Source organism: Ixodes scapularis, unplaced genomic scaffold, assembly GCF_016920785.2.
Source record: "Ixodes scapularis isolate PalLabHiFi unplaced genomic scaffold, ASM1692078v2 PGA_scaffold6__148_contigs__length_123643588, whole genome shotgun sequence".
Lineage (NCBI taxonomy): Eukaryota > Metazoa > Arthropoda > Arachnida > Ixodida > Ixodidae > Ixodes > Ixodes scapularis.
In genome coordinates, this window is record NW_024609881.1 from 65027852 (window position 1) to 65172030 (window position 144179).

General features: G+C 45.4%; 1 protein-coding gene across 1 annotated transcript; it reads left to right on the forward strand.

Moving 5' to 3' along the window:
* The first annotated feature begins 22615 nt into the window (after positions 1 to 22615).
* On the forward strand, positions 22616 to 68360 carry LOC120841418 (venom metalloproteinase antarease-like TtrivMP_A). The gene is made up of 14 exons (XM_040212308.2): positions 22616 to 22724; positions 25192 to 25349; positions 26300 to 26392; positions 26782 to 26899; positions 27929 to 27970; positions 28390 to 28517; positions 28659 to 28730; positions 35763 to 35896; positions 56587 to 56642; positions 57772 to 57883; positions 58117 to 58284; positions 65212 to 65344; positions 66485 to 66592; positions 68297 to 68360. Exons 1-14 carry the CDS (start codon positions 22676 to 22678, stop codon positions 68342 to 68344), a joined length of 1419 nt encoding a protein of 472 aa, XP_040068242.1. The 5' UTR covers positions 22616 to 22675; the 3' UTR covers positions 68345 to 68360.
* The last annotated feature ends 75819 nt before the right edge of the window (positions 68361 to 144179 follow it).

Here is a 144179-nt window from a genome sequence, read left to right on the forward strand (position 1 = left end):
GGTTCGATATGATGGTGCTTTTTTGAACACATATAGACCAAAGAATGAGCGCCGAAATTTCGTTGTAGTATCCCTTCAAGCTGTGATGCACCGGACCAGTTCGTAAACCGCGCTTCGTCGATCGCGAGCTTCCCAGTGAATCAACGTTCACCGCTGACCTGCCTGGTTTGGTGCCACCACCATCATCATCGAGGGTGCTCCTCATCATGGGCGACACTCAGCTGAGCGATTTGCCTGCTGGGGGAGTTTCTCCCGGGAGCCCGTCCGCCCCCCGCCGATTCGAGCCCCCCGGAGTCCGAGCCTTGAGGGAGGGGAGGTGTGGAGACCCTCTCCCCGGCCCCCTGTTCCTCCGTGACCTTCCCGTTTTCCACCGCCGTCCAGTCGTGGACTGTCCGATCACTCCGGGAGGGACGGGTAAAGCGCTCCCTCACTCATCGTTGACGTCAAACGGTCGGCTCGCGGCAAGGTTTCCGATTGGACGGTTGGAGGGACAAAGCCCGGAAAGTGTAAAAGGGGAAGTGAGACAAAGGGTGGCTCTCTCTTGCTGCCGACTTGGGGGTAAACGAGTCACGGAGTGGAGCGGGGACGGCGAGGTACTCAGGCGCGGGGAGTGCGGGCACTACGCCGAGTGGCGCACTCGAAAAATGGACCGGATAGCGACCCTGGACGACGACGTCCCCATGACGCGGTGTGGACGACTACCCCTGGGACTAGGGCAGCTGCTATGGCAGCAGACATCCCGAAAGCCTCAGTGTTGACCATTACCCGACCCCGAAACCCCCGAGGCAATAAGTGAGTTATTAACACTTTTCCCGAGAGCGAAGTATTGCGGTGTCATGTTGATCCGGAGGCAGTGTCTGTGGTAATCGGAGTTAGATGCCCGCAAAACATATCCGAATGCGTCTCTGCCCGTAATATTGCACGCCTCAAGGGTACGTCCTCTGTCGACGTGAACGTGGCCCGGTACTCTGCTGATCCGGACGTGGCCTCTCTGTGCCGACACAGACTTCGTACACCTGCGACTCGTCTCCGGCGTGCTGTTTCTTCGAGAGCTAGCACCTGTGCCCGCAATCTCCGGTCGCAATCCACGAAGGTCTCTGTTGGCATGAGGCTAGGCAAAACTCGAGGACTGCCATCCATGCGCCATAGCGTTGGCGGGGCTGCAGGGAAGACCGTAACAACAACGATGCCACCGTATCGTTTTTTTTTTTCAACCGCAACAGAAGACATGTGTTCCAGAAGGATTCAGCTGTTTCACTGCTCTCGAAAATTCTAAAGGCAACTGCCTGCACGATCTTCAACGAAGTCACCTACAACAAATTTACGTATTGGTCTTTCATACAGTAGCCTGGGTAAAGTTTTACGTTCAAGGCCGCACCTACAGATACAAGAATACCAGCTCCTTCCACCGTGACGTCGTGTGATCACTGTTGACAGGGGTGTCCTTATTGAACAGAAGCATGATGACGTTTTGATAGAATATAGGATGACATGAAATTTATTTAGAGGTCGAAGTCTTTTCGCATCACTCATAAGACAGACAGAATGTCAGGGAAGGGACCGCGGTCAATCCTTGACGGAAAGTTTTTGAGCCCATTGAAGACTCCTTGCCGCTTGGAACCGTACAGCGAGGCGACGTCGCTTGGCATTTTAAGGCGAAGTACCAAGCCAGCGAGAAAGTAATTTCGTGATCAAAAAATTCCGCTTTAAACTTCAAGCTTAATCTCAGTTGGCGTCTCAAACAAATTTGTAAATTGTATTGCATTATCAGTATTTCAATATTTGTATTTCTGCCCTCACTGAAATGTATTCCTGTATTTGTATTTCCAAAAACGTTTTGCTTGTTTCTAATATGTAGTTCCGATACGTATCGCGGTACATTTTTACAGCTAAATTTGAGTATCAGTATTTTCACACCTTTTTTTCATATATCCCATTATTTTTATTTCCAAATCATCTTTGAGTAATACTACCCAACCCTGGTATGGACCTCATTTTTTGTCGACATGATTTATTGTCATTCGCGTTGCGAGCGGCGCTATCTCAAGTAGCACAACTCGCTGGTTTGGGAATGGGGCGGTACCGGTCTGCCAGCAAGATACTACTGGCCCGACGCTGGAAACGCCCCGTGGGGCGACAACGGGCCAGTGAGATTGCCAGTCACTGGCCAGCGACTGGGACTGACTGGGACGCCCGGCACTGGGCGTCCCAGTGAGTTCCCAGGATGATGCCGGCACAAACCCCCAGCGTAGTACCAGTAATACGGTAAGATACCAGCAAGACCCCAGGCTAGCGGCCTCAAGCCATACAGTTCCCGGTCTTTTTTCCCAGCGAGTTCCCGGGCTGCTGCCAGCACACATCCCCGGCATAGTACCAGCAGTACCGCAAGATACCAGCAAGATTCCAGGCTAGCGGGCTAAAACCATACAGTTCACGGTCTTGTTTTCCACGCTAACATTTGGTTTTGTGTGCAATTCACACCTGAATAGAAATGATGTAGTTCATAACAAGGGTTATTTTAACACGTAATGTGTGTAAACAATAAATGAAACATACAAAATTGTTACCGTCATTGTTTATTGTCAGTTGCAGTGAAGCTACAGTCGGCTGGTAATCATGCGCTTGTCGCCAGAGGAGTGCGCTGAATGAAAGAGGCTGCATGTCACGGGCCTAGGAAATTTTCTTCACACTTCTCATGCAGCTTGTGATGCAAGTCCACTATGCACCCGAGAAGGCAAGTCCTTCATTACAGCACCTGTAAAGAGAATCGACACCACAGTAGAATGACAGGGTAAATCAATACCAGCTGGACGTGACGATCCAGATATTCCAAACTGGGGTGAGAGGCATGAGACAAGCAGCCCATGTAAAAGGAAATTTTTTTATAGCAAATGTACAAATTGTCTTTATTTTATTTTAAATGTGGAAACCATATCAAAACAAGAATCCCTAAGGGACACACCTGTAACAACACACTGGATGACCAAGGGGCGAAAATGGTCCAGTTATCTCATAATCAAGGTCAGCTATTTGTATGAAAAAGGCCCACTTCAGAGAAAGGCTTGTGGAAATTATCTATTTTAATTCAAAAGGGCATGTCGAGAGACGGGCGAGCTTGGCAGAGTAGTTGGCATGTTGTTTAGCACTGACGTTTGTTACGATAGGTGTGCAGTCCCCGATATCCACATTCAGCATTTTTAGGTAAACATAGCGATTCATTAGCATTACTGAGACAATGACAAATCATATCCTTGACATATACAGCTCACTGTTGTACACATACTAATGAGATTGGGTAGACACAGGTAAACATGTAATGCAATGATGACACCCCGGTTCCCACATAATGGCAACTTGACGACTAAAAGTCATCTGCAGACTTCATGAAATAAAAAATAGCGACTTACACAAAAACTAGTATATATTATCAGCGTCCACCATCAAACTCACATTGAGTGTTTTCCATCGGCATGCCCTAGCCCTTTAAAATGCCCGCAAGCCTCACTTACTTTAAGCATATGACATCCCATGAGATGAAACATTCCCTGGTTATCATCATTAAGATGTCTACAGGTGCGAACAGTTCAGGAATATCAATTGAAAGATACCAAATCAGTAGTGAGGTAGTGTACATTGGCTGGTAGATGCAGGTTAATATGTATGGGACATCTATTTTCTAAGTCATATTGTTTATCTGGTCAATTGGGCATGCAAGCCACAGCTATGATGGCTAATATTCCGCTTCTGTTTATCGTGCAGCTGCTGGTCCTATCGCATGACGCCAATGCTCCGCTATCTTCAGACATGCTCGGGGATGATTACTACAACACTGGTCAACACCTACCCCCGCCGCTGCTGTTTGAATCGACAGCCCCATGGTCATCGACGTCAAGCTACCTTCCTTCAAAAGCATCGTTCCAGGATCTTTCGACCAGTGGGCACGGCATGCAAGCCACAGCTATGATGGCTAATATTCCGCTTCTGTTTATCGTGCAGCTGCTGGTCCTATCGCATGACGCCAATGCTCCGCTATCTTCAGACATGCTCGGGGATGATTACTACAACACTGGTCAACACCTACCCCCGCCGCTGCTGTTTGAATCGACAGCCCCATGGTCATCGACGGCAAGCTACCTTCCTTCAAAAGCATCGTTCCAGGATCTTTCGACCAGTGGGCACGGCATGCCAGCCACAGCTATGATGGCTAATATTCCGCTTCTGTTTATCGTGCAGGTTAGTACGGAAAACCTTTCCTGCTCTATAAGAAGCAATAACCTTTGTCTTGTAGTTCTGCCGTGCCCACGGTATTGTCTTAAGCGCTTTCTAGACTTGTTATTGCTACTCTGTGGCGATGTTGAACGAAACCCTGGTCCCATGACTAAAGACGAGGCTCAGTCATTGGCGAAAATCGAGTCGATTGTCTCGCAATTATACGACGGCCAGGCGGGAATCGTGAGCCAATTAAGAGAAATCACCGAGGAACAAAAGCGCACGAATGACTCGATTTCCGCACTGACCGCTCGTGTCGTTATCATTGAAAGTGACCTCGCACTATGTAAATCCACTGTTAATACTACAAAAGAAATTGAGGCGAAAGTTGTGTCCGCTATAACCGAAATCGCTCAACTTAAGCGGCAAACTGATGACGCTGAGAGCCGTTCGCGGCGATCTAACTTACTGTTCTTCGGCCTGAAGGACGCTGCGAGGGAAACATGGGCGGAGTCCGAAAGGCTGATTCTTGAAGTCTGTAACGAGAAACTTGGTATAAGGGTTGACCCAGAAACAATTGAGCGGGCCCATCGGATTGGGAGATTTAATCCTTCTAAAAACAGGCCCATTGTTGTGAAGTTTTCTTTTTTTAAGCAGAAGGAGGCTGTTATAAGGTCGTGTTACAAACTAAAAGATACAGGTGTTTCGGTCAGTGAAGACTATGCTAAAAATGTACAATTCGCGAGGAAGAAGCTCTTGGAATTTGCCCGTACTCAAGGTAGCCCTTTTAAACTCCGGTTCGACAAACTGGTTATTAGTGATAAGCAATTTCATTTTAATTATGGCACAAGCCATGTTTACGAAGCTGCCACATAACTAACTAGACGTAGTGGGAACAGACCTGCTGCCTCGGAATTAGGGGAAGTTTTATCTGGTGAAGCACGTTGCTGCACTTCCTTTCCAAATAACTTTTCTGTTCTTTTCACTAACATAAGAAGCGTCATTCACAACCGAGACGATTTGTCATCAATTGTTGATGCGTCATCTAGTGATGATGTTGTTTTAACAGAAACTTGGCTTTCAAGCGGTGTTCGTGACAGCGAGATTTTTCATTGTTCCAAGGGGTATAGGTTTTTTAGGCATAATAGGAGTGATAGGCGGGGTGGCGGGGTTTTAATCGCAGTAAACGATAGTGTGGAATGTTTTCATGTCGATATTGTCACCCCACTTGAACTTGTTTGTGTGCGTTTGCGATGCCTGCACAGATATATTATCATGTGTGTCTGCTACCGCCCCCCTAATGCCCCTGCAAATTTTACTTCTGATCTGTATGACGCGCTGAACGTTATCTCTTCTAGATTTCCTCGTGCCCCTTTGTTATTACTAGGCGATTTTAACCTTCCGCTAATTGATTGGTCCGGAGCGTTCCCGATTGCATCTGGGGGCTCTTCCGACTACACCGAGTTCTTGAACCTTTGTGCCGATTTTTCCTTTTCACAACTTGTCACCGAACCCACCCGAGTTACCAGTACAACGGCCAATATATTAGACCTTATTCTATCTACTGACCCAGACCTTGTCTCATCCATAACTTACTTACCGGGAATTAGCGATCACTCGATTTTCCACTTTTATTTGCAACTTCCAGCTTATTTTGAAAAGAAAACCACAAAACATTTTCTCGATTATGATAAAGCTAACTTCGATACCATTAATAGCGAACTAGCTGCTTTTCTCGATGAGTTCCTTTTTAATTTCTCACACCGCACAGTTGATACCAATTGGAATATGTTTAAAACCAAAGTAAGCTCTTTAATTACCTCTTTTATCCCATGTAGGCCTATCATTTCTAACCACTTATCGCCCTGGTTCAACAGATCTGTTAATTGTCTTTCTAATAAAAAGAAACGTCTTTTCCGGACTGCCAAGCTTACTGGACTTTCTGAACGATGGGAAGCTTATAGCGCAGCAGCTTGTTCCTATAAGACCGCTATCGCGGAGGCCAAGCGAACATTTTTTTCTGTAACCCTCCCCTCTATGCTAACTAACAGTCCTAAACAATTTTGGAATATGTATAGCGGGTCTAAAAATACAGTGCTTTCGCTGACATGTGATGATGGCGTGGTAGTTCCTAGTCAAAGTTGTGCTTCCGTTTTTAATGAATATTTTGTCAAAGAATTCGCTAGTGATGTTGTTCCTGTTTACCCTGGTACTTTCCCGAGATATGTTTTTTTTTCAAATGGATCCACTATGACGGAATTATAAAACTTATTGATGATTTAAAACCATCTTCCTCCTGTGGCGTTGACAATATCACACCGAAATTTCTGAAGAGAACTAAAAATTACATTTCCATTTTTCTTTGCAAAATATTTCAACAATCTGTTAACCTTGGCGTTTTACCAGACGACTGGAAAATTGGGAAGGTGATTCCGCTTCACAAATCAGGCAGTAAACATAACCCTTCCAATTATCGACCCATTTCCCTTATCAGTACTCCCTGCAAAATTTTAGAGCACGTAATTTACTCACATCTTGCTAACTTTCTTGATTCAAATTCTTTTTTTACTGCATCACAACACGGTTTTCGCAAATCACTGTCCTGCGAAACCCAGCTTATCACTTTCACTAATGACCTACTTTCCATCCTCGACCGTGGTTCCCAGGTTGATTGCGTCTTTCTAGATTTCTGTAAGGCATTCGATAAAGTCTCTCACAAACTTTTACTTTTCAAGCTCAGTCACTTGCATGTTGATCCTAATATTTTGTCTTGGATTGAATGTTTTCTTACTAATCGTTCTCAGTTTGTGTATACTAATGATGCTAACTCTTCTCTAAGTCCAGTCACTTCCGGTGTCCCCCAAGGGTCCGTTCTGGGGCCCTTATTGTTTCTTATTTACATTAACGACTTACCTACGTGTGTATCCTCTTCTATTAGCTTATTTGCCGACGACTGTGTGATATATCGTGAAGTTACTAATGAATCCGATTCACTCCTCCTCCAAAATGATTTGTGTGCTGTATCCCAATGGTGTGAATTGTGGCAGATGTCCCTTAACATTAACAAGTGAAAGTCTATGAGAGTTTCTCGTCGTCACACGGTTCTTCCACCTCTCTCAATTTGTAACACTCAACTTCAGTCTGTGACCTGTTACAAATACCTGGGTGTCCATATTACCTATAACATGTCATGGAAAACCCACATTGACCACATTATTGCTAACGCTAACTCTATGCTCGGTTTTCTAAAAAGAAATTTTACACTGGCCCCCGTTTCTTTGAAATTACTGCTTTATAACTCCCTGGTCCGGTCAAAATTAGAATACGCTGCTGCAATCTGGGATCCCGGTCACTCGACACTTATAACTAACCTGGAAGCCATGCAAAATCGCGGAGTTCGTTTCATACTTTTTAACTATCATCGTACAGCAAGCGTTTCCTCCATGAAACTCAGTCTATCCCTACCCTCCCTCTCTTTACGTCGCAAAATATCGCGCTTGTGCCTCTTTTACAATATCTATCATTCTAACACGTCATTGAAAGATAAACTATTCATTGAGCCCCCATTCATTTCTCCGCGTTTTGATCATCCATTCAAAGTTGGTGTCCCTCATTGTAACACATCAGCCTTTTTGAACGCGTTTATTCCAAAAACATCTCTTGAGTGGAACCACCTTCCCGCTTCGTTTGTTAATATACCTTCAATTGATTTATTTAAAAAAAACCTTATCTGCTCACCTTTTGTCGTGATTGTCCTTTTGTTTATTTTTTGACCAGAGTGCTGTGTTTCGAGCTGTTGATGTTTATTCTTGGCTGTGTTTGCTCTCTCTTTGTACCCTTTTTTTTCATTTTTTGGTTGCCCCACCCCCTCTGTAATACCTTTTGGCCCTGAGGGTATTGTAATAAATAAATAAATAAATAAATAAATAAATTTTCTTCACATACCCATCACATACTGGGACAAGGTTCTCAATACAGTGGAAAACAGGAAGGAGGAGGGAGTTCCAGATTTAGTTTTGCACAAGTTATGTGGCAACTGACTTCATCCTCTTAGAATTTATTAGAGTGGATCTGGGTGTAATTATGTCTAGCCCGACAATACTTCCAGGAGCACATGTCCCAAAACCTTCAGAAACGGGTAGAGGAAGTTTTAATCATAATTTCCGTATTGCGATGAGAGCTGCTCACACTGAGAATTGATGTGAGCAGTGTCGGCCATCCCTCTGTCTGAAATATCTATGCGTCAGTCACCCCCTATCAGAAAACGTTTTTGCTGAGCGCTTTTTACGGCCCGCTCAGCTCAGGCACTGAGCGGGAAATTAACCAGGCATGCACGTAACGCTCAGTCGGCAGTGGCCATAGGGGTGCAGGAATTGTCTTCTCCATCGGCATCTGCGCTCCGGTTGGTCGTTGCTGACTGAGCGTTGTGTGCATGCAGGTGCTTTCCTTTTGAGTGGAGCGGGTGTACCAATGCTCAGATAAAACTATCTAATGTCTATGTCACAGCCTCAACAGCCAAACGAGCAGTCTTCTTACTTGCTTGCACAATAGACCAAAATTGCACTGCATACTGCTTTAGAGGCTTGTTGGCATGTTTCACACTCACTGTCTGCAGACAGCTATTACTATCGGTAAGCGAGGGAAAAAAAAGTGTGAACACATATCATGCATGCCAAAAGAAAACATCAATGGGACTACACGAGACTGCATTAAAGTTGCCAATTGGGCGCGTTTTATACTGCACAGCCACTGGCTGAATCACATAAGTGTCACACTTGCCGAGCTTGAAGTACAGTCGTGATCTTTACGAGTGTGAACAAGCGATCGTCGACTGTTCAGTACTGGGAGCATCATGCACCAGCGGACTTGCTCTCCTTTTAAAATGCCTTGCGAACCAAGCATGGTAAGTCATCTGATTAGGAGAGAACGTCACCACGGACAGCACTGAGCAGTTGATTATCACCTGCTTACCTTCATATGGATCAAGTCTCTACTTGGCCAAAGTAGGCAGTATGTGTGCAGCAGAAACGGCTGTACTGAAATCTCAAAAGGATGAAAGATCAGAACAGGCTTGGTGAGGTTTCACGTTGCAAGTATGCCCATACAAATTTCACTTTCTAAAACATAAACACGCATTTCAAATTGTCATCCAGGACAAGCTGCTATTACACAGCTGTATATATAAGGCAGCTTACCATCAACAACCTTCGCAGACTGCCATGGATCTGATCCTCGGCTTGGCTGATGATGCAGGAACGAATTGGCCTAGTCGATGCTAGCTTCCGTTCGGCAAGGGCTGCACTGAGTATAAAGATGAAAAAAGTGTTGTAGATTATGTGAAACAAACCAAAGCAATCCTAGCATCCACAATTCGCTAGAGGCACTGAAAACAAAAATAAGAGGTTGGGTCAATTATTTTAATGCAATATACTTCGGACACATACCATGACTGCAGGTAAGATATTTGCTGCCTTCAATCTAGATCTGCTTGAACATTTACAAGCCAAATAACAAATATTTTATAAGCTGAAATATATTTCGCTGGAACTACAAAATCTGAAGACTATCTCTGCAAATATGGTGTTATGTAGTACATCAGAGATGAGTAGAATTGGATTACAGCGTCCCCCTTACAAAGATTGAAGCAAAAGAAATATAGAATCTGCCGTGCCACTACAGTAAAACCTCGTTAATTCGGATTTCGTGGGACCGGCAAAAATTTCCGAATTATCCGAAAGTGGAAATATTGAAAGGACAAAGAAAGCTGCGCGAAAACGTTGCCCTGTGACCCACCTTTATTTTGAGAAAAAATCAGTTATTACCGCCTGCTTTCTGGACGACACTTGGGCGAAGACGGCAACTTTCCTTAGCGCGGTCGACTGCTCCACCGCACTCATACTGTCGGAGCTACGCATCCCGTGCGCTGACAATGTAGCACAGCAAGGCCTCTTCTAAATTCGGGTGCACCACCTTCCAAGGCCGCTTTCATTTCGCGTTGAACTTCTCGCTCTCAAAAGCCCTTAGGATATCGGCCAAAATTTTTACGTACGTGGCCAAAGTGCTTCTCTTGACGTCGTAACTTTCCATAAGTTGTCGTAAGACGCCGCCCTGAAGGCCCTCAGTATTTCCACTTTCGTCGCTAAATTCTTAGCCTAGTACAGCTGCAACGGAAAACGAGTAGCACAACTGACCAGTAATTGGGGTGGCGAAATCGCGACACCCGGCGCCATTTTTCCCGAGCGCCGATAGCGAGAGTGCCAGTCACGTTGCATTTAACAATGCGGGGGTGGCCGACGAAAAATTGAGGGATAGGATAGTTGTTAAAATGGCGGGCTTTAGGATCCCCGTGTTGAGGCATAAAACGTGACTGTCACTCTTCCTATTGGCACGCTCGGGAACAATAGGCCCGCGTGTCGCGATTTTGCCATTCCGGTCGTCGGTCACTTGTGCTACCCTTTTTCCGTTGCAGCAATGCTTCTGCCGCTTCCTTGCCAGGAGAGTAACACGCTGAAGCACGGCGATCCAGAGGAAAACTGGTGCGAAACACGGAGAACCGAAAAACCATGGGAAAACCGGAAAAATCACGTGCGCACTTCGGATGGATATCGGTTATACCTTTTGGAACAGACGATAGATAGCGCCACCTGCCGAATTCGTCCGAGTTTACGATAGTGCACCGCGTTCGCTCCGAATTAATGAGCGTTTGCTGCCATTGACTAATACATACGTTTGACGGGACCGAATCGGCAGTTGAAATTATCCAAATTTCCAAATTAGCGGGGGTTGAATTAACGAGGTTTTACTGTACAACAGAAACGACTCTACTGTGATGTTGTGGGGATCAGAGTTCGGAACAGGCATGAAGGATTTGGCACAAGAAATATGCCAATGTCATTATTCATTTTTGCAACATTAAAATGACTCTGAAAGTGCGACCAGCTGCAGGGCGTATTAACGCAAATCTTGTGAGTGCTGAATTGTAGGCACAGTGCCCTGGTTGTGTTCATGTGCGATATATGACCAAATACCATAGAGACCAATACTGCAAACCTCATCGAAAACCAATGGGTGCGGTGGCGAACGGCGTGAGTGGCGCTGTTCACCTCTCTTGCCGTTCATTTGTGTTTGTGCGTTGCCACTTCCAACGGGAAGGCTTCAGCCATTATTGGGAACACTAAATAAACAAATAAAAATGCAAACACAACACACACAGCAATACTGGCAGCAAGTCGAGACGCACTTCTGTTGTAAACTCAGCATTCCGCTTACGAATGGGATGCGCAATTTCCCTACAGGATTTCATTCCACGTGAATGGCATCGGAATTGCTAAAGGCCAGTCCATAAACACAGTCTGCGTTAAAAACAATCCTATCAGCAATAAGTTTCTATTATATTGCTCAATATATAAAGGACCTTACCATGAACAGCCTTGGCAGTCTTCCATGAAGCCTGGCCTTGAGCAGAGGAAGCTGTCATTCTGTGTCGTCTCAGGACACTCGCATTAGAATGGCGAAAGTGAATGCCAATTTCTACTCGGTAAGGACTGCAGTAAGTATAAACATGAAAACACAGATTAGAATATACGATAAAAAATATCAAAGACCAACGTGAAAAAAGTGCACAAAAAGACAAGGAGAAAAGGGCAGGAACACATAGGACGCAGACTGGTGCACACTCACAACTTGATCTATTGAACATAAAAGAAAACGGATCAGAGAAATCAGAAAGACTGTGTTCGGAGAATGCGAGCTTCAGAAACCAGGGCGTGAGCAAAAGATGTCAGGTAGACTATTTTACAGACACTTTGGAAATAACAACAGCCTTTCCATGTAATAAGGTGGTGAGTTCATTCTGATTGAACATCCTGAAAAGTAACAAACAAAAAACAAGGAATAAAAGAGAGGAATACATACACTACATACGAGTGTAGACTCCCAACTCACAAATTGGAGAAGAAAAAAAATAAAGAATGCGAAAGGAGCTTTAGCAAAAGTTCGAACAGGTCCAAGTGGAATGTGCTAACTCCCACCCATATGCATAAGACTGTAAACACAATTTTCTTGGCAGCTCAGGTAACAGACGGATGTGCGGACACATTGATCGCCCATACTAAGAATAATAAAGGCCTAAAATAATCCCCTTGTATGGTTTTCACAGTATCTGCTAATTATTCACGTTTTCTCTAAAAGCCTCGTCCCACTAGAGCGACAAACACGGATTTTCATCCGACGACACCACAAAGTTCCATGTCGCCGATGCTGTCCCACTGCAACGGCCAACGCCCGCGACAAATAATAGAGGCGGAGGGCACCGCGCTCTTCCAGACATTCTAGTTTACCAGTGAACAATACGGTGGAGGGAGGCAATCAAACAACCCCCCTTCCCCTTTCCGCCTCCACCCGCCGGCGGGCCGGCCCAACCCCCCGCGCGCCCGCCGCTGCTGCGGTTTCCCCCCCCCCCCTCCCCCCCCCCCCGCCGCGCGCCCGCCGCTGCCCAAGCGCTGCCGCGGTTTCCCCCCCCCCCCCCCCCCTCCATCTCCCCAAAAGTTCCGCCGCTACTGATGCCTGATGATGTTCCGCCGCTACCTCGAGCGAGTATGCAGCCTATTTGTGAGCGAAGAAAAACAGTCTCGCATTACCCCATTCGCGCACAATTAGTAATACTGGTAAAAGCAAGCGATCTAGACAATAACAAGGATTTTGACCGGAGGAAAGAATAATCTAGCCCTAACAGACAAAGAAAGGAACTTACTTTGGAACGACCGTACCATGATCTTGGCTGTTGAGCAGATCTGACGTAGTTCCACGGCTCATAGTCGCTTCCTTCTTGTTTAGACACATTTGAAACTAAGATAAACTCCACGCATCACGACTAATCGGTGAATTGACCTGAAGACAGAGATGTGAAAACTCACACGCCCGGCCAAACGTGCAAAAAAGGGCTGTGGATTGGATTGGATTGCATTCGTTGGCTCTAATGGATATCTAGCGACTTTACGGAAACTATCTTCAACACGCTTGCAATAAAACGACCAGCAATGCAAATTAAAAAAAAAAAAAAACATTAGTATACACAGTAATAATAACTTATTTAGCATGTAAACATTGCCACAATAATATAAATGCGTCCTGAACACGTAGGAAAAAATTAAATACGAAACTAACCGCACAATGTGTCTAACCGACTTCAGCAGACGTATAATCTTTCAAAACATCGGACATTCTGTATAGACCCCCGCGACGCTCGTCGTCGGGGGAGACTTCAACTGTGTGCTGAATGGCCGCGACCGAGTGCGCGGATCAACGGTCCCCAGAATCGATGTAAGCGCCAATACGCTTCGCGACGCTGTGCGCGACTTCGATCTTGTGGACGTGACTCAGGTGCTCGACAGTTTCTCTCCGCGCTTTACCAGATGGCAGGGTGCATCCCAGGCCAGGCTGGACAGAGTATATGTATCAAGTGAGCTATCCGACGGGGTTCAATCCTATGACGCGAAAATCGTGCCCTTCTTGGACCACGGCTTCGTCGCCACAGTTCTACGAGCAGGCGCGCCGGTGGCCGAGAGAGCGCGACGCAACACAACATGGAAGATGAACGCCAGCGTCCTGGAGAGCGAGGAGTTCGTCGGGAAAATGAGGTGTGCTCTGGAGAGGCTGGTCGAGAGCGGCGTAGATGCGGTCACCTGGGAGAGTTTTAAGGCAAATCTCCGGGAGTCGGCCTGCGCGTTTGGCCGTCGCAGGGCTGCTGAGGCACGTGAGACTCGAATCCACCTGGCCAAGACCCTGCGGATGCTTCTAGAGGAGGAGGAGCAAAACCCTGGAACGTTTGCGGACGACATAAAGAACTGCAAAGAACAGCTGCTCGGTATACTCGAAGAGCGCTACAGGGGAGCTCAAGTCAGGAGCAGAGTGCAGGCTCTTGAGGGGGAAATACAGCCTTGCAAGATCTTCCGCACACATGAGAGACAGAGGGTGAGAGAAAACACCTTAAGGGAAGTGCGTGGCGAGAGGGGCGTAGCAACATCGCAGCAAGAAATTGCGGTCGCGTTTGAGGAGGCTTTCGGGAGGTTGTTTCAAGAGGAAAACCTGGACGAGACCGCCTTCGAGTCAATTTTACATGAGTCGCCGACCGTGCCTGAAGAAGCAAGTGACCTTATGAACTGTCCAATTCGACTGTCAGAAGTCAAGCAAGCTATAAAAAGACTGTCACGCAACAAGGCGCCCGGCCCGGATGGCATTGAAGCAGAGTTTTATAAGATCTTCTCGGATGCGCTCTGCCCAATCCTGGTTCAGGTGTTCGAGGACATAAAAAAACGCAAGCTGCTCCCCCCGTCCATGAGGGAAAGTTTTACTGTACTGATATCGAAGAAGTCAAAGACAAGTGCTGTAGCTGAGGTCACTGACTTCCGCCCGATCAGCCTACTTTGCTGTGACTACAAGATTCGAGCCAAGATACTGGCAAGACGACTCGACACTGGGCTTAGATCCGTCATAGGGCCCCATCAGAGCTACGGGATCCGTGGCCGATCGATAGCGCGAAACCTGCACGCCATGCGCTCCGTCTGCGAGGCGACCGCTGTGGGTCACGAGCCTCTCGCTGTGATTCAGCTGGACCTGCGTCAAGCGTTTGACAGGGTGTCTCATAAATTTCTCCATGCAGCACTCAAACACTTCGGTGTGGGGGAGGAGCTGCGGGGGTGGATAGCCCTCTGCTACCGCGACATCAGCACACGCCTACTCATCAACGGAGACAGGGGAGCGCCCATCCGCATAGGGAGGTCGGTCCGTCAGGGATGCCCCCTTTCGCCAATTCTCTTCGCGCTGCAGCTTGAGCCACTATGTCGCGCGATCAACGAAGACCAAACTATCACGGGACTACAGCTAGGAAACGAGAATGTCCGCGTTTTAGCCTTTGCGGATGACGTATCCTTCCTTTGCTCTTCCAAGAGACAGGTGGAGACCATCTTGCGGCATGTGGAGAATTTCACCGTCGCAGCAGGCGCGGAGATAAACAGGGAAAAGTCGGTGGGAGCGTGGCTTGGGGGATGGGCAACAACTCCAAAGCTCTTCGCAGGGATTGGCTGGACCACGTCAGTCGGAAACTATCTCGGTGTTCCTATTGACCCACAGGGACCTTCCTCCACAGTATGGAAAAAGGCTGCCAACTCGGTAGCATCCAGCTCTCACCCTGGCAGTGCAGACATCTCTCCTTTTTCAACCGTGCCTACGTATGCAACGCTGTCATATACCCAGCCGTTCTCTACAAGGCGCAGGCCGTATGCTGCCCTGGAGTGACGGCCAAGAGGATACACAGAAGCTGGGCCGTCTTTGTCTGGAAGTCATCCATGGAACGGACACGGCGGGAGAACCTCTTCCTACACCAGGAGGGCGGAGGTCTTGGCCTGGTAAACATCGTGCTCAAGCTACATGTACAGCGTTTTCTCCTCTTCCGGGACGCAAAGGACCCCGTTCTCCTGAGTGCGCTACACCACCTCGGCTTCCCTCACCTGGGAAGATGGATGGTGACCACCAGTGGCCGCACAGCGAAGGCAGCCGCATTGCGCTTTTACAGCGAAATAGCGGCCTCCATCGAGTTCTTCCTGGCTCGGTTCTCCTGGGACTATTTGGCGACCGTCGGCAAAAGAAAACTCTACTGGGACACAATTTCTGTGACCTTTCCATCGCCTTTGTATAGGCCGCCGCCAGTACCCGACGGCACAGCAGGACGTTTCAAGCTCGTGCGCCGTCTCCCTGTCTCTGCGGCCAGCAAGGACTTTTTTGTGCGCATGCATCTGGAGGTGCTTCCAGTCAAAACATGGCTGCACCGGAGGGGGATTTTTGTGCCCTGGTCGCTCAACTGCGACCTCTGCGGTGCCACCGAGACCATCCAACACGTCCTCGTCGAGTGCTCGAACGCCTACCTGCTCTGGGACGAGATGAGGACGATTTTCAACCTAAGAACGGCTTTCGACGTAGGGTGGGTTAACCTCAAGTATCTGGCTCTAGGCGGCAGGGAGACGGCAGAGGTGACCTATGTGTTGGTGCTACTAGGACTGCACGCCATCTGGCAATCGCGCACTGCGATGGTGCAATGCCACATAGACGCACGCCCAACCTGGGACTACTTCGTGGCCAAGCTGGACTGGGTGATATCACTGATTGACAGGGGGACAAGCACAGCGACCGACGAGTGGCGGTGCGTGGAAAGACAGCTGGAGGCCGGGGGTATCCGCCGTAGGCACCGGCCTCAGCGTGGTGGGGTTTGGCGGCTACCTCGCGAGAGCCAGTGCGGGGAAGCTGAGTGAGGGGCGCGCTGCGCAGGGGCGCCCTGTTGTGTTGTAAATACGTCATGCCCATGCCCATATAACGTATCTTTCCTCTGTTTTGCTCGGGCCAGTGACGGTCAAGTTCGTTCTGCTTTGTAAGTCTATCTGTTCAACTGTTGTGCAAACCACCTGCGAGTGAAAATAATCTGTAAATAATATGTAAATAAATGTGTTTTTAAGGAAAAAAAAAAAAGTCGGTTTGGCTTTGGTTGTTAACGCGTCCTGCTGGTAACGTAGTGGTCGGTGGTTCGAATCCCACTAGAAAGAAAGATTTCTAAATTTTTTTTTATTCCGTTTTTTTCTTGTTTTTATTATTTTAGATATTTGCTGTGTTTTTTGCAGTCGCCGGCCCGCTACTTTAGGGTAAAAGTCACGCAGAATGTGAAAATAGAAAGTGCGAGCCCAAATTTGAGTTGATGCAATGCACAAACCGTGGCCCTCCTGTTTGCCGGGATAAATCGCTCCCTCCGTGCTAATAGGTTGGTTGGTGTAGTACGCAAACAGCGCAAGTGCTTTCAACAAAGTAAAGAAGCTAATAATAATGGGAATATTGAGAGAAAAATGGGAAAATGTGTATGTAAATGGTCAAACTGCCACAGTGATGCAGCCGAAGTTTGTCTGAAGGCGGTCACCTTTAGCCACTATTAAAACAAAAATACCGCTATTTTAAGGCAGTTATTTACCTGTGCTCATAGCGCGCTACGTATTGAGCACATCTCTTAATTTTTTTACTTCCGGAAAGTAGTACTTAATTTTGTTCTGGCACATCAGTGATATCCATCGCCTGCCCCCTGGTTTTACTTATTGAGGTTGTTCTCCGCAATTTTACTTTTTTATTAGGCCTATAATGTTTTTATTCCTGAGATCGAAGAACAGTGCGGATAAATATACCAGCTTTCAGAAACGGTATCGTTCCGTGTGATAACATTTATGTTTTGTAGCGCCAAGGGGTCACATTCACAAACCCGGCAGTGTAAACACCCACAACGCCTTTGTGTTTCCCGTTTTATCGTGTTAAAAAAAAAATGTTTTTATATTTACTTTTTTTTTGGTGCGGTATGTCGTATAACATAAGCTATCGGGGGCAGATCATCTGGCTATGTGAACTTTTGAAATATTTCTGTTAGATGGTCGTAGCTACCACAGAAAATAGTCGATTCTTGCCTGAAATAGCATATTTTCACACTCAATTAAAATCACCAATAACATGATCTCAGGAAAGTTGTGTACATCTCGCAGCGTCATAAGCAAAACACACATCTCTTTCTTGTCCAGATTCTGCAATGTAATGCAAATTATTGTTTTTGTAACTCAAAGCGCGTGCTCAATCATGCCACGTGTTTGTTAATTGTGGTTGTTGTTCTTCACTCGGATTCTCCGCTATACCGTTTTTATTTCATTTTTCTTATCACTGCCAAACACGTGCGTATACCACCGACCTTAAGTATAGTGCATCAAATTAAACTAGCTTCCTGAAAAGGTGTCCTTCGGTGTTGTGTAATTTATTTTTCATAGCATAGGTGGTCAGAGCCTCGAATCCTGAACTGCAAATGTTCCACGCCGCATTATTTTTTTCTCGCGTTTTCGCGATAAAACACGTCAGCCCTGCCATGCTGGGATCAAACACACCAGCGTCGGCAGTTATTTGCGAAGGATTGATCTACGCAAATATTTCCACTCGCTATTCATGAATTGCCACAGTTCGTCAAAATCTGGAGGACCTAACTGCAGAGTAAAAACGGCAAAAAAAAAAAAAAAAGAATAAAACGATGTCGGTCAGTAAACGGAACTTCCATGGCGGGGCTCGCCAGCCTGAACAGCAAAGCGCCGATGCCGGCCAGTCACTGAACTTCCGTGTAAATACTGGCCATCAAAGACAGCAAAATACCAATGCCGGCCAGTTACTGGAACCTCCATAGAAAGACTGGCCAGAAGAGACAGCAAAAACCCGATGCCGGCCAGTCACTGTAACTTCTTCGGCGGAACTGGCCAGTGAGCAAGACGAAACCCCGACGCCAGCCGGGGCCAGTAGCTCACCGGCGCAAATGGCCGGGCGCCGCCATCCTGTTACCGGGACCGGCCGGCGTAGTCCCGATACCGGCCGACGCGGTGTGCTACCTGGGATCATGTTACTGAGAACTATAATAGTTGCGATTTGCTGTTACGTATACCATGTGAGATAAAACGCCGTCACAGGAACAACGGGAACATCAATCAGCTTTACTAACCCAAGACATGACGAAAGCATGGTCCTGCTCGAGGAGGCTCGGCGTGAAAGCGTCGCAGTCTTGGGCTCCCGCAGGGACATGTACCGATGTATCACTACACCACAGGCGTAAAAAAAGGTCTGTTTGGATGAAAAGCTGGATAGATTTGCCGGAACGATCGCAGCGAGCTAGGCGAGGTACGACAGAAGCTTTTTGTAAAATGGACCCTGACGAGTTTTGGAAACTGCAATGCGTCAGCCTGGAACAGTTTCTGCAGCTCTATTCGAGCGTGGAACTAAGAGCCGCCCCACAAACCGAACAGAACACAGTGATTCGCCAATTTTGTTTTTCCTCAGGAAACAAAAAAAAACAAAAAAACACAACAACAAAAAAATTTGTTTACCTGTACCACACTAAATGCTTCTCAAGAGACTGAAGCGGTTTTGTATTTAAGGAAAATTACCAAAATTGTCTTCATGTGGCGGCCAAGATCACGAATATCGAGATTATTTTTCAATTTGGTGCCCGTAGGCTGCAGAAATTATTTTTGAAAGTTAATATCAAAGTGCACGGGGAGTGGCGCGATACTAGGAGTTTTCGGAATTCCTGCTCTGACGCATCTTCAGCACCTGTCAAAGCTATGCGCGTGCATTCTTACTCTCTTCGAAAAGGTCAGAAATAGACGTCACCGACTGACGTCAGTGCGGAAAAATACACCTTGCAAGCTTCCGATTGCACGCGCTGCCCAAACGAGCGACACGCGATTGGCGGCCCAAAGACGACGTCACAACTGGCCGGAGGAGTTTGGGGTTTTCTCACGTTTAGTATAAATCTTCCTGTGAAATGAACGTACTATTCAAATTCACGGGATAAAAATACTCTAGGATTCTCCTCTAACTCGTTTTTATTTTTTTCTCAAGCATAGTTTTAGCTTCCTTTTAAAAGCTCTCAGCTATTCAGTCTATTCACTCCGCGTGCCCGCGGACTGAAATAATATGTTATTCTATTGTAGTAATTTGTTCTTTCAAGAACATAACATTTTCGTTGTTACTAATTAAGAAGAAAATTTGAAATCTTTTTTGACAACTTACGATCTAAAACGAGGACAAGCGGACTCCGTTGATTCCGACGAATTGCCCGACGTGCCTCAATCGATGTCACGGTCCACGTCATTCATAAGCTGGATATTTCCGCAGTCTCGGGCGTCCCTATTATCGGTCCCGGTGTGATTGTTGCTGGTTCTCTTCAATTAATTTGCGCCCCGCGCAAGCGCAACATTGGTCTCGTAAAAATCACCTGCAAGGTACTTGGCGTTCATATCAATCGTTAAACTTAACTTTAAAGTGGTCTTCATTGTCCCTTCAAGTTTTTTTTTTTTTTCTTTTTTAAGAGAATCGCGTTTGAGTAATGACGAAATCCACTCGTCGTTTGGGCGCGATCCGGGATCGACCTTTTTGGAGGGCGCGTTCGCCACTGGTCCTTTGAGATGAACCCGGATGTCTTTCGCACGTCCTTTTGGAGCAGCGCCGACTCTGATTTAGGATTCGGAACGCCCAGATCTCGATCGGCTGATCTTCCCGGAGCCGAGTGGAAGCCGATCTCTGGGAGACGTAACTTCCTGCCTCGCCAAGCATGATGGGAACGGCGATCGACCGACGCCTGATGGCGCTTTCCAGAAATGACGATAGCCCAGCGCGATGGCAATGCCGGGACGATAGGCGGTACCTCGCGGAAGCCTGTCGTCTTCCGATGGTAGAGTCGGAGGCGCGGTGGCGCCGCACGAATCGGATGCTCCGTAGTGGATTTATTCTAATATGCAAAACGACCAGGGGAATGGTCGTTTTGAGACGCCTGCGACCGCTTACAAAGAGTGAACACAGTGGCGTCATCTAACGGGGAGCCCTGGATACCTCCCGTCTCTCTACAGTTTTGGGTGTCATCCTTAGGCATTACTAAAATAAAACGGATAAAAAAGTAGATTGATCTAAAAACTGAAAATAAACGTACAATAAGGTGAACTCGCACCTCTAAGTAAAGTAAAAAACAGCATGCAGCCCGTGACTGTGACAAGCACTGATCTCTATGTCTATTTGCTGGATCGCGTTTGACCAGCTCCTCCTATGGACCGGAATGCGGTCACTGGCGGCCATCTTTAGGTAGAGTTATATCATCTCTAGCCATCATAGTAATATGGCGGACAGCGCAATGGCGGCAGGCTGCCATTAAATAGCCGTAGATCTAGTACACTGTACCGTGGGTGATATTTCGTGCTTGATTGAAGTTGTTCGACGAAGCAGATACTTGAAACCCGGCGTGAACGGTAGCCTCATCTTTGAGGACCCGGCAAAAGTTCTACGAAAGCGCAACACCGGGGGAAAGCAGCGCAGCTCGCATCAAAAGCAGACTCCGTACCGTCGTCTGCTTTCGATGCTTCTTTCGATGCGACTTTTGATACGTGCTGTGCTGCTTTTCTCCCGGTGCTGCGATTTTGTGAAACTTTTACCAAGTCCTCAAAAACCGGACTACTGTTCACGCCGGGTTTTAAAAACATGTTTCGTCAAATAATTTTAATTAAGCACGCAATATTACCCACGATATTTTGACCGCAGCCTGCCAACCCACCTGCCAAAACGCTATCTGCCATGGATGGATGATAGCGGCTGCAGCAGCTTACACTGGCTAGAGGTGATATAACTCTACCTAAAGATGGCTGCCAGTGACCGCATTCGCGGAGCGGGCAAACGCGATCCAGCAATTGTCATAGAGATCAGTGGTGACAAGGGACCGATGACCCAATGTTGCCGGATTTAGCTTCCTTTGTAGGTACTCTGTAGTCTAGAACATTTCGAACATGAACGAGCGATACGTTACAAGATGAGAACGTTATAGCAGAGACGAAAAAGATAAAATGAGAAATTTGGCTGGTGGGTCCCTAGCCGCGTGCCTTCCCGTGGGAGATGCGCGCGATGCCAACTCGGTCGTGAATATGTCAATAGAAATCACTTGAGTAAACGTAGCCCTCGAGAGCTGTTCTGAGCTTCCCTAGCTGCAAGTCAGATGCCGCTCATAAAGTACAGAATTATTTAATCCCAGTTTTACGTGCAATGACTGTTATTCAGTGTACGGAATAGTACTTTTTTTCTATCGAAGCGACGAGAGATTTGAGGAAGCCATTTGCCGAAAACCGGTGTATTTTTCGCGTCTCCGACGAGCCGGTTTCGTGACAGTTGCATGTCTCGTTAACCGCGGCGTCTATGTCTGGCCGGCATGTGACGTCATATTGCATACTTATTTTCACGCAGTGATGCAGAAGCCACGTGCTCAGCAAGCAATGGCCACCAGAATGGCCGCTGATGTGACGTCAATGCAAGCCATGTTTAGTCTCTACCGCGATAACGAAACCGTAGGTGTCTCTTCTTTGTGCTGCTTCAATGGACCCTTTTCAAAAGTCAGTCTACCTACCACTTGCAGAGCCGAACTCGACGCACTAATGGCGGCGCTACGCAGCTTCAGCAACCTTAGAGGAGCGAGCGTCTTTGGAAGCATAACACAGAGAAGCTGAGAATCCATTCTAACATGTTGGTCCTTGTAAGTCGCCTTTGATTCACAAAATCGGGAGTGTTTGAAGGTAGACAATCTTGATATTCTATCACCGTCATTAGTGCGGATAAATTGGAGCTATTGAGACTGCCACGAAATGGCTCTGATGTTGGAAAAAGGTCAATTGCCGGTGTGCAAAAGCTGTCTTTAACAACATAATAAATTCAACTTCCTGTGTGCGTCATTTGACGTATTGTGTTCATTATCTCGCAATTTGTGTATTATGTTAAAGGGCGCTTAACCTTTTCACCTTTTAAAAATGTTCGTGACAAAGGCATTCTTATATTTCCAAGTATAAATTTCTCTCCTTAACCCACGTTTTTATGACGGAAAATGTATTCGGCTACACTCATTATTTTCATCGTTGCTACTGCTCACGCCGGTGATGTATTGATTCTATTTATGTAGACGCTTCCGCATGGGGTTTTTGTAAGTAATGTAAAATCGAATTTTACGTTTCTCCTAGGCTTAAGCCTACGAGCTTTTGGGCAGGATAAACAGTTATCATGGAAATTCCGCACACATTATTGCAGACGAGAAATAATTTGTATTACGGCATGCACCATGCCCCCGAAAGGTGTAGGGTTTAAATAGGCTTGGGTAGACATACTCCAGTGATTGTACTCATAGATTCCTTCATAGTCGCTGACAAATATGACGCGCAGCGTGTGGGTTAATATTATAATCTTAATTCTTACGTCGTGATGGCTTTTTCCGTGTTCTTATCCTCTAATACCGCGATCCTACTGGATGAGAATCAATAATGAGATGCTCGTTAGTCAGCACGCCCTTCACCTAGGTTGTCATTGATTGTAGGAGCGGCTTCATAAAAACAATATGCCGCTATATCTCCTGATAACACGGGTTGATTCGGATACTTTAATAAGTTGCTATCCTATCGGGTGTATCAAGTACCTGCCAGACTCTAAATCGACCGCAAAATTCGGTTTCTTAAACCATCGCGCTACGATTTTGTGCTGCGTTTCCCACAGGCGGCACATATGTTCCTATAAAATTTGCAAAGAGTGAACTTACCTGAGGCAAAAAAGTAAAGAAAGCAATAGTCATAATTCCTGTGGAAACCCAGCGAAGCCACCGTTCTTCATTCAATAGGGTGCCCTGTTGTTTGAAAACTGGTGACTTCGCTACGTTTCCATAGGAATTAAGCCTTTTTTTTACATTTTTCTCAGGTAAGTTCGCTGTTTGCAAGGTTTATAGAAGAAATACACCACCTGTGGGCAAAACCGCAGAATATCGTAGCGCGATAGTTTAAGAAAACGAATTTTGCGGTCGATTTAAAGTGTTTGGCGGCTACTTGATACACCCGGTACTACATCCCAATGTTTTCAAAAACACAAGCAAAATAAAACTGCGACTAGGTTAACGCAAACCTAGTGATTATATGTTTTTATATCTGTGGACATAGAAGTTGCCAACGTAATTCTTGTACTCTTAACCAAATATAGAAATTATTTTTTTATATAGATTTGTCAAAATAACTTAGATTAAGCAGCGTTCTTAAGAACCGCTGGCTCCAAGGAATGAATTGAAGCCAGCAGTACGTAAGCTGCTTTCCTCGTTCTAAAAAGTAGTCCGTCTATTTCCGCACTTCGACGTCATATAAGTTCCATGCCGTCGGCCCATATCCTGGCGGTGTCGCAGCGGTGGTGGTACGAGCCAAAGGTAGGACCTTTCCATCGCAATTTCGGCAGGAAATTCTAACACCAAGCGCAATGATTGCGACGACCGAAAATATGACGCTTTGGCTCCTGTGATGTCGTTTGCGAACACTTCGGGATTACTTTAAAGGTATGGATGCGATAGGATCCTGAAAGCAACAGTCACAGACGAGTTCTGTAGGCATCGTACTCCACAGTTCAGCCAACGAAAAGGCGTCACGAATAGGTAGAAAGAGACACCGAGGTCATCGTACCGGAAGCAGTTGTTCGCGTATTCAACGTCTGACGTACGTCAGGTCTACGTAAAGACCGAGCATTTGGTTCCTCCTATTACACCTACAAAAAACGAGAGGATGAAAATGTGGCTTATTAATCCGGAACGCCAATAGCATTGTGCGTGCACGGAATGCACAATCACGAAATATTTGTGTTCACCCGAGAAGATTACTATTCGCGCTTTTCTTAGCTTCTGTTTGTTCATATTACGTGTACAATCGGAGTTACCAAAAGTATGTGACCGTCCCAAAACGATGTTAGATTCATCATGGTGCCGTACAATTAGAGCGCTGACGAGCGAAAAGTTTGATAGATATCCAAAAGGTTTTCGCAAGAACAAGAACGAAGGCTTGCTACAAACTACTAAGATTATGACCATTATTAATAAAATCTTGGCAACAACGTAATCTAGATTCTTCAGTTTCTTAGTTTTATCAGCTATGGCACTCTAATAGCATTTTGAAGTCTAGCGAAGTAGCATATCTTCTCATGAGCTGCAGACTAGGAAATCGATATGAATGAATAAATAGTGTTAAGAAAACACGATAGAAAGATGCCCCTCCCCCCGCACACCCCCCCCCCCCTCCTTCCGCCTCCCACGATTTTCCCAGTTTGTTCCGTTCGAACTATTCACATGAGTTTAGGCTTGCTTCCCGTGGTTTGCTTTTATTGTATTACGTTTCCAACGCCTTGTCATTGCAGAAAGGCTTTCTTAATTTTGTTCAGTTAATTGTCCTTTGTTTGTGAAAGGGAACTTTACTGGGATATCTAGGTACGATTTTTTTTTATAAGCAAAACACCGTGACTTGTGACCACCCTTTAGTTTCTTGCTCTGTACCGAGAAGTTTGTTGTGAGTATGGAACGGTCGGATAACAGGAGCGGTTACGTTCCAGGTGTCGTGTATCCGGTTTTGATTGAAAACAGAAGCGGCAACTCAAGAGGCGCTGTTCAACTTTCTAAAGACTACGTCATAGACTTGGAAGAACCCAGTGTTTTAGGGGACAGTCTGTATTTTACCGAGGCTAGGTATGGAGAGCTGAATCACGAATTGGTAAGGAAAGATTACCTTTCACAAGAAAGCATGCTTCCGCCTCATTGTTTGAAATTCACTTAATTTAATTAGAAAATAAACATTCCACCTGTTTAATCGCTCAGAAGTTATTTGATGTGTCCGCTAGTGCCTTTGGAGGTTTTCGTACATTTCAAAATGCCGTTCAAGCAGAATTGTCTCCGCTCTTAATAACGCGAATAACGCACATTTGTTTAAATGACGTGCCGACTCCCACGATTTCTTTTTTGCATTCTTTGAGAAAGTTTCACTTCCTCGAAAATTTATGCAACCATTCACCCCGATATTTGTTTTGCGTCTTTTTGAAATTCATTGAAAGTAATCATTTACTGAGTTTTTATAAAATGCCATGGTTTGCAAAAAAAGTATGAGCAATTCCACTTTAAAAAGGTGGATGACCAGCGAAGTTGTTTAGCAGACGACACAGACGTGTCAAAGCATTTTGAACAAAGGTACGACAAGATTTATTGTCTTGATTGGTGGTCATCGTGACGAGCCGGAGGAAAAAAGACACCCGCGGGGGGAGCGCCAATCCGGGAGAGCGGAAGGAAAGGAAACTAGGTTCGCAAGCGCTTGGGGCGACTACAAGGAGAGGGCGGTGCGAGAGTAGAAATAACCGACGGGGGTCGCACAACGCCAAATCTATCAGAAACCTTTATTATCTACGTGAGAGTCAACTTATCTTGAAAACGGAGCCTATTGATAACTAATCTACTGAATATGCATATCGAAGTGATGAGGCATAATCTTTTGCATAAAATGAAGCGATTCTGCACCATATTTGGGAACTGAGTTTTTCTTGACGGACACAAAAAATACACAAAATCCTAGCCAGAAATAGCTTCGCTATAAAAATAACCGTTTAGCATTTGAGCTGCCAATATTATGAGTTTCACTTCGCCGTTATAATAATCAAAATATGTTCTTTTCAGATGAATACTACAGACATACGAAATAGTGTTTATGAAAATGCGGAACACAAAGCTTCGTTTACAATTACTGAAATAGATGCGGGAATTGAAATGGTATGTACAAATACTTTTAAAGCATATATTAGGATAGGAACCATAAATATGATTATAAAAACTGTACAGGAGGTTATGCAATCGTTATTTATAAATCTTGTATTTGTTGACTACATAGATTTTCGCGGACATTTTATAAACCTGTAGTGCTTTTTTAAGTTTCGTTAAAATGAATGTGTATTAAGCATATTGGAAGTTCACATCGCCACAGCGTATAAAGAACATTATTTATGAGAACTTTAAAATAAATATTAAGAATAAGTTCTTCATAAATTGCTTTCTAACCAATTGAATTTCTAATGAGGATGAAATGTTTGGTTAGCTATCCACAAATGGGTCTGCAACAGGCAATGCTTGCAATATTCAGAAATTTTTCCCTTTTGTAACAGGAAGGATACCTAAACTTTACACATCGAATTGAGCCATTGCGAATACTTGACAAATCCGGCCGAATCCCTCACAAAATATTTCAGCTCCCTACCCCTGGGGAGGCAATCCACTTGGAAAGTAAGTGGCAGAATCAATCGCTACACTAGATATTTATTGAAAATTCGACGTTTAAAGGCTAGGCTTCCGGAAGCGAAAATGCTTAGAAATTTTAAACGTACGACCGAATTCCTTCCTTCAGCGTTCGCTTCACGTGCAGTGTCAATTCTTGTATGCTCTCAGGTATTTGCCATTTATTCTCTCGATGAATTAATTCACCTCCCGTTTTTTCTCTCTCAACACATTCTGTCTAAAGCGTTGCGAAATGACCGAATTAATTGATTATCATTGAAAAATGAAAAGGAGAAGTGCTTGCAAAGGCGACGGCCACTCAGTATTTCATTATTTTTTTACTTGCATCATATCAACGGCCCCTGTATAAGTGATCTGAGTATGTAATCCGATGTTCAGAGTAGTCAGAGTATCAGAGCATGTATGATCTCAAATCTTACCAATAATTAGCACTTTCTGAGTGAACGGAAGAGGTCTGTGGTTTGGCAATCATAAAAAAATTTCTTACATACAGATACTGAAAAGATCACACCTTAAGTGCGTACGATGTTGCCTGTTCTGTTTTTCCTAAATAATTTAATTGGTAGAGTCAGGAGTTCCGAGAAAATATTTTTCTTCAAACGATATTTAGGACGCAAAATATAGGGACAATTAGAACGTCCCGTATATCATTTTGCTTAATTATACTTGCTTTTGAGGTAACACATGCAAAAATATCACTTCGTCCTCCTTTTTTTCAAACAAAAAGAGTTATCTACTTTATTTCGGCATGGTTCAGTTTTGAGGTGATGGTATTTTGATAAACACATATGCACTGATATCGGATATTTTAAGAATTTGAGAAAATTACCTTGAAGATATCTTAACGACTAAAAACCGCAAAAACGGGACAGCAAAAAAGAAAAATACAAACAAAAACTAATTGACTGCAAAACACGAACTGTTCCTTTTAAGTTTGCTGAAGAAGAATGCCTTTAAAAAGATATAACCTTTGAATTTGATTACATTTCACATTCAGTATCACTATGATGTTTACAGTTCCCGTTGAAGAACGTTCCGATGAAAGTCTACCGTCGAAAAGTAAGCCTATTTTGTTTGTAAAATATTTAAAATGTCTCAGCAGTCCTCTCAACCAATTATATTAACACTAGGGAGCAGGCTGCGATTCCAGTTACACGCGCGGTATACATACTGGCCATTTTATAACTATGATCCAATTTTCTGTACACAGTAGAAACCCTAACTTTTCTGCTTTTCGTTTTTGGCCTGTAATATTTCGGTAAACGTCAGCACGGGCTGTCCGAGTAACTGCAATTCGAGACCGCACTTTGATGATATAATGAACTTGAAAACTTTCAATTGGAGGGACTGTTTCACTATCTTGCACAGAAATCAGGGTCAACTTATGTGGCATCGTGAATATTTAAAAAAAAATTATTTCACAGTTCATTCTAAACTTGCGAAGCACTGAGGACATGCCATGATTTGAAACCTTCTAGATGACACTGCAGAGCCACCCACCGTGTGGCGACCTGAAATGTACGTCATGATTGACAGTGTAATACACAAGTCCCTCAATGAAAGCAAATATCTACAGGCTCGATACATCATAAGGCTAATGAACATCGTGCGTATAATTTACATTGGTTCTTTGTTCAGAAATAATATAGTAATTCTAGTTTCCATTCACAAAAAAAAAAGGTGCTTATGGAGGCTTTCATGCTCCGATTGCTGACACCCGTTCGAATCCCTTATTTCTTCCACGAAGGTGAATGCAATCTTCAAGACGGTTCGCAAGCCCCGAATAAACCTCCAGCTTGTTGGAATATTCCGGTTTCAGGTGCGTATTCATTGTCCAAACCCCACACTTTGGTATCGTTAAATTTGAAAGTCTTGTTATTGCCGTCAAGAGTGCAACACAATTGTAAATTCAAAAGTTTTTGAAGAAAACACTTTTTTTTTTAAATAAAGTCCACTTTGTTATTTGAAACCGTTTGGATCAGATTGCGCTTTGCCAAGGGGACTCGAGTGAGCGGAATACAATAATTATTTGTTGAACTATAAATTATTGCATGCCTATGATTTAAATCAGATTCATTTGCGTTATACCAGATTAATTAATTTTACTTTAGTATAACTATAGACTAGTGCATTTGATCACTAGATGTGTTTTTGATCATGAGATCCATCCAACCACTGAAAATAATCCGGAAGAAATAATTACTGTATATTTAAAGTACGGTTTAAGTGACTTTTTTTTAGTAAAATTTGACATTGTGGAACAAAAAAAAGAGCTTAATATTGTGTGGCTGCGATTAGCTTAGACGACTGGTTTATGCTTGATTTCAGTGCGTTATGAGATTTTTTTTATTTTGTTAATTGATTCCTTGATGTAAAAAGAAAACAATGAATATACAATGCATTGCATGATAGAAAGTTTGTAAATTATACAATTATATTGGGATTATTTTTGTGGAAATGTTTTTATTCAAATTATTGTAGTGAAACAGGTGTGATTTGAAGCGAAATCATGATAGAAATCACGATTTAAACCGTCCCGACTTTTATTCTCCACCATCCTGTTAACGCTCATGTTTTCTGGGTTGCAAGAATATTGTATTGGTCAGCTTAATACAATGTTCTGTTTTTGACATGATATTGCTGCAGAGCAGGTTTACACAATTGTACCGGATGCAAAAATATGTTCAGTATTGTGATTTATATAATTGGTAAATAATGTAAATAATATTAGTTAATAAAGAAACTACCACACGTTTAGGAATTTGTATCAAATGACAATGGCAGTAAAATAGATAAAAATATCCTCAAGTGATTAACCCTTTTAAGTTACACAACTTTTTTCCTGAATTCGTGTGTAGGTCACGAGTCACAAAAGTCACGGGACGTCGTTTCTTCTTCTAAATTTAGCGGAGAAACTGAATTGCTGTTGAGGTCAAATTTCGTTTAGGTCACGTGACCAAGTCACATGACATCAATTTTTCTGCCATATTTAGCGGAGAAACAATATTTCCTTATAGGTCAGGCGACATAAAGTCATGTGACGTAATTTCTCCGTCAATTCAGAGGGGAAATAGCAGAGGTCGAGCAAAAGTCGAGACTCGGAATTCAGTTCTTCTATTTTCTGAGATGCATCGTGGGCGCTGCAGCAGTTTTGTAGACGTTACCGAAAAAAAAAAAAAAAACGAAATACGTTACTCATTACAGCAGTTTATATCAAGGCCATACCATTCATAGCTGTCGCCTATCTTTTGTGTTCTCTACAGCATATACGTAACACTGCATTAGCAACTAATACTTTTCCCCATGGCATGGAAATTCCAAGAGTTGCTGTCTTGCGCAAAGCCCAGGTTCTTTTGACAACATTAATAGATATAGGACAATATCTGCACTTCCCTTATTTTTAAAAGTATTAGAACATCCGATAAAAAAACCCTAAGGAAATTTTTGAATGATAGAGATGTCTTCGTAATGCAGCAATACGGTTTTCGACAAAAAAAGTCAACAGAAATGGCGCTATTTAGTAAAAAAGAAAAATTAATCAACATTTTGAAAATCAACTATTTACTACTGGAATATTTTTAGACTATAGAAAAGCGTTTGATCTTATTAGATGTGATCTATTGTTTTAAAAACTACCGGTTTTTAGAATTCGAGGTGTTGCTTTAGATTTGGTACGTAGTTACTTATCTTGGCGGTTACAATATTCGTGTTTGAATGGATACCGGTCAAAGCCAGAACAAATTTCGCATAGGGTTCCATATGGGTTTAGTTGAGGTCCTCTGATTTTTTTAATTATTTATATTAATGATATTGGTACCTATCCCAAACAGTCCTGAAATATTTTTGTATGCCGACGATACAAGCTTTTTTCTTTGCTGGACCATTTTTACGTCATCTAGATGTTACTGCTAACACGTGGCTCAACCTGTTATCGGACTGGCTGGACTCTAACAAACTTCAGTTAAATGTTACGAAAACAAAATAAAAAATGTGTAAGCCACGAGTTAAACCTGACGATTGTGAAATTTTCCTAAAATCCCATGACTCTGTGATAGAGCGCGTAAACGTTTATAAATTGTTAGGAGAAATTTAAGCCTGGACACCTTATATAAATAAAATGAATGCAAGCATCTTGATATATATTGGTATTTTATACAAAATTAGATTTCTGGTTCCATGCTGGTTAAAACGTCAGTTGTACTATACTTTAGTTACTTTCATCCCCATTACTGTTTATTCGTTTGGGGTTCAACAACTACAAAAAAATATTGAGAGGTTTCTTTCGCAAAAACAAAAGCTATACTTTTTACAGGAAACCTTGAGCATACTGACCACATGGCACCATTCTTTTAGAGCGCAGATCTTAGGCGTCCGTTTGTGGCTTGAGCGGCGTCGGCGTCGCGGTCGGCGTAACCGTCAGGACACATGACCTGACGGTTATGTCCCGTGACCTCCATGATTTCACGTGACCCCGTTGACATCACGTGACCTCCGTGAGGTCACGTGACACAGGGGACGTCACGTAACCTTCGTTAGGTAATGTGACACCGGTGACGTCACGTGACCTCTGTGAGGTAACGTGACCTCCGTGAAGTAACGTGACCCTCGTGAGCTCAGGTGACCCCATGAAGTCACGTGATCCCCGTGAGGTCACGTGACTCGAGTAAGTTCACGTGGCCCCGGCGACTTCACGTCACCCTTGTGAGGTAACATGACCCCCTTGACGTCACGAGCGTCACGTGACCTCACGGTTACGCCGATGGCGTCCGCGTCGCTTTTGCCATCGGCGTAACGGTGAGAAGTAGCAGGCAGGATGAGGAGGTGAGGAGGATGAAGGTCGATGCGCTTCCCTCAGTACCCTTCTCTCCTCCTCCTCGAGAGCTGCGCTCTAAGTCGGTTTTACAGGGAGTTGTACACCCTAAACAATTCCGTGAGTCTACTTTCCCGCTACAACCACTCGGAGATCCAATCAGCGCAACTTACGGAGGCAGCTCAGCGAATGTTGATAGCGAAACATATGTTTAGACCAAAAAACGCAGTCTCAGTTGAGATTAAGAAATGCAAGCCTGACGTTTTGAATTGATTAATGTCGCAACTCAGACTGCGTTTTTTCGTCTAAAATTATGTTTCGGTATCGTCATTCGCTGAGCTGCCTCGGCAAGTTGCGGTAATTGGCTCTCCGAGTGTTGCGCGGGAAAGTAGACGTACGGGCTTTTCTTAGAGTGTAAGCGGCTTTCATATTTTAAACACAGTTTACTTACCACTCAAAATAATTAGTACCCCTCCCGTTTCTTTCTTGACGCACTTCTTCCTAGGAATACACAATCCAATCTTCGACACCGCTCCTATAGAATAACTTGGTCTTGGACGAACTATGGACATTTACCAATTAACATACTTGATACCTGATTTCCTAAATAAACATCCAGGCGTTAGGAAACAAAAACTCAGATTGTGGAACAAAACACAGCTTTAAAATTAGTCTACAGCGGGACCTTCTCTCATGTCATGTTGAGCTAATACATCTAGATTATACTTTCATTGTGTATGAGTTGTATTAAGTGTCTTATTTATTTCCAAATTATTAAGTGCACTAACGATTGTACAAGCTCCGCACAAAACATGCTGTGTTGATTTTTGCTGATGTGCATTTGTATCTTCTTGTAATCTTTAATGATTATTGTTTTTGTTTTCGCCTGCTGAGCATTGTAAACGGGTGATAGGCTCACGTCAGGCATAGCTAATCGGCCTTTTGTTTTGTTGCCATAGGCCTAGTGTCTACATAAATCCAATTCAATTCAATTACTTGCAAATAAAAGGAACGCGTTGCAGTTACCGATATAAAGTAACGCAGGTTATGTTGGCGTTACTTTTTTAGATATGAAAGGATATGTTTTGATGTTTTCACGTTACAGGTATACTTAATCGCCATATTTCTAGAAACATTATGTCTATGCAGACACTGAACATAATTACATATCTTTTTTATGGCTTCACCCAAATACTCACAAAAGAAGCAAAGAAAAACGCAAAAAAATCACTTAGCTTCGCGCCTTGAAGCACGGAAAAAAAATTCCGTAATTTTCTTTTAAGTTTTAGTAAGTATAAGTAACCAGTAACGTAAATCCGTCACCCGTTACTCGAAGTGCATAACGTAAGTACATAACCCGTTACTCTTTTGAAGAACAGTAACGAGTACGTTACGCGTTACTGATAAAAAGTAACGCGTTACCGGTAACGTCGTTACTTGTAACGCGTTACCCCAACACTGGCGCTGAGTCATAAAACGCTGAACCGTCTTTTTGTCAAAGCAGGGAACTCTATATCCCCCTCGAACTCAAAAAGAAAACGTTGCACTCCGAAATACCCAATCAACCCAATCAACAGTGAGACAACAGTCAGGGCGATGTCCGGGTTTGTATAAAGGAAACGAAGAGAAGAAAAGCGCCTTTACCTTGAAGGTTAGATATGTCACAAACAGCGGCAGAAAGCAAACGGAATGGTTTCGTCTCGTTGACGGTACAATTCATCAGGATGCGCTGCTTCAATTTTGACTGAAGAGGACCACGTGAAAAGCAGATCCCGTAAGTTGCCATAGTCGATTTGTGTTTGACGGTCTCTTTATGCATGATAGAAACCACTGATATTTGTTTCGTTTCTTACTTACTGTTACTAGCGCCACCAGGAACATGCTTAAGGGCCGTTAACATGCCATTGCACATTTACGCTCATTTTACTTAAAGGAGTCCATAACCATGCGACAGACGAGCCGAGGCTTGTGGGGGACCAGCTGCACTTGGCGCTGAAAACATCAGCAGCACCCAACCAAAATACGCCGATGCCAACTTTGTTTAAGGATTAACTTCTCCAAACCTACCCTGCAGTTTCTTTCCAAATTATTCTATCTACCACGCCTACAAAGTGTCATGCAAAGTTTGCTAAACGAAAACACTAAATTTATCTTAGGTGCCAGATGAAGAAGCAGCAGATGTCCCCAGATTGCCAGCCTGAAGGATTCGATGTAAGGAGAAAGGAGCTGAGCGCAGCTACCAGTTCCTTCATCAGCCGACACTCAGCAAGACAACGACGCCCACAAAAAGACAAAAATAGCAGAGCCCTTCATCATCGACGACAGCAGAGACCCTCGTCTTGAACAGTTACCTTCGCAACACGAGATGGCATGCAAGGGCTGTCGTCCGTTAAAATTATTTTTTGGGACGGGACTGTTTTTTTTATCTTACATGTGTGACCAACTCGTAGCTGTGCATGTTTTACCTGACGGAGTGCCCAGCGCAGCCGTTTCCTTTTGTTGTCGGGTCGGTTCACTACAAATTTACGCCCGGGCGTTTGAAGGGCTATATTTACATTCACATCTGCTGGGATTCCTTTCTTAACCCCTGAATGTTTCATGGCTCATATTGAGCAAGCGCTTTTTGGTGGTCTGCGCGTCGTGTTTCACCAAGCTGCTCATCGCGGGTGCCACTTTCATTCCTGCAAAAATAGTTTGGGCTTCCGTTCAAGGGGCTTGGTTCCAAAGCGCATATTCAAGAAACGGCTAGCTAGTTTTTCATTCTTAACCTCGTGGTGCTTTCCTTTGTTTCGCCTTCTGACATCCTTCGCCCTTGTGCGTTTCTGCGTCGGGGCGTATATTGCTTGATATTCCGGAGCTTATTGGATTACTTGATTACTTTGACGCGACTTGGATGAGGGCATTTTTCAACTAGAGCGGTGAAACCGTCACGGAAACAGGAGATCCAGGACCAACAACCATTTAGAGGCATGGCACCAAAAAATTAAAGCCATGTCGCGAAGATCGCACCCGAACCCCTTCGCGTTCATTGATTTAATCGAGAGAGACGAGGCCCAAACAAGAGTCATCTTGCTTCATGTTGGGAACGGGGGAGCTGTACGTGCGCGAGGCCGGAAGTGGGCTAAAAAAGTAAGAAAACTGGCGGAGATTGAAGTACATTGTCACAGTGGCGTCATTTCGCTTTTTTTTTTTCATTTCTGAACAATGCTCAAGCTTCTTTTGAAGTATAGGCATTCCTGAGAGCTTTAGCCGGAGAAGTAAGTGTGTGAAAAAAGTTGCAGTCGATTCGTTGTACCAGTGTGTTATGTGTAAGAAATAAAACAAAGATACGTTTGCTGCAAGCAGATGAAATCTTTCTAATCGAATGCAGAAAAATGGTTTCGAAAAAGCCTGAAAGGAAGGAGGGGAGGGGAAGGGGGGTGCTAGTGCGTGTCTGTGGACATATCTTATATCGGATGGTATGTTGGGGCCCCGAACAAGGTAAGAAAGGACCGTCAGTCTGTGTTGCGAAGAAGGGTTCCTATGGTTCGGTGAGGGTAACAGAGAGACCACTTATCTCAGCGATGACCTTGCACTATTTTAATGTCGCGATTACATAACACCATGTAAATGAATAAGAAAAACGAAGACATATGTCTCAAGGGAAATTGGGTATTTATCTGTCTAAATCAAAGGTATGAAATCGCTTCCGTTTGCGCAGTCAAAGCCGTCGGTTTTATTTCGAAGTTAGCAGCTTTGGTTTTCTATTTCAATTTTTTAAAATATTAATTTTGTCGTGACAGATGACGCTGTCAAAACAAAACTAGCTCCTTTCTAATTCGTTTTCGTAGAGGTGCGTATGTTTCATTTAGCTTATTTTCCTTAGTAGACTCATTGCTAATTATCTTACAATTTTATAAAGAATTAGTTCTAGAAACATCATTGCATCTAGAAAGTACTAATTATCGATGATAACCAAGCACCATTTTTAACAGCGGTCTAATTTGTGATTGGAAAAGTAATAAAATGTAAATATTTTCGTTTAATTCTTTATGTTTACAGACGAAAGAAGATGAGTATTTTGTTGTGGAGGAAGATAATATTGTCTCAGCGTTTGAGTCAGTAAAAGCCTTTGGACAATTCACCGCAAACACCACGTTCGCAAGGCTTGCCGATTTCTACCTGATGCTCTTTGGGTAAGCAAGATCACGTAATTCTTGAGGTCCAGTTGTGCGATTGAGGCAGATATAACATATCCTAGTTCCTTATGGCGACTCAATGCTCACAATAAATAACACACTGCTTAGATAAAATCTTTGACTTCCTTAACCTCCCAAAACACAGATTAGCTTTTATTTCAACTCAAAAGCAGTCCTAGAATTTTTTTTGACAGAAACGAGTACAGTTAGCTTTCAACTTTTTTTGCCTAAACAAGTGGCCACATGATCTCCTTCTACCGATTCTAGGCAGGCAAGTGGCAAATCCTTGGCCGCGGCCGGAGGGGTATTACCACAGGGTGATTCCAGAAGAGGCCAGGCTTTTTGAATCGACCGCAAAGTTCGGTTTCTTAACCTATCGCGCCACAATTTTGTGGAGCGTTGCCCAGAAATGGCGCATTTTTTTTTTTGTAAGATTATAACGAGCGAAATTTCCTGAGTAAAATGTAAAGAAAGAAAATGGTTTAGCTCCATGGAAACGCAGCGAAGCCAGCGCTCTTCAAAGAACACGGCGCCGTTTCGGACCGGAGACAAGAGATGCCGCAAGCGGTCGCGACGCCAACTGCCGCCAACGGACGAGCATACGACACCGTTAGCAGAAAAGGAACTGTAGTTCCTTGTTCTTACCGCGCCTGTTTTTGTTTCTGCGACTGTCGCCGCCTGCAAAACGCGCGCCGCTTTTGAGTCGAAAAGGTCGTCTGCTAAAGACGCCGGCTCTCGGCGCCGTATGCTCGTTTGTTGGCGGCGTTCGTTGCGCCATCTATTGTCTCCCATGCGAAACGGCGCCGCGTTGTTTGAAGACCGGTGGTGTCGCTAAGTTTCCATAGGAGCTAAGCCTTTTTGTTTCTTTACTTTTTCCTCATGTAAATTCGCTCTTTGCATATTTTACAAAAACAAAATGCACCATTTCTGGGTAACGCTGCGAAAAGTCATAGCGCGATAGGTTAAGGAACCGAATTTTGCGGTCTATTTAAAGAGCCTGGCCTCTCCTTGAATCATCCTGTAAAATTGGGCAATTCAGTGCACCGCAGTGATTAGATGCAAACTACTACTGAAATGTTCGTGTAGCTGTTCATTCTCACGAGCCTAACTCGAGTAATTACGCAGAGCTAATGTGGAATACTCGAGCCGTTCTCGACACTTTACCCCATGTGATGTGAACCCCGTAACTACGTTGTTAATTTTTACGAAGCAGAATTATATTTTACCAATACAGGGAACCTCCTGAGCTAATAGTGTTTCCTGCGAGTACAGTGGGATACATCGAAACGGTTCCAAAATGAATATGAAATGAAAACGAAACCATTTAGATTTTGTATTTAAAAAGATAATCCCCTTAAAGATGAACGCACTTGATGCAAGGTTTTCCAGCTTTTCTATTCACTTTTGGAACGGAATTGCTTCGAGACCCTCAAATACGCAATTGAATTCCTCTGTTACCTTTTCATATGATCGAAATATCTTTCTAACCAAGACATATTGAGTTTCGGAAATAAATAAAGTTTGAGGTAATTCAAAGTTCCATCCTGTTATGTTTTTTTTTTTCTAATCGGAGCAAATACTGAAGGCAGATGATTTGCTACGCATTAAGAACCCTTACAAAAATATGTATGGACGTCCTATGTCCATACTTTTGCCGTTCTATTACCTCTTTGTTCATCCTATGGATTCCTGTAGACAGTTCTTAGACCGTCTATGTACCATTGGTTTGCCACAGAATGGACACAAAAACGCTATAGAGATCTTCGCGAAAGAAAAAGTTTTTTATTCCTTCTTATTTCCGTTCTATGGTCCCGGTGAGTCTATGGTCATCCTATTTCCTCTCTATGGTGTGAGCTATATATTGGGGCATTAACAAAGTGATGCCGGGTAGACGTTTTCTTTAGGTGTAGGGAGGTGTCCAAGTTAAAGAGTTGTTAATTAAGTTCCGGGTATCAATATGTTACATTGATGTCTAGAGGCATATTCAACCTCAGGGTATACTGAGATGGAAGTGTTTAGTATGTGACGGAATAATGTTTGTACTTTCTCAGTGGGAGGTAGGTATATGTGGGTCGCTGCGGCCCCCGTAGATATTCGCAACTTTCACAACCCATAGGGGGCGCACTGGTGCCTATCAAAATTGCGGTCATCTGGATGATCGTCATTGCAAAGCGGTATACTAGGCTGGGTCTGCGCGCGACGCGTAAGTAATTGTAGTTTTGCTATATATGCGCAGTATCAGAGACTTACTTTATGTTTTTTTTTCACGTCAGGAAAGTGTAGGCAAGCCATTTTATTATGATGCCAATCATCCGGGAACTAAAGAGTGCGATTCTCACACCGCGGTACCACCATCGCTTAAAGTGGCTTCTCTATGGACCCCGTAGGGACTCCCTGCAGACCCTGTATGGCTTCTCTGCAGACACCATAAGGAGCCCGTGTAGACCCTGTATGACTTCCCTGCGGACCCTGTATGGCTCCCCTGTGAACCCCTTACGTACTCCCTATAGACCTTGTGTGGCTTCTTTGCAGACCCCTAAGGACCCTACTCTCATTAAAATGACTTTTACAGAGCACGTTTTTGCGTAAAAACAACTGGGGAAAAGCTCTTTTTGTAGAACCCTTTATTGGAGATCAGTACAAACTGACAAGAGCGTGATGTTTGCATACACTTTTAGCTTACAGGGTTTTGCGGCAAATGAATATTTTTTTTACAGCCATGCCTCACCGGCGTCTTCAGGTAGCGCGTCCCGACTTGGGTGCGTCCTAACTTCGGTGGCAATTCGCGGCGTGTCCGCCTGGGAGACGGGGTTGGCATCCCTGAAACCCCTCTTCTACCGTATATGTTTCGGCGCCAAAGTGGCCGATTAAAGCCAAAGCAGAACAGTCACATGCTGTCAAATATCGATAGTCCCAAACCAACACACGCAGTCCTGCAGTTATCCGAGTAGCTGCTGCGGGTGGAATGGTGGCGTTGCGATCGCAATTAGTTTGGTTTTCGAGTACAGATCGGTGCCGCTTTTTCAGAGCAAGCTCTTTATCAGTTTCCCAACTGACTTGCTCTAGAAACGTTGGTCGGTGCGGACCCCATAGCAGACCCCCTGCAGACTGAGTGGCTTCTCTGCAGACCCTGTAGCGACTCCCTGTAGAGCTTGTATGGCTTTTCTGCAGACCCTATGAGGACCCTGTGTAGACCCTGTATGGCTTCCCTGTGGACTCCCTAGGGACTCCTTGTAGACTTCGTATGGGTTTTCTACAGGCACCCTATAGACACCGTAAAGACCCTGTGTAGACACCCTATAGAGTCCTTATGGACTCTATATGGCGCCTTGCCATAGAGAGGGTATAGGATGACCACACATCATCCATAGAATAGGACGTCTATAGAACGTCCGTTGGCCAATATTCTATAGGGCAGCCATACGACGACTTCACGGAGGCAACAGAGGTCGTGGTCCACCTATAGATGCCTTTTGTCCTCCCTATAAACGCTGGTCTATAGAACGTCCTAGAAGTGTCCATACATAATTTTGTAAGGGAAAAGGCGACACCCATCTTGCGGAAAGCTCTCTGTTTTTGAATTCGATTCATTACGCAAAATATTATCTACTGGGTTACGAGAGATACCCACGGCTTCCTCTATTCTACGCATTTTATTCAGCGACATGCAAAACATTTCGTGTAGACTGCGTGATGTGCTGACCGTTTCACTGTGTAGCGAATCTGATTCTTCGCTGAATGTATGCCACACTGCTGGAGCTTCGAAACCCCCAAAACTCACAGTTGAAAACGATATATATATATATATATATATATATATATATATATATATATATATATATATATTATGAGCACGGGGCCTTTGATTTTATTTTTGATTAAAATGCACAAGGTTGTATGACTTGAACGCTTGGCAAAACTAGAGTATTACATAAATCGATTTGAAATTTGCATTCAATTCATTCGAAATTGTTGGATTCCAAAAAGTTTCACTTTATCCTTGTACAAGACAACGTAAAAGCAACGCACAGACGAATGGCATAAGAAACCCAGAACGAGTGCTAGTACAACGAACACTTATCAAAAAACAGACAAGAAAAAAGCCGACCCGATCATATACAACATTCCCAGATTCTCAAATTTAGCGTAGGGAATTTTTTAAGCCGGCAGTATTTTGCTAGGTGAAAAACACCCGAGGAGCAGTTTATTTAACCTCCAAACCGTGACCTACAAATCTCTGATTTGTTTTTCTTATGTCATCCGTATCATTCGTACTACTGGCAGATAATTGTTCCACCCACGTTATGCAAACACCATCTAGATTACGGGTTCAAAGCAATAGTACATTTTCCTGTTTTCTTAGAAAAAGACATCTTTATTCTTATTTCGGCATAGTTCAGTTATTCGGAGGTGGTATCTAGTTACACACATATGCGCTTATATGTGTCTAACCGGATATGTGCTCAAGAGAGAACACATATGCGCTGATATCTCTCTCGTCTTTGCCTTTTTCTTTCTCTGCGCTGTATTTACCTTACATAGTGATAAACGAACTCGCCTGCATCGCCACTTTTGCTACCCTCGTGCTTCGGTCCGACTCGTGCCAGCAAGCTTAAGTAAAAAGCATTTCAATCCAAAATTGTAACATGCCCTCTTTTTTATGTGCCCGTCAAATTGACTTTACGGCAAGGCGACAAGAGACGTGTATAAAAAGTTTCGTTGCCCCTCAAAACGAGGGGTAGAGGTGCATGATTTTGGCTAACCCAAGTAGCACAACTCGCCGGTTTGGGACTGGGGCGGTACCGGTCTGCCGGTAAGATCCTACTGGGGCGACGCTGGAAACGCACCGCGGGGCGACAACGGGCCAGTGAGATTGCCAGTCACTGGCCAGTGACTGGGACGCCCGGCACTGGGCGTCCCAGCGAGTTCCCAGGATGCTGCCAGCACAAATCCCCAGCGTAGTACCAGTAACGCGGTAAGATACCAGCAAGACCCCAGGCTAGCGGCCTCAAGCCATACAGTCCCCGGGCTTGTTTTTTCCCAGCGAGTTCCCGGGCTGCTGCCAGCACAAATCCCCAGCGTAGTACCAGTAACGCGGTAAGATACCAGCAAGACCCCAGGCTAGCGGCCTCAAGCCATACAGTTCCCGCGATGCTGCCAGCACAAATCCCCAGCGTAGTACCAGTAACGCGGCAAGATACCAGCAAGACCCCAGGCTAGCGGCCTCAATCCATACAGTTCCCCGGCTTGTTTTGTCCCAGCGAGTTCCCGGGCTGCTGCCAGCACAAATCCCCAGTGCACTACCAGCAGTACCGCAAGATACCAGCAAGACCCCAGGCTAGCGGGCTAAAATCGTACAGTTCCCGGTCTTGTCATACAGCCTAACATGTGGTTTTGTGTGCAATTTACACCTGAATAGAAATGATGTAGTTCATAAGAAGAATAATTTTAACAACAAATGAGTGTAAACAATTATGTTGCACTGTACATGAAAGTAAATTTCTGGCATAGGTATACACCTTATTGGTAAAGCGGCTGCCACAGCCATCTGTCGCTCATACACATGATAGCAAATAAAACATACAAAATTGTTACCGTAATTGTTTATTGTCAGCTCCAGTGAAGCTACAGCTTGGCTGGTCATCATGGGCTTGTCGCTAGAGGAGTGCGCTGGATGAAAGAGGCTGCATGTCACGGGCCTAGGAAATGTTCTTCACACTTTTCATGCAGCTTGTGATGCAAGTCGACCATGCACCCAGGAAAAGGAGTCTTTCATTAGAGCACCTGCAAAGAGAATCAACAGCACAGTAAAATGACAGGGCAAATCAATACCAGCTGCACATGATAATCCAGAAATTCCAAACTGGGCAAGCGCTTAAAAGGTTAAAACAGCGCAAAGGACGACGGACAGGGTAAAGGACAAGGACAGAGCGCTGACTCGAAACCAAATTTTCATTGAACTCAACGGCGCAATATATACACACTATTGAGAACAAAAAAAAAAAGAAAATCAGCCCGAAAAACACCCAAAACAAAAGCACAAAAACTAAGTAAGTATCACCTCTAAAAAGATAAACCAAGCTAATCAAGTGGCCAGAAAACCAGAGGCATGAGACAAGAAGCCCATGTGAAAGAAAAACTTTTTGTAACCAATGCGTTAATTGTCTTCATTTCATTTTCAATCTGGAAACTATATCAAAACAAAAATACTTTGATTGCCCTAAGGGACACCTGTTACAACACACTGGATAACCAAGCGGCAAAAATGGCCCAGTTATCTCATAATCAAGGTTAGCTATTTGCATGAAGAAGGCCCACTTCAAAGAAAGGCTCGTGGAAATCATCTACTTTAATTCAAAAGGGCATGTCGAGAGACGGGCAAACTCGCCGGAGTAGTTGGCATGTAGTTTAACATTGCCGTTCGTCCCGATAGGTGCGAGAGATCCAGCATTTTTAGGTAAATATAGCGATTCATTAGTCTTACTGAGACAATGACTAATCATATCCTTGACATATTCGCGACCCTAGCAAAACGGACAGCACCAAGCGGGAAAACCGGGAACCAGCCAGAACAGGTCGCTCTGCGCCTCTCCACGTCTCTGGCGGCTTTCGCGGACACGTGTTGTCGTCGCGGTGGCAAACAATGTTATTTGATGAAGGTCTGAATATAGACGCTTTCAGGCAGCTGTGCATGGGCACCGCCATAACTGACCTTCAGTTTTTATTCCCTCTTATTTCGTTCGCTTCCCTTCATCATTACCACAGCAGGACAGGTCATTGCCATTTTAGGTGTTACTGTGTCCTCCTCCCCAGCATAGGCCTTTGTGGAGACCCATCAACGCCCGCTTCAGTGGCTCGGCATCTCGGTAAGACAAGAGAAGGTCGGCAATGGCAGCTAAATTTGGCGCGCGCTGAAAGCGTCTATTTCTCAAGTTTGCCTGAGTGTTCATCAGTGTGATGAAGCCTCAGTAAATTGTTTTTTTCTATCACGTGTTTGAAAGCCTGTTTACTCCACAACACACAATCGCGTGCTTTCAATTTCTTGGATGGGGAGGAATCAAGGAAAAACATTTTGATTTCTTCTCTGTCTCGGATGACATTCAAAGTGACGACTACTCGGTAACTGATAAGTGGTATGTAAAACAGACGAGGTGTTTCACTGGAGGGAACCCCAATGCTGCAGTCAAGTGAATGGGAAGGTTCAATAGCTGCTTTTCTTGAATTTGGCTGTGTTTGATTAGCGTCAAGATTGAGCCACCCACGCTGGTCGGTGCCTTGGCTATTCATCTTGGCAGCTTTTCACCGAAAAAGCCTCTGGACCACACCGAAAAAGTTGGGCTGATTTCGCATCTACTTGATTCTCGAAAACCTCCTCGCTGCATACGATTAATGAGGGATATTGTCTGCTTTCAAAAAATGGGGGACGCGTCTCGCAAAGTTAGAAGCTGTCAAGACATTATGATCTATTGCGCCTCCAATATTTATAATATACCCTCGTTGAAGCCAGCAGCAATATTCGTCTACATTCCTCAGGTTGTCCGGCCACAAAAGATACTCTCTTTCTCCATTCAAAATTTGAAGTCAAGTTTAATGCAGAGGGGTTCTGCGCGAATCTCCGATGAAGACTCTCTTCAAATTTGTCCGCAATCATCTCCGTGCTGCCGGCTAGAACCATATGGCTGAGTTTAGGTAGTATCTCTCCGTCTGTCAAATATACTTTGATTCAGCAGTTCACCTAATAGCTTGTCAAGTAAGCTCATATTTCAGCCCAAATAATATACTAATATCCCTTTAGTGGGACATGGTACGTAATATAATGCATAACCCGCACATTCGTCAAAATGACTTCGATTGTCACTAAAACCTGAGTTGAAATACGAGTATCAGCTGCTCAGTGGGGCTCAAGAAGCTCAAGCTTGGCTCAAGAAGCGCTTGCTTAATTTTCGTAATTTTCCTGCAGCCTGTGTTGCTGATCGATCAGTCGACTGGAGCTGTTTCTTAATACGCACAAAAGCTCGATTTCGCCGACAGATAAGTCGTATGGTCGAGTGATGCGAGTTAGTTGAAAATTACTGTCGGTGGAACAATTCTGTAGTCATCGCTGCTTTCCTTACCTGATCAAAACTGATTAGAGTCTATTACCGTCTCTCCGGAGCCCATAGTTTCGGTAATGAACGAAACCTCCGAAACAAAAGTTTGACATGAAGAGAACAAAAAGCACCGGGAAAACAAAACTATGCTCTGCAAGTTTATCTGCACCGGCTACACTTAACCGTTGCAGTTGAAATACCTATAAAATAGGGCATTAAACAAAAGAAAATCTGTTAAATTGAATGCGCTACCCGTTCAGGCGGCCCGGCCGAGCCGACGCGACCTGTTCCCAGCCGCCATGTTTGTTTGGTGGTGGCGCCCCCTATAGATCGTTGGAGTCGCGAATACAGCTCATTTTTGTACACATACTAATGAGATTGGGTAGACACATGTACACATATAATATACTGCAGAGTATGGCCCCTGTGTTCCCACATAATGGCAACCTGACTAAAACTCATCTGCAGACTTCACCAAATAAAAAATAGCGACTTACCCAGAAACTAGTATATATTATTAGCGTCTACCATAAACTCACATTGAGTGTTTACCATCAACATGCCCCATAGCCCTTGAAAACGCCCGCAAGCCTCACTTACTTTAAGCATATAACATCATATGACAAGAAACATTCCCTCGTGATCATCATTAATATCTACAGGTGCGAACAGTTCAGGCAAATCAATAGAAAGATAACAAATCAGTAGTGAGGTGGTGTACAGTGGCTGGTAGGTGCAGGTTAATATGTATGGGACATCTATTTTCTGAGTAATATTGCTTATCTGGTCAATTTTCTTCACAGACCCCTCACATACTGAGACAAGGTTCTCAATACAGTGAAAAACAGGAAGGAGGAGTGAGTTCCAGATTTAGCTTTGCACAAGCTATATGGCAACTGACTTCATCCTCTTAGAATTTATTGGAGTGGATCTGGGTATGATTATGTCTAGCCCAACAATACTGCTAGGAGCACCTTCAAAACCTTCAGAAAGGGGTAGAGGAAGTTTGAATCATAATTTCCGTATTGCGATGAGAGCTGCTCATACTGAGAATTGATGTGAGCCAATGTCGGCCATCCTTCTGCCTGAAATATCTATGAGTCAGCCACCCCCTATCAGAAAAAGTTTTAGCTGAGCGCTTTTTACGGGCCGCTCCGCTCAGCCACTGAGCAGGAAAGTAACCAGGCACGCACGTAACGCTCAGTCGGCAGAGGTCATCGGGGTGCAGGAGTTGTCTGCTCCATCGGCATCTGCGCTCCGACTGGTCGTTGCTGACTGAGCATTGTGAGCATGCAGGTGCTTTCCTTTTGAGTGGAGCGGGTCGTAACAATGCTCAGATAAAACTATCTAATGTCTATGTCGCAGCCTCAACAGCCAAACGAGCAGTCTTCTTCCTCGCTTGCACAATAGACCAAAATTGCACTGCATACTGCTTTAGAGGCTTGTTGGAATGTTTCACACTTACTCTCTGCAGACAGCTAGGACTGTCGGTAAGCGAGGAAAAAAAAAAGTGTGAACACATATCATGCACGCCAAAAGAAAACATCAACGGAACTACACGAGACTGCATTAAAGTTGCCAATTGGGCGCGTTTTACACCGCACAGCCACTGTGTGTGCACAAGTAAACTAGCTCTACATATACCGCTCAGCACACCACAGCTAGGCTGAATCACATAAGTGTCACACTTGCCGAGCTTGAAGTACAGTCGTGATCTCTAAGAATGTGAACAAGCGATCGTCGACTGCTCAGTACTGGGAGCATCATGCACCAGCGGACTTGCTCTCCTTTTAAAATGCCTTGCGAACCAAGCATGGTAAGTCATCTGATAAGGAGAGAACGTCACCACAGACAGCACTGAGCAGTTGATAATCGCCTGCTTACCTTCATATGTATCAAGTCTCTACCTGGACGAAGTAGGCAGTATGTGTGCAGCAGAAACGGCTGTACTGAAATCTCAAAAGGATGAAAGATCAGAACAGGCTTGGTAAGCTTTCACGTTGCAAGTATGCCCATGCGAATTTCACTTTCTAAAACATAAACACGCATTTCAAATTGTCATCCAGGACAAGCTGCTATTACACAGCTGTATATATAAGGCAGCTTACCATCAACAACCTTTGCAGACTGCCATGGACCTGATCCTCGGGTCGGCTGGTGATGCAGGAACGAATTGGCCTAGTCGATGCTAGCTTCCGTTCGGCAAGGGCTGCACTGAGTATAAAAGTGAAAAAAGTGTTGTAGATAATGTGAAACAAACAAAAGCAATCCTAGCATCCACAATTCGCTAGAGGCACTGAAAACAAAAATCAGAGGTTGGGTCAATTATGTTAATGCAATATACTTCGGACACATACCATGACTGCAGGTAAGATATTTGCTGCCTTCAATCTAGATCTGCTTGAAAATTTACAAGCCAAATAACAAATATTTTATAAGCTGAAATATATTTTGATGGAACTACAAAATCTGAAGACTATCTCTGCAAATATGGTGCTATCTAGTACACCAGGGATGAGTAGAATTGGATTACAGCATCCCCCTTACAAAGATTGAAGCAAAACAAGTATAGAGTCTGCCGTGCCACTACAGTAAAACCTCGTTAATTTGGATCTCATGGGACCGGCAAAAATGTCTGAATTATCCGAAGGTCGAAATATCGAAAGAACAAAGAAAGCTGCGCGAAAACGTTTCCTTTATTTAGAGAAGAAATCTGTTATTACCGCCTGCTTTCTGGACGACACTTGGGCGGAGACGGCAACTTTCCTTAGCGCGGTCGAGTGCTCCACCGCACTCGCACTGTCGGAGCTACGCATCCCGTGCGCTGACAATGTAGTACAGCAAGGCCTCTTCTAGTTTCGGGTGCACCACCTTCCAAGGCCGCTTTCTTTTCTTGTTGAACTTCTCGCTCTCGAAAGCCTGTAGGATATCGGCCACAACTTTTACGTATGTAGCCAAAGTGCTTCTCTTGACATCGCAACCTTCCATCACTTGTCGAGAGATGCCGCCCTCCAAGGCCCTCAGTATTTCCACTTTCGTCGCTAAATTCTTAGCCTAGTACAGCTGCAACGGAAAACTAGTAGCAAAACTGACCAGTAATCGGAGCGGCGAAATCGCGACAGCCGGCGCTATTTTCCCCAAACGCCGATAGCGAGAGTGCCAGTCACGTTGCATTTTTCAATGCAGGGGTGGCCGGCGAAAAATTGAGGGATAGGATAGTTGTTAAAATGGCGGGCTTTAGGATCCCCGCGTTGAGGCATAAAACGTGACTGTCACTCTTGCTATTGGCACGCTTGGGAACAATAGCCCCGCGTGTCGCGATTTTGCCATTCCGGTCGTCGGTCACTTGTGCTACCCTTTTTCCGTTGCAGCAATGCTTCTGCTGCTTCCATGCCAGGAGAGTAACGCGCTGAAGCACGGCGATCCAGAGCAAAACTGGTGCGAAACACGGAGAACCGAAAGAGCGAAGAACCATGGGAAAACCGGAAAAACCACGTGCACACTTCGGATGGATAGCGGTCATACCCTTTGGAACAGACGGTAGCTAGCACCACCTGCCGAATTTGTCCGAATTAACCATAGTGCGCCGCGTTCCCTCCGAATTAATGAGCGTTTGCTGCCATTGACTAATACATATGTTTGACGGGACCGGATCGACAGTTCAAATTATCCGAATTAGCGGGGGTTGAATTAACGAGGTTTTACTGTACAACAGAAACGACTCTACTGTGACCTCGTGGAGATCAGAGTTCGGAACAGGCATGAAGGATTTGGCACGAGAAATATGCCAATGTCATTATTCATTTTTGCAACATTAAAATTACTCTGAAAGTGCGACCAGCTGCAGGGTGTATTCACGCAAATCTTGCGAGTGCTGAATTGTAGGCACAGTGCCCTGGTTGTGTTCATGTGCGATATATGACCAAATACCATAGAGACCAATACTGCAAACCTCTCCGAAAACCAATGGGTGCGGTGGCGAACGGCGTGAGTGGCGCTGTTCACCTCTCTTGCCGTCCATTTGTGTTTGCGTGTTGCCACTTCCAATGGGAAGGCTGCAGCCATTATTGGGAACATTAAACAAACAAATAAAAATACAAACACAACACACACAGCAATACTGGCAGCAAGTTGAGACGCACTTCTGTTGTAAACTCAGCATTCCGCTTACGAATGGGATGCGCAATTCCCCTAGAGTGTTTCATTCCACGTGAGTGGCATCGGAATTGCTAAAGGCCAGTCCATAAACACAGTCTGCGTTAAAAACAATCCTATCAGCAATAAGTTGCTATTATATTGCTCAATATATAGAGCACCTTACCATGAACAGCCTTGGCAGTCTTCCATCAAGCCTGGCCTTCCGCAGAGGAAGCTGTCATTCTGTGTCGCCTCAGGACACTCACATCAGGATGGTGAAAGTGAATGCCAACTTCTACTTGGTAAGGACTGCAGCAAGTATAAAGATGAAAACACAGATTAGAATATACGATAAAAAATATCATGGACCAACTTGAAAAAAGTGCACAAAAAGACAAGGACAAAAGGACAGGAACACAGAGGACGCAGACTGGTGCACACTCACAACTTGATCTATAGGTGACATTCACTTGACGTCACTCGCTAGGTTCGCTGGCATCGCCCACCACGGTCGCCATCTTCGAGGTCTCTTGCTATCGCGAATGCCATCTGGCTGGACCTTTTGAGCGTGGTTTAGCAGTATTTTACAACTTTAAATGGTCTTTTTGATCGAAACTAGGGGTTATTCTTATACTTTGGTGCTTTTGAAGCGCCGTGGGAGTATTTTTTGTGTGTTTTAGTTCGTTTTTGTCGCTATCGGACTCGTTTACCGCGGCCGCGTTGCTCCCTCGGCTCCATGACGCGCTCCGTGTCGCCCGTCGTGCCGACGGTGGTAGCTCTTGCAAGAACTTTGGTGCTTTTGTAGCACGGTGTGATTACTCTTTGTTTTGTTTTGCTAGTTTCTTTATTGTTTTTCTCTAGCGGATTTTCTGTACTACGGCCGTGTAACCGTATTGCTCCATCGCCGTTGTGTCGTACATACGTCGTGCCTTCGGTGTTTGTTCCTGTGCAGAAACATACCGTGCGGCTCACAGAGTGCGCAGCTTATAAAAAATGCGGCGCATTTTTCATTAGTCCAAGCGATTTAAAAACCGCATGTAAGCGATTTGGCGAGCGGGAAGACAAGCGACGGCGACCCGCTTCGCTGCCGCTCGGTCACTCGCGCGACCAGGCAAACCTCATGAAAGCGAAGGGAGCACACGGCCAAGGCGATGAGCGCTAAGTTTTCTAGAAATCCCAAAACCGAGCTACGCGACGAGTGACAGAGAAGGGTGAACCGCATGTAAGCGATTTAGCGAGCGATGGCGACAGCGACGGGAGTCGGCGACGAGCGACGAAGATTTCTCGCGGTCGGTCGTCGCGTCGCTCGGTTTTTGGATTTTAGAAAGGGTCGCTTATCGCCTTGGTCGCTTGCTCCCGTCGCTTTCATGCGGTTTGCCACGTCGCGCGAGTGACCGAGCGACAGCGAAGCGGGTCGTCGTCGCTTGTCTCGTTGCTGTCGCTCGTCCCGTCCCGTCGCTCGCCAAATTGCTTACATGCGGTTCAGCCTTTACACATGGTACTCGGCGGCAACAAAGAAAACGGCCCGCTCCCGAAACCAACTTTTCTTCTCTCTTCTGTTCTACGAAGCTTCAACGATATGAAATTAGCACACACTAGCAGCGGACGACCGCGTAGCGTACCCAAGCCAGTCAAACCGAGGCCTCGAAGATGGCGGATCGACGGTGGCGCTCCCTGGCAAAATCGAACCTGCAGGCTCAGTGAATACCACCTATTGAGCATAAAAGAAAAAAGAAAAAGAATCAGAGAAATCAGAAAGGCTGTGTTCGGAGAACGTGAGCTTCAGAAACCGGGGCGTGAGCAAAAGATGTCAGGTAGATTGTTTTACAGACACTTTGGAATTAACAACAGCCTTTCCATGTAATAAGGTGGTGAGTTCATTCTGATTGAACATCCTGAAAAATAACAGACAAAAAACAAGGAATAAAGGAGAGGAATACATACACTACATACGAGTGTAGACTCCCAACTCACAAATTGGAGAAGAAAAAAAATAAAGAATGCGGAAGGAGCTTTAGCAAAAGTTCGAACAGGTCCAAGTGGAACGTGCTGACTCCCACCCATATGCATAAGACTGTAAACACGATTTTCTTGGCAGCTCAGGTAACAGACGGATGTGCGAACACATTGGTGGCCCATACTATGAATAATAAAGGCCTAAAATAATTCCCTTGTATGTTTTTCACAGTATCGGCTAATTATTCACGTTTTCTCTAAAAGCCTCGTCCCACTAGAGTGACAAACACCAATTTTGTCCGACGACACCACAAAGTTCCGTGTCGCCGATGCTGTCCCACTGCAACGGCCAACACCCGCGACAATCGCCGACAAACCATCGACGACGGACGAGTTCTTGTCTGTTGTTGGACTTGAAGCGCAGCAAGCAGTCCCACCGAGGAACATCTGTCGGATACAAACTTATCCTCCTCGCCCGCTTGTGCCCTCTGTTGCCTCTCTTTCCACCCTTCCACCCTTCCTCCCGTGGCTTGCTCCACCGCTCAACCTTCAGAGAAGCCCTTGGCGGCCTCTCCCCGTTCCCGCAGTTCCAGTCCCTCGATTGCTCATAGTGGTCGCGGGCACGGCTTGCTTGCTGGCGCTGGCAGTCATGTTGCGAAAGGCTTGTCTGTGGCTGGTTTTGCTCGCAAAAACTTGGTGCGCGATTTGGTGCTTCAAGATGCCGAGGTCTACGCCCCTAAATCAGGATGGATACACCCATGTTCGAGGACTGACCAAAGACCGCTCACCACGAAGTAGGACACGACGTTCCGCGGCAAGCCATTCCGGCAGACGAGACTTGTCATCACGTTCTGTGATGATCGGGATGCCGTATTGTCCCCCATAAAACGCCTGCCCTCGATCATTCGGATATGAAGTTTTAAACATCCTCAAAATCAGGGTGAAATTCCTTGGTGCTAACTTAGAATTCCTCGAACGACCCCCCCCCCCCCCCCCCAAAAAAAAAAGGAACGATTCGGGTATTCTAGTTCAGAAAAAGTTTGGTGTCAATTGTCACTACTGTTTGTGGAAAGTCGCCAACGGCAAATGAAGAGAAGCGGAAGCTTTAATCAAGAAACAAAGTAATTGTCTCCACTTTCACCGTGTTTGTCGGCGCATTTAATGCCCAAAGAGCAAAATATGGAAACCGCATCGCCAGACTGTTTATCTGTGTATTTTGAAGTGTTTTGTTGACAACTCCAATCCCACTAGGAAAGAAGTTTCCTCGTCCCCGTGTCCTGCGTCGTGTCCGCCAGGTGGGACAGCGTGCGTCGTGTGTCGCTCGTCGTGTGTCGCTGTCGTTTGGTGCTGTCTGTCGCTCTAGTGGGACGAGGCTTTAAGGATGACACACGAGCAGTGTAAATAGTGCATAAGTAGGTGACAATTCATCGTAGACTTTAGAGAGAGATTAAGCTGTCTTTATGTATTGGCCATCAATCTGTTGCCTTAACAGACAAGGAAATTATGGTTTTAAAATCTGCTCTTGCTAATGGGTGAATCGGCGCATTCCACTTGGGCCTGTGCTTGAGCTCCTTCCGCATTCTTTATTTTTTCCTTCTCTGTTCATGCGAGTCGAGAGTCTGCGCTTGCGTATGGTTTACACGCAACTCTGCTTGTCTCCTTGCCTTTTGTGGTGAACTGTTTTTCAAGCTGTTCAATTAGTAAAGCTCACCACATTACTACCATCATGCAACAACTAAAAACAATTACAACCTACACCATTCGCTCAAGGCAGTACCAAACGAAAAAATACAGGGATTGGGTGAGGCATGTCTAACACTATATACTTACACTGAACTAAATATACCTCTCATAAACTGGCGAGACACTACCTTAATCCAGGACATGCTTGTAAATTTCCCCAGAAGCGGCATCAAAAAATTATTTCGTGGGCACAAAGTTTTGCGATCAGGAGCGGTATGCTATGCAAATCACCATGGGATGAATTCATCGCGGCACCAATTTTTGACAATTCTCTTCTGATAACGAGTCACGAAAATAAAGCCGTTTGCAGACGACTGCGCGGCGGAAGCTACGGACTTGCTCGATCCTCCTCTGCCTTTTGCCTGGCTCAGCTCTCCGGACGCAAATACGCACACGGAATCCACCCGTAGTGTCTAACCTAGAGCTTAGACGATGGAGGGGCACCGCGCTGAGTTGAGTGCTTTATTATTTTTTTTTTTTTTGGGGGGGGGGGGGGCACCGCGCTCTTCCAGACATCCTAGTTTACCAGTGAACAATACGGTGGAGGGAGGCAATCAAACTTCCCCCCCTCCCCCTCCCCTTTCCGCCTCCACCCGCCGGCTGGCCGGCCGGCCGGCCGCCCGCACGCCCGCCGCCGCCGCCGCCGCCGGCGCCGCCGTCCCCCCCCCCATCTCCCAAAAAGTTCTGCCGCTATTGATGGACCTGGACCGAGTACACAGCCTATTTGTGAACGAAGCAAAACAGCCTCGCATAGCACCATTCGCGCACAATTAGTAATACTGGTAAAAGCAAGCGATCTAGACAATAATTTCCATCGTAAACCGGAGACACGGAAAAATAAAAAAAACGGACAAAACAACAACAAGTCTCAAACACAGCTTCTAGTTTATTTGAACACCTCCGCTCTTATATATACACAACAACCCTCCTCTCCAAAGGTCGACACACCTCCTCTCCACTCCATCAACGACATCTCAAACTGAACCAATGACACATGCTAACTCCCTTCTTTTCATACCAACCAAAAACTGACCCCTTCCCAATCCAAGAAACAGGCACTCAAACCCTGCAGGGTTTGAGTGCCTGTTTCTTGGATTGGGAAGGGGTCAGTTTTTGGTTGGTATGAAAAGAAGGGAGTTAGCATGTGTCATTGGTTCAGTTTGAGATGTCGTTGATGGAGTGGAGAGGAGGTGTGTCGACCTTTGGAGAGGAGGGTTGTTGTGTATATATAAGAGCGGAGGTGTTCAAATAAACTAGAAGCTGTGTTTGAGACTTGTTGTTGTTTTGTCCGTTTTTTTTTATTTTTCCGTGTCTCCGGTTTACGATGGAAGTTCTTCACCAGCTCGCCTGTGCTTTTACCCTTTCTTCGCTAGACAATAACAAGCATTTTGAACGGAAAAAAGAATAATCTAGCCCTAACGGGCAAAGAAAGGAACTTACTTTGAAACGACCGTGCCATGATCTTGGCTGTTGAGCAGATTCGACGTGGTTCCACGGCTCACAGTCGCTTCCTTCTTTTTCGGACACATTTGAAACTAAGTTAAACTCCACGCATCACGACTAATCGGTAAATTAACCTCAAGACAGAGACGTGAAACACACACGGCCAACACGTCCGGCAAAACAAGGCTGCGGATTGGATTGGATCGCGTTCGTTGGCTATTATGGATGTCTAACGACTTTACGGAATCTATGTGCGCGTATCTTCAACACGCTTGCAATAAAACGATCAGCAAAGCGCATTAAAAAACTATTAAAAGACACAGTAATAATAAATCATTGAGTATGCAAAAATTGCCACAATATTAGAAATACGTCCTGAACACGTAACAAAAAATTACATACAAAACTAATCGTACAATGTATTCAAACGAACTCAACAGACATATAAACTACTAAAAACAACGCGTTTTCGATTTGGTGATTTGGGCTTGGTGGTTAACGCGCGATGCGGGTGATCGTGTGGTCGGTGGTTCGAATCCCGGAAGCGCCAAGTTTTTTACTGTTTTTTGTATTGCGTATTTTATTTCTTTTTAATATTTTTTTTTTATGTTTTTGCAGTTGCCGGGTAAAAATCACGCAAAATGTGTAAATAAGAAGTGCGAGCCCAAATTTAAATTGATGCAATGCACAAGCCGTGGCCCTCTTGTTTTGCCGGGATAATTCGCTCCCTCCGTGCTAATTTCTGGGTCAGTGTAGTAGGCAAACAGCGCAAGTCCTTTCAACGAAGTAAAGAAGGTAATAATAATGGGAATATTGAGAGCAAAATGAGAAAATGAGTTAGTGGTCAAACTGCCACAGTGATGCAGCCGAAGTTTGTCTGAAGCTGGTCAACTTTACCCACTGTTAAAACAGAAATACCGCTATTTTAAGACAGTTATTTAGCCGAGCTCACAGCGCGGTACGTATTAAGCACATCTCTTATTTTTCTGACTTACGGAAAGTAGTACTTAATTTTCTTCAGGTACATCAGTGATTTTTCCCTCGCCTGCCGCCTGATTGTACTTATCGAGGTTGCGCTCCGCAGTTTTACTTTTTTATTAGGCCTAGACATGTTTTTATTCCTGAGATCCAAGAACAGTGCGGATAATTAAACTAGCTTTCAGAGACGGCATCGTTCGGTATTAGAACATTTATGTTTCGCAGCGCCAAGGGGTCACATTCACGACCCGGCAGTGTAAACATCCACAACGCCTTTATCGTGTTAAAACAAAAAAAAAAAAAAGTTTTTATATTTGTTTTTTTTTTGTTTTTGGTGCGGTATGCCGTATATAACATAAGCTACCGGGGGACAGATCGTCTGGCTATGTCAAAATTTGAAATATTTCTGTTAGATGATCGTAACTACCACAGAAAACAGCCGATTCTTGACTGAAATAGCATATTTTCACACTCAATTAAAATCACCAATAACACGATCTCAGGAGAGTTGTGTACCTCTCGTAGCGTCATAAGCAATACACACATCTCTTTCTTGTCCAGATTCTGCAATGCAATGCAAATTATAGTTTTTGTAACTCAAAGCGCGTGCTCAATCATGCCACGTGTTTGTTAATTGTGGTTGTTGCTCTTCATTCGGATTCTCCGCTATACCGTTTTTATTTTAATTTTCTTATCAGAGCCAAATACGTGCGTATACCACCGACCTTAAGTATAGTGCATCAAATTAAACTAGCTTCCTGAAAAGGTATCGTTCGGCGTTGTGTAATTTATTCTTCATGGCGTTGGTGGTCAGATTCTCGAATCCTGAACTGCAAATGTTCCTCGCCGCATTGTTTTTTTCTCGCGTTTTCGCAATAAAACACGTCAGCCTTGCCATGCTGGGATCAAATACACCAGCGTCGGCAGTTATTTGCGAAGGATTGATCTATGCGAATATTTCCACTCGCTATTCATGAATCGCCACAGTTCGTCAGAATCTGAATGACTTGACTGCATAGTAAAAACGGCAAAAAAAAAAAAAAAAAAAAGATAAAACGATGTCGGTTAGTAAACGGAACTTCCATGGCGGGGCTCGCCAGCCTAAACAGCAAAGCGCCGATGCCGGCTAGTCACTGAATTTCCGTGTAAATACTGGCCATCAGAGACAGTAAAGTGCCGATGCCGGCCAGTTACTGAACTTCCATGTAAATACTGGCCATCAAAGACAGCAAAATACCGATGCCGGCCAGTTACTGGAACCTCCATGGAAAGACTGGCCAGCAAAGACAGCAAAAACCCGATGCCGGCCAGACACTGTAACTTGTTCGGCTGAACTGGCCAGTGAGCAAGACGAAACCCCGACGCCGGCCGGGGCCGGTAGCTCACCGGCGCCAATGGCCGGGCGCCGCCATCCTGTTACCGGGACCGGCCGGCGTAGTCCCGATACCGGCCGACGCGGTGTGCTACCTGGGAATACGCGCTGCATGCTACAAGCTATTCATGTATTATTTCCGAGGATAACAAAACCCTTTAATTATGCGAATACGAGGGATCTCAAATGGTCAGTACTATGCTGTCCCAGGCATCGCAGTTTCGGTTTTAAAATTTCCTGTCAGCACACAGTAAGAAACAATTTCCTGGAAACAATATTTCTCTTGCAAATATTAAGTGAAGTCTTCGATTTTTCGATTGTTTATGTAGAGGAGTTTAGCGGATGTTTAATATTTCTTGCGGTATCTTAATATTCTAAATTCGAAAAAAAAAGCTTATGCTTTTCTTGACGCACAATATTTTTCTCTATCTCTACGTTTGGTTCAAAGCGATGGTATAGAAAGAGACGGGGTAAGGGGCGCGTTTAAATATTGCATTCAAAATCGAGTTTTTTTAGAATGGCCGGGCTGGTGACGGGTAAACGCGGACGATTATATTCTCATCTCAGTTTTTGTATCGCCAACCTTGCACCGATTTCACGGGTGGTAATGTCAGCATGCCCATAGCCCTTCCTGAATCTTCCAAAATTTTCTAAAATCCACTAATTTTGTGTTTTTTGATGATGCTCTACTACGTTATAATTAGAATTATGTTTTTTCTTACAAACTGGAACGTTCATTCAGAAGATTTAGTTAATAATCTTACTTATCGTGACAGCTCCTCTGTTACGTCCAAAATCGCCGTGTTACTCATCTGCCGTGACTGCAAAAGTGTGGCGTTCACGGCTTTTCTTAAAAAGGACATGTAAAGCCTAAAAAGCACAAATTCTATGTACGTACGGTGTTCACCTTTATTAATGTTCCTAGCGCAGGAATGCGCATAATTAGTATTTTTATATTTGCATTTCAGGCGCCGCTTAGGGAGACGTAGCAAGGAGACTAACAAATTAATTCCTGATCTTCACGGTAAGCGAGAGGGTCAGAAGATGCTCCGGACCACAGATTTATGCTGAATCTTGAGAAAATCTGAGTTTAACCAGGTATTTCCGAGAGATGTAAAACGAATCGCGATTGATATTCGCCGTGTCTGCTAGTTGGTAATACGAATTACTGAGTGGGATTTGTAAGTTGGTAGCCGTTTTCGCAGAAGATGGTCTTTACTGAATAGAATTAACATTGTTTGCTTTGAAGCAGTTGGAGAAAGTCAAATTCAACATGTTTTTAAAATGACGTTTTGGCCAATTAGTTCACAAATAAAATTTGACGAGAACGGTTGTCGTCAGATGATGATCATAAAAATCACATTCAACGGATATCTCTTAGAAATTTCACTTACATTCGTGGTGAGATTTCTACAACACCAAACCTGAAAATCAACAACAAATTATGACTGTATATTTTTATTCTACGTAAAACTCTAAGGCCGCAAGTGTACGTGTGTCGTCGAAAAATAGTGTTTTTCATGACAAGATATCCTACGCGTTGCCCAACTCTTTGTACACTCCAAACGGAGCTCTAACGATACAACCTGATGCCAAAGTTTAAAACTCACTGTTTGCAGATTCGAAAGTTAGAAGCAATTTATTTTAATTTTACACTGGCAAAATGAGTCCCGTATTCGGTAGCCGACGTCGCTCCTTTTCATCCGTTGCTGGACTTCGTCGACTGCCCTCGTCTTATTGCGAAAGTTCCTAAAACTGTTCATAAGATTTGAGTCAGCAAGTTCTAAAACTTTGGCATCAGGTTCGAGCACCGAGCGCTACATTTGGCCAAAGACTGAGCGTTTAGTTATTCGTAATTTAGCTTTGCGCTGAAACATGTAAATGTAGATGTTTGTTTGCGTGTTCGTTATGTTTGTTCAAGCACACCACCAAACTTCTAGATACGCCTTGTTCCCTTGGCATTTGAGAATTGTGCACAAGCGGTCACGCCACGGCCAATTTTTTTTTTTTTTTAATTTTAAGTGGCTGAACGTTTTGTAACTCTAAATAGCAGCTTTTCCGAAGAGAGGAATTTTCACATCACAGCGTATTCTTACACCTTCAAAGAAACATTATTGAATATATTTGGAGAGCAACAAATGGATTATTTACAGGTATCGCCTATTCTGGAATGGTCTGCGTGAAAGGCTGGAATGTGGGAATTTGCGAGGATGAACCTCCTCTGTACTATGGATTCACCCAAATAGCCCACGAAATCGGGCATATGTAAGTATCTTGTCGCTGCCTTTATAAACACATGTGCTCAGCGTATCACCCGTGAAAAGGTTTTTTAGCAACCGTTAGTAAATCCCATGCCTTTTTACTATCGCTACGGACAATGCGATAAGGGCCGATAAGAAGCATGACCATACTGAGCTTTGTTTTGCGTTTCTTAATCTGTCCCATATTATAGCGTTGAGCATTAGACGGTTTTCTTAGCATCAACATTATTTTCGCAGGCTGGGGAGCACGCACGATGGAAATGGTCCCTTGAAAAGTCTGCGAAATCATCCTGGTGCTGTTGACTGCAAGTTACCAGAGAAATACATTATGAAACCTCAAGGGCCTCTTGGACCGCCTTTCGCGTTTTCGCACTGTAGTGAGCTGCAGATGCAATTTGTTTTGAAGTAAGTATTTGCTTGAACTTCCTTAGGCGCTGGCATCATCGAACCTTTATTCTTTTTTTGCCCCGTGGCATTTCCTATGCTATTATTTCATCCTAATTTTGAATGTATCGTTTGCCAGTTGACGGGGATGTTAGTTCCAATCGTAGTTACTTGAATCGTAGTTTACTGAAAAGGTGGCTGAATCCACCAAAAGATTGACGACGCTAAAAGCGTTACCACGAAACGCGCCACGTTCCTTAAGCTTTCAGCGATAGTTGAAATGAACTTGCAGCTCACCTGTCATTAAAGAGGAAACGAGGCTGCAAGTTCACAACGAAAATGCATAGTATTTAGGTTGTCCTGTTATTCTCGATATAAACAAATTATGGTCATTATATCGACTTTAAGAAACATCAAACCGTTTATCAAAAGCTAGCTGAATCCATTAAACGCGACAAATAATTTTTTTATTTTTAGAGTCCCAGTACATCTGTCGGTTGTTTAGTGTAAACGAACTGAACCGAAAGAAACGCAAGGTTGATTGTTTCGAACCCCTGATGCAACCAGTCGGACAACTCTATTTGGCAAAACGAGAAAGACGCGTTTCCGGTGACCCTCTCACATCGCGCCAACAAGAACAGCAGAGCAACATGTTGCTGTCGCCCGAATTCCGTGTTGGCCGATTTTTTGTCTGACCACGCTATCACATCGCGCTGACGCCGGGCCCAACGCTTGGAACACTCAGCCATCTTGATTGTTTACCTTCGTTCGTGTGTGGCGAAGCGTCGCTGGAATTGGCGACTCTTCAACACTCTAAAAAAATCTGTGGCTCTACTTTCACGCACAACATTCGCAGAACCAATCAGTGCAAATTGCGGAGCAGCTCAGCGAATATCGATGCCGAAACATCTGTTTAGAACCAAAAAACGCAGTCTGAGTTGTGACATTAAGCAATGCAAGCATGCCGTTTTGCATTGCTTAATGTCACAACTGAACTCAGACTGCGTTTTTTGGTCTAAATTTATGTTTCGGCATCGTCATTTGCTGAGGTGCCTCCGTAAGTTGCGCTGATTGGCTCTCCGAGTATTCTGCGTGAGAGTAGACGCAGAGACTTTTCTTTAGAGTAAATGTGGTTCACTCTAAGTGAGTGTGTGGGTGAATGTGGTAGAGCGTTCGAAGGGCCGGAAATTGCTACGGCACGACATCAACTAGTGACTGTGGTTTGAAAGCTTGACACGGGGAGTACTTTCCAACCTTCATTTTATGAAGATATTCTTCATTCGCTGACAACAATATAGCACTATACGAGGAAAATGAAATTGCCGGTAGATGTTAGGAATTTACGACATCGTATGAGGAATTGCTGTTCAGTTTTTTTCTCTCATGCAATTCCGATTTCTACTGTAAAATTCAGTTAGCACCTGCAGTTCCCAAAGCTAATTTTTAGCGAGGTGTTAAGCTGAACTGACAGTGCTTAAAAACTGCGACACCGGCATTATCGGCCTTCATAACAATAGGTAAAATGATTCTTTTTCCACTCTGTATACTTGCTTCCGCCTGCTATGTGATCGCTTCATTCCCCAAGACGTCCTGCGGATTTTACAATCAATTCAGGTGTCTGGTAACGGCTGTTTCCTAGTGCCATGCATGCAGGCTAAAATATTGCATTCTTTGATTGCATTTGCAAAGTAGGACGAAATCCCCCAAATGTGTGTAAATGAAACAAAGAAAACGAAAAATTAGTTCTTTATAGAAGAGGTACGCGACCTTATAAAAACGAACTTGAAATAATTTGGAATGCAGTTAACCGCAAGCACACTTCCAATCCCTTTCACTTTACTGATTCTTCGAGAAAAGAGCTGGATGCTGTTGATGTATGTGAACGATTTGGCATTTTGTTTATAGAATTATTTTCTGATTAGTGAAATGTTTTGTGATGAGACCTTTCCCTTGCTAGTTATTTTACCTGAAGATAGTATACTAACTCTTATGGCTTAAATTACAATGTGTGCGACTGCTATTCAGAAACTAATAGAAAAGTTTCGACCAAGTTCAGCTCCAGTACCTTATATATTTTCAACAAAAGTGGTTAGGCTCTGCAAATAAGAAGCTTCCTCCTTTTCTGTGTTTACTTTTCCAACAATCCTTATGTACTTGTAAAATTCCTACGATTTGGAAAGAAACAAAATTCACCACACTTTTTAAGACCGGTCAAAAAAATTAGTTAACGAATTATAGACCAATCTCTCTGACAAACGTACCTAGTAAGCTGATTGACTAGACATGTACAAATTACTCAAAAAAGGTAGTTAAGTTAAGTTACTGAGTACCGACGCCAAAAGTAATTGGAGTAGAGTAGAAATTACGCATTCGTAATAGTAATTGAGTAAACTACTAACTACTGTAAAAAGTAGCGAGTTACTTTGAAGTTACTTTTGAAGTTACTCTTTTATATTTTTGTGGTAGAAAAATGAACAGCAGTTTTGATCAATGAAAAACCCTGCGCGCCTAAAGTAAATGCAGCCATTTCATGGCTTGCGTTCTCGCCAAAATAGTTTATTCGCTCGCAGAAGCAATTGACTTTCAAAGTTCTTGATAGGAGAGTTTTCCCCTTTTCCTTCTAAAGACGTCCCCAGCCAAGCTAAATAGACGTTCCACCGATGGGCTGGATGGAACGTCACCATTGAATTTGAGAAACAAGCTGTGCAGGGTCGGGTAAGCGAGTGTCGGCATCTTAGGTGTCCATGACGAAATATGTGAGGTTTGTTTGCCTCGGGTAGAAGGTGTTTTATATCAAACTTTCCTCCTTTTTTTTTTCTTCGTCAAGTTGAGATTGTTATGACTGGCCCTCTTTATTCTGACGTCGTTCTGAGGGTACGCTGAGCGAGTGCACCAGACCGTCAAGGGTTCAAGTCTCGCACCACGACGATGAGATCATCCGGACGACTGCGCGTCCCGGTGTGGTGCTAGTGCTACACTACTGAAAAAAAATTGCTTTGGTTTAACAGAAGATGGAATCGAAGTATACTTCGCCGCTGACGCCAGGTCCAACAAAAGGATCTCCCAAGGGTAACTCGCAATCCTCGCCGGCGACTACAATATTCTGACGCGCCTGAATCGTTTTTAACAAAGAGGTCTCTAAGGCATGGATGGTCGGAAGTACGCGAAGGATTACGTGAACAAGCATCGTCGCTGGTAGCGGGAACGTGCTCCCATGAACGGATTATCCGTACCAGGGTTTGTGCGCGGGGCAGTCCGGCTTTGCAAAGGCGTATGCGCTGACGGCAAGGCGCCCAGCTGCGAAGGCATTCCAGTGGCGCCTCCCGTGGAACCTACCGCTTGAGTAAGAACTCACTAAAGACAGACAACACGAAAACAACAACTCTCAGAGTGCCCCCGTCTTTCACGGTTGCAGCTGGCAACGCGGCGCCTGCGTGCATTACCGGATTAGGTCAATACCCGACCAAGGATTGTTCAGCATCTCTTCCTGCGTTCGTGCGTGCCGGTGTTATGTTTTGGCTGCTCGTCGCCACCTTGGCCCAAGGACCCCTTCCCGAACAAGGGGGCCCCTTGTTCGGGAATGTCACTCCATCTGCCGGCGTGATGGGCAAAATTAGCACTATATAATTTCGAAAGTAGTTAGTAATTTGAGAAGTAGTTACGTGAAAATAGTTGTTAAATTAAGCTACTAATTACCCAAATCAAGTTGTAATTGAAAGTTACCAAGTTACTCGAAAGAGTAGTTAAACTACAGTAGTTTGAGTAGAGTAGTTGAACTACGTCCAAGTCTGTAGGGAGCATGCACTTTTCTGGAATATTATGGATGATTTGTCGGACAACAACTTGCTCTGTGTAGCAAAATGATTTGTTGGCCTAGTTGGTTAAACATTACGAAAATTAAAAAGCGCAAAAGACAAGGACAAGAGGGAGACAACACAGGACAAGCGCTTTGTCCTGTGTTGTCTCCCTCTTGTCCTTGTCTTTTGCGCTTTTTAATTTTCGTATTGCTCTGTGTAAACCAGCACAGTTTCCGGCGGTATCATTCTTGAGAAACCCAGCTCTTTGAATTTGTCCCAGACCTTCACCAGAACCTTCACTCTAAAATTTACTCATGCAATTTTATGGACTTGAAAAAGGCATTTGACCAGGTACCACATCAACGGCTTCTTCTTAAATTACGCGCTTTTCAAATAGAACCATCTGTCATACAGTGTAATTGAACTTCCTCGTCGACCGCTCGGAAAGTGTCTGCTATGAACGCGAAACCTCATGTCATCGGGAAGTAAAACCAGCAGTACCACAGGGGACCGTCCTGTGCCCACTACTTTCCTTTTGTACGTAAACGACTTGTCGGCTACTATCCAGTCCACCATCCGTTTTAATGCCGATGATTGTATGATTTATAGAAAACCATTTAGGCATTCATAATTATATTGAACTTTAGAACGACCTAATAAAAATTAAACATGCTCTCTAATGTAACAAATGAAGATAAATATTTCCAAAAACAAAATGTGGAAATTTTAGTACTAGGCTAAATCCAGCAGAGTTTAACACACACTCTCTTCGATGGGGTTCTTGAACACGTGCATACATACATATATCTTGGGGTTCATTTCGCATCAAACTTGCCTTGGAAAGCCCACATCAATCACATAAGTGTAAAGGCAAATCAAAACCTCGGTTTCCTAAGTCGAAATTTTCACATGGCCACCTGGGAATAAAAGCTGGTAGCATATACCACCCTCATTCGATCTGAACTTGATTGCGCTTCTTTAATATGAAAACCACATCAGTTTTATTTGACACAGACTAGAATCATTGCAAAATAGAGCTACACGCTTCATTCTTAAGAACTCCACGCGCACAAGCATCACCTCACTAAAGGAAAAACTCGGAGTACCAACTCTTGCACAAAGAAGGAAAATCTAAAGACTTGCATCATTGCATACTTTGTACCACCACTGCCCCTCGAAGAGAGAACTGTATTGCCGGGCTGTACCACATATTTCCACGCGTACTGACGATTCTCAAAAACTTCATTTGGTCACTCTACGAACAAACCCTTTTTATATTATCCCCATTACAGTTGGCTATATACGAATGCAACTCCCTTCCTCATAATATTGTAATCATGCAAGAATCCTCTGGTTTCAGAGCTTCTCTTACCATTTACTTAAGCCCATAGCAACCGTAACACCTGTTTTCTTGTTTTATTTATTTCCTGTTTGTGTTTTGAATAGGGTTGTACGTGTCCCCTTTATGTGAAGCCCGATGGGCGCCTTAAGGGTATAATAACTGAAATAAAATGAAATCAAGAACCATGATCATAGCGGTCGTTTTAATGCTCTTATTTTCTAACCATCGCTTTCTTCCGTTATTTTATTAGTAGTTTATCAGCAGGCGAGTATGGACACGCCAATTTATTTCACTAGCAGTAATGTGAGCTCGTTCTCTCGGTAGTTTTAATTTCAACAACAGTCTGTTTGTTCGCGACCGCCACTGTGACCTTTTCGACAAGCACTTGCCATAATTTTGCAGTGAATACATTCATGTGATTATTTTAGAGGCACTACTTCCTTAATTATTGTTGGATAATGTTTTCCAAGTGTTTATATCAGTAAGCTCATAAGAAAATGACGTTGACAAAAAACTAGCTCTGCCCTTAAAGCCATCCGCGTTGTCTTGTTGTCGGCCTGAAATTCGCCCAGCCAGTCATCAGAGCAGCACACGTTGTCCAGAACAAGTTGCTTCTGTTTTTGTTGCCGAAAGCTGTCATACCGAAGTAACTTTTTCGTTGTCATCCATGCTGTGCTACTGTTGCCGCGATGTGACCGGGTTGTCGGACAACTTGGGAAGGGAGCAACAAGTTGCACGCTTGTTGGACAATATGTTGTGTTGCTGTTGCCGTCGTGTTGCTTCAGCGTGACAGGGCCCTTAGAATTTTCGTAGGCACGCATTTTGGATAATCACTCTAATTAAAGAGAAATTAGTATATCGGCTGCCTTATGCTAGTGGAAGAATGCTTTTCTCTCTTTCTTCGTGTGTGTTCATTAACATTTAAATGTTGTATTATTAATCTAATCTCACGAATCAGGAAAACATCCGTTATTAAAATATTCCCTGAAAAAAACGCACAAGGCGGACAAAGGAAAACACATCTCCAAACACAATTATTTCTCTTAGCTGTGTTAAGATTTGTGTTTGTCCTTTGTCCCCTTGGTCTTCTTCTGCAGCGATTATTTTCATCATGCTTTTCCAGCTCGCTTGCACCTTTGCATTATTTCCATTATCATAATGACCTTATGCAGGCCGTTTACCCTTCTGTATTAAAAAATCTTATTGTATGAGAAATTTCTCCGTCGAATAAACACATATATAAGATATATAAGAACATAAAAAAACTATATAAGAAATATATAAAAAAAAACTTGTGAAAACTTTTTCAGATGCTCTTATATACCTTATATACTTGTTTTAACGGTTCTTATATGGTTCTCATATGTTGTTATAAACCTTGCATGATTGGTATGTGTTTATTGGACAAAATAAATTTTTCATAGAAGTGGATTTTCACTAGGGCTGTTGATGTTCGACCGGCGGCAGCTGATAAAATTCGTTTGCTCTACTGACGCCTAACTCCAGATTAGTTCAGTTGGTAGAGAGCTCTACTGGAAATAGAGAGGTTCCTGATTCGATACTAGGACCAGGCGAACCTTTTCTGTCGTACACCAGTCACCTAGCTGTGTTTGGAGATTGGTGTTACTCCTTTGTCCCCGTTGTTCCTCTTCTCCAGGAAATATTTTAATCATTCTAGTGCAGCTCGCTTGCACATTTGGATTAATGGCATTATCATAAAAGCCTCCATATTTCTCCCATCGCACACACCCAGATTTCAATATACTTTTATTTTCAGACATATAATGATCGATTCTTTTTTATTTGCAGGCTACGTGGAGAGCAATGCTGGAAAACACAATCCGACTATGACTTTTTTAACGTCACCAAGGAGGTTGCGGGCCGTTTCTTCACCGCGGAGAGGTTTTGTCAAAACATTAACCCGGAGCTATACACTTGGGCCGTGAGCATCACACCCCTTCCCCTTTGTATACCTTTCCTATCCTTGAAATCCGCTGCCCTACCTCTCGAATATGCGCGCCGCATGCTGAAGGTCTGTCCAAACAGGACACGTTTTGTGCAGCCACAGCATTTGCTGTCGCTGCAAAGGAATGGTTTCTTTCGGTTTAGGTCCGCTTGCAAACATTTTTTTTTCTGTTTCTTTTTTTGCGTTGGGGGGATGCTATTCACGACTTGGGTTCTTCGGAGAGGTTTTAGGGGTGCTCATCACCTGGATCCAGAGTCACACGCTTTGCTGGCTGTCGTCAAGACCCCACCATTGTTGGCAACCGCCAATCTTCTGAAAAAAAGGGAGAGGAGGGGCCGACAGTGGGGACGCGAGGAGGAAAGGCGTGCTGTTTGTATGGTTGATGCCCTCACTGAAAACGTAGGTGCGTGCAGCAAACTTCACGCTTTTTGGAAGCGTGCACACTTCTTTTTTTTTTTTTCCGTGCACGGCATTTTTTTTTTCTGTTTAGGCAACCCCTGAGTCGTGCGCTAATCAACACGTTTTTGATAAGAAAAGCCACCTTTCAAATAATGCCGATTTTGTCTGTGCTGTGTCATGAACATATGTCACGGCTCAGGCTCGCATAGAGCTACGTTCTTTATGGTTGGAGAAGTACAATCTAGACTTTTTGGCTCTGTAAAAAAGAACATAGACTTGTTTTAAATTTGTTGATTCCTATTACCTCAAACGCCTCTTCGGCATTGCATATATAAGGACGAGACCGTTGGATATGAAACCTAGACATAACCGGTCGTGAAATAGCTAAACAGTTACCGGAAATAGAACCTACTGCACAATACATTATCTTCCATAAAAAATAATACAAGTGCGACTAAAGTTCAATGTGTTCATCCAGTTAGGGATCTTACAGGCCCATAGTAATAAAATGTGTCAACACCTTTTATTCGGTGACCATCTATATCAATTGTAAATGCCATCGCTTTCCGAGACCCTTAGACATTTGCTGTGTCTGTGGTTATGTGCACATATGTTCCACACAATTTGATATCTAAATAATATTGAAAACGTAATCAAACATTTTTCCCACAGCCAATATTTAAAGTTAACTACCTTTGTTGCTACAAATATTTTCAGAGTATGAAGAACTGCGTCATAACGTGCCGTGATTCGGTATCCGGTATGTACGCAACTGTGGACACCTACTTCGCTCCATTTGGCTACCCATGCGGGAAAAATGGACAGGTAGGATATCACAAAATACATTTGCTTTAAGTTTTCATGCAGCTTAGGGGCATAGGTGTCTCTGATGAGTGCAGAGAAAAGAACCTGTCAGTTAGGGGAGCTAGAGGACCAGCAATTTAAGAAACGCATTAAGTGTCGGGTACTCAACGTCTTACCATTGCTCGGTAGTCAATAAGATTTCGGTATCAGTGGATAAGAACGTCGAAGAGCCGATCACGCTCTCAGAATCAAGACCCTAATGGTCCACACCCTGCGATCTTTCAACTGACAGCGACTCTATGTGTAATATCCGGCTCCAGTGAATCTTCAGTGATAGGCAGCCTGTTCTTTTTGGCTTTCTAAATTTGTTTTCAAAAAGGCCGTGATTGCTACACTAATACAGTCTGCCAACTTTAATGGTGCGAAAATATGACGCCCCCAGCGACCTTCATTGGGACTCGAAGTCAACTACCATGCTTGACAGAATACATTTTTCTTAAATAAATGCTGTGACGGTGCTTCTCAAATTGTCCTACCAGGTACACCTGAGTCACCCAGGGTGGATAGATTGGACAAAAAAAAAGCTGAACTTCTCTTTGTTGCACCATCAGAGGAAGATAAGCTCCTTTACTCTCGATGATTAGAAGTTTCCTTTTCCCCACTCTCCTCTTCTCTGGAGTTTCTTCTGCATTGTGGAAAGAGGGAAGGAGTTCGTGAGAGGAGCTTATTGTGCAATGCTTAGAGTCTACCTTTCTCCGAACCATTTTAAAAATATAATAGGCCTTTTTTTGTAAAGGGTTATGGGTTGGGTTCACCAAAAAGATGCTTTTTTTCAATTTATGAGGAAAATCGGACAGTTAAAATTCGGCATCGAATGTAAAGAGGTAACTAAACCTCAAGCAGATTTGCAATACAAGCGGTACATCGATACTTTTTTTTTTTAGAACTGACATAAAAATATATATTTCACATGTAGCTTGAAAGAAAGATACAGATACTCAAAAGTTTGCCTAAGGTACTATCGGGATACATGTGTACCGTGACACTGCCCAGTTCTGTTCATCTCCGATTTGAGATTTAACGGAGAGGATCGCCAGCAAGAGCAGTCTTTCGAACTCCGTAGAAGATAAAAACGACAACAGATTGACCAAGCGCCGCTTACCCATTTCAAGCATTCTTAGTCTGATGTTAATTACCAACAACTCTTTTAAGAGAAGCAAAAATAAATTGGAACTGTGCTACCGGATGACTCGTTCAAAGCAACGAAACCCCTTTCGGCATGCCATATGTTGGTAAGGAGAGTTTGTCACATAAGGAGAGTTTGTCACAAATTGCAAACAGCTCAGTCACACGTAAAAGTGATATTGACGCAGTAGGCGTTTTTTCTATATTAGTATATACTGCGCATACGTGTACCGGGTGTATTTTTTTTTGTCTTAAGTTGTTTGCACATGGATATACTCCTGTACTACACCTATATGTATTCAGACATATCTTCTTGCTAACCTTGTCCGATTTTTGTTGAATGCTTATTTTTAGCGTGTATCATGATCCAAAAACTGAAACCAGACCAGTACGCGTAATAAAGAGGTCCTACGTTAAATCTTCTTCTTGGTGCTTAGAATCGCGTACCAAGCATAAATTGACGGCTGGCTAACATTCCTCGGTGTCTCGAAACGTACAAATTTGAGAAATCTGAGATGAAAAGTTTTCTCTCTTTTTCAGCGGTGCTGGTTCGGAAACTGCACAAATATTGACCGTGAGGTCTCTTAAACAGTTAAAAGGTGGAAAATTGCTGTCTCGAATATCCATGCCTCTGAAGTATAAATAAAAGCGTTTCTTTTTGCCTTTCGCATTGAGTGTTGTATGAGAAAATAATTACAGTAAATATTTGTATTTACAATATCTTTTTACAATAAAATTCCTATTAAAACGTTTTATGAACTTCATTTAGCTTTAGCTGCAAAAATAACATGAAAAACGAAATACACGAACTTGACCTAACGAGTCATTTTGCTTTAAGTTTACCACAGTTTAAGACATACTTCTGGGCAGCACTTCAGCAACTTGTATCAGATCAATCGAAGCAAATCAATTTTATTTATCAATTGCCACACACTAAACAACAGCATGCACAAAAAAAGCCTTTGTTTCGGTTGCGCAGGATAGCTTTCTGGTTATCGCGTATCTTCTCGCACGTGTCAGTATATTTGGTCGCCGCTGCAACAAAACGGAGTCATGGGTAAACTTAAAGTACATAGTTGGTTCTAGAAAATAAAACCGGTTTTACTTTTTGCACAATAAAACTACGTATCTCAGAAATTCAGAACATCGTGAATAAACCGAATTCAAACGCATTCAAACTGAACTGTCTGTAGGAACTTTATTTCTTGTCGACACCGTTCATTGCCAATCGCGTTGTGAGCGGCGCTATCCCATTACGAAGATCAATAGTCGTTGCGTGTCGCTGTAGCGCACCAAGTGAGACAAAACACTGTGAGAGACTGAACGCAGAGCTCAATCAGCTTTGCTAACCCTAGATCTGACACAAGTGTGGTCCTGCTCGAGGAAGCTCAGCGTGAAAGAAACGCAGTCTTGGGCTCGCGCAGATCCGTGTACCGATGTTTCAGTACATCACAGGCGCAAAAGGGTCTTGGATGAAAAGCTGGATGAATGTGCAGGAAAGATCGCGGCGTGCTAGACGAGGTCTGACAGAAGCCTTTTGACATGAACCCGCAAGAGTACAGGAAACTGCTGGCGCAGCCGAGAACAGTTTCTGCAGCTCCCTTCACGCCTAGAACCAAGAATTGCGGGACAAACCGGACAAAACACAATGATTTCCCAGTTCTGTTTTTCTCAACAGAAAACAAAAACAACAACAACAGGGTCTTATGTTGATACCACACGAAACGCTTTTCAAGTTACACGCCTCCCGGCTCTTCAGTCTTTTCGCTCTGCGCGCCCGTGGACTGAAATAATATTTTATTTCTATAGTAATAATTCGTTCTGTCCAAAAACAAAATTTTCGTTGCTATTAAAAAAAAAAAAAGACACGAATCTGTCAAAAAAAAAAAAAAAAACTTACAGTCGAAAGAGAGGAGGAGCGGACTAGGCTCATTTCGGCCAATCACAGGACGAGCCTCAATCATAGGTCGTCATTTTATGCTGTCCTCAATCAAACTCACGATCACCATTTTTTCCGCAATCAGAACTCACGCCCAATCACAATCCCGATTTATTCAAAATAGGTTCACCACCGGACTCACCTTCACGGTTCCACAGAAAACCAAAACTCGCTCGCCGTCATCATCACGGTTGTCCCGCTCACAGATTCTCACGGTCATCACACTCACAGGTCCTCATGGTCCTCACACTCGCAGGTCATCACGGTCCTTCGGCCCTCACACTCACATGTCATCATGCTCATCACACTCACATGTCCTTACGGTCCTGACACATCACAGTCCTCACCCTCACAGGTCCTCACACTCACAGCTCTTCACGGTCCTCACCAGGGTGTAAGATAGACAGGTGGGGAAACGGTCCATAGAAGCCTACCGCAGCGCCGAGACCGTATTGTGTACTCGTCTACTTGCGGTACCCCCGACTTGCGTCACATGGCGCTGCGGCGAGAAGGAAAAAATTGGACTCGAATTTGCGTGGAACTTTATGGGAGAGTGCGCAAAATCAACCGAGAGCACGACAGTCCTCAATCAAAAATCCACGAGAAACCATCTCCGTCAGTTTAGCCGGTCGCCACCGGTCGCCCACCTGGAATGAGAGTTCGCGGTGCTCCACATAGATGGCGCCACAAAAAACGAGAAAACCGAGAGGGACACAATGCGGTCACTCATTTGGCTCTCGTTTCCCCACCTGTCTATCTTACACCCTGGTCCTCACACTCACACAGGTCCTCACGCTCATCATACTTACAGGTCATCACGCTTACAAGTTACTTTCTTCGTGTGTTTTTTTCTCGCAAGCCGTTGGTTTGTTTTCGCCGTGAGTCGTACGGTGGAGAAACTACCCCAAAAAAGTAAACTTCTGAACCGCCTATTCAATTTGAACGAAATGCACTATGTTTATGTTTATGCTTCGCACATCTCTATCAAATTTTGTTAACCTGGATGAAATACGAAAGAAACTAAATGCAAGCTGACGAAAACGGCGGTAAAACACAAATGCGCCTCCCGACAGGTTACGTAGACAACGTCGCATTGATTAGAGCATCGCCTCGCTGTGCATACCTCGCTTAATTGTACACATATAAACGATTATTACATTTATCTCCTCCGTTTTTTTTCTTTTTTTGTGCCACCCACACGTATTTCTACGGAAGTTTATGGAGCATATATATAAACATATGCATCGACCATTTCTTTTATCTGTTTTTGGAGGGTGTTCATATTAGGTAATCTGGTTTCACTTGACGCACCTTCGGTTTGAAATCTCAACATGATCCTTGTTGGCAGTGGTGTCCGTCAATCGTATGCTATTCAACGAGCAGAGGCCGCGGAGGTCGAGTTTTCTTGTTCACTCGAGTTGCGTCTGCTTTTGTTGATCGACCGTGCTTGTCGGAGTAGGCGGCGATTCAAGGAATCATCGGCCGGCATTGTTTTTCAGTCCTCTCGGCCTTTATAAAATACTGTCAGCGTCTATTTTCTTGATACCTGCAGCCATCCTTGAAATGGTTTTGTTTGGATTGGTTTTGCATGGCTTTGCTTGGTTTGCTTTGGAGTGGTTTGGGGGTTTGGGGTCGTCCCCGTGCGTCTCTCTGTCACGCTCTCGATCACGTAGGGCGGGCCACTTTTCATGTGGCAAGCCGCGTCATTCTTGGTGCGCAGTTTTATAATGGGCAATCAGTTCATCGAGCAAGTTTTTATAGACAGATCGTTTCCTACACATTGCGATGTTTCATCGGCATGCAGATCGTTTCTTCGACATTCGATGCTCGACAGAGCGTTCTACATTTCGTCGACACTATTTTTTTACTCGGACGTCTAGACGACATTTCTTTTTCTCTCCCTTTCGCCTACGTTGCTGGAGTGTTACGTACGGCGTGGCGGCTTTTTGTATACGTTTGGCAGTTTGGGCACGTGCTCGGCCTGTCTAGCGGATATTTGTTTACGTAACGGGAGAGTGCCCTATGAAGCTGAGGCTGGGCGCTCGGCAGCGAGGCGGCCGGACGTAATGGTTGCTTTCTGTGGTGCTCTTGGCTGCGTGCATACTCGAAGCTCGCGAGATGCTCAGTCGTTCCAATCTTTTTCTAAATAGAGTGTTTCTCGACGCAGTGGTGGCCTAGTATACCGCTCCTTTTTTTTATAGAATCACGTGAGGCTTATTTTGTTCTTAGTAATGCACGCGACAAACCAAAACTGATGTTTTGCATTCTCGTCTAGCAAAAGTTCCGAAAAGGGTAGTGGCGTAGAGGTTAACCCGTCGGTTTATGTAGTCTTTAAGAGCCGATGAACGAGGTATTGACATTGTTGTAGCTTGTAGAGTCGGAGCTGGCCGAGATCTATCGTCTACGTCGTATTCTTTGCCATTTGGGCAGCAGACCGATTCTACGGGCTTGAGCTCTCGCTGGAAGCGTAATCCTATTTGTATAGTATTCAGCAGTGCTTATTCGAGTTTACTGTAGTGAACATTTCAGGCTTGACATATCGATAGTTTATTGCTATCAACCAGGAAAACAGAATATCTGTAAACTCCTCCCGACAAAGAAAGAAAACGAGAGCTCGCCGTTTGCTTTGACCGACAGACCGATATCACCAACTGTCTGGAGCGTGCGTGACGCAGGCCATAGTTGTTCTTCACAGGAGGCTGCGGTAGTGCACGAGACGGCTCGTGATCGAAACGCGCAAGCCTACAGCGGCGTTGACCCTCGTGCGGAAAGACTACAGTTCCCGCAATGCATTGCGCCAGAGGAGAGTAGCGAAACTGGCGGTCTATTACCTCAAGCCCGGTTCACACATCTGCGTTCTGAGCAACAGAAACGACAGAAACAACACAAATGGCATGGCATCGGGGCGATTCTGTTCGCATTACAAAGCGTGACAGATAATGTAATGAGCAGCTTTATCAAGCAATCATATGTCTCGGTTGTCGCGGTGTCCTGTCGTTCCTGTCGTTTCTGTCTTTCCTGTAGCTCGGAACGCAGATCTGTGAGGAGGCCTTAACGAGCGAGCATATACGCTGATGTTACGCTTGAACGTCACAGAAAATCGGTCTTCCCGCCTTTTTGATGTGTTGCCACGGGTAGGAATACTAGCGGAGTCTATTCAGGTGATTTGTTCGGCACACAAGCGTCAGTACAGGTTATGACTTTGTCAACACTGTCTGAAGCCTATATTAATCGTAAAATAAAATCTCAAAGGCGCTTCCAAGGCCCCTTTAAGTGTGCGTGCTTGCACGACATGAAGTGTCACAGCTTTGCGACCGCAACACCTTACGCGGGCACAATGTCCACAAATATAGAAATTGAACTGGGCGGTGTTTGTAAATACAATATTTAGCGTTATTTAGCGCATTTAGTTCCCGGAAATTAGCAGCACTTTCGGGAAGCTGAATTTGCGTGGTATTTCAAACATGACAAACGGTTTCTCTACTCATTTAGTCGCACATTCACAAGAAATATTATAATTTATTTTACATAATCATTAAACCCGCGGCGTTTCTGTAACCATCAGTTCTAGACAGATTCTCTGTCGCTCGGTTAACAACTATTCATTCAACGCCGTAGCGCACTTCACAGGCCCCCTGATCAATCTTGCCCTCTGCTACACCATTGTAAAATTTCATTACGGGCTTGAATCATCGCGATATGTATCATAGGCCTTTAAGAAATAAGAAGTGTCTTAGAATTGAATTGTAAAAGGTTGGTTATTAAAAATATTTATTCTTTTTGTTTTACACGCAATCATTACCTCACTCTGAGTACCTGTGCCTTCAACCATAACAACGTGAACACCCCACACGAGTAAACAAGGGCCAAGGGGAGCACAGAGCGTCATGCACGAAGCCCGAGAAGCCCGGACAATGGGCGCCTCGGTGTCGCGTCCAGCCTGCGCGCCGGCATTCCGGCCGCGGCTGTGGCCGTGGGGAAACGCCGCGACGTAGCGGCGCCACGCGCCGCCGCGTCCTCCACTTCTCAGTGTAAGCAGTCACACGCCACACGGCGGATTCTACGAATCCCGATGAACCAGTAAAATCAGTGGAGTGAGACACGTGATAGCGTCTCACAGGCGTCCATTCAAGATGCCACCTGTATATATGCGACGCTCAATTGGCCCACTGAGTCGTAGCTTCTACAATTTGCTAAGTCACACTGAAACGGGCTTATTGGTGCGCATACAGCCAATCAGCAATGAAGTTTGGCACTACACGCTGAGCCATCTAGCGGCTGCAAAATAAAACTAATTGGGTAGGCAAGGCCGGCCCGGGTCGCGGGCCGGCAAGGACGTTTGTTTCGTTCTGCAAAGCTTTCTTGTAGTGACGCACGTTGGGAAATCTATCATGCAGCTGAGGATGCGTATAAACTAGCTATCAAGGACGCTAAACTAACATTTTTTAATGTGACCTTACCCTCCATGTTACTGACCAGTCCTAAACAGTTCTGGCGTATTATGAATAGAAACAAAACGAACGATATATCGCTCACTAATAATGGTGCTGTTATTCCAAATGACCAGTGTGCCTCCATCTTAAATGATATTTTTGTAAAAGAGTTTTGTGTAGATGATGATCGCTCCCCCCCTGTGTACCCTAATTATAACTTTTTGCCCGTGGATCCTCTTGTGATTGACTATGACGGAATTTTAAATTTGGTTGATAACTTAAAAACATCTTCGTCTTTTAGAGTAGACAATGTCACCTCCACACTCCTTAAGAATACTAAAAATTATATCGCAATTTACCTTTTTAAGATTTTTGAGCAATCTCTTGCATCTGGTGTATTGCCTGAAGAGTGGAAAATAGGGAAGGTGATTCCACTCCATAAACAGGGCGATAAACAGAGTCCTCTTAACTATCGCCCCATTTCCTTAATCACCACACCTTGTAAAATTTTAGAGCACATAATTTTCACTCATTTGGTTAACTACTTGGACTCTAATTCCTTCTTTTCTCCATCCCAACATGGTTTTCGTAAATCCCTTTCATGTGAGACCCAACTACTGACCTTCACTAATGATGTACTTTCCATACTTGACCGTGGATCCCAGATTGACTGTTTTTTTTAGATTTCTGCAAAGCTTTCGACAAAGTTCCTCATGAACGTTTACTCTTTAAACTCAGTCAACTCAATCTCGATCCTAACGTGCTGTCTTGGATTACATGTTTTTTAGCTAATCGTTCTCAGTTCGTTCATGCTAACAATGTAAATTCTTCTATCAAACCTGTTACTTCTGGTGTACCGCAAGGGTCTGTTTTGGGGCCCCTGTTGTTTTTAATTTACGTAAATGACTTACCACTGTGTGTATCATCATCGATTAGCCTCTTTGCTGATGATTGTGTAATTTATCGAGAAGTCACTAATACTACTGACATCGAACTTCTTCAAAATGACTTACAAGCTGTGGCTGATTGGTGTGATATGTGGCAAATGTCCCTCAATACTAACAAATGTAAAGCGATGACTATCTCCCGTCGAATCACTATATCTCCTACTAACCCAATCGTTGAAATTCCTCTTGAAACTGTACCATGCTATAAGTACCTTGGGGTGCACATCACTTCTAACATGTCATGGAAAACTCATACTGACCACATTATCGCCAACGCTAACTCCATGCTTGGTTACCTGAAGAAAAACTTTAGGTTAGCCCCAGTGTCCCTAAAAGTACTAATATATAAAACCCTTGTCCGTTCCAAACTAGACTATGCAGCAGCAATTTGGGATCCTGGTCTCTTAACTCTCGTGACTGATCTTGAAGCCCTACAGAATCGCGGTGCCCGTTTTATATTTACTAACTATCATCGCACATCTAGTGTCTCACCTATGAAAACTAATTTATCACTTCCTGCTCTTTCATTACGCCGAAAAATATCTCGTTTGTGTCTTTTTTATAAAATTTATCATTCGAATACTCCGCTAAAAAACAAACTAATGTTAAATCCTGTTTTCATCTCGCCGCGCGTAGATCATCAATTTAAAGTCGGAATTCCTCATTGCATTACCTCAGCCTATTATAACTCCTTTATCCCAAGGACATCTTCAGAGTGGAATCGCCTTCCCGCGCAATTAGTAAACATACCATCCTTTGACTTGTTTAAAAGTGCGTTGACTACTTACCTATGTTAATATCTCTCTTTGTTTGATTGCCTTGTTTTATACATTTCTTAATTTGTTTACATATTTTTTTTACATTTTTCGTGCTTGGCTTTTAGTGTTTGTATATTGTTTGTGTTCCAAATTTGTCTTGTACCACTCCCCTCTGTGATGCCCCAGGGCCTTGAGGGTACTTAAATAAATAAATAAATAAACTGGCGGGAACCACAGTGGTGGGGACTGCGGGCGGGCGCATTTAGAAACCACGTGTGAACGTGGCATTTCGCATCGGCGTGAGCCTTGTTGGAACCGTTTTTCGTAAAAGCTGGTTTCAACTTCACGTCTCTATGACCTCACCGGGTTCCTGTGGCATCTCGCCTACCTCCTAGAGTTTCCCCCAAAAATAAACGTCTCTACTGCTGCGTGAAAGACCACCACAGTCGCGAAGGTGACTCAAGCGTCAAACTTTACCGCTTCCCTTTGAGATCTTGCAAAGCGACGCGACGAAAAGGTGGATTACTGCCAGGGCCGGCCTTTGGGGTGGGCGACCTATGCAGCCGCACAAGGCGCCATTCATGGAGGGGGAGGTCGGCGGGGGGGGGGGGGGGGGGGGGCGCCGAAATGGCAGCCTACTGAAAATCATATGTGTAAAACACTTTGGATCCGTAGCTATTTCTTTAGTGTGTGTGTGTGTGTGAGCGACCAGCTACGACTCCGGACTCGCAATGTCGATCAGTGTTCCCAAGTCAAAATTTAGAAACCTGCCGCAAGAATCCCGAAAACCGCTACAAACCGCTACAAACCTTCGGCCCTAAAAAGCCTTTGCGACATTTTACGACCGAATGCGATGCAGTGGAACTGGTCCTAAGAAGTCGCAAGAGGCTTAAAAACCGGTCTGGTCTCTCTCTGTCTAACTCGGTCGCAAGAGTGTGAACGGGCCTTTACTTGTTTGACTAAAACTGGTGGCGACAGGTGGCATTAAAAAAAAAAAAAGATGTCACCAAGAAAATTGCGGGAATACTGCTAAATTGGCAACACTGGTGCCGATACCTTTCATTGCTGTTTTCTGTTGATGAAAGATTGACTATCTTATTTGTCAAGGTAAGGCATTGCATAATTGCATTCAAATTATTGGCACGAAGATCCTGAAGTGCATTTGTTCCTTTTCCAGTGGGCTCATCACTGCGTAACACCTATCACTGTGCGTGCACACCTGAGTTACTTAAGCTCTTCGTCGTGACACAAACATATTATTACCTAACGACTGCTAGTTTCTAGAGTCTAATTGTTAATACTCAGAGTGCACTTGTTGCTAAATGTAAACTGGAAGAATTTTCATTGGTTCGGTCACTGTTCTTTGCGTTGACTTCGACCTTCGGGCTCTGTATCACGTAATATGGTGCTTTGCCTACGGTACTGCATAGCAGGTGCCATGATCTGCTCAAAACTATTGTAGAATCTAACGGGGTAACATAAGGAGCGTCTTCGGGTTCTTGTAGACGATAATTTTTGTGTTCCTGAGTCTCGTGTTTTTATTACCATGAATCAACACAAGCTAGCTTGTCTTTTTTTTAAATTAATGTTACATTATGCAACGGGTCAGGACGGCTGGTGTTAAATTTATATTAAGTCTGTTGGTTAAAATTTCAGCGATATGCCACTTTTTTCAAAGAAACCATCAGGAGCGCACTACAAAAAAACTAAAATTTGAAAAAGATCGCGAATCCAGGAAGAGTGCAGATGCCATGACAAAGTATGTGAAAGTAAACGAAGGCCCCTTAAGTTCAGGTGAACCATCAGAGGGAGAAACATTGCACGAAAGGTTGAAGGCTGCGAAATACTACTCTCTCATATTGGACTGTACACCTGACACCAGCCATATTAAGAAGATGCCATTTTATCCTCGCTCCTTGGACACGATCGTTGGCAAATTCATAATTCAAGAGCATATCATTGGTTTCAAGACAGTCTGTGAATCCACAGGAGAGGGCCTCACCAAGGCTCTTATTTCGACACTGGAGGAGTGCGACATTATAATTGAGGACTATCGCGCCCAATTCTATGACAACGCCGCCAACATGAAATGTAAAATAAAAGGTGCGCAGAAACGATTTCTTTAGAAAAATCCCCGAGCATTTTTTGTTCATGTGTATGCCACTCTCTATCTCGTAGTAGGGGATGCAGCAGCATCTTCTACAGAATCTGTCACGCTCTTCGGCATACTACGGAGAAGTTATGTTTTATTCTCTGCCTCTGTTAATTGCTGGAAGATCCTTACAGATCACGTCTAGGGGCTTACCTTAAAGCCGCCATGCGACACACGCTGGGAATGCAGAGTTAACAGCGTCAAACCCGTCCGCCACCAGACAGCTCAACGTCATGATGACCTTGTTGGTTTGGCCGAATCACAGCAGCTAGACCCTGGCGTCCGATATGAAGCTCGAACTCAAGCAGGGCAGCTCGTACGGACCTTAAGGTTCTCGTTTCCATTGTAGTGTGGTACGACATTCTTTTCAAGTTAATGTTGTAAGCAAGAACATGCAATGCGTAACAAAGGACATCGTAGCAACCACCCAGCTGCTGAAAGTATGCAGCTATTGCATCTGCTATTATCGCGATATCGGGTACGAAACTGCACTGGAAACTACGAACGGTAATGCCGAGAGCACGGGTGCTGACATTGTGATGAAACCGACCCCTCGGCTGCGTCGGAAAAAGCACCAATTCAGTTATGAATGCCGAGACAAGGGTGATGATGTTGAGACAAAATTCAAGCGACAGTTCTCCTACGAGATGGTTTATTCTGTAAATATCTCGATTGAAGAACAATTCACGCATAGAGCAGCAGGTGAGCCTCTGGGGGGATTCTTTACGACCTGAACCGACTTCCGAACAAAGCAGAACTTCTTAAACTGCGCCAAGGCCTTGACCATGCACTGGGACACATAAAAAGTGCAGACATTGACGGTACAAATCTCTGCAGGGAGCTGATCTACTTATGCAGCCTGCTGCCAACTGGGTGCAGTGCTCCCCAGGACGTCCTCCAGTTACTCGACAATTATCGCGATGTCGGATACGAAACCGCACTGGCAACTGCGATCGGTCTTGCCGAGAGCATGGGTGTTGACAGTGTGACGAAACCGGCCCCTCGTCTGCGTCGGGAAAAGCGCCAATTCAGTTATGAATGCCGAGACGGGGGTGATGATGTCGGGACAAAATTCAAGCGACAGTTCTCCTACAAGACGGTTTATTCTGTAAATATGTCGATTAAAGAACGCTTCACGCAGATAGAGCAGCAGGTGAGCCTCTGGGGGGATTCTTTACGACCTGAACCGACTTCCGATCAAAGCAGAACTTCTTAAACTGTGCCAAAGTATTGACCATGCACTGGGACATATAGAAAGTGCAGGCATTGACGGTACAAATATCTGCAGGGTGCTGATCTACCTATGCAGCCTGCTGCCAGCAGGATGAAGTGCTCTTCAGGACGTCCTCCAGGTACTCGACAATTATCGCGATGTCGGATATGAAACTGCACTGGCAACTGCGATCGGTCTTGCAGAGAGCATGGGTGTCGACAGTGTGATGAAACCGGCCCCTCGGCTGCGTCGGAAAAAGCGCCAATTCAGTTATGAATGCCGAGACGAGGGTGATGACGTCGAGAAAAAATTCAACCGACAGTTCTCCTACGAGATGGTTGACCCCGTAAAGGTGTCGATTGAAGAACGCTTCACGCAGATAGAGCAGTAGGCGAGCCTCTGGGGGATCCTTGTAGACCTGAACCGACTTCCGAACAAAGCAGAACCTCTTAAACTGTGCCAAGGCCTTGACCATGCACCGGGACATCTAGAAAGTGCAGACATTGACGGTACAAATCTCTGCAGGGTGCTAATCTACCTATGCCGCCTGCTGCTAACTCGATACAGTGCTCCAGGACGTCCTCCAGTTCATTCTGGACAACCATCTACGTGGCAACTTTTCTTATGCGTGGATGCATTGAGGATCCTCCTCAATTTGCCAGTGACAGTGGCCACCACCGAGAGGGTTTTCTCAAAATTAAAGCTTGTTAAGTTAAACCTAAGATCCGCCATGGCACATGACAGGCAATCGTCATTGGCAGTTTTGACCACTGAAAACAGGATAGCGTCTATCTTGGATATGTCGCCATCCGCAGCCCAATTTGCGATGTAGAAGGTTCGGTTGGTTGCCTTCTAGGGTATCTGACTCGGTTAACTTGTTCTTTTGTTTTGTCTGTTCATCCGACGTTAGCTTGCTATGCGAGAACCAGAGCCGAAAGTTGGTTAATCTGGGAAATAAATGTATTTTGAGCCATTTAAACTCGGTGCCGACAGATCTCTTAATGCTCGCGAACGTCGTTCGTTTTGAGGATGTGGTTCTCGACTCACAACGACAAAATCGCGACGATTCGCGCTGGGTTACTCTGACATGTTTTCTAACAACGTGATGTTGGGTGCGAAAATAGGGGGGGGGGGGGGGGAGGGGGCGCCACAGTCGCAGTTTGCCCGTGGCGCTTGCTGCTCTAAGGCCGGCCCTGATTACTGCAGTGCGACGCATCAAGTAAGTGAATTTTCAATGAATTGTTGAAGTGAACGAAAATAGATGTGCACGTTTGGAAAGTGGTCTGACAAACTCGTTTTGGGAGCTACTCGGAAAAATAACATATTTATACAAGTTCTATTACGAGTCTCTGAGGCAGCCACATAAAGAAATAAGGTAGGAAAAATCGGGCCGATTGTTGCTTCGCTGCGACGTCGAGAATCAGGCGATCAGGTCTTGAAGCGAGATGCCCGCGGGCCCGTTCCGGCACTTGCAGTTGTATAGGCGTGCATTTTGTTGCGACCGCCCGCGGCGTTCGGCACGCGCGGTCGCAACCAAAACCTTGCAAACCTGCGAGTTTTTAGATATTGAATTTTCGTGGAACAAATTTTTGCTTCTTTCGGCTACCAAATTTAATGCTGAGTCTGGTAGAAAAATGTAACGGCGTGCAAAAAACAGGATGCAAAAGATTTTTTTTTTATTTTTTTAGAAAAAAATTTGTACGAAGCGTAAATATCCTCTCCCGTACACTTTGTTGGCTGTTGCCTCTTCACACCAGGCGTGCGTACAACATGCGGAGTTTGGTTCTAATTACCCACATTTTATTCTAGTGTTGGGGGCGTCGGGAGAAGAAGAGGACGGTCGAGCGAGGCGCGAGTGGGGGTCAGCCGGCGAGGAAGGAGGAAGAGCGTGTTGCACGAGGCTGGGGCCGGGCAGGACCGCTAGAGCCGTTCTGGCTGGTCTGGCCCATGGTGATCCCCGGAGCATTCCACCAGCGAGGTTCCGACCAGGACGGGCGGAAACGGCGAGCCCTGGCCACACCGGCCAAGGCCATACCGGCCAAGGCCATGACGATCCAGGAGAGTTCTGCAGCGAGGCTCTGGCTGTGATAGCCCGGAAGAGCTGGCCTACTCAGCGCTGGCGTGGAAAGGACGATCCGCAGGCGTGTACACGGACTCCGTCTGCGAGCTATGAACGACGGGTGACAACTTGGGTCGGGGGGTCCGAACTGCCGCCTTCCGAAGACGGGCAACCGGGGAGCACAGTAAACCCATTCGCTGCCTTCTCATTGTGTTGTGTCACTTCCTTTGAGACGAGCGAAGCACAGACCGATCGGGCGGCGAATATTATAAAGCGACCCCACAAGTTGTGAAGACAACTCAAACTGGTGTCCAAATGACAACTCTAGAATATGCTCTAAACACTTCGACCTATCAAACCCCCGACTGTCTTAAAAAAACGCATAAAACAACAAGGAACGTGGCGCGCACGTGCACACAGCGACTCCTGAAATTGGGGTCCCCGCCGCTCACCGCGGCCCGACGGGCAAACTGGCCGCCCCATTAACAGACACCTCCGCTTGTGGCGCTGAATGCAGCTCTCTCGTGGCGCCGCCTGGCCATTGCCGTCTGGCTATTATGCCCTTGCGCAATCTTGCCCCGAAAGACACGTAAAAGCATGATATCGCACAATGTGAAAGATCTCACTCGAAGCTTCGATCGATCATGACACTCCTTTGTTGCTCTTCCTGCGTGATGACTCATTTGCGAAAGGTACGGTGAGGTGCACGGAAAAATAAAATTGTTTGTGCGACTGGGTGCTGATGAGGGTCATGTGAGTCCCTTAATTTTATCACAGCCGTGCGAACGTTATAATTGACGCAGTCATAAAATGCTATATGCTCACCGGCACTACCTTGGCAACAGAAGCCGAAATCCAAACGAGCCTTTCTACGCCACAGAGAGAACAGCGCTTATCGTTTAGAGCGCTTCGTTAACTCCGACATTACCGCGCCGGCTCGAGGCACCATCAATCCGTTGGGCGTCTCGCCTTTCTGCCATGAAGCGAAGAGCGAACGCCGAGGTGAGACGAAAGCGAACATCCCCCCCCCCCCCTTTCCCACATACCCCCCTACCCTCCACAGCTTGTTGAGACATTGCGGAGGCCGCTGGCAAGGAGGAGCCTGCAAGAACAAGCACCCCCCCCCCCTCCCCCTCTTTCTCCGCCCTCCGGAGGACCCAGCGGGCTTACAGGACGGAGGAGCGGGCGAGCGACACCCAAACCAACTCTGAACCCCACGCAGTTGTTGCGAAGCGAGAGTCTCCTCGCCCATTAAGATGGCCCGGGAGCTCACGCGACCAACCCAGCTAAGATAATACCAGTGCTCACCGCGACATATCATGTCCATGGTCCTCATACTCCCGTCATCACGCAGACTAATGCAATCACCGGACTCATATCCTCCCTACGTTTCACGTCTTGATTCGGGCTCACACTCGTGAGCCTCGAAACACACAATCACACTCAAGAGATCTGAAAACTCACACTAATGAGTACTTCACTTACAAGTCAAGCTCGCACTCACACTCATGAGTCCTCAGAACTCATGCTCCCACTCACGCTCATCAGTTTTCAGAACTCACGCTCAAACTCATGAGTTCTAAGGACTAAAACTCACTCTCAAGTTTTCAGAACTCACTGTCACACTCACAATCAAACTCAGGCTCATGAGTTCGCAGGGCTCACACTCACGATCAGACTCACGGTCTTGAGTTATCAGGACACACTAACACTCACCCTCATAAGTTCACGTAATTCACAATCACACTCACACTCACACTCACAATTTTCGACACTCGCGGCCCCACTCACGATCACTTCAAATCTGACGGTGACCGTGAGTGATCGTGACTGATCACACTGATGGGCGAGAATGCCAAGGTATGGCCTCAATTGATGTCATGGTCCACCCAGAAGCAGGATTTTTTGCAGTCTCGGGCGTCGCCCTCATCGGTCCCGGCGTGATTGTTGCTGGTTCTGTTGAATTTATTTCTGCGACGCGCAAGAACGACATCGGGCTAAAACTTCGTTAAAATTACCTGCAAGACACCTGACACCTGTATCAATAAGACACCCTGGTTGAAAATCTTGATCATGGAAAGATGATGTAAAAAGCCTCATACAAGCGCGTCGTATTATGGGACGTCCTATACCAGCGAAAAAGCCGGCTCCAACATAGTTGATTTAGGCGGAACGATACACGCGGACGGAACTATACAACCGTCTGTTGTTTTAGGACATCTATACCACCCTAGTGGATTAAGACAGAACCATGGAAGCCCACGGGATCATGGAGGGGGACGGAACCATACAAGCATAACGTAATCAAAAAAACTATTTCTTGATGACACCCAGTCAATGCAATCCCTGTAGGCAGAGACTAACATTTTCAACTATTCAACCCATCATCCTCTCATTTCTTTCTTTTCATATTCATTAAGCACCTCATTCCACCTTTTTATCACTTAATCCTTTCCCCTGTGCAGAGTAGCCAACTAGGACAAAAGTCCAGGCTTACCTCTTTGCCTTTCACTCATAACTTTAATAATAAAACAAAACGTAATATGGGACACCGTATACCAGCGAAAAGGCGATGCCAGCATTATGCAGCTATGTGGGAGAATTCACCCTTATGATTTCACCATGCTGGTATCGCGTTTTTAATCCGAAAGCATTAACTGTTTCATGGAGCAACCGACGTCATCAGCTGTGAAACTATGCGAAACGGCACCTTAATGAAACCACGCCCAAAAGCGTGGTTTTATTGGCTGAAGCGCGTTGGCGAGACTCCCATTGGCCGCTGCGCCTCAATTTATGTGATGTCATCCTGACTGTGCCATCACCCTGTTTCGTTATGAATAATAACTGCTTTCGCTCGCCTTTTATTGGTTGTACAGCAGGTGGCATTATATACGGCGCATGGAATAAACCAAGGGGTCTGTTCAGCCTGGAACTAAGTTACAGCCTTGTCCATCCTCTCGCCGCAAGGCACACAACAGTTTGAACAATCGCTCACCTGATGGTGCTGCGTGTCCGCGAGGCAGCGGCGTCACCGTTCCACGCCCAAGGTCAGCGCGTTGTACGCCGCAGATTAAAAAAGGGAGCGAAGAGTGGCGTGCGTGCTTTCGCATTCACGACTCATAAGAAGTGCTTAGGTGTACCTCAACCCGTTTTCACTGGTATAAAAGGCGATTTTTTAAAGCTTTACATAATTGTTTAAAAAGGTCGTGAAAGCTACACTCTCTGGTTTCTGCAGGTGAGTTATACGGCCATTTGGACGTAGTACAGGGGCCTAATCGTAAAGATCAGTCCGATAATTACATACAACTTATGACTCTACTTTTTAATTAGTGAAAATGAACATATCGCTTTACTTATAAGATTGCTGAGAGTCATCCAAAGACACTAAATCAACTCTTTTTAGAAGGATATAACGCAGGGGTAGCATTTTACGCGTTCTGTAAAAAACGCTTCATTTGGACGCGTTTCCAGGTTTCGGTTTTTTGTCGGAGCGCATCTTTGCGCCCACGGTCCTGTTCCCCAGGGGCGGCTTGCTCATCTCGCGGCCGCGGCCACGGTTGCGGACAAGAGGGAATTCTTTTTCACGTGACCAGCTTTATGGGGACAAGAAGTACCTAGCGTCCCTGCCTAATTGCTGAGAAATACGTGTCACTTCGAGTACAAAATTTTAAATTCGCCAGTAGAAATTGACAGCAGACGCTTTCAACTTGAATCCATTTAACCGCTCCTTTATATTTTAGTAGCGCCAGGTAGCGTTACGGCAAGGGAAGGTAAATATGAGCCAAAACAAAGAAAAGGTCACGCAAGCTAAAAGCGGTGGCAGTGTATTTCTATACCTACGCCAGCGTCGAACGCCTTAGCCTTCCGGTGTATGCGCCCACCTGGAATCGATATGACCGATATCACCGATATGATAAAAGAGGTGTGAAGGTGGGGGAGGAGGTTATATTGAGCTCCGCCTCCTCGGGGGGGGGGGGGGGGGGGGGGCGGGGGAAGGGTGGAGGTCGCGGATGTAAACATTTCGGCGTCGCCAATGGCGGACGTCCAGTTGCAGCTGTGGCTGTAGTCGTGAGTCCTTCGCGTTTTTGCTGGTTAAAAAAAAAGAGAAAAGAACGTTACACTTCTGTATTGTGTGATGTAGAGGTTGGCTACGATCAGGCGCTGTCCAAAGGCAGTGTTACCAGGGGAAATGAAAACGTGCTGCGTCTTAGGATGTGGTGGGCGCATTCACGACGGTGTGTCGCAGTTTCAATTTCTGGCACGATTGACAGATTGAGAGCTCTTTCTTGATTCGGTGGATGGTTGTGCATCTCAATTTTTAGTTGGTGGAGCGATTTGTCTGGTTAATTCCCATAACAAACGAGTCTTTTTCCTATTAAATAGGTGCGTGGTTTTCTGCACTTTGCACCCTTATAGAGACAAGCAGCTCCTAGCCGCCCGAAAAAGAGCAAGAACAGGTTTGTGATGCCCTTACATGTTTGGGGCTGCACGCGCACTACGCTGAAGGAAGAAGCGTGTTGTTATCCCTGTATGTTAAGACAGTAAGCTCAGAAAAATGTGACTTGTGCGAGTGCAGAGGGCTAATATAAGCCCATCGGGTTACCGCCGAGCAAGTGTTCCTCTGTTTAAACAGGGCATGGAAAAATAAGATTTCATCAAATTTCGCCCAAAATAAAAATTACACCATCTTCCCGAGGGGAACCATGAGGTGATGCGGAGCATCGCGGATCCTTATTAACGGTGTTATTAACGGTGTTAGTAACGTTGTTAAACTTCACGGTCCCGAACCTCAGGTTCTCCTGCTCGACGTTCACGAACCAACGCGGCTTCCCGTTCTCGAAGGTCGGGTTCCGCCGCTCGCTTCGTACGTTTACGTTGAACTTCACGGTCCCGAACCTCAGGTTCTGCTGCTCGGCGTTCTCTTACCGCCGCTGCTTCACGTTGTCCTAGATCAGCATCCTCCGCTCGACGTTGACGAATGGACGCCGCTTCTCGTTGACGTAGTTCAGGGTCTGCCGCTCGCTTCAAGCGTTTGCGCTCAGCGTAGCGTGCCCTTCACTGCGTAGCTTTGTCTTCAGTGGACGTAGCGTTGCGGTTTAGTTTGTGGGGTGGTGCTGACGCTTGCTTTGCTCCAACCCACTAACTGACGGGACTGTTGCTTCCATCACACTTCATCGGAAGAACGGAGTGAAGGGGAGTCAACAGCGGTGAACTGAACGTGCGCAGCGCGCTACCGCTGCTCATATTCACACTTGAAGGAGAGGAGACTAGAGGAGGAGAGTCGCGCATGCGCGCGCGGTGTGAGTAGAAGCGAACGCACGCGAAGTGCACGCAGCTGGTAGAGAGGGACAGCGGAGAGAGTAACGCGCAGCTATTGGAGAGAGGGAAGGAGGAGAGTTTTGCATGCGTAGTGTGAGTGCGGACTACGACGCCGCGGGACATAGACCCGAGCAAGAGATGCTCCGCATCTAAAACAATAATTACTTCTTGGTGTCATCAAGCCTACGACATAACTTCCGCAATACGCTCGACGCCGCACACGAAAGGAGGGAACTTGCGAATGGTAACAATCTTCGTTCTCGGTTGTGAGCAAACAAACCTCGGCGCGTTGGCTCCCTCGCTCGTGAGTCCTTTGGCTTCGCTCCTTGATACCTGTCTCCTAGTTGTTAGATAGAAACACATTAAACCGCTCGAGTTATTTCGTCTGTCCTCTCTGAAAGGCGAAGTCGAGCTCGCTCGTAAAGTAAGACAGCTGTTGAACAGCAAGCGACGTTGCAAATAAGCAGACGACGCTCAGATAGTGGGTCTCGGTGACCCACTCTCTTTCCACTCCAGCCAATCAGAGCTCAGCGTTCAGACGTCACCGCAACCCCTGCGAAAGAAGCAGACGACATTTCCCTCCGCATAAGTTAGGAACGCCGGGACTTGTAGCGGCCTGAAACTTCGAAGTTCAGATCGCGACAGGAACTGAATATTTTTTATATATATATTTTGCGCGTGTGTCTAAGTTTTTTAACTTTGATCCTTTTTATAACTCGTCCAAATCATCCACTTGCACTACTGCGACTTACACGGTTTTTACCACTGATCTCAATGACAATTTCTGGATCGCGCATCCCCGCACGTTCGCTGTTGCGCGAGTGCGGCCACCGGACGGCCATCTTGCATAGTAAGTTTTTTCGTTTTGCTAGCGTTTTGCTGCGGTTTTCCAGCGTGCTATGACACGTTTTCTACTCGTCCGTCGCCATCCGCCGAAGACGTTCTTTAAGATCCTTGGTGAGGCGTGATATTTCTGATGAGAACACGTGGACATTTTTGCGAAAGTGCAGTGTCGCAGAAAAATGGCACAACTCGTCGAAAGCAAGTTTCGCCGGTGTGGCGGCGTGTTCAAAGCTTTCTCAGCAATCCGAAGTGCTGTGTCTCTGTGCTTTCGCACGCTTTATACCGTTCAAGAGTCGGCGCCGAGTGAATGTGTTTTGCGAGTGCAATCTGCGTTAAGTCGCCTGTGCCTCTGGATCAGCGTCTTACTTTACAGTGACGACTGCCCACTTGCGGCACTCGCAGTCAAGAAACGAGCTTAATCCAGCGTCCAGTAGCGACGGAGGAGGGGTGAAGGTACATTTTTTTTCGTCCTCAGACGATTTACAAAATACTGCGCAAAACAGCTTCTCATCACTGATCACTGCTGGCTCATTATCAACCTACTTAATTGCTCTTGACGTTTGAGCGAGGCTCGCTTAATTTTGATTGGTTAACAAATTGCACCTGACCATATGGGCCGCACTTCAAGGATTTTATTTCTCGCCGTCTTGTACTTTTGCTTTCGAAAACCCTCCTTGCTCCACAGCTTTGCTCTATTCGTGCTCCCATGTGATCCATTATAGTAGATTTTGAACGTAGCCATGGTCAATAGTACATAAGAAGACGTACAGATCCCCCCCCCCCCCCCTTTATTGATAGCAACTCACCGGAACAGCTGGAGGATCCAGAACTGCGTGGCCGATATGTACATAAATTATCTCAAGGAATCTACGGGCGACACACGTTTAGAACTTTGGTACGGCGTCAATTCTTGATTAGTTTATAAGCGTGCTAAGGCAGAAATATGCAGCACTCGGCGTTCCAAGGAAGCTTTCATCACGCCGCGAGACCGGCGACACTTGCTTCCGACGAGTTGTGCCTTTTTGCTGCGGCACTACGCTTTTGTAAAAATTTCCACGTGTTCTCATCGGCAAATATCACGCCTCACACAGGATCTTAAAGAACGTCTTCGGCAAATGACGACGAACGAGAAGAAAACGTGTCTATAGCACGCTGGAAAACCGCAGCAAAACGATAGCAAAGCGAAATAATCTTCCATGGAAGATGACCGTCCTGTGACCGCACTCGTAGAGCGAGGATGCGCGATCCAGCAATTGTCATTGAGGTCAGTGGTTTTAACTGTTTGTTTTACCTGTTGAATCGACACACCGGAAAAAAAAGAGCAAGCCAAGTTAACGCGTTAATACAATCGTTTCATAATGTGCATTAAAAGGAAACCATGATCAAGCCAAGTTAACGCGCTAATATAATCGTTTCATAATGTTCATTAAAAGGAAACCAAGATTACAGCATCGATATGACATCACACTAACGGGGGCGCAACAAGCATCTTTCCCCAGCAACTACACTTTTATGGGTTTTGAAATATACAATGCTCTTGCAACGACTCTTTTCAATAACAGGAGACGCCTATTTAGTACAAATACACACTGCAGTCCTGTCAATAAAAAAAAAGAAAAAGAAATCTAAACATTGAGTGCGCAGGCGAGCTGGTGAAAGTTTATCATAATGTAGAATACCCGAGACTGTGGTAAAAGCTGGGAAACTTGGTCCAAGAACAAAAAACGGAGGAAAATAAAAAAAAAATAAAACAATAATAAAAGTTTCTGTCGCGGTTCGAACCCGGAACTTTCACGTTACGACGAGAAGTCCTGGCGCTCTTACCTCTCGACTATACAGGAAAATTGACACGCTAGCTTGGCGCAGCTATATAAATATACTAGCACCGCTTTTATCTCCCGTGATTTTTCTTTTCTATTGGCTAATATTTGCCTCCTCTGGCCGTAACTTTACCTGCCGCTCCCAAAGCATAAAGGGGCGGTTAATTGAACTCCAGTTGAAAGCCTCTGCAGTCAGTTTCTGCGAGAAAAAATAGACTTTTCTATTCGAAGCGACAGGGATTTCTCTGCCATTAGGCAGGGACGCTAGGTACTTCCTTGTGCCAATGGAGCTGTTCATGGGACATAAAAAATCCCCCCTTGGCCGCAGCCACGGCCGCGGCCGCGAGATGAGCAAGCCGCCGCAGGGGCTTAGAGGCGCAACCACAATTGCGCCCTGCTTTCCTCCGTCCAACGAGGAAGGCGAGGGGCGGCTTCGCACTGCGGCCACAGGGCAGCAGGATCGCGTGCGCAAAGATTCGCTCTAATATATGAAACCCAACTCTATAGAAACGCGTCTAAATTGAGCATTTTTTATCACCCTAAAAAAAAGTGGTGTAGCCCTTACACTCCTTGTCACATATACGACACCCCAAAACTTCAGTTCGCCATACAGCACACTGACATCGAGCTGACGGCCCGAACGTTTACGAGAGGCTTGATGACGGTGCGATATAAGATATTAAGCAGCTAAACTACGCATTAAAGTGTACAAAAAGAACACACCGAGGTTTTGCAGTAAGCCCAAAAAAACCCCGAGAATGTTTTTACAGCTGTTTACACTTACGTAAGCTTTTGTAATAAGTTGTACAAATCGGCTTTCAAGCCGCTCGTGAAAGTTGGTAGCGTCCGTTCAACGTCAGTGCGCTGTACACCCAACTGAAGTTTAGGGTGTCGTATCTGTGACGAGGGGTGTAGAAGCTACACCCCTTTTTTTAGAGTGTAAAACGCCGTGAAATGCTGCTCCTTTGTTATATCTTCATAAAAAGTGTCGATTTAGTGTTGTTCGATGGTGCTTAGCAAGTTTATAATTAGAACAATGGGTCTATTTTCACTAATTAAAACTTTACGGAACATATTATACTTATAGAAAGCTGAATCGGTTTTTGTTTTGAGGAAACATATTTCAGTCTTCGTTTGACTGCCAGGATCTCGAATATCAATATTATTCCTTAATATGGTGAATCGATGCTTCATATAATCATTTTCAAAGTACCGCTAAAGGCATTTTTTCCCGGAGGGTGACGTCACAAAAGGAGTTTTCGAAATCTCCGCTTTCACGCATCTTCAGCGCGTATTGAAGCTATGCACGCACGCGCTATTTAAAAAAAAAAGGCACAAAAAGATGTCACGACTGGTGCCAGTGCGGGAGAATATACCTCGCAAGCTTGCGTTTGGATCCGCGGCCCTCAAGCGACACACGCTTGGCGGCCGAAAGATCCTCTTATGATGTCACCACTGGTCCGATGTTTTTTGTGCTTTATCGCATTTAGTTCTTATATGTTTGGGGAAAACGAACGTGATATTCAGATTCACGATATAAAACTAGGCTACAGTCAACCACTATCTAGTTTCTTTTTAAGAAATGTTACGCTTCCTTTTAATAAGCCGACTCAGCATTACAGTCAGCCCTTTATACTATGCCCCCCCCCCCCCGGCCAAACAACTCACCTGCGCACACCGCGCAAGTGTAGCTTTTACGTGTTTTTTTTTCAAGAAATATGTAAAGCACAAAAACACACCATAGAATGACCCTTAATACTATATGATTGCATGGTTCCTTCGCAGCTTGGATCGTTTGGGAAAGACTCGCAAACAATGTCAGCCAGTTTCCACATCAACGAGTACTTTCAAACAAGTATGATGTTTGCATGCTAATAAGCTCTCATCCGAGGTCCTCAAACCTTTCCAGAATCCGTTTCTTTGCTGCGTGCAATCCTTCCTCGAAGAATTGCACGCAGCAAAGCTGAACTTTTCTCGAAAGATGATAATTACAAAATCATTGCTGAACAAAGGTGTCCCGTGAGCCGTCAGACCAAAGTCCGACTCTTGCCGCTCAGGAGTTCTTAACTTGCTCGTAGAGGATCAGCACAACCCAGATTTGTCCTGCGAGCACACCTCCGAAATAAAAATCGAATGAACATGAGATGAAGAATGAAAGGCGTTTACAATTCTTTGTATTGCGAAATTAGAGCGCAGCTTTTTAGGAGGAGGATGGGAGGGTATGCACCCCATTCTCTTTTGCTATCTCTCATTTCGCGGAAAATTTCCCTAGTTTAGCATAACAATTGACACAAGGGTTGGGCAGAAATTCTCAAAAATGTATTTGGAAATACAAATACTGGGATACATTAAATAGTGGCTAAAATACTGATACTGAAATATAGCAGTAAAAGTGTATCGCGATACCTATAGGAAATACATATTAAATAAAGGCAAAACGTATTTGGAAATACAAATACAGAAATACATTTTAGAGAGGGCAGGAATACAAATACAGAAATACTGAAACTGCAATACATTTTTCAAATTTGTTTGAGACGCCAATAGATATGAAGCTTGATGTTGGAAGTGGAAGTTTTTGATTCTGAAATTACTTTCGCGTGGGCTGGGTACTTTGCCTTGAAGGTAGTGATTTCGGACGACGAGTAGTCTTCCCTGGGCTCAAAAGAACGTTCCATCAAAGACTGACCGCGGTCCCTCCCCTCACATCCTGTCTGTCTGACGAAGAATGCGAAAAGACTTCGACCTGTATATAAATTCTATGTCATCCTCAATTCCATCAAAATGTCACCATGCTCCTGTCTAATAAGGACGCCCCTGTCAACATTTATCACATGACGTAATGGTGGAATGAACTCGTACTCTTTGTCTGTTGGCGCGGCCTTGAACATCAAACTTTACCGCGCTGTTGTATGAAAGGACAATACGTGTTTTCGTTGTTGGTTACCTCGATGAAGATCATACAGGCAGTGTCTGTTGGAATTTTCGAGAATAGTGGACCACCTGAAGCATCCTGGAACATATGTCTTCTGTTACGGTTGATAAAACGATACGGTGGCATCCCTGCTGTGGAGGTCCTTCCTACCGAACCTCCGCCACCGACGCATGGATTGCAGTCCTCAAGTATCGTCTTGCATTCTCCAGATAGAGACCTCGTGGACTGCGACCTGATATTGCCGGCACAGGCGCGAGCTCTCCGAGAAACAGCGCGCTCGAGACGAGTCGCAGGTGTGCGAAATCTGGGTTGGCACAGCAAGGCCACGTCTGACCTCCGTCCTGGGTTTCGGATCACCAGAGCAGCGGGTCACTTTCACGTCGGCCGATGATGTACCATTGAGCAGTGAAATATTACGGGCGCAGCCGCAGACGCATTCGAATATGTGTTGAACTTCACTGCGTGAGTCATCCTATTTATTTCAAGTCAACCACCGCCAGGCTCGTGCTGCAATGGACTGTGAACCAGCATTGCCGGCCGGGTGTACTGTGTACGCTAAGGCAAAGGAGACGGTTAGCAGCGGGCTTTGGATGCCAGCAAACAATGACTCTAGAAACCCCTACCTACGGACAAGATGCTCTGACTCCACACCTGGCACGCCACCTGGTTCGAGTCCCCGACTACGCAACACTTCTCAGAAGAGAGAAGAGGACGCATAGAAAAATAGTTTTGAGAATCGGAAGGAACCTTGGTCAGCATGGTAAGAATGCCCCAGCATGTTTTTAACCCCAACGTCCACAGATGTAAAAAAAAAATATTTAGGTATTATTTTCTTTATTTTTTTTTCTGGGGGGTGGGGGTATTTTTAAAGGAATGTAACAACATACATTTACCCCTGATCGTATCGCGATACAAAAAACATTCAAAATGTAGTTCGATACAGGAATACAGATACTGGTGAAAAAAAGGTATCGCGATACAGAAATACTGATACAAAATGTATTCCTGAAATACTATCGCGATAAATTTGTATCGCGATACTGCCCAACCCTGATTGACACGCTAAATTTAGTGGGAAAATTTACCCGCTAAAATTAGCGCGACAACTTCCGCTAAATTTCATGCTAAATTTAGTGAAAAAATGTTCGCTAAATTTTCCGCAAGATATAGCAGGAAAAATTGTCCGCTAAATTGAAGGGGTAATTTACGCCACTAAATTTAGCGGGAAATTGATATCGCGTGACAACACCAATTCAGTTTCCCCGCTAAATGTAGCGGGGAGAATGACGTCACATAACTTGGTGTCATGTCACCCATGAACGAATTCAGTTTCTCAGCCAGATTTAGTGAAATAATTGACATCACGTGACCTCAACGTTAGGGAGTTTTCGTAGATCGCGTTGCCCCCTCCGCTAAGCGTTCCGCAACGAAGAAGTTGCTACTGCGCCTGCGCGCCAATAGCCTTGACTGTGGAGTTCCCGCTATCGTAGCGGGTTGCGGAGGGCCTTGCGGGACGGCGAAAATGATCTACGAAAACTCGATATTAATTCAATTTCCCGCTAAGTTTAGCGGGTCACTTACGTAGATCCTTCCGCCGGGAAACGGGTGCCTAAGAGATGCACTCTAAAAAACTAAATGCCCTACGTGAAATAGACTGAAAATTAGGGATAAGACAAAGAAAAGAAAATCTAAGAAACCGCTCTAATATCATTCCTTTCGTTCGTTCTCAAATTTTTGGTTTAAAGAAATGTTTTCTCTTTATTCATAGCCAGAGAACCCCCCCGAGATTCAGCATGAATGCAATAAATCAATGCAAACTAGACCTTGTAAATCATAATGCACATGAAAATGAATCTCCGCCACATAGTCTTGCATAAGTCGGTTGCTCAGATCTCTAAATAAATTTGTGGTGAGTAACGTTCTTGAATAAAACTTCTAGGCTGTGAGTTTGGCAGTTTAAAGGTTCATAAGGAACACTGCATGCCACTGAGTTTTTTGTGATACATCCGAAATGGCGCAGCACTGTGATACTTGCATAACTAACAAGAGTTTGCATTTTTTTAGCGTGGCAAGGGGGGGGGGTGCTACTCTTATGCCCATACAGCCCCCTTTAACAAATTTTCCTTCGTAGAGCTTTGTATTGGTCTTGCTTAACTCGCATGACAGATTCGGTTCCTTGAACTCTAACTCGGCATAAACACTTTTCTATGTATTGCTGTAATGCTGAAAGACAAGATGTATAGGCATGAGAACGGCTCGACAAGCAGAGATGTGTAGAAGAGTACTGTTGAAAACTCAAATGTCAAAATAAAAACTGAACTTTTAGGTAGAATGTGGATACAATTATGGATATGGTCGTGAAGAAAGTTAGCACATTCAGTGTGAAGAATATGTGTTAGACGCACACTTTAAAAATCTGTTGCATCTATGTTCATGCAAATTACTTCGGAGAACCAAGCGTTGCAGTCTCGAGCGGGAGTTCGGTAAATGAGTCTACCTAAATTGAGCAGGCGAAAAAAGCAGTTTGATATGCGACAATGAGCAATACATAAGCAAGTGACATGTCATTATTACTGTTACAGATGTGACTATTTCTCATAGATTTAAACAAACTATTAGCCGCGTCATTTGGTGAGTTTCCTCCGAACATTTCTGGGTTTGGATCTCTCGAATGCTTTGCGAGAAAGTTCATGAATTGGAAGTATGTAGCGTACTTCCAAAAAAACTATTTGCAGAATCTTATCTCAGCATTGCAAAGGATATAAAATGTTTGCTAGAAGCAAGGTTAGCGCAGGAGTTAATAAAAAAATACTTAGTTTGGCGGTACCATCTTGCCGTAGTAAACGTATAAAGCCCTATTGAAAATCGCTCTGAGGAGACTTCAGGAATTCTTGAAAGGGTGTGAAGGGGACTTCAGAAATTCTCGTGATGTTTGAAGGGGGCACCGATATTTCTTGGTGGGTTCGTCGGCCCCTTCAGAGGCTCTCCTGAAATGTCTGAAGTGCCCTTTAGAATGCCTTGAAATGTCTGAAAGCCTGTCAACAACTTTTCTAATGGGGCCAGGAAAACCTTAAGGCTTCTTGGGATGTCTGTGGGGCCACGGCCTAGTTGGAGAAAACACATTTCGCGGGATTAGAACATCGCTACGTGTTGTTCGCAAAGGGGAAAAAATAATTATTTCGAGAATGTCGATCCTATGTATGTACGGTCATTTTTTTGTTACTGCTCTTTTATCGAACACGACTGGGCTCCTCGACCCGTCTGTCACTGGCCGGGTGTTCGGTCGCCAAGGGGGCTACGGGCTCGATCGCCCCATGTGGAGAATTGACAAGGCGCGGGCCGAGTGTTGTTGGCCGAGCGGCGTTACGAGGCGAACAAGCTTTATTTGATGCACTAATAATAATAATAAAAAATGACAAATCGAAAGCAGCGCGTTGTCCAAAAACAGGGACGTTGGCGAGATTGCGAGGGCGAAGCGGCAGCGAATCGTCTCGGGAACCAGTTTCCCCGCGGGGGACGGTCCCCAAAAAGGGGAAAAAGAAACATTTTGCTTTTTACCAGAGTCGGAAGTCCTCTCTTTTTCGTCGTCGTCAAAAACACGAACAGGCAACTCAAATCCCCCCCTCGTTTAAACTCTAAGAAAAAACGGGTGTAGTTGGGTGTATCAGCAGCACACGCACCCCTTTCCTGAAACATGCACCCTCAGTTGCCCAGCCAGTGTATTCGCGCACCGACAATGAGCATCCTCCTCTCCCTTAAAAACATCTAGGTGTATCTATCAGTGCACCGCCACGCTAGCCACGCGCCCCGACCAGCGTGTGCTTGGATGCCCTCTTGGGGGCCACTTTTGGGTTGGTCAGTTTCTTAGGAAGTATGGAACTGTTTTGTTCACTCGGTATTGACAGTAGAGTAGACGCTATGCTTGTTTTAGGCCAATCGGGTCTCCGGGTAGGATCACGTGACTACAGTCTCCAAGCTAGAGATAAGGCAGAGCACGGCACCTGCCTGAAGGCCAAGGCTACGGGTAGCATCCACTGCACTATTAACTTTGGGTCGAACTTTCAAGAGGATATAGGGGACAAATCCTCTAGCTGCCTTCATTGTTGGGATAACCATGAAGATAAGCCTTCGCGAGGGCGACCACTTTTGGCCTTGAAGGAGCTGCTATTTTCGTATATTCCTCTCTTTTCTTTCTCTCCCTAAGCTGAAAGCGTGGAACAGGCTGCGCAGTCGTCGGACCGTTAAACCGGAGGCTTTTTTGTGCCTTGAGTCCGCTGTCTGGGCGCGGGTAATGGCAGGAGCGTGATCATGTGGCTAATGTTTCACGGATGACGTAGTAGCTCTTTCCGATCCGGGAATGTCTGATTCCCGGCCTAGTTTCTTGTGTGCTGTGCTGCGACCAGCGGGGCTGCCAGAGATTTCGTCCGTGACAACGTATTCGAGTGTGCCAAGGCTTCCAGTGTTTAAAAAGTCCAACGTACATCGGCAACAAGCGATTTCTTCAAAAAAGTCAAAGGAATTCATGTGATGCGTTTAGTGTTCGGTTTGGCAAATTACTTCTTCTGCCACATCGTTTTGAATCTTCACAGGCCCCTTTCTTTCCGTGTTTGTGTTTGTGTGGTTCTGCAGTGCCCGTGTCAATATCTATCTCGGATTACATATTTCAAGTCCGATATTTTCATCGTAAGTGCCCTGCAACCTACTCTTTTGCAGCAATTGACCGTTCCGTTCCTGATTACGTCTAAAATTAGGCAGTGTCTATTTCCTAGCAGCCGGGAGAATAATTTCCCCGAAATTCTATCAGCAGTCGCCTGCCATTAGCTGTCTCCAATCATGTAATAACTGCAGGTGACTTTCTTATTCTTCCGGCGTTTTGTGACCACGCGTTTCATGGACCCCTTTTCGTTGATACACGTTTTCTAGACGCGTTTTGTCGACACTAACGTTTCACCGTCACTCGTTACGCGAAACACACGCTGTAGGGACATTTCGTCGTGCGTGTGTCTCTGAGGCGCGTGCTCACCGACCCAGCCCACCCGTTCACGTCGCTTCGTGGCGACAGTATGCGGCGGCTCATTAAAAAAACGTTTGCCCTACCAGTGATACCCGTATATAACACCTCGCGCATCTATCTGGGGCGGCTCATTACAAAAAAAAAGAGAAGAGATGCCTAAAGAGGAAAGCTAATCTGAGCTGTCGATGAAACGTCGTTCGATGAAGTGATTATATCGCCATTGAGTGACGACTGCCGGCACGATATCGGGTAATTAATTCTGCTGGCTGCTGAGAGTATAGACACTACCTAAGAATCACCCCGGTTCTTGTTCACTCAGTAATCTCCTCAGTTGTGTAACAGCTTCGTTGTTCATCTTCACATATCATAGATTGCTTGCACGTTTGTACTTTTTAACGGAATAGGCTGTCTAATAAACATATAGGAGATTTGGAAACAATCCGTTGTGTCTGTTTATGTGCCTTTTTGCAACCACCTGGCCGCGTACATTTTTTACAGGTTTTCTTGAGGTGTAAGGGTACATCATTGAATGAGGTGTATATATGTTCCATATGAGCGGGGGGTGTAAAAAACGGTGTAATAGTCAATCCTGTTGGCGGGTGTATCTGTTCCCTATGAGCGGGGTGGGTGTAAACAGCGGTGTAATAGCAAACCCGGTAGGTGGGTGTAGAGAAGGGAATGCTTGTACACCTTAAAATGGGGTGTACCTGCACACCGAAACGGCAGTGAAGGTGTAACAAAGGAGTAGTGACACACCCCAGTATGGGGTGCAACGGTGCACCCTCGAATGCTGAAGGTGTATAAAAGGGTGCACATATGCACCCCTAAGGAGGGTGTATATAAGCACCTCGTTTTGAGGTGTACTTGTACACCTTTATGGGTGTAGTATATGGGGCAGCACTTACACCCCCTGTGGGTGTACCCACTACACCCTTTTTTTTAGAGTGGAGATCTGGAACAGTCCGGTTTCCTCCAGCCAGAAAGGTAAGCACTGCTTTGAGGGCTCGCCCCTTGGTCTGTTTTAATCCGTGCCGTTTCTTCCTTAGTATCGCAGGGGAACCCCAGTTCGGCGTTGGCCGCCTTCAGCACCGCTCGAGCGCCATCGTGTTCAGCGCTTTCAAGGAGATGGTGGCCGGTGTCGGCCTACTCGCAGCAAGCCTGGCAGTCGGGATCAGCGTCCCACCGCATGTTGTACCTGCGCACGGGGATCATGGCACTGTGGGTCCTGAGACGGCGGATGACGGCCCCTGTTCCGCCTTGTTCTTTGCACCTCTTCGTCCGACCGGCTTCAGAAGCATCGCGAAAAATACGCCGAAGACGCCGCCCCGACGACATCATGGACGAAAGCGTGACTGTACTCGGGATTCCTCAACGGTGACGGAATCTGCTTGCGAGTTCGTGGTTTTCGCTAAACGTGCTTACTGAGACTGTGTATGTGTACGTGAGGTGCACCTGTTCGGTTTTATTAGCTGAACTAACGTACACCTGTAATTTACCCAACGGCATTGTGCGTACTCTGAAAGATATCTTTCGTTTTGATAAAGAAGTCAGTTGTCCCTATTTGATGTGATCTCTTTCGTCGACAGCTGCTTGCGGCCGGGTTTGAACAAGCGTTGGTTCTTATCGTCTTTTTGAGTTTTAATACGCATGTAAAACTCAATCTCCGCAATAAATTTTTAATAACATTTTGAACTGAATTTCTGTCTATGGTTCACAGTCATTTCTAAAGGGTTTATAGGCTAAGGGGTTCGGGTTGAAGGGCTGTGGTGCTGGAGGGCTTTTTCTGAGGGGTATACCTGAAGGGTATTTTTGAAGGGTTTGGAAGGCCTGTGAGGTCCCGTAATCCTTCAAGGCTGATGGGCCCTTTACAATTATTTTCAATAGGGTTGGTAAGTGTTAGTATAGTTCATAGTGTTTTTAGTTATTAAAACATTTTATTGCTCACAATTTGCGCGTATTAATTGTATCTTTTTATGTAACTTTCTATGTTTGCAGCACAGTTTTTATTTAGTGAACTTACATTGTACATATTATTTGTTCTTCTTTTGTAGTCCCATGAGCGATCCTCCTAGGTGCTAGTCTTGAGGAAGGAGGGATCGGCCCCCATCACGGTGAGACAATTTTAAAGAACGGCACAGTCGAACCAACTACTGTAGACGACTTGATTTTCGCGAAAACCTAGTTTTCGCGAATTCCCATTGCCTCGCGAAAATTAGAACCCGCGAATTATTCCAAAACTTCAGCTTTGACCTAAACCAGGAATTATATGGCACATGGTTGAAAAAACCTCGAGACTGCGGGTAAATGACACAGCACTAAAAGGTCTCTTTTTGTTCATTAATTATATGGAGCCCGCGAAAAATAAGTCGTTTACTTTATAGTATAACGAAATGTTTGGTGTCGCTGCTGTTGATATAGTTCTGATGCAATTTTAGTCCACTTCTAATCACAAGTAACCCGGAGCGAAGCTGCGCGGATATAACAACAAAAACAAAACTTTGTAAAGTTTTTTTTTATTTTTGTTTTATTTATTTTTTTTTCTTGGGGGGGGGGTTAGGATTAAACTTTGACTGATAAAATCTCGGGAGCAAACCAAAATCTGTGTTGATCTCAATCGCACAGTGCGAGTTTTGTCAACGCGCGGCTTTCTCCTTTGAAGTTCTTGCAGCTCCGAGCTTGACGAGTACGGCGTTGGAGCATCGCACGTGACGGTGTCGTTGACGGGGAAGTTGGGAAAGTCAAACAGCTGTACTGATTGGGGCTCTCCTGTCTCTTTTGGCCGCACAAACCACGAGGTCCGTTTCTGTTTGCGTTTGCACTTGGCATCCGGCTGCACCAAGGTGCCTAACTTCACTGTAGTTGCAGATAGAATTAATATAGAGAGAGTTTGTGTTCTTTATTCGTTTTCTTTGAAGTATAGTTTATTTGAAGGTTATGTCACATTATTTAGTTTAGTGAACTCACAACATGTATTAACTGCTCTTTTTACAACAGTCTTGTCAAACACCCCATGACACTCCTCGGGTGCAAGGGGAAGGGCCCGTCCTCCACCTTGGTGAAAAAGAAATTCAATTTTTTTGTGATACTTTCATTCAGGTACACATGAATTATAATTCGCAATGTAGTTTTTGCTATTTTCTCGTGGTTAATTACAGCGAATAATAATGTACTACATACCTTCCAAAAAGTTCGTGTTGATTTATTCCAATTGAAGCTTACAGATGTTTATGTAGAATATGGTAATGTCAAAATTTCAACATTTAGTAAAAAATTAAATGCAAGTATTTTAATACTTCGTTCAGGCTTAAAAGATTGTGTTTTACGAGATAGACATATAATTAGAACTTTATATTTTCAATTGGACGAATGTTCCTGGAATGTGGGCTTTTACTCCACAAAATATGTTCGTTTCCTTTCATGAGTAGTCTCATCACCACTTCCTCAAGCCAATATTCATGAGCGACAAGAGCAGGGTCCACTCGTTAATGAGATAAACATCTCCTTACTGGTATTTCGAATCATGAAAGCGTGAATTTTAGGGTGTATACCTTGTGTTCTACGCTCATATATTTTAAAATAACCCTTGATGCTTGTAAAACAGTGTAGAACTTTGTGATCTTACAAGCTATGGGCGCAATTACTTCAGTTGCCCCGGACGCTCCTCAATATGAAAAGGCTCAGGGGCCCCACTTTGGTAAGAAGCAGAAATTTTTCTTGCTGTTTTTACCAACAATAAAAGCATAATATATTTGAGCGCGAGCTAAGGCAGTCAGTCTTTTATAGTCCAGTGAAATTGAATTGGTGATGGAAGCTGGGATGTAGGTATAGTGGGCAATGAACGCACATCAAACTTGGGCCTCAAATAACAACACAAAACGTTGTGAAGGTAAAAATATATGTGGTCAAAGTCAGAAACAGCTGAAAGAAAATAGTAGACCATCCATCAATGTAACCCTGTTTGGCAGTCAATGTTTTCTAGTGGACCGCTGACTGTGCCTGACTGTACGTCAAGCATGTCAGATTGGCCATCAAGTTACTCTGACCGACAGTCAAACTCCAGTCAGACTCCACTTGTCGGCTTTCTGATGGTTTCCTGGTGGCAGTCGGCCGCCGCGAAATGCCATCGGGATGTCTTGGTGGCGATTCTTATTGTATATCGATTGTCTCTGACTGAACGTCAAAAAGCTTTGACGTGCAGACAGACGTACGGTCAAAGGACGTAAAGTTCGTTCGCATACCACTATTTCGTCAAATCTATGAATACGAAAATAATCTATGCACAAGAAAACAATTTCGGGACGTGAGCCCATAAAACCGCTGATGTTAGAGATATGACACGCAGCCGACCGACAAGATGTAAAGGCAACCGGACAATACCAGATGAGTCACATTTGGATGGTCACCTGCACAAACGCACTCGCAAAATCCAAGCTTTGTCAACAAAGAGAGCTTCTCGTGAAAGGACGAAAATGTCTGGTTATAGACCCAGACACTCGCGACATAAAGATAAAATAATTTGGCTACCAGACCATCTTGAAGCCGACGCGTCGCTGAGGCCCTGCAGGCCTACGGAACCGTGCGGAGCATGAGCCGGAAAAATGGAGTGCCCCGGCATGGAACATATGGACACTTCAAACAGAGAAGTGAACTTCACACTTCACGATAACATCACGATTGAGAAGGTGCCACATCTCCTGAAGATATTTGGATGCCAGTGCCTCCTACTCGTGCCAGGATGCCCACCTCTATGCCTCAGGTGTAACAGAGTGGGGCATGTACGACGCCAGTGCAAGACCCCCCGCTGCTTTAAATGTGGACGGTACGGACACATGACTGATACTTGCGTCTCAACGTACGCAAGTAAGCTCCTTGGACCGAGAACCCAGGAGGCTGAAGAATAAAGCGAGCTGCTTATGGATGTCACGGAGGTCCTTGACGCATCGGGGCACACGCCACCGGCATCAACGATTGAAAAGTTCGTGGAACATGAGCACCCAAGAGCAGCACCTGCCATCAACGAATGCAAGGATGACCCTGTGGGCCTCTCGGAGCTACCTCCGCCTGACGAGGACGGCGCGTCATCCTCATCATCAGAGTCGACGATTGCCGGCGAAGTGGTTACAGAGTGTGACCAAGGGCATGACGAGGTAAACGTAGAACCCACCGCCATCGTACCGGCCTCTGAGACGTCGAGATCATCCGATAAACCAGAAGGAACCTCAACGCCGCTCCCGACCAAAAGTTCCTCTGCCGACGAGCTCCCTTCCAAGAGGCCCAAGAAAGACTGCCAGCCGGCAGGGATGCGGCACAAGCCGTACTCCAAGCTACTGGGGAACCTCAAGGGTACAGAGAACAACCACTAAAATGTCCAGATGTATCCTGCTCTTCCATTACATATTCTACTGCTAAATGTAGGAGGTTTAGGGTCTAGAAGGAAGCAGTTTCAGCTGTTGCCTCTTTTCGAAAAAGAGAAAGTGGACTTTGCGGCAATACAGGAGACAACATTATCTACAGATGAAGGCATCGCAGACGCATTAGTACCTTTTCTTAAGGATTACGAAATCTGCGTTAGCCAAGCCAAACGAGTCTCTGCCGGATGTTCTCTTTTTTTTCGTAAACAGCTTGAGTTATCATCAGTTTCCATTCTAAATGACCTGGAAGGGCGGCTTATTTCCTGCGACATTTGTTTTAGGCATATAAAATGGCGCTTTATTTGCCTGTATGCTCTAAATACCCCTAGAGAAAGAACATCATTTTATGAACTAGTTTTGCCGCTTTTCAACACAAATAGAACGATAGTTGCAATGGGAGATTTTAACTGTGTTTGCAGTGCAGACAACCGATCGGTGTCACAAACTAGGTATGACGGAAGTGCCGCTGCTCTACGGAGCACGCTTCAAGACCATAACCTTTTTGATGTAGCTTATAGAAAAGGTGAATCAATACGCTACACCCATTTCCAAGGAAGATCTCACGCACGATTAGACAGAATATATGTCTCAGGTGGCATAATCAACTCAATGAGCAATTACCAAGTCAAACCAGTTTTCTTTTCTGATCACTGCCTGGTATCAGTCTGCTATTGGCCGCGCAGGCTCCGAGGTGTTCATCAGCAGTGGGAACACTGGAAGCTCAAAATGAGGCTTCTAATTGATGAGCAATTTTGAACTAACATCTCCTTAGTTTTGTCGAATACATTGCAAAACATTGACATTCACATCTTTGCGAAATGGGACAGTTTCAAACAATAAGCAAAAAACATCGCAATCGAACACGCTACAATTGCATCATATATAAACAAACAACAGCAGCGCGAATTTTTTAAAAATTTAGTAACCCTTCACGAGCTTGAATGCTTAAACCCAGGCGCGTACAGCGACGATTTTAACATAGTACGAGCCCAGCTTCAAAAGTATGAAACCGAAAGGTACCGCGGAGCATTAAATCGCTCGCGGAAGAAACGCATTCTCCTCGGCGAACAACCTACCAAAAGATCTTTGAATGACGAAAGACGTAACGCGCTGTCAAAGGAAACAATAGAAATTAACAAAGATGGTTTGATACTCACCGACGCAACTGAAATAGTCAAATCTTTTCACCACTTCTATACAAATATATTTGGAACAGTAATACCCAGAAAAGACAAGACTGAGATCGAACAGCTACTAACACAGATGCCAAAACTTGACGAGGAAGATCGCCTTTTATTTGAAGCCCCCATAACATTAAACGAAATTAAGGGCGCCATTAAATCTCTCCCAAATGGCAAAACACCAAGACCCGACGGACGAAGCGGTGAATTTTACAAAAAGTTCCAAGACATTATATCTCCTGTTTTACTCGCTATATTCGAAGAATCCTACATTCAGAAAACTCTTCACCCTTCATTTTACCGTGGACACACGGTATGGCTGCCAAAAACAAAAGATCCTGAAATGGTTAAAAAGATGGAAAACTACAGACCAATATCACTCTGCAATGTAGATTATAAGATTTACGCTAAAGTGCTCAATGAAAGACTTCACTGCGTAATAGAAAAGCTGGTAGGTGAGCACCAAACTTGTGGGATACGGGGAAGATCTATTCAAACGAAAATACATGTTGCCCAGTCCGTCCTAGAGTCTGTGTCAGACAGTAATGACCATGTTGCTCTTGTACAAATAGACCTTACAAAAGCCTTTCACCGCGTGAGTCATTCATTTCTATTTGCCCTTCTTGAGCATGTAAACCTGGGAGAGACACTTTTGGAAGGAATTCGACTTTGATACATGCCTAGTTCGACAAGACTGAAAATCAATAACACACTTTCCGATAAAATTAAGGGGATCCGGCCAACTCGTCGAAAGCCAACTCGTCGACGGCCAACTTGTCGACGGCCCATTCGTCAAATAGGCCAAGTCGTAATAGGGCAATTTGTCGAAGGGCGACTTGTCGAAAGGGGCAATCTGTCGAAAGGGGCAATCTGTCGAAGGGCGATTCGTTCGAGGTTAAAGTTCATGGTTCTTTCTTACCTTTTGATCTAATTTTTTATTTGTATTTGGACACAGAGCCCTTCTTAGGTTACAAAACGGAAAGAAAAATCACAACACGGCGAAGACAGGACAGTACCTTGAGACAAGATGAGAAATGTTCATTTCACGATCGCCCTTTTGTTTGTTTGTTCTATCACTTTTCGTAATGAGCCGTCGCAGACTGTTCCCGTGAAGCGGCGTGACAGATGGGACAGGTGGGTTAACATTTCTGTTATGAGTCGCCACAGACTGTCGCCGCGAAGCTGCGTGAACGGGTGGGCCGTGTAGGTTAACACGCGCCCCAGTGATACACGCGCCCGACGTCTCTCACTGCACCGTAAAAGCGGTGAAAGCTGCAAATTGTTATCTTTGTCAAGAAAGAGCACACTGGAGGTTATTGCCGTGCGGCGATATTGCGCATTACTATAGGCCAGGAATTGCTTTGAAATTTCAGGACATATTTATACATTACGGCTTTGAAACAGCGCGACCAGTTGGCCTCTTCGACAAGTTTTCCTTCGACGAGTTGCCCTATGACGAGTTGGCCTATTTGACGAATGGGCCGCCGACGAGCTGTCCGTCGACGAGTTGAATGTTGAGGTAAAAGTTTTCGCATACGCAGACGATGTTGGATTTTTTTGCGTTGACAAGAAGAGTGTCGAGAAAGCGCTTGATCAAACATCGCATTACTGCGCAATCACTGGGGCTTCAGTGAATCCTTCCAAAAGCAACGGATTCTGGTGCGGTTCCTGGGCCACAAAACCTCGTTTATTTGCAGAGATAGAGTGGAATCAGGGTCCGATCACATATCTTGGAGTACCGCTCTCACAAATTCGTAGTAGCTCGACGTACTGGTCCACCCTTGCGACCACACTGAAAAGGAAGGCTGATGCGTGGAAAGGTAGAGACATTTCCATCTTTACTAGAGCAAGTGTCTGTAATATATTCCTCGCTTCGAAGCTTATGTGAGTTCTTGAACTGCTTCATTGCGCTCGAACAGACATCCAAAAATTTCATAGAATATTTGCCACTTTGATATGGTGCTCAACGTGGGAACTTGTAAAAAAGGACAACCTTTTTCCTCCCGCTCGAATCTGGTGGTTTAGGACTATGTCACATTTTTGTCCGCCAGCTGGTGTCAAGATTCTTTTTTTTTTAGAATGCCAATCACGAGTTCCTTAGAGTCATACTCCAATCACGCCTTGCTGAGAGTTTAAGTTATCTTGTTGTTTCAACGGGCGAAACGTCGAAAAATAGGCCCTGGGTATTTTTTAGGGGAAGTAGTCGATACCTTAAATTTTCTGAAAACACGGTTTTCATTGGAATATTTGTTTAGCGTGTCGGAGGAAGACACTCTCAAGGAATATTACCGAAAGCTTGTTTTCACTACCACTCTATTGTACCCGTTTCACGCTAGAACCCATCAATGATGTTCTCAAAACCGTCAAGAAAATGGGCGTGCCTCCCGCAACCTAGACGTTCTTCTCCAAATTGAAAACATCAACCCTACCAGTAAAAACTTACCTCAAGGAAAAAGGAATATTTGTACCGTGGACTGTTAATTGCAGACTCTGTAACAAGCCAGAAACCATAGAGAACTGTTTAATTTATTGCAACGACGCGTTTTTGTTTCGGGATGTTCTACAATGCAAGCTGAAAAAGATATAATTCTTAATGACTACAGTTTCGCTTCCGCCCGTTCGCTGAGAACGAAACCGTCCCTTACGACATGTTCGCTCTGTTGGGACTTCATAGTCTATGGAAATGTCGCATATGATCGATAGACATGCAGAAAAATCCCTACGACAAAATCTCTTTTTCTGGTACTGGTAGCGCAAGTGAGGAGCGTATACGCTTCACCTCTCAGCCAACCAGAGTGGTTTGCCCTGTTCGATGCATACCTGGGCCTCCCAGATTTCTGAATGCTCTTTTGACGATATATAGTTCTGTGACCATTGTATTACACTCGTCGATGCAATTTCTGTGTCTAAATTTATCACAACCACTGGCCACAGGTACAAGATGCCATATATAAGGTGTGTGTGCGTGACATTGGTATGTAAATAAGGTGTGAAAGTGAATGTCCTATAACTGTATATACCCATAAGTATCAACATGTTATGTCACTTGCAAAAATTTCCATGCATAAAAAAAAAAAAGATGGCATAGCATAGGGGTTAAGGTGTCCGATTTGTACGCAAGTAGTCGCGGGTTCGATCCGCGGTGGTCCTGCATTTTTTTCTTTTTTTTTTCTCGAACATTTTATTTTATCGAGGCATTTGGGCGATATTTACGAGTGCGTATAGCTTAACTCTTATATAAATGCCGTTCTTGTTGATGAAATTCCCTTAGCAGTGGCAGTCAGACGTCATCTGATGGACCATCAGATGACGTCTGATGGTCCATCACGTTCCACCGAGGCTGCTGACTGGCAGTCAGTGTCCAAAATTACGTATCTTGATGGAATTTTCAATAGGAATGGCAATGCATAAGTGCTTTGTGGTGTTTCAAAATCACTTTCCCCTGTAGGTGCTTGGCTGTTTTCTGGTTTAGTTATGCCCAGTCACAGAGAAGTAACTTGAGCGTCATAGCTGTACCGAATTCAGTTTAATCTAAAGCTAAAGAGCGGTTAATTTCTAAAGGTTTCACTAACTTTCTTTAACAGATATCCCCCAGAGGACGTCAATGGGCAGCACTGCGGCCGCCGTAGCTGGCCCTTCGTCAAGCAGCACTGCTGATCTAAAAGCAACCCCAATAAGCAGCACAGCTGATCGAAGAGCAACCCCAAAGGGGCAAGTTGGAAGACCCAAGAAACCGTACACACCCCGCACAAGGAGCACCTTGGCACACTTAAGAAAAACGAGAGACCGACTGCGCAAAAGCCTTTTCAAGGCATCGCAAAAAAATGATTTCGCTGATTTGACGAGACCTCAGGTCCTTAAGGGTGCTTCGAAATTCATTTCCAAATGAGCACTTGATCTTTTCAAAATTCAGTTGCATTTGCAGTTTATGAACAAGTTCGGACGAAGATGACCTGATGAACTCAAGCCTTTTGCGCTAAACTTCTACAACCAGAGCCGCAGGGCTTACAAGTACCTTGCCAAGTACCTGAGCTTGCCATCAGTTAGGTCGCTGAAGAACTGGCTGTCTCGCATCGCTCGGCACCCTGGAGTTGTTCCCAGTCTCATCACAACTGTTGTAAACAAATTACACGATTGGCCACTTAAAGATCGAACGTGCATTCTGGTGCTTGACAAAATTTCCCTCAAAGAAAATCCCTTCTATGACTCTAAATCCGACATCGTGCATGGCTTTGCAGACAACGGTAAGGAGCGAACTGCTGATGTGGCTAATTCAGGTTTGGTAGTTATGCTGGCAGGTATCTCTCAGTCCTGGGTTCAACCACATGCCTTCACTTATCAAAAAGAAAAGCTTCTGTTGATGGCTTCACGACTTGTTGACACACAAGTCGTGAAGCCAAAGATGGCAAGGTACCTTCTTAAGAAGGTACCTTGCCATCTTTGCCCGGACTTGTTGAAAGCTGCAAGTGGTGAACTAACGTCGGAAGTTCAATTCCATGCCCTGCTTCAAGTGAACGCACCTGGCTCAATTTTTGGCTCTTCTTGTGCTCCATCAGATTCTTTTTTTCTTTGTTTCAATGTGCTCAAGCATATTTTCCTTGAGCAGGTTGAGCAGCAGCAGATTCACAAGCCCAAAGTAGCTGGGCGCATTGCGCATGCCCTGGTGCCCCATTCCGAAGCTCATTTTTGTAGCTCAGCATGCGCAGTGCAGTTCCTCCACCTCTTTGTGAATGTGCGTCTACGTTGGCACATTCGGCTCGTTAACAGGGATATATTGAAAAAGATGTTCGTAAAACATCCGAAAAAAGGAAACGACAAACATTTTCAACCTAATTTGACTTAGAGAGTTGGTTATGGCTTTTGTGCACCTGTGTGGATGCCGAAAGTTCTCTTTTTGGTATAACTTGAATGTCAAATCAGAACCCAAGGATCCTGAGTTCTAGCCCCACCCCTGCCCGTTTCGACCTGGATGAGCATCGTACCGGCGCGCGGTCATGTATCACTACTGCGTGAGCACGTCAAGGACCCCAGTCTAGCAGTCATACATACTGCACTGGCAAAATTGCTCATCTACAGCGTGAACCAGTGTCGCCTCAAACTGGCAGACCGACTTTACGCTATATAAATATGAACGACTAATTTGACTCTCTGAATGTCAAATCTAGCATTCAGACTACGCTGCTCAAATTGCCCCGTCTAAATTGAAGACCGGTTGCCTCCATCCCTGGCAGACTAACTCCCCACAAACCATAATAAACTTCACACAATTTACCTTTGATATGCACCCTACAGACCTCATGTCTTGTCACTGGTACTCAAAAACTTAGTATGTAGAGTAAACACATTATTTGTGCACTTACTCTTTCAGATTTAATTGTACATATTTGTTACATTGAATCTTGTGAATAGCTTCTGGGTTGATTTTATAAGCCTGCTTACCTGCGTAATAGGTCTTGGTATTTTTTTTTGTCCCCATCCCTGCTTTTCAAAACCCTGCAGAACGCTTAACAAGTGTAATGAGCGTGGTTTGTGGACCTGCATTTTTGTTTATAAGGCTGTCTGCACTTCTGTATGCTTATGGGAATTTAAATATTAAATCAGATTTGCTTTATTTAGGAGTTGATTTGTTGTTTGGGTATTAAGCATTTTTGTTTGTAGGAGTTGTTTACAGAGTCAATTAGATAATTCGAAGTATGATAAGTGCTGTCCTGTTAGTATGTACATTAAAGTAATTAATTTCGTTTTACGTATTTGACAATGTTTACTGCATCTTACAGTTATTGGTTTCCTTTGTTGGGCGATGAAGCGGCAATGTATTTTTTAAATACGTGTTTCGAATACCGCAACTCATGTGAATGGTGTTCAATAAAAAATGCATTTCAATGAACCTGCTGGTTCTGTTTTATTGCACTGGTAATGTCACGCGAAGCGCACTTGTTGCGAAACGTAGCGCGCGCGGCACCGGTCGAGCAAACGAGCGTGCGCGCGGACGGCAGTGAGGCAAGCAAACAAAAATAAAAAAAAGAGAGAGAGAGAGGAAAAAGGAGGAGGCGAGGAGGGTGCACGCCAACGATCGCAGTGGCGCCATCTGGCAGTCTTTTGAGACAGATTTTCGTCTTCGACCATACGTATGTTCGCCTTTCTGCCACTAGCGCCTTGTGGCGCTAGTTTCTCCTTACCACGGTGGAGGCTACATCTTCACTCGGCTGCCTGTGTCACCAAGAATAGGGTTGAAATTACCCATCACTAAGGGGCTGAAGGCACACCGTTCCTTTACCATATGCTAGCGGGAGCACCGCTGCGTGCACGCGAAGATACCAGAGGAGCGCGCGCTCAAAAAATAAAGAAGTTGTTCTCTTTGCTGGCACTGTTCGTGAACACACTACCTTTACATGGTGTCAGAAGTCCAATGATAAAAGCTCACGGCATCATGACAGATCTTCAACCTCCGGAACCGCTGCAACTTGGCGACAACGCGTTGAAGTCGTGGCAAAGGTTCAAGCAGCGCATTGAGCTCTACCTCCTAGCAGCGGAACCCACGAAGCCTCGCAGTAAGCAACAGAAGGCCGCCATATTTTTACATATCGCGAGCCAGGAAGCTATAGACGTGTTTAACACACTGAATTTGACAGCAGAGGAGCAAGCCGACTATGACGTACTAGTCAAGACTTTTGAAGACTACTGCCTGCCCAAATGTAACGAAACGTGCGATCGCTACGTGTTTCTGACAAGCTCAAGGAGAACCATTTGAAATTTTTTTTTAGAGACCTGGGGTGCTATGTTGCGCTTTTTGCACTCCCAGGAGACTTGGAAGAAGGAAGTGACGTCAACGACTAGAGCAAACGCAGATTGAATGTTGACAGAAGAAAACAAAATCAACATCCAATTTGCATTTGCTGCGTTCTTGACGTCACTTCCGTCTCCCTAGTCTCCTGGGAGTGCAAAAGGCGCAACATAGCCCCCCTGCATCTGAAAGCAAGGACGTGCAACTTTGCAGATTTGAAAGAATCTCTGCTCCGAAGATCAGATTGTTTACGGGATTTCGAGCACGGTGTTGCAAGAAAACCTGCTTCGAAAAAAAAAAAAAAACCTCTAGAAGTAGCAGTAGAGTGCTGCAAGGCGGAGGAGCGTGTCGAAGCACAGAACAAAGCGTGGGATGGCGAAACTGTGAAAATTGACCCCGTTCAACAAGGACAAGCCAAACAGCGTGAGTAGAGAAGATGCACTTATTGTAATTTTTCTCATCCGCCGAGGAAGTGCCCTGCGTATGGAAAGAGATGCGCCAAGTGCACAAAAAGGAATCACTTCGCAGTCTGCTGTAGGAGTAAGAGGGCAGCGATACACGACGTGGCCGATGGGAACGAAAGCGATGGTGACTTCGACGTTCTTGAAATTTTGCCGACCGGGAACGAGCGTTCTTCCTCCAGTCGCGACTGGATTGTCACCACGCGCATCGAGGGAACCGTGGTGAAAATCAAGGTGGACATGGGAGCTCAGGCAAACTTATTGCCCAGAGCGTTGTTTGAGAAGCTCAGGACGAAGCAGAAACCGCGTCCAACTAGAAGCATTCTTCGCCACTGCGGGGGCGGCGAAATTCAACACAGCGGAAAGGTTCGTCTGTCGGTGCAGCTCGACAAGCGACCAGTGCAGCTCGATTTCTTCGTAGTGAAAAGGAACCAAGCTATTCTAGGTCTCCGCGCATGCGAGCAACTGGGCCTCGTGAACCGAGTAAGTTGAGTGGAGAACAGGGCCTCCAACCCAAACGTAGAGTCGAAATTCACGGGGCTGTTCTCCAGTATTGGCAAGACACGAAGGGAGTAGAAGATGGTACTCCGAGATGACGCCGTACCAGTGGTCCTGCCTGCCAGACAAGTGCCGCACGCACTTAGGGAACCTCTCAAGTAAGAACAGGAACCCATGGAGGCAGCTGACATTATCGCAAAGGTTAAGAAAACCTCCGACTAGGTGAGTCCCTCAGTCATCGTACGAAAAAAAAAAGGCAAATTAAGAATCTGCATGGACCCTCGGAACGTGAATCAGGCACTGAAAAGAGAACATTTTCAGCTCCCACGGCGCGAGGAAATCGAGAGCGAGCTAGCGCGTGCCAAGTATTTCAGTCGCCTTGACGCTAACAGCGGATTTAATCAGATTCCGCTTGATGAACAGACCTCGGAGATTTGCACGTTCAGCAGTCCGTTTGGTCGTTAACGATATCTAAGACTACCCTTCGGAATCGCTTCAGCTCGAGAAGTATTCCAGAGCACGATGAGTCAGACATTCGACGATCTTCCTGGTGTGCGAGTGTACATAGATGATCCACTGGTGTGGGGCGCCACACTAGAACATGACAAAAGGCTTCGCCAGGCGTTGGCAAACCCCCAATCTGAGGGACTGACGCTGAATGCGGACAAATGCATCTTTGGCCAAAAAGAAATAAACTCTGTTGGTGACAGAATCAGTTCCAACGGAATTCAACCGAACCCAGACTTGATAAGCTGCGTTGCACGGCACCCTACCCCAACGACAAAAAAGGAAGTTCAACGCCTCCTTGGTGCGGTGAACTACTTCCGGAAATACTTACCACACCTGTCGTCTCAAACGTAGGCCCTACCCAGTCTCGTTAGGAACGACACCATTTTTGAATGGACCAGTGTACATGATCGTCAGTGGGAGCAACTAAAAAAAATGCTGACGCGAACCCCAGTTCCAGCAATCTATGATCCCGAGTTGCCCTGCAAGTTCTCATCTGATGCATCCGCATTTGATTTAGGGGCTGCGTTGCTTCAACAGCATGGAATGGACTGGCGTGCGGTAGGCTACGCGTCTCGGGTGCTCACGGATACCGAACGCCGGTAGGCTCAAATTGAAAAAAGAGGCCATGGGCATAGCCTTCGGTTGCGAAAAGTTTAACTTTTTAATTTAAGGATTTTTCTGCACTTTATGATGTTCCGCATCCTGTTTCAAGTCCCATATTTCCAAGGTCTAACGGTCTGGCTGAAAAAGGTGTACAAGTTGTCAAGCGCCTACTACGCAAAAAGTGGTGTGCCAAAGAATACTTTTGGTTGGGATTCCTCAACTACCGGGCAGCTCCCATTGTAGATGGCCGCTCACCCGCAGAACTACTGATGGGCCGAGAACTACGAACCTTACTTCCCGACTTCACCGCGTCTCCCACATCTCCGGTCAGAAAGCACGTCCAGAACGAGACGAAAGGAAGAGCTGCTCTTCAGCAAGGAGACATCGTGCAAATCCTTAACAACGGGCGATGGCAGCGTAAAGCACAAGTGCAAGGCTTGGTGGCCCCAAGGTCATACACGGTGCTTACCGAGGACGGCCGGATTCTCCGCGGTAACCGACAGCATCTCCGAAAGACACCGGAAGGATTCTCCATCTCCATCAACGACAGCGACTCACAGGACGACAACAACGATTGCTTGCCACCATCAAAAGATAGATCACAGCCCCCCTCACCACCAGAGCCTCCTTGAAACCAGGCATCGCCTCACCCACCAGCCTTACCCGTCCTAGGGCAGGCGTCATCAGGAGCAGGACCTCAGTGCAGGAGACCTAGAAGTCTACCACAACGCGTGGGCTACATAAAAGGCTTCCAACAGGCAGAACTAATCTAAACGAGTACAGCCCGCTTCACGCGCAGCTTGTGGTTGTTGTGTATGACTTTGTTCCTTCAAAGAAATGGGGATGTACCATATGCTAGCGGGAGCAACACTACGTGCACGCGAAGAGACCACAGGAGCGCGCGCTCAAAAATAAAGAAGTTGTTCTTGTTGCTGGCACTAATCGTTAACACACTACCTTTACAGTTCCCATGATTCTTTTAGCGCGGGCCGGGGCACTTGGGGGATATAGCAAATGGTCTATAGGGAGCTGCGAAACTGAGCTTGCTCCAGTAACGTTGGTCTCAAGACGCTCGCACGCCCGATCCATTGCAGTGCTTTTTTTCACCCAGTCTCAGTTGAGACACTGTACTAGCAAACTGGCCAGGATCACAACTCGTGAAGTTTCCTCGTGCTTCTCTTTCGTTCTTGCAATAACCCACAATCATTGTCGCGAAATAAAATCAAGGCGAGAGAGAGAGAGAGAGAAAGAAAGGGTAAGATATTACTATATTTTTGATCAAATAAAGAAGCTAGTCCTCCGCTAAGCGGACCAGAGTCATCTCATCGACGTAAGCCGCCGAGGCCAGCCCCACCACCAGTGTGGCGAGATGCTCAGTGCTGCCTGCCACAATCTTCTCAGGCCGGCTAGAGAGCGGCTTTTCCTGTTGCCTTCAATCTCGCCTAGGAGCGATGGGACATCTTAAGCCACGTGGAGGTGCGACCACACTACCATACCCAACACCGCCTGAGACATCCTGAACAACTGTTCTCCGACCACTGCGATTGAAAATGTGTGCCATTATACTTATTTGAAAAAAGCTTCTAGTGAGCCGATTCAAATATGTTTCGGCTTACGAAAATTAAATGCTTGTTTAGGAAAACTCGGTTCTCGAGAAGACGAAGAGAAAGAGGTGTTCCACATAAGTCTCTGCAGGCAAGTGGCCTCTTGTGGGCCCAAATACTCTACAACCTTCTCCAACTCAACCCCGGAGCAAAGAGGAAAACATGGTGAGGAGAAGCTGTCTCTCAGAAGAAATTAAAGCGCTGTACGAAGGGTTAGGCTACAGCGACCCCTTCGAACTGCCGCTGCAGGAAGCTACTACTCCCTGTGCAAAGGCCGTAAGAGATAGCGCCTGTTCACTCCAGATCGGCCATGATTCTTCCAACTGCTGAACGAGGCAAGCGCTTGTTAATTAGCACGCGGAGCAAAAACTTGAGCCGCAATACCAAGGGATCATCGACTCGAACCTCGCCGCCGCCAGTTTCGATCTGGATGAGCCATCGCACCAGCGTGCTAAATTTATCACTCACGTCGGAAACACCAGGCGCCTTTTGTAATGCTTGAATGTCACCTTTCTTCTTTGCTCTTCTAATATATTTTAAAAACGCCTTCCCAGTCTCATGTTAGGATTAGAAAAAAAAAACTGATTTAATCAGAAAGCGCTACGAATCGTTCGGTATCGTCCGTGCTCGTGCATCCGAATCCCGCTCGTCCCTCTTCCTTGTCTTTTTCTTACTCGCACTGCTAACAAACCCACAGGAAAGTTCGAATTGTCCTCAATTCAAGTATGTACATCACTTCAGCGCACAGTAAACGTGTGCTAAAGGAAGTGCAAACAGGACAAGCGCTGACCCTCGACTGAAATTTAATCAGATGAAAACAAAACAAAGAAAACAGCAACTCCGCCCATGTCACATGATACATTCACCACGTGTCCAAAAAAACCATTTCTTTACTACTCAAGCCCAGTGACATTTGGCTTACGCAGTTCGCGCCTGCTTTTATAATTGCATGCGCCTCTAAAATTTCTCAATTCACTGTGTCCCTTCCAAAGCCAATGATACCCATCTTACTGGAGATAGGTTCACACCCACATCCATGACAATGCAGTGGCAGATGCCCCCCTACAGCTGCCACCACTGATCGCAACGACAAGTCATGCTCCCGCAGTCTGTGATTAACACATCGGCCCGTCTGACCGACGTAGGCTTTCCCACACGTTAGTGGAATCGCGTAAACAACTCCAGCCTTGCAAACAACATATTGATTCTCTAGCTTCACCGAGCAAGCGGGGCTTTTGTCCTTCTTATCGGCAACTCTCGCGCAAAGTTGCGCTAGCTTACACGGAGCGGAAAACACCAATTGCACATCGTACCTCAAGGCACCTTTTTTCAAGTTGTGTGAAATTTTATGGAGATACAGTATTACAAGCGGTCTCTTATTTGGCCTTTCCCACCGCGGACGGGGTTCCCCCTTCGGTTTCTTACACAAACCCTCCGCAACGCTCAATAAAACCGAAGTTGGGAAACCTGCCACTGTCAGTCTCTCAACCTGCCGGGAAAATCTATCGTTAACCACATGATGACATGACTTCTCGAGTGCAGCTTGTAGGCAAGACGAGGCAATGCTTCTCTTGGCCAGCTTAGAGTGCAATGAATCATACGGAAGAAGACCCTTCTTTGAGCGTGGGTGATAAGACCAGCAAACGTGTTTAGCAATGAATTCTAATCTCAAATCCAAAAACTGTAGATAAGCCCCATCCTGAAGTTCGTGAGTGAAAGTGAGCCCCTCCGAATGATGTGCGAAAACTTCTAAAACAGACCTCACGACATCTGCCTCACATATGCCCTCCAACCTAATAAACAAAACCAAAAAGTCATCCACGTAACAAAACACTTTACAAGTCTTTCGTTACGTGGGAGTCCTGACTCAGCACAATCGCCAAGCACTTCAGTGTGCATCCAGCCGCCTCGTTGTTGATGAGGCCTTCCAGGGCTGTGTCCTGGCATGTCAAGTCGTGACGTCGCGTCTGCTGCTCCGTTGAGTTTTCCAGATCGGTGTACAAGATCGAATTTATATTCCGCTAAGTCGAGTGTCCACCTGGCGAATCCGCGGTTGGTTGTACCCTGTTTCACGAGGTACGGAAGGCTCATGTTGCCCCTGACAACTCTGAATCAAGGTTCTGCACAAATAAAAATGGCGAATTTTCCCGTGATGGCCCAGTGAAGAACCACACATCCGAGAGTGTTTGAATTGAGCTCCGAGTCGCGTTCATTGTGACTGCGGCTTGCATACTCGATTACTTGTTCTCCCTCTTGAAATTGAGCAAGAAGGGCTCCGAAACCAGTGTGACTGGCGTCGAGATAAGTTATTGTTGGGCATCCGTACCTGAAGTTCCCGATTATTGCAAGACTTGTCAATGTTCTCTTCACGTCATTGACGATCTTGTCGTGAATTTCAGTCCAGATAAAATCAGTGTCACGAGCCAGCAAGGTACGTTGAGGAAACGTGAGGGTAGAGATGGCAGAGAAGCAGAAAAGATGTAGTAGAACGTTGACTTCCCTTTTGAGAAGCTCGTTATCAGCACGAGAGCATCTATACGGGCAAGATGTGACTGGTATATTTTCTCTTAGATTAATCGAGTGTTCAGAATGGGGGCATAGCCCTATTTTGTTCTCGCCATCGACAAAGGCTGAGTGATATGTCAGTAGAATGTGACGAAGCTGGTTCTGTCGATCGACCGATACATCTTGAGTCATTTCTTTAGGCCACTTCGATGTGCTTGAGAAGTTCGGTGTCTGGGGCACTCGCTCACGTTTCTAGTTTCACAAATCTATCGCCGTGCTTTGTTGCACTTACAGGAATTGTGGCAATAAAAACCTCGCGTTGACAGAACGATGCAATGAGTGTTTCACCCTCTAGCTCACTTCATATGCTTTGACTACAACGTTCAAGCATGTTTCGTTGAGGCAGTTGAACTACCGTAACGTCGTTGCTGCGATGAAAGGTGACATACAAGTTGGCAAGTCGTCTCCAATCTGATCCAAGAAGGATGTCGACAGCGGCAGGTAGTTCTATGACGAACACCTCAGGTAGCCAAATTTGAGTAGTGCCTACCGTGATTGTCATAGCTGTGACTTTCTCGGGTCTTACTCGTGTTCCAAAACGTTTATATCAGATCTATTAGGATGAACTATGATGTTTGAGTTGGGCGGAATAGGTGCAGAGCGAATGATCGAGACGTTTGCGCCCGTGTGGTTGCACACTTTCACAGTTGTTTCTGAACCAATTATGCCACGAACAATGGGTAGGTCGTCCCCGCTTGTACGTAGGAAGCAATTAACGTTTCTTGACATGGTGGTACGGCTTCAGCGTTCGTCATCGCTTTGCTCAAAACGTCTTGGAGAGGACGCCGTCGGACTGTGTGCGCTGCGTCTTTCTTCCGCCCGAAGAGTGGCGAGTGTCTTCGGAATGCGACATTCTCTTGAGAAGTGTCCCGGCTTGCCACAGTTGTAGCTTTTAATTGTGTTGCGCTGTGTATTATCTTCGAAGCTTGCAGCTGTCCTCCGGTACAGCTCTTGGTGTTCCTCGTTTGCGTAGTTGCTCTTTTTGAGTACCCGTCGACTATCCATGCACATTGCTCTGACAATAAGTTCGAGCACCGACCTGCAATTGTGGGACGCCAGAGCGTTCGCCCATTTGTCATCGGCAATGCCAAGCAAGATCAATGAGATTCTGTCCTCAGGCACTGATTCATACGGCGACTTTTGTAGCATGACATTCGTGGCGTAAATGTATTGCGCAAGAGTTTCGGTGTGCAGGAGCTTCCGTTGGGCCTGATACTCGATGAAGTCTTGCATGGTCATTTTCCTCTTAAAGCGTTCGAGGACTGCTTGCTTCCACGTTTCGCAGTCAGAGATTGATTTACCATATAATGTCTGCCAGTCCTTAGCAGGTCCTTTGAGTCTAGTCAACGCATTCAGTATGGTGAGGGATGACGTCCAATGTGCTAGAGAGGCGACGCGATCGACCTCTTCAAGCTTATGAGAAACGTTATTTTCTATATCTCCGTTGTAAATGGGTATGGCGGATGACGTATCAATCGTAGAGTGGACTTCGAGGGTACGTGAGTTCGTCAATACGCACCCCACGATCCGTTGTGTAGTCCCTGCGGTGATGGCGAGATGCTCGTTGATGGTAGGGATCGCAGGCTCTCGGCTTGTCGCCTCGTGGACCCTCGTGACTGTTGCGTCTGTGACTGTTGCATGCTCAATATGTGGGACTCTGTCCGGTGTTTCCGGCACTGAACCCGTGGTCGGGCGTTGTTCTTGACTTTGACGTACCTGCTCTTTGATCGTCGTCATATCAGTTCCAAGCTTCCCGTAGGCGATTTGAAGCTGTTCATAACGCTCCTCGAGATCGTTTGTAGAGTCGGCCATGTCTTGCGTCAATTTGGCAGGCGTTCAATAAAATGCATGCTTGGGTCGTGTGCCTCAGCTAGCACGTGCCTGTGATTCTTGTCGGTGTCGACCGCGCCATGTTAGGATTATAAAAGACTGATTTAATCAGAAAGCGTTACGAATCGTTCGGTATTGTCCGCGCTCGTGCATCCGAATCCCGCTCGTCCCTCTTCCTTTTTTTTAACACTCGCACTGCCATAGTCAGTGTTTCAACATCATGATTAATACGCACCAGCTCGCCTGCAAATACACAATTTTTTTAAACTTTCCACTGCCTAAACATCTAACCACAAATTACGTGTATTCGCAAAAAGGGTTTCTACACAGAAAGCAGCAGAAGTTATCGCGTTTCGGCGTCACGTGCGCCATGTCACGAATACTTGCTAATCCTCTAAGCCACCCCGCCGAGAGCTGGGAATTCTCCTACCGTTCCGTCAAGAAAATAATATTGCGTGAACTGACAAGTTCGATCTTGTGTCTTGAAAGCATGGTAGAAGTTTGCGGGTGTCATTTTCTTGCACCAACAACGCCAAGGTTGACCGTCTGATATTGGGAATAATTTTGTTTCAACGACGTGAACAGGAACAACGCCGGACTGTCAAATTTGACGCTGTTGGTTTAAGGATGCAGCGACTTCAAGCATCCACAATGCTTTTCCTGATCATCAAAAAACTAATCGAACTCATCGTTCGACGCCATCTCTCTTTCTCGCCGGAGCGATGGGACGGTCCGCAGGAATAGAACACTTTGTCCTTCGCTCCTTGCAGAGTACGGGTAATAGCAAGCGTCAGTGACGTGACCCACATAACCTCAAAACACGGTGACATATGCTCTTCTACTTGGAGAAAATCCTTGTCGTGTGAGTCTACCACAAGAGCAATATGGCACCGTCAACTTTGACGCTTTTGGTGTAAGGACGCGGCGAGTTCAAGCTTCCCACAAGGCTTTTGCACACTCCATCGAACTTGTCGTTCCACGCCATCTTCCTTTTTTGCCGGAACCATAGAACAATCCTCGCCTCTTGGCGGAGTAACGGGATGAGCAAGCATCCGTGATGTGGCGCATGTGACTTCGAAGCACAATGACGTTTCATTCATTCTGTGGAGGAAATCTCGGTCGAATAAGGACACCATTAGAAGCTTCACAATTAGAGATACACACTGGTGTGGGAAATCCGGTTCTCTCATGCAGTGCTGCATAAAACGAACTCCCATCTTGCGAAGATTTAGCGTGACATTTCCCCAAGCCAACAATATTTACACGCCGACATCGTTCAGAAACAAGTTGGCTTTCATTCGGGGACGTTAGGTAGATAACTCTACAGGCTGGGTGGTGATCGGGGAGTCAAGACTTGACCACACAATTCGACCGTAGGCCAAGGAATAGCAGAAGTGTAAAAATAAACAGCCAGGGAATAGCACGAAGAGTGTAAAAATTAACAGCTTCGTGTTGGCGTTACATTATGGAAGCACTGTGTTTCCGGGGGTGTATACAAGTTTTCATTGACACAAGCATGAAAAAAAGTTAAGAGGTCTTAAAACGAGACATTAGGTTTAGAGTGCTTGCAGAAGGGTCAGTTGGAACAGTGCGAAATTCCGAGCTAGACTTCTCATCGCATCGATGATAACTTATTTGCCTCAGCTGACCTAGTATCCCGTGTAAGGCTTTCAAATGGTAATATTTATAGTCTTATTGTCATAAAACAATTTTAGTAGAATTTTTTTTATCTCAATGCAGGCAGAAACTTGAGAAAAAATGCTTAATTCATACAAAAAAAAAATTAAAGGCGTTTACAATTCTCTCTATGCCAAATTACAGGTAGGGCATACCGGTCCTCCCCCTCCGTACCCTTTTCTCCCATTTAGCGTGAAATTTTACATAAATTTCTCGATAAATTTAGCGAAAATTTTCCCGCTAGCTTTAGCGAGGAAACTGAATTGAAGTTGAGGTCACATGACGTCAATTTTCCCGCTAAATTTTGCGAAAAACGTTTTCCGCTAAATTTCACGTGACATATTCATTTACTTGACGTCCCATGTGGCGTCACTTGTGACATCGCGAGTGTAAAATTTTACCGCTAAATCTGGCAGGAAACTTTACGGCTGAATTTAGCGGAAACATTTTTCCGGGTTGAGGCTTCACGGGTGGCGTCACGTCACGATGGTAAAACTTTTCCGGTAAATTTGGTGGAAAAGTTTTCCGCCAAATGTAGCGGGATAATTTTTCGGATGAATTCAGGGGAAAAATTTCCGTGCTAACTTTAGCGGGAAAATTTCCTCGTTAGGTTTAGCGAAAAAATCTTCCCGTTAAATTTAGTGAGAAACATTTACCCTCGTGACGTCACACGTGACGTCATTATAGGGAACGTCCCATAATGCAACGCGTGGTTACGCCGACGTTGATGGCGATTGCGACGCAGCTAAACCCGGAAACAAAAATCCAAAAACTGCGCCGCAAAAAAAAAAAAATATACATGTTTGAGAGTAATTTTTGCAACGAACAACAGCGCATACAGCAAGCTTGGAGAATTTTTTGTGCTTGAAAGTTATTGTTTATTGCAGCTGCCAAGGCGGAAACTGACATTTTTTCTACCTTTCAGAGATCGCATCTTTGACCGCTCGCTGTGCATTCTCTTCTCGCACTGCTGCACGAGAATCCATCTGTGACGCTTGAAAAATAGATTTTATGACACTTAATAAAAATATTATTAATAATATTAATAATATTAATTATAATATAGCTTAACTTATTCACGAATGCATCGATCTCGAAGATGATCATCGAGTCAGGACAAAGTCGGCAGGGGCTTGTGTGACATGACTCAGCAAAGAATCAGCACTAAAAAAATTAAAAAAGCTAGTATTTTAGAATAATTTTTAAAAGAGAAAAGTCGAACTTTCTCAATTTTATAAATTTTGGTAAAGTTTTATAAGTTCTTACATGTGACCCACATAAGTGGGTCACACAGTTCGAGTATTCTTGGTTCCCACCAGTGCCAGGCAGCTGGTGTAAAGTAAGAAATATTCCTACCCAATGTCGTTGCACAGCCCCTTTAATCAATATAATTTTTTTAGAACATAAATTTTGGAATTTACCCGTGTACCTCCGAATCACCTCCTGTGGCGATACTGGCAGCAACGAGGGGGGGGGGCGGCATTCATGACGTCTAATTTTCTATCCAAGGGCAGATGACGCTTCCTACTCCACGACATTGCGCGTTGTGTTAAGCGGCAGTGGTTTTGCGAATTCCGTCTTGTTTAAGCTGTGTGCGGCATGCGATGGAGGGCAGGGAGAACTGATAAAGGGCTCAAACGTGCAATACCAGCACACACACACACAAAATCAGCAGAGTGACTTCTTATTGGCTTTCGAAAAAAAAGTGTCTCGCACCCAAACAAATAAGCCAAAATCAGAACAAAAGCAAGTTTGGAGGAGCCCAATCTAAGTCTCTGCATGCCAACAGATCCTGCCGGTGCTTGCTTCCCAAGTAGCACAACTCCCTGGTTTGGGAATGGGGCGGTACCGGTCTTCCGGCAAGATCCTACTGGCCCGACGCTGGAAACGCCCCGTGGGGCGACAACGGGCCAGTGAGATTGCCAGTCACTGGCCAGCGACTGGGACTGACTGGGACGCCCGGCACTGGGCGTCCCAGTGAGTTCCCGGGATGCTGCCAGCACAAACCCCCAGCGTAGTACCAGTAATACGGTAAGATACCAGCAAGACCCCAGGCTAGCGGCCTCAAGCCATACAGTTCCCGGTCTTTTTTCCCAGCGAGTTCCCGGGCTGCTGCCAGCACAAATCCCCGGCATAGTACCAGCAGTACCGCAAGATACCAGCAAGACCCCAGGCTAGCGGGCTAAAACCATACAGTTCACGGTCTTGTTTTCCATGCTAACATTTGGTTTTGTGTGCAATTCACACCTGGATAGAAATGATGTAGTTCATAACAAGGGTTATTTTAACACGTAATGTGTGTAAACAATAAATGAAACATACAAAATTGTTACCGTCATTGTTTATTGTCAGTTGCAGTGAAGCTACAGTCGGCTGGTAATCATGCGCTTGTCGCCAGAGGAGTGCGCTGAATGAAAGAGGCTGCGTGTCACGGGCCTAGGAAATTTTCTTCACACTTCTCATGCAGCTTGTGATGCAAGTCGACCATGCACCCGAGAAGGCAAGTCCTTCATTACAGCACCTGTAAAGAGAATCGACACCACAGTAGAATGGCAGGATAAATCAATACCAGCTGCACGTGACAATCCAGAAATTCCAAACTGGGGTGAGGGGCACGAGACAAGCAGCCCATGTAAAAGAAAATTTTTTTGTAGCTAACGCACTAATTGTCTTTATTTTATTTTCAATCTGGAAACTATATCAAAACAAGAATCCCTAAGGGACACACCTGTAACAACACACTGGATGACCAAGGGGCGAAAATGGTCCAGTTATCTCATAATCAAGGTCAGCTATTTGTATGAAAAAGGCCCACTTCAGAAAAAGGCTTGTGGAAATCATCTATTTTAATTCAAAAGGGCATGTCGAGAGACGGGCGAGCTTGGCAGAGTAGTTGGCATGTTGTTTAACACTGACGTTTGTTACGATAGGTGTGCAGTCCCCGATATCCACATTCAGCATTTTTAGGTAAACATAGCGATTCATTAGCATTACTGAGACAATGACAAATCATATCCTTGACATATACAGCTCACCGTTGTACACATACTAATGAGATTGGGTAGACACAGGTAAACATGTAATGCATTGCAGAGTATGACACCCCGGTTCCCACATAATGGCAACTTGACGACTAAAAGTCATCTGCAGACTTCATGAAATAAAAAATAGCGACTTACACAAAAACTAGTATATATTATCAGCGTGCACCATCAAACTAACATTGAGTGTTTTCCATCGGCATGCCCTAGCCCTTTAAAATGCCCGCAAGCCTCACTTACTTTAAGCATATGACATCCCATGAGATGAAACATTCCTTCGTTATCATCATTAAGATGTCTACAAGTGCGAACAGTTCAGGAATATCAATTGAAAGATACCAAATCAGTAGTGAGGTAGTGTACAGTGGCTGGTAGATGCAGGTTAATATGTATGGGACATCTATTTTCTAAGTGATATTGTGTATCTGGTCAATTTTCTTCACATGCCCATCACATACTGGGACAAGGTTATCAATACAGTGGAAAACAGGAAGGAGGAGTGAGTTCCAGATTTAGTTTTGCACAAGTTATGTGGCAACTGACTTCATCCTCTTAGAATTTATTAGAGTGGATCTGGGTGTAATGATGTCTAGCCCGACAATACTGCCAGGAGCATATGTCCCAAAACCTTCAGAAACGGGTAGAGGGAGTTTTAATCATAATTTCCGTATTGCGATGAGAGCTGCTCACACTGAGAACTGATGTGAGCAGTGTCGGCCATCCCTCTGTCTGAAATATCTATGCGTCAGCCACCCCCTATCAGAAAAAGTTTTAGCTGAGCGCTTTTTACGGCCCGCTCAGCTCAGCCACTGAGCGGGAAATTAACCAGGCATGCACGTAACGCTCAGTCGGCAGTGGCCATAGGGGTGCAGGAATTGTCTTCTCCATCGGCATCTGCACTCCAATTGGTCGTTGCTGACTGAGCGTTGTGTGCATGCAGGTGCTTTCCTTTTGAGTGGAGCGGGTCTAACAATGCTCAGATAAAACTATCTAATGTCTATATCACAGCCTCAACAGCCAAACGAGCAGTCTTCTTCCTCGCTTGCACAATAGACCAAAATTGCACTGCATACTGCTTTAGAGGCTTGTTGGCATGTTTCACACTCACTCTTTGCAGACAGCTAGGACTATCGTAAGCGAGGGAAAAAAAAGTGTGAACACATATCATGCATGCCAAAAGAAAACATCAATGGGACTACACGAGACTGCATTAAAGTTGTCAATTGGGCGCGTTTTATACTGCACAGCCACTGGCTGAATCACATAAGTGTCACACTTGCCGAGCTTGAAGTACAGTCGTGATCTTTACGAGTGTGAACAAGCGATCGTCGACTGTTCAGTACTGGGAGCATCACGCACCAGCGGACTTGCTCTCCTTTTAAAATGCCTTGCGAACCAAGCATGGTAAGTCATCTGATAAGGAGAGAACGTCACCACGGACAGCACTGAGCAGTTGATAATCACCTGCTTACCTTCATATGGATCAAGTCTCTACTTGGCCAAAGTAGGCAGTACGTGTGCAGCAGAAACAGCTGTACTGAAATCTCAAAAGGATGAAAGATCAGAACAGGCTTGGTGAGGTTTCACGTTGCAAGTATGCCCATGCAAATTTCACTTTCTAAAACATAAACACGCATTTCATATTGTCATCCAGGACAAGCTGCTATTACACAGCTGTATATATAAGGCAGCTTACCATCAACAACCTTCGCAGACTGCCATGGACCTGATCCTCGGCTTGGCTGATGATGCAGGAACGAATTGGCCTAGTCGATGCTAGCTTCCGTTCGGCAAGGGCTGCACAGAGTATAAAGATGAAAAAAGTGTTGTAGATTATGTGAAACAAACAAAAGCAATCCTAGCATCCACAATTCGCTAGAGGCACTGAAAACAAAAATAAGAGGTTGGGTCAATTATTTTAATGCAATATACTTCGGACACATACCATGACTGCAGGTAAGATATTTGCTGCCTTCAATCTAGATCTGCTTGAAAATTTACAAGCCAAATAACAAATATTTTATAAGCTGAAATTTATTTTGCTGGAACTACAAAATCTGAAGACTATCTCTGCAAATATGGTGCTATCTAGTACATCAGAGATCAGTAGAATTGGATTACAGCGTCCCCCTTACAAAGATTGAAGCAAAACAAGTATAGAATCTGCCGTGCCACTACAGTAAAACCTCGTTAATTCGGATCTTATGGGACCGGCAAAAATGTCCGAATTAACCGAAAGTAGAAATATCGAAAGGACAAAGAAAGCTGCGCGAAAACGTTGCCCTGTGACAAACCTTTATTTTGAGAAAAAATCTGCTATTACCGCCTGCTTTCTGGACGACACTTGGGCGAAGACGGCAACTTTCCTTAGCGCGGTCGAGTGCTCCAGCGCACTCGCACTGTCGGAGCTACGCATCCCGTGCGCTGACAATGTAGCACAGCAAGGCCTCTTCTAGTTTCGGGTGCACCACCTTCCAAGGCCGCTTTCTTTTCGCGTTGAACTTCTCGCTCTCAAAAGCCCGTAGGATATCGGCCAAAAGTTTTACGTACGTGGCCAAAGTGCTTCTCTTGACGTCGTAACTTTCCATAAGTTGTCGAAAGACGCCGCCCTTTAAGGCCCTCAGTATTTCTACTTTCGTCGCTAAATTCTTAGCCTGGTACAGCTGCAACGGAAAACGAGTAGCACAACTGACCAGTAATCGGGGCGGCGAAATCGCGACACCCGGCGCCATTTTTCCCGAGCGCCGATAGCGAGAGTGCCAGTCACGTTGCAATTTACAATGCGGGGGTGGCCGACGAAAAATTGAGGGATAGGATAGTTGTTAAAATGGCGGGCTTTAGGATCCACGCTTTGAGGCATAAAACGTGACTGTCACTCTCGCTATTGGAACACTCGGGAACAGTAGCCCCGCGTGTCGCGATTTTGCCATTCCGGTCGTCGGTCACTTGTGCTACCCTTTTTCCGTTGCAGCAATGCTTCTGCCGCTTCCTTGCCAGGAGAGTAACGCGCTGAAGCACGGCGATCCCATTTGTAGATAAGGAAACCGACGTGTCACTTATACAATTCTTGTCTCTGGTCCTAATTGCATACGCCTCGTGTAATTCCCGCGACACTTTATCTTTGTATCTAGCCAAAATCTTTGTGTCATTGAAGGCCGGGGTGCAAGAGCATCTATTGCAATGAATTGCAAGGTGCCCCGAAGGCGTCGTTCTTGTAGAGGCAGCGTGCTCTCGGGTGCGATCATTAACGCACCTGCCCGTCTGGCCCACGTATGTCATCCCACACGTCATGGGGATTTCATAGACGACGCCAGTGGCACATTCAACGTACTTATTTCGATGTTTGGTAGTGCAGGGATCTGAAGATGGCTGTGGTGAATTGATCTGGCGACAAAGTCGCGCCATCTTATTGGGTGCTGAAAAAGCTACCGGTACATTGTAGCGCTGGGCTACCTTTTTCAGAGTGTGCGTTACATTGTGCATATATGGAATGACAACAGGTTTCGTGGTCGGTCTATCGCTGTTTGATTTCCGATTACCTTTAATCTTTTTGATTAAGCTTTCTGCCACTTCAACCAAAGCTCTCAACGGAAAACCAGCCCTCTGCAGGCGTTCTATCTGACCCTCGAAGCTGCCTTGCGCACTGTGCAAACATGACTTTCTGAGAGAAGCCCCCAGGCACGAACTGGCTACCCAGGCAGCACAAAATTTTGGCCCGACACTGGCCAATGCCTGATTTTTGCTCGGCACCTGCCTGGCCAGCCCGGCCACTGGAAAGCAGCTGGCCAAAGGTCCCCAAAATATCTCTATTAAGTCCCCGGCCACAGAGTCTTAGTTTTTCCATTGGCAACCAATCACCAAATTATGTTCGGGAAGGGCTTGGCCACCAAGTCTTTGTTTCCTCCCTGGTCACCCGCCTCAAAAAGGTGACCAGCACTCATCCGGCCAATGTTCACCGGCATGAACTTGGTCAATGAAGACAAAAAAGTGCCCGGTAGAAGGCAGAGTACTGATCACTCTTTTCATCCCCGGCCACCAGTCCTAAAAATATCCTCAGCACCTGTCCGGTCAATGTTGACTGGCAGCAACCTGGTCAACGAAGACAAAAAAGTGTCCGGTAGAAGCCTGGGACTCACTACTCTTTTCATCCCCGGCCACCAGTCCTAAAAACATCCTCAGCACCTGTTCGGTCAATGTTGACTGGCAGCAACCTGGTCAACGAAGACAAAAAAGTGTCCGGTAGAAGCCTGGGACTCACTACTCTTTTCATCCCCGGCCACCAGCCCTAAAAACATCCTCAGCATCTGTCTGGTCAATGTTGACTGGCAGCAACCTGGTCAACGAAGACAAAAAAGTGTCCGGTAGAGGCCTGGGACTCACTACTCTTTTCATCCCCGGCCACCAGTCCTAAAAATGTCCTCAGCACCTTTCCGGCCAATGTTGACCGGCAGCAACTTGGTCAACGTAGACAAAAAAGTGTTCAGTAGAAGCCTGGCTACTGACCACACTTTTTATCCCCGGCCACCAGTCCTAAAAACATCCTCAGCACATGTCCGACCAGTGTTGACTGGCAGTAACTTATTCAATGATGAAAAAAACTGTCTGGTAGAAGACTGGGTACTGACCGCTCCTTTTATCCCAGGCCACCAATCCGAAAGATGGTCACCCTATTTGGCTTGTTTCAAATTGGTCAACAAAAGAAAAAAAGTGTCCCATAGAACATGGGTATGCGGAGTGCTGCTTTTATTCAGGACCATCAATCCTCTCTGGCATTACATTGCCCATTAGAATACAGTATACAAGCCACAGGCTTGGTAAGCAATGACTTCCGCTTGTTCTGCAAATATTAAGTCTGGTCACATGTAGGTGGCTACATGTTTGCCCAGGCCAGGTAAGACTGGGAGAAGGGATTAACACTTGAGGAATCCAGGCCGTGGCGCGTTCCATACTATAAAATTGGCTCAGAAAACTTCATTTGGATAAAAATTATATTTTATTATTTGAACACAAATTATATGTACAAAATGCGAAAACATTAAAAAATGACTGTGCCTTTAACAGAGCAGTGAATTCTGGACTTGTTGTACACAACAAAAATGAACCAGAATATGAAAAAAAGCTTTCTCTGGTATTCTTTTGCCAATTACAAAATTCTTCATAACAACAGCTTTTCTTTAGTCACAGATTTCTGGCCAAGATAAAACCAGAAAACCTGAAAGTAAACACACAATAAGCACATGTATTTCATAACCAAAACCTGGCTGGCAGTATTGCTATATCAAATATAACAGAAAAGTTCTATCACTTAAAAACCAAATTATATAAGCTACAGTCACAAAATATTGGGTGAAATCACGGTCAGAAGTCGGGTCTCCCTGCACCTAAGGAAACCTCAAGGTGACTGGTAGCAGTAAGGACGTCTTCAAATGGCTACAAAGGAAGCACATTGGGCTAATGGCAGTGCGTGCAGAGCAAAAAACAAACAAACAAACAAACAAAAAGCTCTCCTAACTAAGCCATGGTTAAAAATATTGGGTGAAAAAATGGAGGAAAACACATATCCGACTCTTCGAGACAACGAAAGAACTTTATCGAACGAATCACACTTCCCGCCGTGGTAGGCCGACGTTGTCACAATCACGAGACCTCCACTCGTCGTCGAAAACACGCCGCTAGCTTTTTGAGGGGAACGAACGGCACAATCGTACTATACACAGTGCGACGGCTTTGTCTCGATCACGATATCTCTACACGTCGTCGAAAACGCACCGCTTCTTCCACGGCACGATCGAGCACCAGTTGCACAATCCTGCGCACCTTCCTTCAACTACGTCCGACAGGCGTAGCGTAGTCTCGCTTTGCCCAGCTCGAACACTCACCGCGACGCCGCGCAGTTGACGATGCGATGCAGTTCTCACAAACGCTCTCCCGTGCACGAAAAACACAAAACAATCACATGCCGATGCCTCGGTTGATTTGTGGGCGTCTAACTTCGTTGAATGTCTCACGTGTACACAGATTTCCACTGACCCGTCACATAGGGTTACGTAACTTTAACTACGGAGGCCAAATAAAACGAGATGCGGTGCTTCTTCTTGGCTCCGTAAGGTCCAGAAACATACACCGATCTATCTTAGGTCCGGTCCAAGGTCAATTGTCCGGTCTTCGACATACCTTTTCCGATTTTCCAACGAGAAAAACTAAAAAAAAAAAAAAAAAAAAAAAAAAAAAAAAAAAAAAGGCGCGCTGCTTATTTTTGCTCACGGAGCAAACATACAGATGAAGCAGGTGAACCGGAAGTGATCTCGTCCCAGCAAGTTCCGCCAGTTCCGCCATTACTTGTTTATGCATACCCACGCGTAGGGTGAACACGAAAACTGGCGACTCTCTTGCATAAAAGAGAAGTGACGGGTGCTTTAATTAAAATATATTCATGTTCGTCCTAATCCCCGAAAATCTGACTAGATTCCCTGCGCGGTGATAGTTGCCCGCCAGGTGGCGCGAGCTACCTCCCATTGCAAAAAGAGAACTTATAATTTTATTATTCACCCATCCACTCGATCGTGTCGCGCTGATGCCGGTGCAATGGCCGGTGCAGCTGGCTGATGGTGGACTCATCAGGCCTAGTTCAACTTCAAGCGGTTCAAGGCGTTCAAGGTTCGACGATTTGAGAAGCTTTGTTATCGGTTTGTGCACATTTCAAGCCACCCAAGATAGCACGCGGCGGCGTCCAGAGACAAGAGGCCATGAATATGCTAATCAAGGAGTAAGTCCATTTTCTACTCGGTGTTTTGTTTTGCAAAGTGATTGGAACACAATGGGCATAGTGTTAGTAGTAACGGCTCAGTTGACAAGCTCTGCATTAGCGGTGCTTCGGAAAGGCGGCCCCGTCCGTTCGTGCGAGCGTGATGACGCTGTCGTCGCAGCCCGCCTGGTTCGCAAGGTCGGGGAAGCTCGGGCCACTGGCTTGTCATTGCAAAATCAGGCGGTCGGCGGCATGTCAGCGGCATGTTAGCGGCATGTTAGCGGCATGTTAGCGGCTCTTGTGCACTTTTTAGATTCTGCTGATTGTATGATTGTTAATGGGATGTGGGGATTTTGCCGGCAACCGTCATGACAAACCTACGAAGAAAAACTGTCGCGAACGCCGAACTGGCACGTAGTTTCTTGTATAACACGAATTGTAAGAGTAGAAATATCGGAGCCGGCAGTAGCTCAGTGGTAGAGTGTCCGCTTCTCACGCAGAAGTTCCGGGTTCGATCCCCAGTGGGTATACTTTTTTTTTTTTTTTTTTTGTCAAGCTTTTTGCGATATTTGCACATTTTCTTTTAGACAATTATCGCTGAAAATGAATATATATTTTATTATTTGTTTCCACCGATAATTGATTTTTTTTATACTCAATGTTTTAGTGATAGTGCTCTTTTTTATAATTGATTTTTTAGTGGTAATTGATAGCTTTTTGCGATATTTACAAATTTTCTTTTTGACAATTATCGCTGAAAATAAATATATTTTATTTTTTATTTAAACCGATAATTGATTTTTTTTATTAATTAATATTTTACTGATAATGTTTTTTTTTATAATTGATTTTTTACTGGTAATTGATTATATCATATGCGTGAATGACGTTTTAGCGAACAACGCCATTTGAGTGAATAACGGAGGCGTGTCTTAACCCACTCCCCAGCACTGCACTCGCGCCGCTTTTCGGCGGCAGTCTGCAGCTGCTCGTTACAAAAATGTTACCTTTCGATTGTTTCGATCTCGCCCAGAAGTTCGTTCATTTCTAACTTTCAATGAAAAAACGGTTAAAGTGCGGGCGAGCTGGTGTAAGTTATACATGACGATTGAAAACCGGAGTCTGTGGTTGGAAAACGGAAACACGTGATGCATACCTCGGCAAACCTCACTCATGAGGGCCCTCACTCACCCTCACTCACCCTCATCTTCACACGTGAGGTGAGGGTGAGTGAGTTTCTGAATCAGGAAATTTCATGAGTGTGAGGGTGAGTGAGGGCCGTGAGGGCTGTGAGGGCGGTGAGGGCCGCGAGGGCGGTGAAGGCCGTGAGGGCGGTGAAGGCCGTGAGGGCGGTGAAGGCCGTGAGGGCCGTGAGGGCCGTGAGGGCCGTGAGGGCGGTGAGGGCCGTGAGGGCGGTGAGGGCCGTGAGGGTCGTGAGGGCCATGAGGGCCATGAGGGCGGTGAGGGCGGTAAGGGGTATGAGGGCCATGAGTGCGCGAGGGGCGTGAGGGCGGTGAGTGGCGTGAGGGCCATGAGTGCGTGAGTGGTGTGAGGGCGGTGAGTGGCGTGGGGGTGTGATGGCCATGAGTGCGTGAGGGCAGTGAGTGGCATGAGAGGCGTGAGGGCCGTGAGGGCGGTGAGTGCATGAGCTGGTGTGAGGGCCGTGAGGGCGGTGAGTGCGTGAGGCCCCCTTCAGATCGAGCATCTTTCTCAGCTATTTTGGTGTTAATGGCGGGTTGTTCTCTAGCTTTCCCTATATCGACACCAATTGCTGAGATCGGGTCCGGCTCGAAATAAGCAAACAACTCGGAGCAATAGACCGATCTCACCAGCTAGTTTGAGTACGCCACCGCTGCTGGCATGCATCGTGGGAGCTGTAGTCTCTGTAGTCTTTCTGCACGCGCGACAACCCTGCTGGAAGTCTGCGCGAGCAGAGCAGGAGGCGGCATGAGCTGTCTCGTGAACAGGCGTCTGCCTTCAACGAACTACAGTTATGGCGGCGTCACGCATGCGTGGGACGTTTGGTGAGATCGGTCTATTCGAATACGTTTGAAGCGGCTGCATCTAATCAGGGACTCAAAATTTTCAAGTAATACCTCGGGCCGGTGATGATGACACCGAAAGACTTGGTTCTCGTTTGAAATCGATCGTTTTTTGGAAATAAACTGTTTCAGAAAGGTGCATTAGTATTCTTAAGGAGATTTAAATGCATAAAAACACGTTTATAACGCGTAGTTGTGTCTAAATAGTGCAAGAAAAATAAAATTTTATGATGACGATGAAAAATTGCAGCAATTGGTTGCTGCGTGTGATCGCGGGCGGCGCGTGTTGCTGGTGTTGCGACGTAAAGTTTCTGGGCGAAATTGCCCCATCTGAAGCTGGCCTGAGTGGCGTGAGGGCCATGAGTGCGTGAGGGCGGTGAGTGGCGTGAGGGCGGTGAGTGGCGTGAGGGCGGTGATTGGCGTGAGGGCAGTGAGTGGCGTGAGGCCGGTGAGTGGCGTGAGGGCGGTGAGTGGCGTGAGGGCCGTGAGGGCGGTGAGGGCCGTGAGGGCGGTGAGTGGCGTGAGGGCCGTGAGGGCCATGAGGGCGGTGAGGACGGTGAGGGTTATGAGTGTGTGAGGGCCGTGAGGGCGGTGAGGGCGGTGAGGCCCGTAAGGGCGGTGAGGGCCGTGAGAGCGGTGAGGGCGGTGAGGGCCGTGAGGGCGGTGAGTGGCGTGAGGGCCATGAGTGAGTGAGGGGCGTCAGGGCCGTGAGTGCGGTGAGTGTGTGAGGGCCGTGAGGTTCAGTGAGGGTGAGTGAAGTGCTGAAGGTGAGTGTGACTGTGAGGGTGAGGATGAGTGAGGGGCTGAAGGGGAGTGTAGCTGTGAGGGTGAGGGTGAGTGAGGGGCTTAGGTGAGTGTGGCTGTGAGGGTGAGGGTAAGTGAGGGGCTTAGGTGAGTGTGGCTGTGAGGGTGAGGGTGAGTGAGGGCGACCTAAAATGCCGACCTCTGACGTGATGTAGAAAGTATGGTGCCTGGATCGCGTCTACGACTGGTGTGTTTAGCGTCCTATCCCGCCCATACATCAAAAGTGGTCCCGAAGTGGCAACAGATGACGTCACAGAAGCCGGAGTGTCATGCTGTTGACTGTCGCGATCCTGGCGGTTGGCCATAGAAATGCTGGCGAAAAGCACAAGCGAACGCGAGTGTCGCTGTCGTCACGGCGTCCCAACTTGCAGCTGCTGTAGCTTCCGTGGACTGTCACAGTGGAGAGCGACCTGCAGCAGAACAGGCGTCGCCACATACACCACAACTATTGGGACGCCACCAGGTTCGCGACCAGCGACAGCATGACACTTTTATGACGTCATCAGGCGGAAATCGAGGGACCACTTTTTTGGACACGGTAAACACACCAGTCGGAGACGCGTTCCAGGCACCATAGTAGAAAGACAAAGTGACAGAGAGCATCTCTTCCATTTCTTAACCACAGTCTCAGGTTTTCAATCATCATGTCTAACTTTCGATTGATGTTTCTCGTGCAGAAGTTCATTTGCGTTACAACAAAGCAGCTGAGTAGTTGGGCAGTGAAGTTTCGACAGGGGCCTTTGCTTGGCACGTAGCCAGGATTTCTTTTGGGGGGGGGGGGGAGGAGGGGAGGAAAGGGGAAAGGGAGGAGGAAAAGCAGGAGAGGAGGAGCGCGCCCGCCCATCACAAAATGCTGTATGAGGGGGGGGGGGGGGAGGAGGTCCCAGGAAAATGGAAGATTGCGGGGGGGCCCCCATGGTCCCCCCCTGGCTAGGTGCCTGGTCTTTGCACCCCAGCCTTGCTGTGTCAACATTAACAGGGGCTGACAGTGAAGTGGCTAAAGACTTCTTATTTTGGCTTGAAATAGATAGCAGAAGCATCACGACATCAATTGAACAACATCATCATGAACCTATGCCCTAAACAGACCTCTTGCTTCACTCCTAAGTGTAGCGTATTCACTGTTCAGTCTGTGGTCGCGTCTCGTGAGTGACAGTGAGCTCCTTTTTCAAATCGTGCGGCGAAAAGATGTCACGCGCTGCGGGTCAAGTGCAGACGTTTTGCGTCTCGCTGAAAGTTAGACGTGCCTGTTTTGCTAGATATATTTATTTTGGATCTCTGCTACAGTTTTTTGTGAGTTTAGTGCATTATGCTTGTATCAGAAACCTGCATTTGTAAGTACCTTTTTTAAAAATTTGTTTAGCGGATTTCTCCATCCAAAAATAATCAAATCTGGCAATGGTTTGTTAGTGGTTGCTGGCGGGGCCCCCAACATTGCCCAAGCTGTCTAAAATAGGTTCTAATATTCTGGTAGAATGCATATTCCACACTTTTTCTCTATAGCTACCACGTCATGCACTTTAGATGAAGGGAGCGCATACGTCGTCTCGGAGTGTTGGCTGGTGAGGAAGCTAGAGCAAGTCGTCTCCTACTGGCCACCTTACAAGCAAAAGCAGCAGGTCCTCAATGCAATTTTAGAGAAAGAACAGATTACACTGACTTGGTCGAATCAGCCAGTGAAGATTCTTCACTCCTACATTAGGTTGGCGATTTTTTTTTTAATTGAGCGTATAATCGAGATGATCGTTTCTCATGCAGCCACACTGCAGCACGCTTCAGACCATCTGGTCGCAGCTGCCTAAGCACCCAATTTGGACTGACGGACCGGATGTGGCCCCAAGACAGGAAAGGGCGAGGAGGCCTGCTGGCCATATGGACAGCGACTCTTCGGACGATGCCTCAAGAGAAAGAGTGTGTCCCGGTATAAGGCTGTTCATTATAAATTATTATTCAATATGAATCAAAACTTGCATGAATAACTTTAGCTCCTTATGCAATTGTAAAATTGCTAAATAGTTATAGTCAGTAACAGGTCAGTAACAAAGGGCAAGGGAAACGAAGGCTGGGTAGGAGAAAGCAGACTGAAGGTAGAAGAGGTTTTTGTCCTCTCACCTTCAACACCCCATCTGTTTTCTCCTTTCCCACCTTCGTTTTCCTCGCTCTTTGATCTTGATTTATCACTGAGTGTAGGTCAGTCTGGTTAGTGCACGCACATCGTAAAATTCAGTAGTTAAAATTGAAAGAATGAAAGCACGAAAGATGTATACAGACAGCTGAGAGCTGTCAGTTAGCAACATTTAATTCTGGATGGAAAATTTTGTGCAGTGCCCGAAACAACCAACAGTGGTTCAGCCTTGAGCGAGCCTCCCCTCTGAGCAACATGGAACTGTCCGAATCATGTACTGCGCCCCTTTCGGTCACCGCCTCGGCCATGCGCTCTGAGTGGGTATTTCATATTGCTGCAGACTGTACCACATCAGTTAGAATTGCTTGTCCTTGAAACCTTGCAAGCCAGTCCCCTAGTTACCCTAGTTACACATACACTTTCAACTATCGTTGAGTCTACGACATTTATCAGCCTCAACTTTGACTGAACTCAACTCAACTCTCTAGAACCCAGTTAAAGCTAGCACGAAACTGGTTCTTGTGCCGTGTGATCAGTCTAATTTTTATAGTAATTTACTCGGAGACACACATTTTATTTATTTTAAGTAGATCATACTATATGTTTGATACCTTGTTGCTTTTTAGCGGCATTTACACGAGTACCAAAGCAGATTCAGGGCTAGGTTGCACATATTTTAGGCTAGGTGGTGCAAGCTACTGCCCGCTATGATGGGTGCCCCACTTCTATTTGTCTATTTATGCAGCAGGTTCCTCCGCCATTTTTGCTCGTTTGGAATCTTGCCGGCTAGCCGGGATGCTATTATTGGCAGCTCGGACGCCTAAATGTATTCCTTCCCGAGAATTTTGCTGCTACGATTCTTTCTAGACGCCTCCCCCTGCATTTCGAAACAGTAAGTGCCTCACAAACAATGGTTGCTGGCAGCGGTCCCGCGAACAGGTGCCAATTTACCTTCGTTGGGGAAGTCCGTTCGGTTGAACTGAGGTGGGGGAGCTCAGTCGAACTCAACTGTCATTAGCGGCTCAATGACGGTTGGCGCTGCCGTGTAACTTTGGCTTATCGCGATGGACTCGACTGTCATTGGACTCAATGGCAGCTGAGAGCGCCCGTGTAACTGGGTACTAGTGCGCTAGCTGTCCAACGAAGCTTCCAGTCAAAAATGTCCCCAGCCTGCGCCCAGGGTAGTTCTCTCAGCCATGAAGTGAACAGGCGTTGACCATGGGGTCCCCAAGAAATGTCAGTAGTCTATAATGCCTTGTTGGTGGTCTTTGATTTCTGACTGTTGGGCTCAATCTTTCATACTTTCAAATATTATATACATAATCTATTTTCACTTACGTGGTACAATCGACACTGCGAGGACTCAAATCCAATCACGAAGCCTGTGATTGAATCCGAGTCCTCGACGAACTCTGACAGAGCGCTCATTTGCAATATGACCCAAGTTCACGCCGAACGCTGACGCAACTGCCGTGTCCATTACATGCTCAGAGTATGTGAGCAAGCAATGGTGGCCGGGTGTTGGTACAAACTTTTGAAAAGGCTCTAAAAACAAATTTATGAAAGCTTTTATTTCAGACAACCATGCAATTGAGCTTTTTGTTCGCTGTTCTAGATAGCTCGGAAAATGGCACTCTGAAATAAGAAATAAAAAAAGTGCCTTAGTTGTTCACCATACCTCTAACACAAGAACATTTGGGAACATGGTGCTTAGATATGCTGTAGCTTTGGGTTAAGCAATATGGCCTATTCTAGGCTCTAGGCCTGAGGCCACAGATGTGGCCTCAATCCAAACATTTTTGTCATCAGAGTTGTGCATTCTTGCGGTAGGATATTACAAAAGCAGTCTGCATGAATTGAGCGTCAGTCCTGCATTCCTTTTAATAGATTGCCAGAGAAGTGTCAGAAATGTGGGTAAGAGTTCATAAGTCCTACCTTTGTTTCAGGGAGCCATTGCAAAGGCTACACTGTAAAAAACACTGCTTACATACCTATAGTTTTTGTAGCATTGTTTTCTGTATCTACAAAACAGTTTCGCTCTTTCTGATTCGGTCTAAGCATCTCTCTTTTTTCGTGTTTGAATGTCTTCTACTTCAGGTTCAGTCCTGGCAGCTTATCATGTATCAGGTTAGTTCGGGCTTATTATGAACTATCTCAAGCTAATATAGCTGGTCCTACTTTCAGAACACATTCAATTTTGCTCTTGGTTTTATCTCTTGTGCACTCCTGCTTACTTGAGGCCGTCTTTTTTTTCTGCTCCCTACAGGGCTGAAGAGAGCCGCGTCTACCACAACCTAGATGCAGGGAACTTCTCCGAAGGGGTGAGAACATTTATGACATCTTGGCTTGTTAAAGAGCACGTAAACAGAGGATCGGGATTGGCTGAAGTGTGATGTCGTTGCTTGCTTTTTAATAATTTCTGCAACTCTGCATGCACCACCAAAGATAGGTAATTTTGTGATTTCACGGCATCCAGTCCACAGATAGCAGTCGATGCGGAATGCTAGCCGTGGCTAGCTACTAGTTCAAACTTTTCTTGGAGGAAGCAACATTAGTAACCTCATATTAATGCCTTGCAATTTCAGCAGGATGCCCATGGTGCTATCATTTTATCCATGCATGTTTGATAAACAACTTTTTCATCAGTGCACATTTTATCAACACTCATTACGCAACCTTAACTGTTGCGATGTTTGATTGGCACCGTGCTAGCAAGCTACAATTCCAAACATGCCGCGCTTTGTGCAGTCACCCCTTGCTTTGCAAGGGGAAAATAAATCTATTCTTGGGCTTGAACTTGCAGTGAGCCTTTTTAGAAAGCTATGCTAGCAATCAAAAGGGCGGATATGGGGCACTGTTGGCCGAGCTTCGATCCTAAAGAGGTCTGGCGATATTCATGTTAACAAAAATCAATTTCAAGGCTGTCATGAAAAGGAAGCTATCTATGAAATGTGGCAAGATGTGTTGCTGAAACAGACAGTCTTCATCGACAAAGCAATTTGTCGGTGAGACATTCTTTGATGCACTGATTGCCACCAGGGGCTCTAGACAACATCTGAAATCTCAAGGCCTGCATGCTTCAAATTTGACAGTGCATAGGTAGGCCACTGCAGTGCACAAATTGAACACGAGTGCCGCATCTGCATTCGGCAGGGTCCTTGGTAGAGTTAGAAAGGGTTGCAAAGTGAACAACTTTCGAACATTGCCATGGTTTGAATTTACAAAGTTGCTTTCGATGTTGATAAAAGTAGAGTTCAACAGTTTCCCCTTTCTTTTTTGCAATTTTGATTCTAAAAATATTTGAAGATTTGAAATTTCTTGGTTTATGTTAGAATTATTCGAAGATTAAGAATTTTGTTCCAAGTATAAGTTTGTAAAGTTCGAAGTCTTCAAATCGCACGAGGGTCCCAGTTTCTGTTTCGAGTGATTTCTTAATTTTCTGATGTGTGAGCTCTGTTTAACTGAGTTTAAACAAAGCTTGCGGAAAACAGAGATGGGTACAGCTGTTGCTACCACCAGATAGCTTGCTGCATTTGCTGGGCAGGTCGGCACTCGGCCACTTAGCTTGCCTTTTTGAGCTGTGAGTCAGTCTCCTGCGACAGCAATTGTTATCTGCACAGTTCAAGCGTGGTTCAAGCGTTGAAGGAGTTGCTATGTGTTCTGAACATGTAGGTACCGATTGAATCCTGTTTCGTTAGAAGTTCCTCAGATCAAAAGTTTAAGCTTCGTCAAACTTTTGGACTTCACGGGTTCGAAGTTCGACAAATCTGTAGAGAAATAATGACTAAAATAGTCGAATTTTTTGACATGATAGGTTCAGTGTTATATTTGTTAGAGCCAAAGTTAGAAAGGTTTAACATCTTTGAATTCTTCAGACCTCAGGTTTGGAAAATGTTTGCTTCATCTCTAGTTCTTGGTCTGATCAGTGAGAACACGAGCCCCAGCCGAATGCTGATGCAGCACTCGTGGTCTGGCTGCTTTGTGCTGGCCTATGTGTCAGCATATTTGAAGCAGGTCAAAATGCTTTAGAGGGGGGGGGGAAGAAGAGAGGAGGTGCCTGCAAAACTAGAATTTCTGAGTGAGTAATGACCTGGCAACTACTTAGTAACCAATTTTCTGCATCTTATTCCCACAAGTGAGAAGTTAAGACTAATTGGTGTGTGGTAGAGTAGAACCGGATTTGGGAGGCACAAAAGGGGGCCCTGATAAGAGGCGAGCTTCTTCTTGCCCTCCTCCCTGGTGGTCATCGTAGCGCTTTTTGAATGACGTCGCGTGCTACCCATGTGTAGATTGAACTACCAAGAGCACCGTTTTGCTCTGCAAGCTGGCTTTCACTCAATGCAGACAAGCCCTTGAGGGAAAGCCAGCTTGCAGAGCTGGCTTTCCCCCAGTGCGCCTGCTGGCAATGAGGCCGCTTGAAATAAAAAAGCCAGCTTGTAGACCAAGCTGGCTTTTCTCTTTCAAGAGGCCGTGTCGACCACCCGGAAGAGAAGAAAAAATTCTCTTCTGTAAAGGGTGTGGGGAGAGGGTGAGCGGGTGAGACCTTAAAAAATGAAGAAACGGCCACTGACTATCCGCGTGACGCGTCCCTCGTGACATACAGACGCTCCTTTGAGAGCAAACAACTTTCCTAAATGTGGCGTTCTTGTTTGTTGTCAAAATCATTAGAACTTTTATAGACACACACGCCTCCCTGACGTCACGCAGCTGCGGTGGTGCTGTCGACGGCACTGCGCATGCGCAGAAGCCTCAGTTCACTCGAAATCGGTTGCTGCGCGTGCACAGTGCCCACGCCTGGTGTGGGCAAACGCGGGCTTGTTATTAAACATTGTGTCGGTCTATATCGAATTACTGAGTATGTCAGACTGGTAGAGAGTTTTTGCGAGTTGAATCAACGTTGTTGACTGTAATTTTATGTCTAAACTCAATGCTTTTTATTTTCTCAGCTGCCAGCAAGGCGAAGTATACGGACTTGAGCGAGGCGACGGTTCAAGATATCGCAAAGAGATGGCTGTGGTCATTTGTCGACCGTGATGGTGGGCGAAGCAAGAAGCAGGATGAAGAAATGGAAAAGGTTAAATAAAAATAGTCCCAGAAAATCCTCAGCCTTTTTTGTTTTAACAATACAAACCACTTCTCAGTGAGTTTGTGCATCCCGACATTTGATCTCAAGTGGTTGATCTTAACTGATACAGCATCCACAGCTACTGCAAAGTGTGCAGGCAAAATGTCAGGCACAGGCTCTTGTTCTGCAGTGCGTCCATGAGTTAATTGCAAGGCTAACACCTAACTGCAAGTCGCTCACTAATGTGCGACCTCGGCTGTAGGGCCAGCACCCAATCGCAAAGGTACGGCCTATGATTAGTTGCGAGGGATCGGCCTGTGTCCAGCTGCATGTCATCGGCCTGTGCCCGGTCAAACTTCTTCGCCTAGCACCTGACATCTAATGTACGGCTAATGCCCAGTTGCTTAACTCCGGCCTGCCTCTGATCACAGGACACCGGCCGATGCCCTGTTGCTAAACTTCGGCTTGCTTTCGGCCACATGGCATTGGCCAGTGCCCAGATGCTAACCTTCAGCCTGTGTCCTGACACAAGTCTTCGGCCGGCCTCCATTTGCTGAACTCCGGCCAGCTTTCAATCGCAGGTGATTGGCCAATGTCCTGTTGCGCAACTTCGGCTTGCTTTCGGCTACATGGCATTGGCCAGTGCACGGATGCTAACCTTTGGCCTCTGTCCATACCAAAGTCTTTGGCCGGTCTTTATTTGCTAGCCTTCGGCTTGTGTCCTGCTACAGGTCATCGGCCAGCCTCCAACAGCCAGTCCCCTCAAGTCTTTGGCCAAGGCCCACAGCCATGTTCGGGCATAGTAGTTTGACCAGCCTTAGGCCGGAGGAAATGTGACTGGCCAAAATGCTTCAGCCATTGCCCGGCCGTTGATTTTGTGCTGCCTGGGTATGCCCCTTTTCACTACCTTCGAGTGGGCGGAATCAAAAGGAAGGATGCCCTTCCTAGTTCGAGGTGCGTACTTCCAACAAACATGGTCCCCAAAAAACGCCAGCTCGAGGTCCGAGAATTGCAGTTTGCTTTCTTTTTGTAACTCATGCGTGAATGTCAACCCGGAGCAACACAATTTAAACACGTCTAGCAACTGTGAGACTTCACTGCAAGGGGGCCCCGCCGAGCGGCTAAGGATGAGGAAATCGTCGACGTATCTGAAGATCTTCACATTGTCATCGTTCGAAATGTTCAAAGCGATGTTTTTTTCCACAGCTGCCTAGAAAAATGTCACACAAAACAGGTGCAACACTGGACCCGATGCAAACGCCTTTTCTTTGCACATAAAGACCCCCCTCGAATGACGCAAACGTATGTTTTAAGTAAAAAACCAGGAGCTCAAGAAAGCTATCAACACTGATGCCCGAAGAATTCTGGAAAGCGACAACTCCGTTCTGGTCTATGCATCGTCTCACCGCCGAGAATAGGGGTTCATGAGGAATCGAGTAAAATAAATCCTCGGCGTCGATGGAAAACCCACTGCGCATGCACTGGCCCCCTTGCCTCAAAAATTCAATGACACATTCTGAATTTCGCACTATGAACGGATCATGCAACTCAAGCGCGCACAAATGTTTGCGCAGGAAATTACCCATGTGAAACTGCCAAGCGCCTCTTTCTGTAACAATGGCCCTAAAGGGAACTTCAGGCTTATGTGTTTTAGCAGTAAAGAATATGTCGAGGTTCAATTTCTTGCTCGACTTCACGCTCTTTAGCAACCCCGATAGTTCCAACTTGCTGCATAAGTCCCGGGCCCGAGATTTCACCTTTGACAAGGGTCCCGGAGAGACTCGCTTGAAATCCTTGTCGATGGCCTGGCTTGCCTTCGCACCGTACAGAGCGGACGGAGCAACGACGAATCCTCCTTCCTTGTCAGCAGTAACCAGCTTGAGGTTGTGTTCCGAAAAGTAGGTGACGATGTTGCTGGTCTGGAAGCTTCTCGTTGATTGGCCAGCGGTGCGTTGGAGAACGTCCACGCCGTCGGCCACGCATCGTTCTTGGTGCTCAGGCACAGCCAAGCCGCCCATCCATCTCAGCAAGGACAGCTTTGTGACGGGGCACAATCTCGGTTCCTGGCTAAACTTTGGTCCGTGGTCTAAGGCAGACTTGATGTCTGGTGGTAAAGTGGCACCTCCAAGAATGGTGACACCCTCTTGCTTCTTGACGCTGGCGGCACTCTTCTTTACCAGCGAAGTCCGGACTTGCTCCCAAAGGACATCTGTGTATTGTGCCGCTGTTCGAAGGTGTTTTCTGAAGGCTTGTTCCGCAGCGTGTGTCCCGGCACCAGAAGAATAGCACGTGATCTTCAAGCAATCCCTGTACCTCTCAACTTGTTTCCAGGTCTCAGACCGGAGAATTCTGCAAATTCTCCTGGCATGACCAGTAGAAGGCTGGACTCCGTTGAAGAGGGAGGTCACTTCACATGGATAGCATCCACGGCGAATGGCATATGAAAGGTGTCTGGCTCGACAGCACGAGAGGGCGATAAGGTTAATTAATGGATAAACGGATTGATGGCTGTTAGGAGAACATAGAACAGAGCCCATTGCAAAAGAAATAAACTGCAGTAAAGTGGAGATTTGGGCCAGTTGGTTCATTGCAAGCAAAAAAGCGCCGAAAAAATACAGGGACACAGACGAAGGGAAACAGGACAAGGCGCGGGAATTACACGAGGCGTATGCAATTAGGACCAGAGACAAGAATTGTATAAGTGACACGGCGATCCAGAGCAAAACTGGTGCGAAACACGGAGAACCGAAAAACCATGGGAAAACCGGAAAAATCACGTGCGCACTTCGGATGGATATCGGTTATACCTTTTGGAACAGACGGTAGATAGCGCCACCTGCCGAATTCGTCCGAATTTACGATAGTGCGCCGCGTTCCCTCTGAATTAATGAGCGTTTGCTGCCATTGACTAATACATACGTTTGACGGGACCAAATCGGCAGTTCAAATTATCCAAATTTCCAAATTAGCGGGGGTTGAATTAACGAGGTTTTACTGTACAACAGAAACGACTCTACTGTGATCTCGTGGGGATCAGAGTTCGGAACAGGCATGAAGGATTTGGCACGAGAAATATGCCAATGTCATTATTCATTTTTGCAACATTAAAATGACTCTGGAAGTGCGACCAGCTGCAGGGTGTATTAATGCAAATCTTGTGAGTTCTGAATTGTAGGCACAGTGCCCTGGTTGTGTTCATGTGCGATATATGACCAAATACCATAGAGACCAATACTGCAAACCTCATCGAAAACCAATGGGTGCGGTGGCGAACGGCGTGAGTGGCGCTGTTCACCTCTCTTGCCGTTCATTTGTGTGTTGCCACTTCCAATGGGAAGGCTTCAGCCATTATTGGGAACACTAAATAAGCAAATAAAAATGCAAACACAACACACACAGCAATACTGGCAGCAAGTCGAGACGCACTTCTGTAGTAAACTCAGCATTCCGCTTACGAATGGGATGCGCAATTTCCCTACAGGATTTCATTTTACGTGAATGGCATCGGCATTGCTAAAGGCCAGTCCATAAACACAGTCTGCGTTAAAAACAATCCTATCAGCAATAGGTTTCTATTATATTGCTCAATATATAAAGAACCTTACCATGAACAGCCTTGGCAGTCTTCCATGAAGCCTGGCCTTCAGCAGAGGAAGCTGGCATTCTGTGTCGTCTCAGGACACTCGCATCAGAATGGCGAAAGTGAATGCCAACTTCTACTCGGTAAGGACTGCGGTAAGTATAAACATAAAAACACAGATTAGAATATACGATAAAAAATATCATAGACCAACGTGAAAAAAGTGCACAAAAAGACAAGGACAAAAGGACAGGAACACATAGGACGCAGACTGGTGCACGCTCACAACTTGATCTATTGAACATAAAAGAAAAAGGATCAGAGAAATCAGAAAGGCTGTGTTCGGAGAATGCGAGCTTCAGAAACCAGGGCGTGAGCAAAAGATGTCAGGTAGACTGTTTACAGACACTTTGGAAATAACAACAGCCTTTCCATGTAATAAGGTGGTGAGTTCATTCTGATTGA

Bases quoted from the DNA above. Each gene is read 5' to 3' on its own strand.
- LOC120841418 (XM_040212308.2), top strand. From the start codon at position 22,676: ATGTATTCGGCTACACTCATTATTTTCATCGTTGCTACTGCTCACGCC. The intron at 28,518-28,658 runs GTGCGTATAATT...TCTTCCACGAAG, and splicing joins TCATAAGGCTAATGAACATC to GTGAATGCAATCTTCAAGAC. The intron at 58,285-65,211 runs GTAAGTATTTGC...TTTTATTTGCAG, and splicing joins CAGATGCAATTTGTTTTGAA to GCTACGTGGAGAGCAATGCT.